This window comes from Microtus oregoni, unplaced genomic scaffold, assembly GCF_018167655.1.
Source record: "Microtus oregoni isolate MIOR12 unplaced genomic scaffold, Mior012 000025F_ref0000491, whole genome shotgun sequence".
Lineage (NCBI taxonomy): Eukaryota > Metazoa > Chordata > Mammalia > Rodentia > Cricetidae > Microtus > Microtus oregoni.
This window is the reverse complement of record NW_024543084.1, coordinates 6,755,941-6,900,119: the sequence shown is the minus strand read 5'-3', so window position 1 is coordinate 6,900,119 and position 144,179 is coordinate 6,755,941. Positions and strand designations below refer to the sequence as shown.

At 36.7% G+C, this 144,179-nt stretch overlaps 1 non-coding gene across 1 annotated transcript; it reads left to right on the top strand.

The window, feature by feature from the left end:
- The first annotated feature begins 107,831 nt into the window (after positions 1–107,831).
- Positions 107,832–107,960, top strand: LOC121463195. Its single transcript, XR_005976413.1, has one exon. It is a non-coding gene; the product is annotated as a small nucleolar RNA SNORA25 (small nucleolar RNA).
- Positions 107,961–144,179: the final 36,219 nt, after the last annotated feature.

Here is a 144,179-nt window from a genome sequence, read left to right as displayed (position 1 = left end):
AACCACCCCAACTAAATATTTTCCTTTGTAAGATTTGCCATGAGCACGTTGTGTCTTCACAGCAACAGAAACCCTAATGAAGACAATGACCAAAGAAACTTTGGGAGGAAAAGATTTACTAAGCTTATGATTTCATGTTATAGTTTATTACTAAAAAAAGTCAGTACAGGAAGGCAAGCAGGTCTGGAACCTGGGGGCAGGAGTTGATGCAAAGACCATGGGAACTTCTGCTTACTAGTTTTTTTATTTTCTTCCATGGGTTTCTAAGCTTGATTTTTTAAAAATAGAACCCCGGCATCACCCATTATGGACTAAGTCTTCACCCATCACTATTTAAGAAAATGCCTTACAAGAGTGCCCACAACCTCATTTTATTGAGGAATTTACTTCATTGAGCTTTGCTCCTCTCAGATGATTTTAGATTGTGTCAAATTGACATAATCCATCAAGCCCAATACATAACAATCAAAACATTAAATATGCAAAACAAAAAAATTCCTTATAGTTTGAGGGGAAAATGTAAAGTAACATTTGAAGGTGGGCCCAAGGGAATAACATCTTATTTTTCAATGGAGACTCTTTCAGATACAGGTAATGGATGTACGTTCTACAAACATTGAGGTAACACAGCAGCAACACAGAATACTATATCCAGCAAACCTATCACCCACAATAGACAGAGGTGGAGCAGGGAACATTCCACAATAAAACCAAATTTAAGAAATATCTATTAATCAGGCTCTACAGATTGAACTAGAAGGAAAATTTCATTCTGAAGGGATTTACCACACAGAAGAAAATACAGAAATCAATAATGCTAAGCCAGTAAATCAAAGGAGGGGGAAATCAATACAACAACAAAATAATAGAAATCAATAAACACTTCTTGTTTGTATTTCTCAATATTTATTGTCTCAATTTACCAGTAAAAGGATAGAGACTAACAGTATGCATGTGAATACGGGTTCATCATTCTTCTTACAACCTACCACCAGGACACTTGCTCAAAGATGTTCAAAGTAGCTTTATTTGTAATAGCCAGAAACTGGAAACACACTAGATGTTCCTCAATAGAAGAATGGATAAAGAAAACATGAACATTTGTGCAATGGAGTATTACTGAGCTTTTTCAAAAAAGACATCATGAAATTTACAGGCATTCTGACTGAGGCAACTCTGACCCAGAAAAAAAAAACATGGTATGTACTCACTTATAAGGGGGATATTATCTTATAAGTAAATGATGATCATGCTATAATCCATAGACCCATAAAGGCAAAGTAACAGGGGGATAATGTACTTATCTCCCTGGGAAGGGGACGTAAGATAGATGAGAGTGACCCAAATGAATGCTCTTAGTAATGGGGATACAAAACCCCAACTCGCCATCTTTTATAATCAGACAAGGCCCCCACTCATTGGTCTGGGACATCAACCCAGCTATAAAACCTTAGCCCTGCAATCTCCCCTGCCTCCAAGATTAAGGAGGGTAGTGGCCAAGCAATGACTGGTCAACCTCAAGTCCATTCTATTAGAGGAATCTCATGCCAAACACTGTCTGAATGGTCAAGAACTGGAAGTTGGATAGCGTAGAGACCTAGGATAGAATCAAATACCACTGGTCAAAGGAGGGGGAGTGTCAATGAAACCTTTCCTGATGACATTCTACTATATTCATAGATCAGTGCCTAACCAAAAGTCATCAGAGAGCTCTTTTCTGGCACCTGATGGGAGTGGATGCAGAAATTCACAGCCAAACATTAGGCAGGAAACTCCAAACTGGAGATCTCTTGAGGGTCCCTCCCCTTGAAACTCGGGGAACATCAGAGAAGAAGGAGAGAAGAAGGAGAAGAAAAATTGGAAGAGACACATGGATCAGGAACACCAGGAGAACATGGCCCATAAAATCAATTATGTGGGGCTCATAGTGGTCACAGACACTGAAGCAACAATCACAGAATCTGCGTGTATGTGTGTTAGATCTTTGCATATATCTTATGGTTGTTCAGCCTGAGATTTTTGCAGTATTCCTAACAGTGGGACTGGAGGAGTCTCTGATTCTTTTACCTTATCTTGGGACTGTTCCCCTCATACGGGTGGCCTTGTTCAGCTTTGATATGACAGTTTGTACCTAGTCCTATACTTCATCTTGGTAAGCGGTGTTCAGATTATGTTGGGCAGTCAGCTTATGTTTGAAGGTAAATGGAACAGGAATGAATTTGGGTGAAAGAGCAGTGAGGGGGGACTGGGAGGAGTGGCATTCTGGGAAACTGTGGTCAGGATGTCTTGTACGAGAGGAGAATAAATAAAAATAGGAAAAAGAAACATATTTTACTGAAAAAATATTATTGAAAATGATTTTTATAAAGTATGTTCTAGTATTCCTTTTTAAAAATAATAACCGAGCCTGGCTGACTCAGAAGGAGATTTTAAGTAAAGAGTAGAATATGGCGAATGAAAGAACATAATGCACTGGACATACCCCTTTCCTCGCGGAGGCAAGGAATAAACAGCCCTCCTGCCTTGACTGAAGGGTCTGTAGAAAAGGGCAAGATGAGAACTGATATACATACATATATATATATATATATATATATATATATATATATATATATATGAACTTTCCACCTCTCTCTTTGTTCCAAATTTCATGAAGTGTAGAAAAGGATATAAAGGATAAGGGTGAAACTTAGGGCCAATCTGATAACTTCAGAGCTTGCCCTCCCAGAAAAGGCTGCTGAAGCCAAGAGGGCTACAAAGTAGCAGGCAAAATTAGCAAGAAGAAAGGTCTTAGACCATGTGCTCAGCTCCTTGTGGGATTTCTTGCTTTTCCAACCATCCTTGCACTTTGGAGTGAGAACATACTGAGTACTGAGGGTAGTGGGGTTTTTAAGATGATAATGTAGGTGTATTACTTCTTGTATTCTAATTATCCATAGAGTTAAACATTAACATTTACTTTGAGATTGGATGTTTTCCTAGAGATGTTTTTCAAGTGAAGGGTATCAGGATACTTTTAATTGTCAAATCTATGTATGTGCTGTATTTCACCCTGGGTTCTAGCAGATCTTTTTAATTTTTTTGTTTGTTTGTTTTTCAAGACAGGGTTTCTCTGCAGCTTTGGAACGTGGCCTGGAACTCTCTCTGTAGATCAGGGAGGCCTCAAACTCACAGAGATCCACCTGTCTCTGCCTCCTGAGTACTGGGATCAAAAGCATGAGACACCACTGCCCAGCTCTTTAGCAGATCTTTTAAAATCATGGCAGTAGCTTATGCAAGCCTGTTTCTTTTGTTCTGTCTACTGTTACTGGAGTGACGATGTGTCAACTGTATGGACAGAAGAGAAAGAGCAGAATGTGAAGTCAGGAAAACTACCACCAGCAAGTGTCAATTGGACCCATGAGGTCAAAATGGAACAGAATCCTTCTCTATGTATTCATGCTTTGTCGTATGACTGAGTAACAGACGAAGACACTGCCCCTATCATGGAGGTTCAAACTCAAAAACTGTCTGGCACATATGAACTGCTTTTACCGATTGCTTTCACCAAGGTACAATATAAATCAGAGATCATACATTCACAGCTTCATTTCATGAACTGACCTCACAGGGATAAAGAGACTGCTCTTTCATTTTTCCCTTTGAAATCTCAAAGTTCTTTTTCTCTGAGGAAAAAGTCAAGAGATGAGTATGAAGCATAATTTTTCCTAAAACCAAGCTAAAAGTTTGGAGTTTCTAAATGTAGTAAGATCATTTTAGAATAAAATGATATGAAGTTACTTTAAGAAAAAAGATAGCGAATGAGTTGAAGTGTACACATATCAGTCCTGGTCTATAAACTTTATCAGATCATTTACTTGATTGGGCTACAGCTTGGAAAAATTTGCATTGCTCGTATAAAGCTTTATGGTGGCCGGGAATAAGACACAAGAGGCAAAATGTCATGCATGCTCAATGTGGGAGATATGTACAGTTTAGGCCAGTAGGAACAGGTGATGAAAATAGGTAATCTCCAGAAATGGAAAAGGTCTTTTAGAGGAAACATTAATGTGAAACACCACTTTCCCACCCACCGTAAATAAATAAGAAATTAAACAGATGGGAAACTAGGGAAGACAAGGGTAGCATCTCTTCTTCTACTGCAGAGCTAAAGGTTTCTCCCAGCTCTCTGTTTGATACAGGGAGAAGGCAAGAAGAATCTTCTGAGTGAAGATACTTAGAACTTAGAGAGTTCTAAGGTGGCACTTTGATGATGGGATAACATCTCAAGACACCCAGTGATGATAGGTTCACTGGCTTTACTGTCATCATCTTCATTTACTTTTCTTAATAGAATTAGATATATATTTGGACTAAATATTCTTCTCAAAACAGGAAAACTTTAATAGAATAGAAAAGTTCTCGGTCTGCTTATAGTTCTTATGGAATAGAATTGCACTTGTAGCACTTGGACAGCACTGGTAAATATACTAGTGGAAAAAGCAGGCATGGATTTCTTCTTTTTTCTTTTTTTAAAATTTTTTATTGAGAAAAAGAAAAAAAGTTTCCACCTCCTCCCAACCTCGCATTTCCCTCCCCCTCCTCCCACCCTCCCCCCTCCCCCCACTCCTCTTCCCCTCCCTCTCCAGTCCAAAGAGCAGTCAGGGTTCTCTGCCCTGTGGAAAGTCCATATCTAGGAAGGTGAACATCCAAACTGGCTAAGCTCCGACAAAGCCAGAACATGAAGTAGGATCAAAACCCCGTGCCATTGTGATGGAGGAAGGTCACTGGTTAAGTAATAAAGAAACTGCTTGGCCTCATTGGTTAAAACATAGGTGGGAGGAGTAAACAGAACAGAATGCTGGGAGAAAGAGGAAGTGAGCTCAGACTCGACAGCTCTGCTCTCTGGAGCAGAGGCTTGCTCCCCTCTCCCAGACGCATGCGATGAAGCTCCGACCCAGGATGGACATAGGCTAGAATCTTCCCGGTAAGACCGGTGCTACAATGGTGTTGTAATGGAATAGAATCAAAACCCAGTGCCATTGTCCTTGGCTTCTCATCAGCCCTCATTGTTCGCCATGTTCAGAGAGTCCAGTTTTATCCCATGCTTTTTCAGTCACAGTCCAGCTGGCCTTGGTGAGCTCCCAATAGATCAGCCCCACTGTCTCAGTGGGTGGGTGCACCCCTCGTGGTCCTGACTTGGAATGTATACACATTAGAGTACTACGCTGCGGTAAAAAACAATGACTTCTCAAATTTTGCATGCAAATGGATGGAAATAGAAAACACTATCCTGAGTGAGGTAACACAGACCCAAAAAGATGAACATGGGCAGGCAGGCATGGATTTCTCTTTCAAAAGATAACTGCTTCTGCTGTACCCTGCTGTTTCAGTTGGAAGAATGTATGCTGAAGATGGGCAGTAAATTTGATATTGGATGGCAAGCCCGTTCCTCTCTCCACTTGTCAAGATGGCCCTGTTGCCCTCTTCAGTCGCTTGGCCCTTTGTCTTTTGGCATAGGTACTTGGCAAATGTAAATTTATAGGAAATAACTCACAGAGTCCTCCTACTCATGGCCTCCCTTTAAAAGATTCTGCAGTAACTTGTTTCCTTTATTATTTTCCATTTGTTATGAGAAGCGCAGAGTCTGGTTCATTAACACACACAGCTTTCTTTGTGTGTTCTCCTTCCTCTTCTTTAGTGCTTTCTGTTTGGAAAATTGCTGCTACTTGCTCATGGGGAATTATTTCTGTAAGTCATACCTTTCTAACTCTTGTCTCCAGGCTCGTGAAAAGGTTAATGAGCTCTGGGGCTGTAGTTTTCCCAATAGACCTTTGCCACCAAGTTGACGCAGAATGCATGACAGCTGTCTCATAGCAGAAAGCAGGCAGTGCCATATGATGAAGAAAATGAAATGATGTCTTTTCTTTTTGACACAAATACCTGGAGGAAAAAGTTAGCTGTTATTAGGATGACCCATAAAGAGACTGAATCATGAGCATGTCATGAGTGTCTTAAATTGTGGAGAAATTCATCAATGATCAAAAAGACACACACACACACACACACACACACACAAATCAGAGTGTAAGTATGTGGTACACAGTCAGCTTAATTCCCTTTGTGAGAGTCCTTCTGCACACTCTCCTAACTTCTATGCATTTTTAATTTGTCTCTGAGATGACTGTTTAGCTCATAAGAAACAAGACTGAAGGTATGTTTGAGTTACTCTGTGTTTCTTATTTGGCACTTTCTTCTGCACGAACCTGGCTGGTTATTTTCTCGTTAAGCTCCTCTTCAATCCTTATCTACACTGCTTTCTGACTCTACTAATCTGGTTTACGTGATTGATAGCAGTGGGTGCCTATCCCTTGTTCAGTGGTTAGGTTTGGTTAATGTGGAGACTCCAGGAGAATGGGGGAGAGGAAATCAGCAGCTATATCCTCGGGTTCTTTCTGAAGCTGGCTGTTCTGTTGCCCCTCTAACAGTAGTGGCTTTGGAATTCTTTAATTTTTGATTCCAGCAACTTCCCTTCCCTGGTACTCAATTAGCTAGAAGTGATGATAAGTCCTCAGTGGCACTAAGGCATTAGTTAAAATGGTTTTTCTTGCAGTTTCCCTACTTTATGTATTTGAAGTCTCCTTGTAAGAGATGTATCCTCCGCATTTACCTTTTTTTTTTGAGGATACCATCTGCATCTGTTTAAGATCTAACTAGCACATGTGTTACTCAAAATGATTAATCCTACAAACGGAAGTTTCATTCACAGAAAATCGTGTGTAGTGTAATTTTAGAGGTTGTAAAATATATCCATAATAAACAAAGACATTGAAAATAGGTATTGTGTGATTGGTGACAAAGATCCTGCTTACCTGTGATCCCCTTTAGGTTCTGGCAGATAGAGTCAGTTCATGTCCATATATGCCTGAAATTTATTGAGTAACGTGTAATTGCATAATATTACTACTATTATAAACCACAGTGTTGCAAAATATGCACCTTTCCAGAGAGCAGAAGTTTGACTTTTCAGGGGACTAATGCATATAAAAAAAAATGTGTGAAAAAAAACCCCACGAAATTAACAATACAAAGCACTGGACAAGCCCCTGTGGTAGACACTGCTCTGTGAGGTCTACATCATTAATACATGTATCCTGTTCTCAAGATGTTAGTTAATTTGGAAAAAAGTAGAGACTATCTAACAAAATGGGGAGACATAAAACAAACTTGGATTTTATGAGACTACTTGGACTTAAGTGGGACTACTATCGTCTATCAGTCATCTGTCATCTATTATACCATCTATCTGTCTGTCTGTCTGTGTGTCTTTCTATTATCTATCTATATATCTCTCTACCTTCTGTCTATCCTTTACATCTCTCATTTATATCTAACATCTAATTATCTCCTACCATAGTTTGACTACTTTATCTTCTCAAAACTTGTGTTTTGAAATCCATTGTTTAATGCAGTTGAGATAATGCCTTTGGAAAGGATTTAGCTCATGAGAACCTCATCACCATGAATGGCCTTTTGCCATGAGAAGCTTGAAGAAACCCCTGCACTCCATCAAATGTGTAAAGAAGAAGTAGCTGACATTTATAAGAATAAGTTCTCACTGAACACCACACCTGTGGATGGCTTGATCTTGGGGTTTCCAGCTCCAGAGCTATGAGAAATATACCTACATTGTTTATGAATTATCCCTATTATGAAATTTCGGTAGAAGAGTCTGAGTACTCCGTCTGTCTCTCTATCATGCAGCAATAGACTCATGAGGCTCTCATAGAAATGTAAAACTTGATTAGATACACATTATGAGGCACCTCAACGGTGCAAGAACTCTAGTCTGATTTCAAGTTGTCTGGGAGAAAGGGCAGATATAGGAAATCGTGAAGTTGGCCTGGCCTTACTTCCTTGAGAAGCATGAATCATGTATCTTTCATTTTAGAGGCTATGGTACCTGGGGCACAATGTGTCCTCCAGTCCCTGAGAGACCAACACATTCTTTTAGGCAGTGAAGCATTTAGGTCACTTTCTCTTTCTCTCTGTCACTTTGGAAGTCAAGGAAGTATGGAAGCTTCATTGAACAGGTGGTTTCAGACATTAATTTATATTGTTTGCCCATAAAATTTACAAACATCATTGTATCCTGGCAACTACAATTGATTCTGATGATTGATTGCTCTTATATTTTGTTTCTGATAAAGGCATAAAAAGTGAAATTACTCTCACTAAAAAGAGTTACAAACTGGGGCTGGAGAGATGGCTCAGAGGTTAAGAGCATTGCCTGCTCTTCTAAAGGTCCTGAGTTCAATTCCTAGCAAGCAAATGGTGGCTCACAACCATCTGTAATGGGGTTTGGTGCCCTCTTCTGGCCTGCAGGCATAAACACAGACAGAATATAGTATACATAATAAATAAATAAATATTATTTAAAAAAGGGTTACAAACTTAGTTTTGCTGTGACCCCTTTTGGCCATACTAGGTAACTTTGGTCCTGTAAGTAAGCATGAGTGCTTACAGACAGGTGTGAACTGAGAAGAACAAAGACAAAATAGAACCAGTAAAGATGAAGGGTCTTCAGTATATGTGACTGTGATTTTCAAGCTTTGTATTTTATAATGGGGGTGTTGAGAAGATGAAAATCTGGAAGGAACTGGGATTGCTATGAACAAAGATGCTGTTCTATGCCAACATAATGAGTCAACAATAAACAATAATTATAAACTGAGAAACTGCCCTGTGGTCTGCTCTAAAATTTTCTAAAATAATTTTTTCACTCCAATATTAGGGAAAGATTGATTAAAAACTCAGTGTTCTTCAGATTGAAAAGGATTATCTCCATTGTGATCCCTGAATTATGAGAATAATGGTGTTGATAAATTGATTTCTTCTCCCCAGAAAGGAGGATTGAATCATTATCCTTTTTTCTAGTTATTTATTTATTTATTTTTGTTTCTACATCCCAGTAAAATTTTCCACTCCCTCCCCTCCTCCCAGTTCCTCCCCCTCCTCCACTGTTTTTCTTCAAATACAGGAAGCCTCCCATGGATATTGGTCAGTCATAGTTTCAGTGAGACTAGGCACTTCTTTTTCTATTAAGCCTGGATAAAACAATCTAATAGGAGGAAGGGGTCCTTAAAACAGGCAACAGAGTCAGATACCGAACTTGTTCTCACTGTTTGGAGTTTCACATGAAGACCAAGTTAAATAACTCTGACATACATGCAAACGTCTAGGTTAGTCTGATACAAGTTCCCTGGCTATCATTTCAGTCTCTTTGAGTGCCTATAGACCCAGAATTGTCAGTTCTGTGGGTTTGTTTTCTTGTGATACCCTTGACCCCACTGGGTCTTACAATATTTCCTCCCTCTCGTCTGAGGATTTCTGAGCTCTGCCTTTGGTGGTGGGTCTCTGAATTCATTTTCATTAGTTGCTGGGTGAAGCCTCTCTGATGACATTTGGGCTAGGCTTCAATCTATGAGTATAGAAGAATATCATTAGTAATCATTTTGCCAACTCTTTTATTGTCATTTTTCTAGAGTATCAAGACTCAAAGATGAAGTAAGGGCATAGACCAAATATGCACTGAATATGGTGCAAAACCCAATGCAATAAAGGAGCATGAAGAAGATGTATGTTCCCATGAAAATTCCAAAGTTTCAAATTATAGTAATAAATGAGAGACAAGAATTCCAGTCCAGTGGAATAGATCAACATGTGAATGAGATTGTAGAAGTCTTCCCAAACTAAGGAAAGACATATTTATACTTATTAAAGAAGCACACCAAATACCAAATAAACAATTCCAAAAAAGAAAATATCCACAGCATACCATCATCAAAATATATAGTACATAGAAGAAGGGATAGTGAAAAGTACAAGACAAAAATAAACCAAATCGCATGTAAAGGAAAACCCATCAGAATAAAAGTGGATTTCTCATCGGAAAATTTGAAAACTAAAAGCGCTCAGAGTAATGCATTTCAAGTTTTAAAATGCATTCCAGACAACACAGACTAATAAAGGCAGAAAAACTATTTGTCAACTTTTGTGATATATAAAACCTAAAAAAATTGTGTAAGACAGAAAAACGTAAACACAATCAGAAAGCAATATTTCAGGTTCAAGAGAAAAATAAATATAACCAAGAGACACAAGAAAGAAAGAGGAAATCATAATTACTGAAATACAAAATACCACTGAGAGCACAAACAATACTAAAACAGCAGTCAAAGTAATGACTGCAATCAACACATACCTTTCAAGAATAACTTTAAAGGTTAACAGCCTCAATTATCCAATGAATGAATACACTTACCTGCTTTGGAGAACAAGCATATCATAGCATTAAAAATAGGCACCAACTTAGAGAAAAAGAATGGGGAGTCATAACCGAGCAGCATGCAGGTATGGCTTTCCTAATACCTGCCAAAATAGACTTAGAAATAAACCTATTCAGAAGAGATAATGAAGGACACTTCCTTCTAATCAAGGAAAGAATTAACCAAAACAGCATTGCTATCCAAACACAAACGCACAACACTCAGGTCCATTCAACTCCATGAAATATGTGTTACTGGAAATAAAGAAACAAATAAAATAAAATCTCTATCAGTTTTCTGCAGTGACTCATGAGCATGCCTAACAGTGACATTTGAAGTCTCTATAAAAAGAATGGGGACCCACAATGAAGACTCCTCCAGGACTGTGATAACACCACTATGCTGAAAAAACATCAACTAAAAATTGGCTTTGGACTACATAATTTTGAGAATAATTTTGAGGTGGCTAGCTGAGATGATCTAGCCTAACAGACTACTCTGGTCAGAACTTGAGACCAGTCTTGCACTTACACACATAGACTGGACAAAAAGTAATACAGCTACCCTTTCCAGGACTTGACAACTAACCCAAATTTTTCTTTTCAGGATCTCCTAAAGATACCGTTGACCACAGACAGCAGAAAGTAAATTTAAGGATGCCCACATTTGCAAATGGTAGGGTGGGTGGTTTTTGGTTGTTCAATGGATTATGGGTATTTGTCATTATTTAGGGGTATTGGTTACAAGTTTTTACTGGTAATGGTCATGAAAAAGTTAAACAAAGGTAATTAGATTTAAGATTCTCATTTTGAAAAGAAAAAAGGGAGATGCAGACATGATAGGATAAAAGGGTAGATTAAAGGGAGGATATAGATATGATAAGATAAAAAGGTATACTATTGAATTTACTTTTAAAAAGCAGCCACTAGTTTTAAATATCTTACAATGGATTGGCCTTTTGTATATTGTATACAAATTTTGCATATTGAGATTAATTTTGTTAGAACATATTCTACATACATTTCTAATCTTGTTCAATGTATGGTAGCTATTTAACTCATTTGACAATGTAATGGAAATTTCTAGTCTTTGAAAATTATTATCAACTGTTTAGGATAATAAGGAAATGCAGGTTATTAGTTAATCACCTAGTATAATTGAACTTGTATGCAAATTTCTTGTCCTTGAAAATTATTATTACCAACTGTTTAGGACAATAAAGGAATATTAGTTAATCACCTAATATAATCAAACTTGTAGTCACATTAGGTGTGTTTTTAAGGTCAAACAAAGATATGTTTTAGATAGCCCAGTCATCTTTAAACACTTTAAGAGATCTAAAGAATATGGCTTTTAAGATGTTGTAATAGCATGGTTCTTCTCTTTGTGACAATGAGACATGTCTGCTCCAGGCAGCATCAATCTCCTTCAGAGAAGCTAATGGGCATCAAAGAAACTTTACATGGAGTTTACCTTCTTTGTGGCAAAAGTAAGTCACTGGGCAATAAATGCCCTTGCCTTGACTGCTGACAGTACATTGCCCTAATTGGACAAGCAGGACACAAAAGAAAGTGCCTACCAAACATTGTCAAGACAAGTAAGGACAGCCCTTCAGAATATCCTGCTTCACAGAAAAGTCTGTCAGCTATGCTAAGCCTGTATGCCAAAGATGAATGAATGCTCTATCTTTGCAGAGGAACTTTGGTGACTGTCTAGTCAGCCAGATGTTTCTGCCATTTCTCACATTTTTTGAAAGTTGCTTGCTTGCACTTCCTGCTCGCTCAGTTTTTGTTATTTCCTTTTGAAGTCTCTCAGGTAGTTGAAGACTAGATAGTTATACTTATAGTACTACTTGTTTATGAGACTCAGAAAAGAAATTCACTAAAGAAATATAAAGTGTATAAGGTTGAGAGGTATCAGGAGATAGTTTTGGATGGTAATGCAAATTGTGATAGAAAGTAAATTAGATACAAAAATTTAGACTCACCAAGATAGGATCGATTTGGAGTACTTTTTTCTGAATTTGTCAAATGCAAATGTACTAGACATTGTTAATGTATTTTCCCCTGTATATATTGTATATAGTCATTATATTTATTATATGTAGTTTTTTTATTATTTATATCTTTTTTATTTTAGACTAAAAGAGGAAATGTAGTGGTATATTATTTGTGTTTTGATAAATAAATCTTGCCTGAAGACAAGAGGCAAGCTACAGTCACTAGAGGTCAGGCAATGGTGACACGTACTTTTAATCCAAGGATTTGGGAGAGAGAGTCAGATGAGTTCAAGACCACCCTGGGGTACATAATATCAATGCAGAAACAAATCCAGGTGGTGGCCGCTCACACCTTTAAAGCCAGGCCTAGGGAGTCACACTGTAGAGAGTTCAGTAACTGATAGGAGATGGGAGCAGATGAAGAGACCCACAGTCAAACACAAGACAGAGTCAAGGGAACCTGCAGAAGATAGGTAATAGGATTGTAGGAACCAGACATTTCGAGGACACCCTAGTATAAGGGCCTACAGAATCAACTAAGCAGGGATCCTGGGTTCACAGAGACTGAAGCAAAAATGTGGACACTGTACGGGTCAAGCTAGGTCCTCTGCATATACCTTATGGTTGTGTAGCTTGGTCTTCTTCTGGCACTTCCAAGTGTGTGTGTGTGTGTGTGTGTGTGTGCGCGCGCGCGCGCGCGCACGTGTGCATGCATCAGGAGGGGTCTCTCTGACTCCTTTGCCTGCACTTGGGGTCACTTTCCTTTATATTCAGCCTCTATATGAGGGTTTGTGCCCCATCTTACTGTATCTTGTACGGCTATTTTCAATGGACATCCCTGAGAATCCTGCTAAATTCTTTTTTTTGTTTTGAAGGGAGTGGAGGAGGAGTGTGTCTGGGGGAGAAGTGAGGTGAGAGGAGAAACTGGGAGAAGTGGTGGAGGTTGGGGAAACTGTGGTCATGATGCAATGTATGAAAGAAGAATAAAGGTTTTTTTTTTTTTTTTTTTTTTTTTTTTTTTTTTTTTTTTTTTTTTTAAAAAGTGTAGTAGGCTAGGCTCCCACAAAGCCAGCACATTAAGTAGGATCAAAACCCCGCGCCATTGTCCTTGGCTTTTCATCAGCCCTCAAGCCAGTTTGGATGTTCACCTTCCTAGATATGGATGGAGTGGGGAGGATCTTGGACTTTCAGGCTGGGAACCCTGACTGCTCTTTGGACAGGAGAGGGAGGGGGAGAGGAGTAGGGGGAGGGGGAAAAGGGTGGGAGGAGGGGGAGAAGGGTGGGAGGAGGGGAAGAAGGGTGGGAGGAGGGGAAGAATGGTGGGAGGAGGGGAAGAACGGTGGGAGGAGGGGGAGGGAAATGGGAGGCTGGGAGGAGGTGGAAACTTGTTTTTTTCCTTTTCTCAATAAAAAAACAAAGTGTAGTAGGTAAACCATTATCCAGATTTAACAGAGAAAGCTGCTTTTTTTAAAGCACAGAAGATATCAGAAAATACAAAGAGTAAAAAACTTAAAAATTAAAATAAGCCGAGGTCTAAACTATATAAAAATTTAAAAAGTAAGTAAAAATATAAATACTTAATAAGGATAAGGAAAATCATTGATATCTTCAATTTTGATATAAATGTTTGCTTGGAAAATAAAAGGTTTATATAGAGAGATACAATATGTGTGAATCTTCATAAAACTAAAGTCAAAAGGCATGAAATATTTTCATGTACTTTCTTCTCATCAGTACATATATGACATTATGTATGTATAACATTTAAAGCCTATAAATAAAAGAAACACATGGTGTTCGTTTGATACTGACTTAATTTGCTTAACTTATCTCCAGTTTCACCTATTTTCCTGTTTTAAAAAAACACTTCATTCTTTTTTTTTTTAAATAAAAATTCCCCGCATATACAAGCTATACTTTCTTTCTCCATTCCTCTCTTTCATGCATTATGCACTTCCTAGAACAGCTGCTTTGATTGCGCTGCAGGAAATACTGGTGTGTGATATGCTGAGTTGGAGTCTTCTGGGCAATCACCAGGATGTGGAGTAGCCACAATGCTGTAGGCTTAGTTTTAGTATTTGTGGAGTTCTCATAGTGCTTATAGTGATTTTTATAGTGGCTGGAGTAGTCTGCATTTTCACTGGCATTTAATTAAAATAAAAATTCTCCTTTGTCAACATGCTCATCAGGATTTTTCTCTTTCACCTCTTGTTTTTTTTTTCTTTTATTTTAATGAAACAGATTTTCATGTTTTTTGGCTATGGGAATATCTTTTTCTTTAATGGCTTTTGTCTTCAGAAGTTGAACTGCTAGACCTTGAAGCCAAGTTATATAACATGTCCATGGCCATTTAAAACTGGACGTAGCCTGATATCCTACTCAGTGTACTCAGTCTGATTAACTTATCTTTACCAAAACTAAATGAATAGCCTTAATCTTAAACTATAATTGCTTCTATATCTTTATTCATAATGTTTGTGTGTGTCTCTGTGTGTGTGTGCCGTGATAGACATTTGCTGAAAGCAAACCATTTAAAAACAGCCTTCAACAAAACAAATATAAATCAATACCATGTGAATTTAGGTTAATAACATCTCTGTGCAGTTTTCAATTATTTTAGGAAAGTTGAGGTCAATAAAGTAACTCTTTCCCTTGTAAAACTCTGCAAAATATTTCTGTATGAAAATAATTCCTCAATCTTTTCCTATATGTGCATTCTTTGGAGTTCAAAATAAATACACAGAGCAAAGTCCTTTTATATCTATCTATCTACTGTAGTAATATTTGAATTTTAATAAATAAAGCTTTCTGAAGGTCAGAAAAGCAAAACAGCCAGCCATTGGATTTTACCTCTAATTCAGTCCAACATGACAATCCTCACTCCGTGAAGCCCGAGAGTGAAACTGTGTGTGAGAGCTGTTTCCTCCCGTGTTATATTCCTCTCTAGTGCTAGGATTGAAGGCATGCAACATTACCACCTGGTTTCTATGGAAAATTAGCGTGGACACAAAGATTAAAGGTGTGTGTCACCACTGCCTGGTTTGTAAGGTTTATCAGTACAGCTATTTTACTCTCTTAACTTCAGGCAAGCTTTATTTATTAAAATATAAGTGAAATATCACTACATTTTTTTCTTTTTGTTTAAGGATTGAGGTAGATGTAAGAGCCAGTGACTGGCTATTTTGTTTTTCCGACCTTCAGATTGAACCCCAATTTCTGTCTTTTGGTTTTTATTAGTTGTGCTACTTACTATCAATCAATCAGTCATCTATCTATCTATCTATCTATCTACTATCATCTATCATTTATCCATCTATCATATATCATCTATCTACCTATATGTGGAGAGACAACAGAAAGGGACAGAAATACACACACACATACACACACACACATACACATATACACACACATGACAGAGTAACAACAGAAGACCAAAGACATAAACTAGGAAGAGATGGAAAATATAGAGAGAAAAATTGCAAATAAATTTGGGCTCATCGTTGGTCAAAACTACTTCAGGAAAATGACTGCATATTGTTTAATGTTATATCAATGCATCCACTACCCTCAAATTCACTATGCAGTTGACAATGACTAGAGATTTGTTCATAACATATATATATATATATATATATATATGTTTTATCATTAAGTGAAACTTGAGCTTGACTATTTATCAAAATGAGAAGAGTTTGAAACTGTGTTCATATTCCTAGGCCTCACTCAAAGACATGCAAATTCATTTGGTGTAGTTAGAGGACCTTACAAGTTCAATCATACTGATAATCACTCTGATAGCAACTTGTGGATTTTCAGGTCATGGTGTTGGTATTATTTCTTTTATGCACAATTTTAGTGTCAGTAAATAACTTTGCAATTATCCTTGAAAGCAGTAAGCAAATAAAAAGTCTCTACTCTCTGGACGATGAGATAGTGATAAGGACAATGAAGTATTGCATGTAAAAAAAGCTAAAGGTATTTGCTGTGTATCTTTTAATAGAGTGGTTTATGGAAATGTATTCAAAAGATGAAATTTGAATAAAGAATAAAATAAGTGGGTTTTATAATTTGTGATTGCCCAAATAAATTTCCAGTGGGCAATAATCTACCATACTTGAAAAGTCCAAGAATACCAAGAGTCTAGAATAAGAAAAAAGAAAAGAAAGCAATAGGGACAGAATACAAACAGAATGAAAAGCCCAATAAGGAGAATAAAGACTTTACTTCTGGGCATCCTTAATCTTCGGGTATCCATTTCTCATTGTTCTTTATGATAGGAAATACAAGAAGAACGCAAGTAAGGTACTTGTGAATGAGGTGGTGATGTGTTTTAGTCTATAATATTTTGTGAGTTCAAGTTCACAGACTGCCTTACCTCTTCCTGTGACACTGTATATATTAGAAGTCAGGTCATACCGATAGGCAAATATTTCTCCAACATGAACCCAGATTTCTGTCCCAATAGCAAAAATATGTAAAACTATATAAATTTCTTATAAAATCATGGTTCAATGTGTAGTTTGAAAATGTTCTCAAATGTTTTTGCAAACCTGTTCTTAATAATCATTTGATTCCTAATCTTCTGCTCATCATTCTATTTTCAATATGTCTTAGTAAGGATTTCTATTCCTGTGATGAAACACCATGACCAAAAATAATGTTGGGGAAAACAGGGTTTATTTGATTTCAACTTCAAAATTGCAGTTCATCACTAAAGGAGTCAGGACAAGAACTAAAAGAGGGAAGGATCCTGGAGGCAGGAGGTGATGTAGAGACGGTGGATGGGAGCTGCTTACTGGCTTGCTTCCCACTGCTTGTTCATCCCACCTTCTTGCAGAACCCAGGACCAAGAGCCCAGAGATGGCATCGCCCATCATGGGCTGGACCCTCCCCACTAATGATTAAATGAATAAATACCTTACAGCTGGATCTCATCATGGCATTTCCTCAACTGAGGCTCCTTGTTCTGATGACTGATGTTAGCTGTGTCAACTCGGTAGACAAAAACCACCCAGTACAACATACCTTATTTTTACTTGAGAAACACAAGCAAAAGTAAATATCAACATTTAATTCTGTTTTTTTTTTATTTCCCATTATTTTCTAAACCCTCATGTTCCAAACACACATATCAAAAACTGGATACACAGAAGACCAAAATATATCCTTCTATGATTTGGTTTGTATTTTTGTGTGCTTTTAAAATTACTCCATACATTAAGCCATGACAAAATTTTTCCATGTTAAATTCACAATCCCTATGTTTGTTTAAATATTTCAGTAGCAGCATTAGTTAGCGATCACAACTATCAAAAAGATATCTCTAGGTATAGAGAAAACTGTCATTTTATCAGCTCAGTAGACCAGAGAGCCTTTCACAAAAAAACATTACACCCCATGGCCAGTTTGACCATCGGTTAATGCAAATAAGCCTAGCAAATGCTTCTGTTCTGCCTCAGAGGCTCTAATCCCTTTTGAAATTGCTATCTATTACAAAGTTGCTAGGCAGACTTCTTCAAGCAAGGCAGGATTAGAATGCAGTTGTAGAATGTTCAAATTGCTTTCTCTTTAAATAGAGATTGGCTTGGGTTTGCTGATCAAATTAATTATTTCTTTCTCTCGGGAGCTGGAAATTGCTTTCTCAATACAATGAAAAATAACAAGGATACTAGAGAGATGACAGGATTTCTAAGTGTTTATACATATGTATTTGGGAAACAAACCTATAGTTTATTTATGCAAGAACTATATGTCCATGTTATCAATACCCTTTTGAATAGGGTATCTTAAGCATATGAGGCAAAGTTATGTTATTGCATTCATTTTCTTTTGATTAGTTAGGTTGCTATTTGCCAATTGATATACATTTGTCTTGTTACGTGTTTTGAACTATCATGACGAAAGCTGACAGGAATATTAAAATTGTATGATCACTTCTCATTCCTTCTCTGTACATTCTGAGGAGGAATAATATTAGGTCATGGAAGCAGATGATTTTAAGTGGAACCAGACAGTGAACCCAGAGCCTCATACACGGTGAACAAATGCTCAACTTCTGAGTTATATTCCAAATCCCAGGAAGTAGATGCTTAGTCTTCTAAGAAGATGATGCTATTCCTAATGATTTTTCCATTCTACCAATCAGAAAGTAAAGGGATGTTTTAAGTACTATATTTGGTATTCGTTTTTAAATTTCTGCCTATAAATTACATGTTGAGTTTCTACTTGACATTTTAATTATTACCTATTCCAATAACTAAGGGGTTTAAGTATCTTTATTAGTCACATGACTCTGAAGTTATATGTTCAATCTCTTGTTCATTTCATTGGATTTTTCATTTATATTGTTGAATTTATATAAATTTTGCATGATATCACTTGGTATAGTCTAATGTAATAAAGAAAAGAGCTATTTAGCTCAAAATTTGATTGACTAGAAAGCATTGTGTCAGTTAGGATCTCCTCAGCTGTATCTGCTCATGGTAGACAGTAATAGTAGTGTACAAGTGGGGGCAAGTTTTGCTGGCAAGTTTTAGTTAAAATTGACACAAGTTTGAGTTATGTTAGAAGAGGGAAACTCAATTGAAAAAAAAATGCCTCCATCATATTGGCTTGTGAGGAAGCCTGTGGTGCATTTTCTTCATTGGTGATTGATGTGAGAGGGTCCAGCTCGTTTTGGGTACTTCTATCCCTGGGTTGGTGGTCCTGGGTATTTTAAGAATGCAGGGAAAGTGAGCAATGAAATGCAAGCCAATAAAGGAATTTATTCATGACTTTTGCTTCAGTTCTTGACTCCAAGTTCTTACCTTGGGTTCAGGATTCTCCTGGCTGATAGACTGTAAGTTATAAGTTGAAAAAAAAATCTCCCCCAAGTTTGTTATACTTATAGTATTTTATTGCCATAATAAAAAGTCTAAAACAGATGACTTACATCTTGAACTACAAAGATCTGGATAGAACCGTGATCAGGTTTTTATATTTACTTACATTTCCAAGTACCCAATGATGTGTGAGTGTCATAAATCAATCTGTTGATTTCATCGGTTAATTAATAAAGAAACTGCTTGGCCTGATAGGTTAGAACATAGGTGGGTGGAATAAACAGAACAGAATGCTGGGAAGAAGGGAAGTTAGGCAATCGTTGTTCCTCTCCTTACTGGCTCAGATGCCATGCCTCTCCTCTCCAGGGCAGATGCGATGAAGCAAGCTGCCAGGTCAGACATGCTGAATCTTTCCCGGTAAGACTGGTGCTACACAGATTACTAAATATGGGTTAGGCAAGATATGAGAGTTAGCCAAGAAGAGGCTAGACACTAATGGGCCAGGCAGTGTTTAAAAGAATACAATTTGTGTGTTGTTATTTTGGGGTATAAGCTAGCCAGGCGGCCGGGAGATGGGTGGCAGGAATGCAGCCTGCTGCTCCTTCTACAACTCAACTCATAGGATTTTATTTCTAGGGTAGTACTCTTGTTGCGATGTATCCAACAGAGAAGACTACTCAGATATGGGTTCAAACCAATAAAAAGTTTTTAATAGCTGACTGGTGACTATGCTAGGTATTTGGACCCCAGGGAAATCTGATTTTTTTTCAGAGTAAGCTTTTAAGCACACACACACACAGAGAGAGAGAGAGAGAGAGAGAGAGAGAGAGAGAGAGAGAGAGAGAGAACACATCCTGGGGTGTCACAACTCAGGCAGCAAGAATAGTTAGCTAGCAGCAGAAGTATAAAAGCCATAAAGCAAGGTTACTACATTTAGGGACTTTCTAACAATTCCCACAATTACAACATTTGATGGATTAGTTTTTTTTTTTTCTCATTTGGCAGGTGTTGATGCCTATGTGCTAGTTTCCTAGGTTTGAATGATTCTTCCATCAGGTCATCAGTTATGCAAGATCCGAGGGCCTGTAAAGATCTTGGGGGATTTTAAACAATAAAAACCACATGCTGGACTCTACTTTTAAAATGCTCTATTAGATTCAATTACTGTTACATTAGGTACCTAGGCTCTAATATATTAACCTTCAGGATAGGGACAGAAGCAGTATTGGCACTATAAGAGATCTCAAAGAGATCTGTAATATCTTCCATACAGAATATTTTAGTTGTAAGTCTTTATTAAGAATGATTTACTTCCAGGGGATCAGAAAGTCTGTTGTGAGGTTATATTTCCTAGAAATAACAAGGAAGGTACACCATGGTACCTCAACAATATGGCCACTGTGATAGTTATTCTAGCTATTCTTGGTTGTCAACTTGACTATATCTGGAACTAAGTAAAACCTGACTGGCTGGGTACACTTCTGTGAGATTTTTTTTAAATTAAATCAGTAGAAATGAAAAGACCAACTTTTAGTTAAGGTATTTTTAGGTGTAAAGATACACCTTTAACACAGATGTTTTGAGGTGGAAAAATTCACCTGAAATTTTGGCAAAACATTTTGGTGGGGCCAAAATAGAGTAACTTGGAAGAAAACTTCTATTTTTAGTCAGTTTACTCTAGTTGAAACTGACAAGGGCATTTCTTCACTGGCATCAGAGCCTACTTCTTTGGAATTCTGGCATACACTGAAGACCAGCCAAGACACCTAGTCTCATGGACTGAACAAATAATGGCTTCTTGCACCTTCTGTTGGTAGAAAACCATTATTGGACAAGCAGGACCACAGCCTATAAGCCATTATTATAAATCTCCTATTCATCCTATAATTCTGTACCTCTAAAGAATTTTAACTAGGACCATCTTTTGATTTACAGCTAGTATCCACTTATGAGTCAATACATACCATGTTCATCTTTCTGAGTCTGAATTACTCATTTGGGATTTTTTTTTCTAGTTCCATCCATTTGTGTGCAAATTTCAAGATGCCATTCTTTTTTTTTTTTTAACCACTGAATAGTACTCCATTGTGTAAATGTACCGCATTTTCTTTATCCATTCTTCAGTTGAGGGATATCTAGGTTGTTCCAGGTTCTGCCTATGCTGCTGCTATGAATATATTTGAACAAATGTCCTTGTAGTATGATCGAGCATCCTTTGATTATATACCCAAAATTGATACTGCTGGGTCCTGAGGTAGGTTGATTACCAATTTTCTGAGAAACCAACACACTGATTTTCAGAGTTGTATAAGTTTGCTTTCACACTAGCAATGGAGGAGTGTTCCCCTTTACTCCACATCCTCTCCAGCATAAGCTCTCATTGTTGTTTTTGATCTTAGCTATTCTGACTGGTAATAAGATGATATCTCAGAGTCATTTTAATTTGCATTTCCCTGAAGGCTAAGGATGTTGAACATTTTATTAAGTGTCTCTTGGCCATTTGAGGGATAGGAAGAAGTGATGTAATTATATTTTAATTAAAAATTTTAAAAAGAAATTAAAATTTTTAAAGAATAAAGAATTTTTAACACCAATAAGTGTTTGTCTCAAACCACAAAAATCTGAATTTTGATTAAATTTTTTTATTAACATGTTTAACATTTTCAGTTGAAGAACTTTTTTTCAGTATTTTTATGCCAATATAGCTTTCTATCCATTAATGTGTAGATAATTTTATTTTTCCCACATTTGAGTTTTGCTCCCTTTGTCATTAATTTAACTGCTTAATGTAAAGTGGGGCATAGAGATATTTTTCTGCTCATACTGAGATCATTTATTGAAAAGAGTTCCTCTCTCTCTCACTCTCCCTACCCCCTTTCGTGTGTGTGTGTGTGTGTGTGTGTGTGTGTGTGTGTGTGATATGCATGAAGGTGGGAGGACATCTTTCATAGATAAGTTCTCTTTTCTTACCTTGTGGGTCCCAGAGATGAACTCAGTTCTCTCCTTCTACTGTGTGAGTCCTGGGAATTGAACTTGGGTTGCCAGGTTTGGTAATAGGTTTATTATCTACTGAAACAATTCACCTGAATCTTTTTTGCAATAGGGTCTTTCATTGAGCCTAGAGCTCCCAAATTGGCTAAACTGGCTATGCTGCAACCCTGGGCATCTGTTCATCTGTCTCCCAACACTGGGATTATAGGTGAAAACTTCTGGGCCTCCTTTTTTGTTTTTTTTTTTTTTTTTTTTGCTTGTTTGTTTTTAAGGTGTGCTCAGGTTTTGAACTTCTTTGCATGGCAGGCATTTTGCTGGCTGAGCATCTCAATACTTTTGTATTACCTGTGCATACCACACATCCTAACCACTGTAGTTTATAGAGTAAGTCTACAAATCGGTTACTTTATTCCAACTTTTCTATGGGCTAGCTTATACTCTCTGACTTCTATCATTTTTTTTAAAACAAAATCATTTGATCAATCCACAGAAATCATTTCTAGTAAGGATTTCTTTCTTTTTGTCTCTGCCTATTTCTTCTATGCCTTTTTTTAATTTACAGAATAATATCGCTTGTCTTTTCTGAAATTATCTACATATTAAAGGTCCCTTATTTTCCTTTTTTCTCTGAGTCTGCAGCATCCTTGACTTTATTGGATATGTAGTTATACTACCCCCCCATGTCAGATTTAAAAGTGTGCTTACAGTAAGCTTATCTAACACATTTGTTCTAGATGTTTGGCATATTTTCCACAATATCTCAATGTTTTCTGACATTGTAGAAATATTACCATGGGTCACCTTTATTTTTTCTGATGGAAATTTATTTTTCTGTCTTTTTTTTTGTTTTGGTACATACAGGTAGATGTATGTACAACTTAAAATTCTCTCAAAATCTATTGTTAGTCTTTCTTCATGTTTTCTCCTCTATGATTCTCTATTCTTGTATTTGTTACTTATTTGTCTGCTGATTTGTGAGTTTACTTTATAGCAAACATCATAAATTAAACCTTATTATACTAATATATGTACACAATATGGTCTAGAATCTGGGTATGCTTGTATATGTATTAAATCCTAGCTCTTGGTAAGTACAATGAGGTGGATTTAAAAAATTCAACTTCAGGTGGTATACATGAGGTCCTATTTTAATAGTTGGCTAGACAAATAATAACATAAGAGCATGTTGTTCTTTTCTTCCTGTGCATGACTTATTTCATTTAATATAGTATCTCCCACTTGCATCCATGCTGCTGTACATGACATGATTTGTATTTTACAAACATGTGCTAATAATTTGAAATGTGAAGTGTTTTTCCCAAGCTCATGTTTTCAGTGTTTATCCCAAGTTAGTGGCTACTTTTGAAGGATGTAAATCCCTTAGGAGATGAGTCCTAGCTAGTGAATATCTAGGAACAGGCCTTTGAAGGCTCTCCCATTCTTTGGTGATAGCCTGTAATGTGGGTTTCTAAGTCTGTATCTTATGAACAAATCATCGCCCTGTATTCTCACAGCCATGGGACAAGTTTGCATTCCCTTCCTTGCTACTAAGACTGATATTAGAAAATTATCCTCATTTGATATCTCATTACCTTCTCATTACTCCCCAGAGGTAAATATATGAAAATTATTAATAGAAACAAATTCAAGTATATTTCAGTTCTCTAGTGATGCATCAAAATTGAAAATAGTTTTAAGCATGGAAAACTATGTGCCATGTGTCTGAGTAGCAAATACTGTTTTCATTGTGTAAGAAGATGTAGCCTGTCACTCTGATTTATATGTCCTATAGTCACATGTGGACTAAAGATATGAGGTACTTAAAACTTTGTTTTTGCTTTTTTTTTGTTCCAGCCATCTTTCTTTAGTCTACAATGTCTAGAATATAGGTAACTAGGTTACATATCTATATCTCCCTTTACTAACTTGATGCCAATGGCATTATTTTATTCATTCTTTTCTAATTTTGTTATTTTTTTTGTTTTGACACATGGTTTAGTTGTGTGGTGATGGCTGTCCTACAGCTCTCTGTGTAGACCAGGCTTTCCTTGAGCTCACAGAGATTTGCTTGCCTTTGCCTCCCAAATGCTGGCATGAAAGGCATGTGCCACCACCGCTAGGCTATTATTATTCATTCTTAATACCTGTAAACTCCCCCTGAAAAGTGGGATGAATCTCAGATGAAAGATTTGTTTTTCTACAAATGTCATTTCTTTCTGTACCTGTGATATTCTTAAGTCCTGATTTATCCTTGTCATATTTCCACCCTGTTCTTTGCCTACTATACTCCTTTGCATTGAATTGTATTTGCTTAGTTATTTAGGTCCTTATTGCCATGGATACTAACACTATTGTCGGCCTGTTGTTTATTGACATTGAAAGAAAGCTTGTGCTTTTGCTTTTATTCTTCCAAGCCAAGTAGCCATGGGTTGTTTTATTGTATGGAATAGAACAAAGCTTTCAGAACAATGTTTGCTGTTATGAAAACTCAATTAATGAATAATACTTAATCATTTCATTGTCCTCCGTTGCTTTTGATCAATCTTTTCAGGATTATCCTTATAAATATGTATGATTGTTTTATTGAAAATAATATTGAATACTTAAAAAGTCTTATTCCGTATAACTGGGAGAGTGAAAATTTAACTTCTTTTGACCTAGAAAATTCAGAATTTACTTAGATCTCATTCTGATATTATACTAAGGATGAGATTAGTATAATAGGAAGAGTCAAAGTTGATGAATCATGTCACACATATCAGAGACAAGTCAGCTCCATAACCAGAGTTGAGGCTAGAAATAGAGTTAGTGTGAAAAATGAGAGGTAGGGCTGAAAAGATATGCATTGTGCTATTGCTCATTATAATACAATGTAAAGAGTACAAAGAAACATTCAATATAATCACCTACCTAAAGAGGAGACTGTGTTATAATTATTCTCCAAAAGAGCTCTATTTTCTTTGAACTCACATCAGAAAAATTGCTACTTTGGTTATAAAATTCCCAAGACTATGGATGCTTTCATTGCCTAGTACAGAAAAAAAACCGTTTTGTGAAAGTTGAACACAGTATATTCAACAGATTACATCAGGAAAAGAAAGCCTGGGTTTTTCATTCATGATCTAGATGCCCCAGCTTTTAAACTTTTCTGATTCACTTTTAGCTTGTACAAATAGTATTGTTTAACACTCTTAAAAGCTTGTCACAAAAGAAAAATTATATATGTATGTATGTATGTATGTGCATGTGTGTAAATCACATGTATGTGACAATTATTGACTCATATTCATGTACTGAGAGCTTTTTCAGTGTGTACTCTTGTTGTACATTTTGCAATACAAATTGAACAATTTTATCGACTATAAAATATATATATATATTTTGAAAAACAAAAGGTCAAGAGAAGGGAAGCGAGCAGGATCTTTGAGGAGATTGGGGACAGAAAAAATATGATCAAAATAATTGTATGTTAAAAAATATTTTAAAAATAATTTTCTTAAGTAATATTTTTTAAAAGAGACATGAGAGAAAGGTATTGAAAACAGTTAAAGAGGGGCAACAGAAAAGTTAATATTATAAACTTGAATGTGACTAACTCATATAAGATACAAATTTTAAAAAGGAAAGTCTAGAGAGATTGGCATTGGGTTACAAGCACTGGCTACTCTTTCAGAGGACGGCGATTGATTCCCAGCACACACATGGCAGCTCACAACGTTCTGTGACTGCAGCCTGAATGGAAGCGATGCCCTCTTCTGGCCTCTGAGGGTCCTGGATATCTGTGCAGATATATAAGCAGGTAAAACTTCCGTATGCAAATAAATGAATAAAATAAAACAGAAAGCAATAAACACAGCATTAGAACAAATAAAAACAGAAAGAAAATAAAAAGAAGAGAAAAGGAAAGCATTTCAGGTAAGCAGAGCAGCACACATATATGTATCTATATACTTATATATAAGTAAGCATATATATATATATATATATACTTGCATATGTGTATAAATGTTAGACTTTATATCCATATGTGTGTATATATTCTTGGTTTTATATCCATGTATATTTAATGATTAAATTACTAGTTTATAGTTAATTTTTATTTGAGAATAGTTTTCCTTATGAAACATTGTCTGGTATGCAGAGAATGTCCATGAACAGAAAACAATTCCTATTTTGGCTTAAAAAAATCTTCCCAAAGTCTTATTTTCTGATATAGGAATAAAGGATATTAGTATTGTGCTCCTGTGTTCCAAAGCCATCTGAGACAGTGCTTTATAATTCCCTCTGTTCTCTTTTCTCGGTCCCTTGTGTCCCAGGAAGGTGCAGTCTCAAATACATCCTCTTGATTACACATCCCATTGCCCTGCAACAAACATTTCATCCAGGAGGCAGAAACTTAATTCATATGTTCTTTCCCTTCTGTTTGAAAAAAAATCAAAAGCATCATTTATTATCTTGTATGACACAGGAGATATTCGGGTACTTATCACTTCTTGAAAAGGCCATTTTTCTTCTCGGTTACTTTACACTGAATAAGGATGAGAGCTATTCATCAGCTGAAACTAACATCAGTTCTGTTATGTCCTATTGAGGATTAAAGAAACAGAAAACTAGACATAACTTGTCAGTGAGTTAGTACCTCTGTAAGAAAGCATAATAATTCATGATAGGGAACATGTAGATTATTAAAAATGTTGCTTTATTCTTTAACTTTAATGATAACTAAACCCTATAATTTTAGTTTCAAAACAATCAATAATCCATGGTCTATGTTGTCCAAAGCAGAAATCTCAGTTATTTTTCCTTATTGCCAGTTACTTCTGATGTAAGGCCTATATTGTTTTCTGGTGCATAACAGAAACACCCTGGAAAATAATACATTTTTGTTTTTTGTACTTTCATAATTGTACATCTCACCAAATACATGTATGTGCAATTTTACTCATTCCTTACAAGTAGACTGAAGAGACATTCTTATTTTTAATAATGCATGGGTGTTTGCAAATTGTGTGGAAAAAATGCATATTTCTAAGTTGGTGGTGCGTGACTTGTAGTTTGTTAGGAGGAAGACTGGCATAGGGAGTGTCCTGAAACTGTGTGTAATTTAATGAAAATAAGTTGGCATAGTGTAGCAGAAAAACTAAAAAAAAAAAATTTTTTTTTTGAAAAACAGCTGTGCAAGCTGAGGCACAAACAGAAACTTCCTGGCAAGTTAATCAAGCAAGGACATTGTTACTTCACTGTAGTGCCAAGTGACCAGAGTTGAGCTAGGTAAGTTGGGGTAAGATTGTTGAACGGCATGGAGGATTCAGGGCCTGATGTGTTCTGAACTGAAAGCAAGAATCAGACAAAACAAACCCAGAAGGGTATTCTTTAAGTTGTCAAAGTACGTCCCTGTGACACACATCCTTTAGCAAGGACACACCTCCTAAACTTCCTCAAATGGTCCACCAACTGGAGACGAATATTCAAATGCCTAGACTAGAGAACACATCATAGTCAAATCACATATCCATTAAAATATGCTTTCTTTCTTAATTCTTTTTCCATCACTCTATTCTTTGGGGATGGGAATGGTGTTTTCACTTAATTGATATTAACAAACATTTATTAGAAAGACTGTGAGTAAATGAAGTGCATAAAATGTGATGAACTAATTAGAATTTATGCACATTTTACAACCAAGGATTTTTAAACTCTTTATTTTGGGAAACTACAATAAAATTTCATCATTTATTTCTTTCATTTTATCTCTCTAATTTCTTCCCTGTACCCTTCCTTGATATTTTTCAAATCCAATTCTTCTTCTTCCATAACTGTTGGTATATTTCAACATTTGATATGCTGATATAAAATGTTAATATTGATATATATCAGCATGATCTATATATACACAATTATTAAAAAGGGTATGACTACACATACCTAAGACATTATATATAATACACACATATCTACTACATATATGTAACAGACACATATATAATGTTAATTGTTTATGCTATTGTTGCTCACCCAGAACCTTTAGTCTTCTGAACACCAGAGTTTCATAACGTTTTCACATTAAGTGAGATTTTCTGCATGTAATAGCATTGCTTAGTCATGAAATATTTCATTGCAGATGTTCAAGACAGTTCTATTATCTTTTATTAAAACCATCTATAGTGAGCTTGTTATGTTTTCCATAGTTGGATATCTTCTTTGATATTCTAATGTTCCTCTGTATGTCTAGCTGTGGAGGAGCTTCATTAGCTCTGCGGAGTCTATATCTAAGGTCACACAGTCCTTGATTGCCCTATTATGAATCTCCCTATTTCTCTGTTAAAAGCGATTACTTTCCATATGGAATTCACAGATGAATCTAAGAAAAGATTATTGTTTTCACTGAAAGTAGACATAGATCCAGTCTCTTGTTGGTTTGCATGGAAAAGTGTGACTTCCAGAATGTGTGGCTAACAATAGCAAAACTCTAAAATACACTGTGTCCCATGTTCTCACATTTGATTTCAAGCCATGAGATTTCAAGCAATGTGGCACAAAGCCATTTATTGAATCTTCAGTATCTCTGTTTTATTGGACGTTACATTGATCACCATCCTCCCAACAACTTTTTATGAATGATTGGAAATTTTTAACTTGTAAATTCAGCTCACAGAAAAATCTAACCAAGAAGAAGTTCTAAATGAGTTTTATAGGATGGGATTGTGGGGCTTGTTGGTACCATCACTATCTCTGAATCATTTCACCTGTGAAAATCAAGGGCTACTAACATTTCTGTTGAGATGCCTCTCTTTAAATACTCTGGGAGTTGTGCAGCTACATTCTCATACACAATTGCTCTGTTTTCCCTAGAAAGTAATTTTTCCCGAGATCACCTTTTGTGGACCCAAGGTAAGAATTGTGAGAACAGTGCTGTGTATACCCTCATGAGAACATGAATACAAGCACAGAGAATTATCAGTTGTTCTTACAGTCCATCCAGGAAATATAGGACTAACCCTCCCCCACCTTCACCTCCTCAGTTCAGCATGGTCTTAGATGTCATATCAGAAATTCAGTGAACGGAATTATTTTCTGATGGGTAGCATAAATAAAAGAACTTAAGCACTCTGGAGCACAGTTTTCTGTCCAGTGGTTCTGCCTGCCTCATACTAACCTGATTCCCAGGACATGCTGGGGAAATTTTCTGTGCTTCAGTCCCTGTGGCTTGTGCCTTATTTTCCATGCAGACAGGAGCTGAGTCTCGTCTTGTTACTTTCTCTTGTGGAGGACCTGCCTCCAGGCAGATGTGTCAAGTTATCTCACTGCCTTTGAAGCCACACTGCGCAATTCCTACCTGCCAGCAAAAGATTTTGCCTGAGAAGTCATAAATAGGGGCCCTGAAGAGTTATCTACCTGGGATGATATTCTCACTGTAGGTACTGAACAGTCTATTCCAAATCATGCTTTTCATCACTTACAGTGATTTTTCTGGTTCAGATGTCTAATATTAAAATAGAAAACAATATTTTGCTGGTTGAAAAAGCATGCCTTTCACAGTTTGACTATAAAAATGTTCTTGAATATGTACTTAAGAAAAATTGTAATGCATGATATTAAATAGCATGAAAAAAAGAGTCGCTAGCGTACCTTAAATTGGCTACAATATTCGGCAGTCAAGGAATATTTGTGGAGAAAAGGTAGGGAAAGTTTGGGCAACTCTTAAAACACATCAATTGAAATTAATTTAGAGAGACTTAATATTTTAAGCCATTTATAAACATTTTAACTGAATGTATGGATTTTGCCTCCTTTTTTGTATTCCTGAGTAGACTCAGTTTCTTATGGCAAGGTCAGTAACTCTAATTGCTGGATAGTTCCTGTAACTTTTAGTAACAACTGCCTTTTCCCAGGTTGGCAGGAGTGTGGCTGTCTGTTTTATAAGACAGTTTTTTTTTTTTTTTGCCATCCTTTGACTGAGAGTAACTATACCTTTATTTGTAGAAACAGGTGTTAGATAGTCTTGCCTATAGGCTATGATTTGCTAGCTCCTTCCTGATCAATGCTGGTACATTTGCTATTTATTTCACTAGAGGAAAAAAATAAAACAACATGTTAAAACAAGAAAGGATTCCCTGGGCCTCTGGAACACAGAATCCTTAGACCTGAGACTAGCTGATTGTGTCATATTAGAGTAAATAAGACTTTTCTGAGCCTATATTTCACATTTAATGTTGTAGTTTGAGGCAAAGTCTTTCAAGAAAAAATTTCTGCACTGTGCCTTAGATGACACAACTTTTTACACACCTACCTCTGGTCAAGGTCAAATCACTAGTAACTAATTATAAGTCCCTAATACTTAGGAAGTTTATTGTAATCTAATTGTACCCAGATAACTGTGTATAATGCAGGCTACTTAAGGGTCCTAACTCTGGGACCAAGGTCAGAAGGTTCTAAGGGAATAGAAAATTAAAAAGATATGTGGAACTTTATGCAGATGTAGCATACTTTAATCTGGGTTAAGGTTTCCATCTTGGTCTCAAAATCATATTTATATAAAACCAAGTTTAAAGTGGCATTTTGTTCAAATAGTTAAGTAGCAATTTACATCACTGTTTACTTTTGAGCATTCTTAATAATCAATGTCATCTATTTTGTTTTGATTCTTAGCCCTGTGATTGTTAGTATTTGCCATTTTGGCTGATGTTAGATATCTATATCAGTACCATGTTGTCTAGATATAGACTGGAACTCTCTTTCCTATAGATGTCCAACAGGTTTTAGATAAAGCAGCAAGTAGAATTCAAAAAAAAACAATTATTCAGCTGTGGTCTTTTTTCTTTGATTTTTATTGAGCTCTACATTTTTGTCTGCTCCCCTCCTGCCTCTCCTCTCCCCTTCAACCCTCCCCCAAGGTCCCCATGCTCCCAATTTACTCAGGATATCTTGTCTTTCTCTATTTCCAATGTAGAGAAGATCTATGTCTGTCTCTATTAGGGTCCTCATTGTTGTCTAGGTTCTCTGGGACTGTGATTTGTGGTCTGGTTTTCTTTGCTTTATGATTAAAAACCACTTATGAGTACATGGGATAATTGTCTTTCTGTGTTGGGTTACTTTACTCAAAACGATGTTTTCGAGTTCCATCCATTTTCCTGAAAAATTCAAGATGTCATTATTTTTTTCCACTATGTAGTATTCCATTGTGTAAATGTACCACATTTTCCTTATCCATTCTTCGGTTGAGGGGCATTTAGGTTGTTTCCAGGTTCTGGGTTTGACAAACAATGCTGCTATGAACATAGGTGAGCACATATCCTTGTGTCATGATTGAGCATCCTTTGGATATATACCCAAAAGTGGTATTACTGGGTCTTGAGGAAGGTTGTTTCCCAATTTTCTGAGAAATCACCACACTGACATCCCAAGAGGTTGTACCAGCTTGTATTCCCACCAGCAATGCAGGAGTGTTTTCTTAACAAAACCAGGCTGTTTTCAGTACTGTAGCTCTGGAGTAGAATTTGAAGTCACAGATTGTGATGCCTCCAGAAGTTCCTTTATTGTACAAGATTGTTTTATGTATCATGGAATTTTTGCTTTTCTATATGAAGTTGAGTACCGTTCTTTTATGGTCTGTGCAGAATTTTGCTGGGATTTTGATGGGTATTGCATTGATTCTGTAGATTGCTTTTGGTAAGATTGCCTTTTTTACTATGTCAATTCTACCTACCTAATAGCATGGGAGATCTTTCCACTTTCTGGTGTCTTTTTCAATTTCTTTCTTCAAAGATTTAAAAATCTGGTCATACAAATCTTCCACTTGTTTGGTTAGAGTTACTCCGAGGTATTTTATGCTATTTGTGGCTATTGTGAAGGGTCTTGTTTCTCTGACTTTTCCCAGCCATTTTTATCACCTGTGTACAGGAGGACTACTGACTTTTTGAGTTAATCTTGTATTCTGCTACATTACTGAAAGTGTTTATGAGTTATAGAAGTTCCTTGGTAGAATTTTTGGGGTTGCTTATGTAAACTATCATATCATCAGCAAACAGTGAGAGTTTGACTTCTTCTTTTCCATTTGTATCCCCTTGATCTCCTTTTGGTGTCTTATTGCTCTAGATAGGACCTCAAGAACTATATTGAATAGATATGGAGAGAGCGGACAATCTTGTCTTGTTCCTGATTTCAATGGGATCGCTGGGACTTTCTCTCCATGTAGTTTGATGTTGGCTGACAGAATTTGGTCATAAGGTTAACTGTAGTAGAAATCTTAAATCTCAGAGCTGAGAGCAAGCTTGAAGATGGGGAAATACTTAGTAACTCCATAGAGTCAATTAAAAGGTAAGACAGAACTTTGCAGAAGGACAAGAGCTTATACAGAAGATGACCTAACCATCAGTGCACCAACTAGCAGATCTTGGTGTTTAGACATCTGATGCCATGAAATAAATATAGAAGCATCCATATTTTGTAAGAAGAACATGAACCCATGAGGGCTGTGGCATTTTAGTGAATTTGTAATGTTTACTTCATTCATGTCCAGTGTTCTCAAGAGGATCAAGTGGATGCTTAGTTTTAAAATCCATTTAAAAGTACAGGATTGTATATTGTCACTAAACGCCCTAACATGGTATATTAGTCTGGGTTCTTCAGTGGAACAGAATATATACATATATTCCATCTCTATCCATCCATCTAACATCTGTCTGACTGTCTGTCTTTTAATACTGCTATTGGCCAAATAGATGAATGGCTTTAAAATAAAGAGACACAAAAGAAATTATGAGAGTCAAGGGGAGATAAATGAGATTTGGACCATAAGATTCACTGTAAGAGATTTATTACTGTATGTACCGATGAAATATGTGATTTATTAGAATGACCCACAAACTGTGGTCTACTTAATTCAATAATGATTGTCTACCAATGAAAGTCCAATAATACAATAGTTCAGTCCATGAGACTGGATGTCTCATTTGCTTTTCAGTAAATACTAGAATCCTGAAGAAGTAGGTTCTAATGTCAGTGAAGGAATAAGCTTATCAAGGAGAGTGAGAGCCAGCATGAAGAGAGCAGAAGATTCCTTCTTCCACTCCTTTATTTAGGCTGCCACCAGAAGATGGGGCCTAAATTAAAGGTGGATCTACCTACTTCAAAAAATCTGACCTAAAGGTGGGTCTTCCCATTTCAAACAATTTAACTAAGAAAAATGGATCACAGGTACCCAGCCTGGGATTTAATTGTAGATGTTGTCAAGTTGGTGCCAAGAATAGCCATCACAGATTATCATACTGAGAGCTTTTGTGAAGAATTGTGTGTTTCCTGTGAATGCTTTATATACATGAATATTGGTAAAAACTTTCCATACTGACTGGTAAATTTTGGAAAATTGTCTTATATACATATTGAAAAATTTATTTGCAGCCTTAGACATTAAAATTCAATGTACTAGACACAATATAATTTAAAAATATAAATTTTGTTAATTTTGAGAATTCATCATTATCTATGATGTACTTTTATCACTTTTCTCCCCTGACTCTTACCGTTGATTCCTTGATTTTGCTTTGGGTTTTGGGTGCTCTGTGTATGTATGCGTGTGTGCATGTTTTCTGTTTTCTGTTATGGCCTCTTGTAGCTCAGGCTGTCCTCAAAATCACCATGTAGCTAAATATGTTCCTGAACTGAACTCTTGATCTTTCTGCCTCTACCTCCCAAGTGTTGCGATTCCAGGCATGAACCACCATGCCCAGATGCTGGTTCGATGTTTGAAACACAATTATTGGCTGGCCATCAAATTTCTGAGATGAACAATCAATCAATTTTGTTGTGCTTAAATAGGTAGGGCATGGATATTTTTGCAAATGAACAATTCATGAATAAATAATAAATCAAGGATGTTTGATAAGGGGATATTGGAATCATCTTTTGAATACCTCCTTTTCATTACAGGTGGAATATCTTAGGCATGTAAAATTTACATTTCTAGAGCTTGGACTCAAATACAAAAGGTTGAATAATCTGTTTTTTAATGACAGTGTGTTGTTGTTTAGCTTTTTCCATACTCTGGATCTCTCTCTTCTCACCCAATTTTTCCTCACTCTATATTCATGAATCATCTCTTTTAATAAAAATATAAATGAAATGAACAATGAAGGCCTATGCCAGTGTGGCTGTGATTTCACTATACATGCAAATTAATTGGAGATATCACAAAATGAAAATTATGGTACTTATCTAAAATGGGAAAAGTTTCCATAGTTTTATAAGCCAGTTAATTCTAATCCTAAGATCCAGGTTTGTTCTTCTGGGCCTTCTTTCCAACAATTGTTCTGAGTGTTGGAACTGCCAAGCCTCTCAGAATACTGTATCTTTTTGGCTTGTTATTTTCCTAGTTAACACTCTCATATCACTACCTCTTTTCTCTGTGTGATCCTTGCCAAGCAAAATATGCTAAATTACACATGATTTTTCAGGGAAAATAGACAACAAATAGCTACAGTGAAAGGGTTAAGGGTAAATATGTTAATCTTTGAGCCATCATAAAGCAAAACACATGAGCCTTTTCATGCTTTGTTCATAGATAGAAATTAGTTCAGATAAGTTTCTGGGGAACTCGTAAGTCATTTTGCAACTAATACTAATAATACTAAATGACATTCCAGGAATAGACATTTTAGAATATAATTGCAAGCGTTCCACAAGGTGGCAGTAAGGCCTTATGTTTAGCATTTTTCAGAACCTTGCCCTTACCAAATACACATCTCAGTAGTTTTAGAACTTTGAATTATACAATAATTTGCAAAGTAAAAGTGAATCAAATAGAGTAAAGTTATATTTTTCTAAGAGTACTTATGTTTCTTTATGTTGTCATCAGTTTTCACATAAGTGTGACATCCTAAAGCCAAAATTTAAAAGCATATGTTTTTAGGTTTCTCAGTCAGAGTAAATAAAACATCTTTTCATTGAAATATTTTAAAATAAAAAAAACAGATGACTGTAGATAAAAATCTTAAAAACATTGTGTAAGTAGATCTTGATTTTACTTTCATTTAAGAAACATTTTAAAAATCTCATTCTTTTACTCAGAGAAAATATATGTGAATCCATCATTGGATATTTTATCAACTTAGGACAAATGGTGATCACATGAATTCATATTGTGTTACAAAACTGCAAACACTAAAGAAAATGCATTTCTACAACATGTTTGCATGCATTTGCATTCTAAGTTAGCATTTAATATTAGCAAAAATTAAGAAAGTTAAAATACATTCACTGAATGACATTGAATAATTTTATGAAAATATAACAATAATAGATAGTTCTCTGGCCTTCATGTGTGCATTGTAGGTGCACATAGACATCTTGCTTTATATCACACTAGCAGTGGCAAAACTGAGACTTGTTTTTGTAACATTGCCTTGGATTATTCACTTAATGGCTTTGAGACTTAGTTTCTTCTGAGGAATATATATAATATATATATATATATATATATATACTATTACACAAATATCTTTTATTGTATGTTATATCAATACAATATAAGAAAGATATGTCTTCACATGGTGGCTTGCAACCATCTGTAACTGCAGTTCTGCAAGCTCGAAAACATCCTTATGGTCTTTGTGGGCAACAGGAAAGTCTGTGATGCAGGTAAACACCCATATAATGTAAAAAATAAAAAAATCTTGAATGCACACCCACACCCCAACACACACACACACACACACACACACACACAAACACACACACACACACAGAGGCACACACCGTGATTTAATTTCTAACTGCTTCACATTCATGAGAAAATACAATTAAGTGAATGTGAAATATGAAGGAGGTTCATGATAAACAGAGGTTACAATTATCTTTAGTAGGTGACAATATATTCATACCTTTTAAGATTTCTTTTGCCCTAAGTCAATCATAGAAAGAATTCATGAGCTGTATTTGCTTTAAAATGACTTAATGAGTGAGTGGCTTGCCACGCCAGCAGTTAGAGTGCGTGGCTGCTTTTTGTAGTCTAGAAAAAAATGTCATGAAAGTCCTTGCCCTGTAATTACTGTTTCATTGGGCCCTCAAAATAACAAAAGGAAGAGATGACAAATAGGAAATGATTCTGTGTATCTTAGAGGAGCATGGAGTGTGGATGGAGGGAGTTAATCACTGGTTGCTCCAGTCCACGGCAGTGCCAATGCCCACCCCATCCCACCACTTAACTTCATTTGTCTTTTAAACCTCCTTTTCTGTCTACTTCCTTTGTGTCATACCTTTTTCTTCATCGTCCAGGCCTTCAGCCTATGATGTCTGGACCCTCCACTTCCACACATGCCCCATCAGACCCCCATCCTCCTGTTTACCTGGGCATACGGAATACTTAGATGCGCATTACTCTATTCTCATCATTGTGACTATGGGACTAAGGAGGCATTTTACTGTATACATTCCATTCTATCTTCTAGATTCCTGTGGAAGAGAAGATTTTGATATTTTGTACTTCTCCTGCTTTCAGGTAAATACTTTGACTGGATAAAACAACCTGGCTTTAGATGACGTCACATAAAATGACTATATTTGCAAATATTGTTATGTGGCATAAACTTTGACTACTTGGGCTTTGCTCCAACAATGAGACTTTGTTCATACACCCTTCACAGACAGTTTCATTTGTGGCTCTAGGTTGTTATATTATATTGAGTATCAGAGACAGATATTGTGTATTTTATTTTATTTGTTGTTATAGTTTATATAGCTGTGTAAAGATGTATCCATATATTCGACATAAAATCAGAACTGTGGACTTGGGCTAATAAAGAAGACTAGAAGGAGGGAGGAGAAATGGGAAGACTTATGGGATGAGCAAAGGAAATGTGCAGGGTGTTCTTAGAGCGGCCATCTCTATGAAGCCCAGTCCTAGGGACAATGAATATGTGCCAGTTAAAAATCACATTGGGCATATTTTGTAGGAAAACTAATTTGAGAATTTGGATTTTTATATTGTCAATCACTTGCAGGTGTGGGCCTAGTCTCAAAACTCCTTGGTTTGTGTTTCAAGTCTGATACTCATTTAAAAGGTACCTCGTATTTACAAATGAGAATTATCAGGGTCCCATCATGGTAGATCACAAACAACTATTTTTCTGCAACTTAAATCTCTATCAACTGAAGACATTCATTAGAGACATGTGCAATAATAAAAATTACATTTAAGCTTGTGAGTTGACCTAGACCTTAGACAAAATGATATAAGAAAATATTTTCCCAAGAATTATGCTGTCTTGTCCTGATAGTTGCTGTGGTCACTTGGCTACCATGTGTATTACTTCCACAGCATCCTAGCAACTACTTCAACTATTTTCTTAGCCCAATAAAGATTTTCCTCTTCTCTAATCTTTTAAACAATTGAGCCTAAGAAAAAGCTGAAAAGTGGACGAAAATGTAGAGATATTCTAATCCAACAGAACATTCTCTCATTACATATTGGGGGTAGATCTAGTTCAGTTCTCTTAGACTATTCTCACAATAATGGCTTAGAGCCAATTTTGGTGATGTCTAAGTGTTTGAACCTGAAGTCTTATGCCCAATTTGTTCGGTAAATTTAAGAACTGGATCAAGTAAAATATTCAAACGGCTATACTAAGCATCAGTTTCCCAAGTATCTTTCAAGGTTGTCTATATAGAAGCATTGTCTGTCTTTGGAAGCTGAGAGCATCTGGGGGTCCTTGGCTTTTACTCTTGTAGCAGCCGGGTTACAGCTCTGGGAGAAAATTGTGTTCAGAGCTGATGGCAAGGGTGAGGTAAGACAGGAAATAGAGGGAGGCTTGGGAAGCCTCAGGGATAGCACATGAAATAAACCAGCAGTGGAGGAAGAGAGTGGAAAACAATCCACATGCTGCAACATACAGAAATCTCCAGAAGTAGGATGTGCCCAGCAAAAGCAAAGGTAAATAGTAGATTTTGGAAAGAGTAGACATATTGGCTATATTAAGACAAATTTGTAAAATTTATTCATAAATGTCAGTGGTGAGCATAAGCAATTTAATTCCTGTTGACTTGTACCATCAGTTGTAAAGATATATCCTAATTAATTTAAGAATTTTCACTTAATAATTTGGTAAAGAATAAGTTTTCACTAACTTAATGCTTATTGAGAGTTTAACAGTTTCAATGCATAATTTCCTTCTTGGCAAATCAAAATATTTAATGTATTTTACTAATGAATAAAAAGTAAAGTAACACATTTTCATATTAGCATCAATGTCCAATATTTTATGTGATATCAATCCAATTTCCTTATAAGTTCTTAATCTGTAGGTTAAATTATTTGCCCAAAAAAGCCTTGTTGTTTTGATTTAACCAAACATTTAAAACATGCATATCCCTGCTCTGTTTCTGGCACAATTTTTCTTATTTCATATTGGTGCTAAACCCACGCTGATCCTTGAGACAACTTTACAGGAAGATTTTAAACCCCAGGCTCCAACTGAGACTCCTTATATGAGGCCACCTTGAATTCTTTTTTTTTTTATTAAAAAATTCCACCTCCTCCCCGCCTCCCTTTTTCCTCCCCCTCCCCCCACTCCCCAACCCCCACTCTCCTCCCCCTCCCTCTCCAGTCCAAAGAGCAGTCAGCCTTCCCTGCCCTGTGAGAATTCCAAGGTCCTCTCCCCTCCATCCAGGTCTAGGAAGGTGAGCATCCAAACAGAAGAGGTTCGCACAAAGCCAGTACATGCAGTAGAATCAAAACCCAGTACCATTGTCCTTGGCTTCTCAGCAGCCCTCATTGTCTGCCTTGTTCAGAGAGTCTGGTTTTATCCCATGCTTTTTCAGTCCCAGTCCAGCTGGCCTTGGTGAGCTCCCATTAAATCAGTTCTACCATCTCAGTGGATGGGTGCACCCCTCATCGTTCTGACTTCCTTGCTCATGTTCTCCCTCCTTCTGCTCCTCATTTGGACCTTGGGAGCTTAGTCCAGTGCTCCAATGTGGGTCTCTGTCTCTATCTCCATCCACTGCCAGATGAAGGTTCTATGGTGATATCCAAGATATTCATTAGTATGGCTATAGGATCGGACCATTTCAGGCTCTCTCTCCTCAGCTGCCCAAGGACCTAGCTGGGGACATCTCTCTGGACCCCTGGGAGCCCCTCTAGAGTCAAGACTCTTGCCAACCCTAAAATGGCTCCCTTAATTAAGTTATGTACTTCCCTGCTCCCATATCCACCCTTCCTTTATACCAACCATCCCATTCCCCCAAGCCCTCCCCATCCTCCCCTTCTCACTTTTCTCTCTCCATCTCCCCTTCCCCCATCCCACCCAACCCCCTAGTTCCCAATTTTTGCCCAGCAATCTTGTCTACTTCCAATATCCTGGAGGATAACTATATGTTTTTCTTTGGGTTCACCTTCTTATTTAGCTTCAATTCATAAACACTCATTCACACATACATAAAAATAAAAAAATATGAAAAAGAAATTGAACACTTGACTTATTTGACCATTTATTCAGTTTTTAATTATTTCTATTCCAATGGGGATTTTTGTGCTTTGTTCAAATCAGTATGTTTACTATTTATTCTATTCTAAATGATTTTCACTGAAATCCAAAGATCTTCTAGTATAACACTAAATGTTACATACTATTGATTGTAGCAGAAGGTATTTAACATTCTACAACAGTCTTAACATTACTACATCAGTATTTCTCTACAAATTTGTCTTATATTGTAGTTTCAAAACCATATAAAGATTCTGAAAATTAACTCAAATCCCATTCCTTAAAATAATTGAGACACATTAACTGCAATATTTCACAGAAAATCTTTCTTCTTTTGAAATAAACTTACAAGATGATTAATTCTTAAATTATGATTTCTTTTGCGGGTATTTTTAGAACAAGCTTCAAAATACAATATACTATTCTGCAATAGAGTTAACAGCTAATGGAATATTTTTTTTTTGTTCAAAATTACTTAATCAATGTAGGATGTGACTACTGTCTGGAAATGAATGAATTCCAGAGTAATTCTTCTGTTTCTTCTTTCAAAAATTTGCATATAATTCTAAAAACATATTGGAGATCAAAAAAGCTTTTTTTTTGTCTTAGTCAACAAGCAGCCTGCAGCTTAACAATGATGCATAATGAAACCACTAGATGTTGAAGCAGAAATTGATTAAGCACCAAAACCAAAGCTCTTAGAAATTCAGTTAAGTAATTATCCATAGTATATACTAATGGACGAGCAGAAAAAATCTGATTTTGGGGTCCACATCATAGTCAGCCGCCAGCCTGTTCCTCATTAAATAGATAAGCATGCCTCTAAGCTTAAATGTCAAAGTTTCATCAACATCCAATACTCTCAACTCAGTACCAGAATTCATTTATGTTTCTCAGGGCTCATTATTTTTATAGTGATATATCTACTCATTTTCTAAGCTCAGTACATGAAAATGTAAGCTTTCTTATATGAAATGCCTCAAAGAAGGGGGAGGGACCCTGTGTCATTCTGATGAGAAACAGTGGGTGTCTTCTTGCATTCTTACATGACAGAGAATGTGGACACATTCATCTTCTGTCACTTCACGGCTTTAGAGAATTTTTCCTTTGTTTCCCGAGGCATCATTACTTATGTAAAAAGGGATGCAATTTAAGGAATTTAACATAAATACTGGCCAGGCTTTTGCTGCCGGCATTTAGTGTCCTTTTTTGTTCAGACATTCTTTTTGATGCTGTCAATATTTACAATGGAACATCACAAGCATAATTTCAGTTCTGGAAGTCATTTTCATGTAAATGTCATTCCCCTGTGTGCTTGCTGGTGCTTGCAGGCCTGAAAAGCCCCCTCCTTGCCTATTATTCTGAATTCCTCTGAAGTTTAATATCTGTGCCTTCAACCACACACACATTCACTCGGAAGAGTGAGGAGAAGAATGATCTAGTTTTCCAATTGGTCTCAGAAAATCTCTTCTTTGAGACTGCTTATAAATGCCAGACATTACCATATTTGTGAGATTACTAATGGAGATTGAGTTTTCCACTGCTGACCCTGTAATGTCATACAAAGTTCAAGACTGTTTAAGCTTATGAGATTTTATTCTTTTACTTAATCATTTCATGCCATTCTATATATGTGGCCCAGTCCTAGCTCCTTCTACTTATTCTTAGACATGTGACTTAGGTCACTTTCGCCTCCCTTCTTTGCTTTTTCTGTTCCTCTCTGATTTAAGTTTTCTTTCCTGAAAATCAGCTTTAATAATATCCATTCTTAAATAGCAGTGCTTGCTTTATTTTCTTTTTTGTGAAATTTTCTTATAAGACTAAATAATATTGACTTCTGATACAATACAGGTACATAGCTACTTTCAATAAATATGAAATCCCAGATCCTACTATCTGCAAAGTAAAGGTTGCTTTAAAACATAACATTTGGATAGGGTACCAAGTTTGGAGGAATGCCATCAAAGAATAGATAAAACAAGAAAAACGAGTAACAAAAGGTTTTATTTAAGAGAGAAAAGAAAGAAAAAAGTAAGGAAGGAAGAAAGAGAGAAAGGCAGAAAGGAAGGAAGGAAGGAAGGAAGGAAGGAAGGAAAAAAGGAAGAAAGAAAGAAAGAACGAAAAGAAGGAAGAAAGGGCTTATATCTTGCAAGTGAACAGGGGTCTCAAGAAACATGACTCTTGATATCTTAGCTCCTTTTTAGTGGTTTTCATCAGTTAATGTAGGAGTAGAAGAGTGTAGGAACTGGGCAGATCTTATCCTCATTCCCGATTGCCCTTGACTCTTGTTATGTAGGTTAGGATGTTTTACAAGCAGAATTTACAGGTAGGGGTGCTCATTTAGGAGGAAATACAGGACCACATTGCCTTCCTGGCATTTCTGGCTCAAGAACCAAGACATGCTGGAAGTGCAGCTTTGGGAGTTTCTCACATGAAGTGCTTGTTATGTTTTACCTCCTGTTGTCCTCATGGGTGAGTACTATGGGCCACTTATTAACCACAGATATAGTCTTGTGGCATGGGACCTCCTTGTACCTTTGTGTACTCAACACTGTCAGATATATACTGCTAAATAGAGAATTTCATCCATGTTATCAGTTTGGGAATAAAATAGAGACAGGAATTGAAGAATAGAGACCAGCAATCTCTCTCTCTCTCTGCTCTATCTCTGTCTCTCTCCCAAGCCTTGCCTGCTTAGAGAGTCTCTGAACAAAAGAAAGTTGCCAAAAACCCAGTTCTGCATTCTTGGTGGCTATTGCAGTCCCCCCTCCTCAAAGTTGCCAACCATCCAAATTTCGGCCTAAATACTCATATTTTGATCATAACTGGGCACAACTCAGCTTGTAGAGTACAAGTAATCAACTCTCACCTAAGACCTCTAAAATCTCCCTGCTTTTGTTTGGGGGTGCAACTTCATTCCCCTTCATATCTGGCTGGCACTGGAGAAACCTTATTTAGGTTTCCTCTATGTCCTATGTCAGGCAGTCCACCTGACTCTGCCAGGGAAAGGAGAGCAGAGTAAAACAGCCAAAAAGATTATAGGTTTCATTTAACTGCATCAGACTTTCACTAAGATATAAGCCTTATCTTAAGATTTCGTAAAGCAATTGTATGAACTTTCTGTTCCTCAAAATTTGTAAGCTTATTGGGTATTGTTAAAAATCTGTAGTATCTGTAACAAACAAAGCTAAGTTAAACTCATAACATGAGGTTGGTATGGTATTGAAATTCTGTACATAAGTAATCTTAAAGGAACCACGTGAAGTGACACCAGTTTGTGATATAAACAACCTGTAGCTTGTCACCACCTTAGTTTTTGTCCTGCCGCAGGCCATAGGAGTATACAGCAGGTGACAACTAGTGTTCAACAGGCAGATCTACCAGACGAGAGATTCTGTGATGAGGCGCCTCACTTGGAATGCCTTGGGGGGATCACTGGCTGTAAATATCTTCTTGTCTCTGTCTGTAATTTCTATCATGAGTCACTTCATTTTTTCCCTAATAATAGTTTTGGGTGTTTTCCCACTGCTTGAGTGTTTATCTTGTGAATATATGGGTACACATATATCTGTGGATGATTAGGGAGATGGCTTTTCATTCATCTATACAATTTTATATAAAGAAAATATACTAGGAGATGCTTAAAAACTATTGTTCCCTGAGGACTCTAGACATTTAAAGCCTGCCTTATTCCCTTATTCAGACTAACACAAAAAAATAACAATTTCTTCTCAGTCTAAGATTAACTGCACACAATTAGCTCATTGTTACTTCAGGGCAAGTTCAAACCAGACTAAAGGCTTTTAGTAAATGGATCATAAGTTTAAAACCTTACAGCTCTGCACAAGGTCAGAGTAGCAGGTGTCTAACCGAGGTTGCTATACAAAGCACCCCAAGAAAAACATGCCAGTTCTTCAGTTGCCATATCTAGCTGACAAAAGACCAATGTCTCAAAGTTTGTCACTGGGCTCTGTGCCACTGGGCCCTGATCATGATCTTACTCCTGAAAACTTGAAACCTTGTGGAGCCATGGTAAATGGCTTAGCTCCTTATCATTTACCCTAGGAATGTGCTTTTGATCAATGAAAGGTAAGTCTTACACTTTTTTTTTATTGCTTCAAAGCTCCTGTAAAAGGAGAGCTTTTAGGCCAGGGGAGAAGCTAGGAGGAATTAGAATTAGGACAGAAGAATTAGAATAGAGACAGAACAACAAAGAGGCATGCCTGGAACAACATACATGTGAGCCTTTTCCCTCAGATTAAGAGATATTCCAGGTTCCCTTTGCTGCTCTGTGACTTCTGTCTTGAACCTGGAGGACAATCTTTCACAGCAGACCTCCCAAGCTATTGGTATTGTCTGACATCAGGATGGAGGCTGCCAAATGGCTAGTAGCCATCTTTGCTAAGCCTGGAGAGGATGAATTCCATGTGACTTCATTGTAAACCAAAGAGCCAACAACAGGTTTCCAAAAATATTTTTTAATTAGCATGGATTCTTATATGGTAATTTCTGTCCTGAAGACAAAATCATAAAATGAAAACACAAAGCTTATGAATGACAGTATTTAAAAACAATTCTTATTTAACAAGGCATTTTTAAAGCTGCAACTCCATGCATTCATGTGTGAGATTTCATGCTGGCATTGAAACTCTGTGGGGTAAAAGTTCTCAGGTGGCATTGATTCTCAAGGCATGAATGGATCATAGAGAACAGCTGAGACTTAGCGCTGTATGGAAGAGTTAGAGTTCCTACATCGAGCCCAGTTTCAATGGGTGATAACCACCAGAAACCCCAGATGTAATGAAATGGATCTGGCTGTGCCCGAAAACACAGCTGTATATCCTTCTGAGGACAGGGACATAGAGGTGATCTGAGCCACCTGGGGAAGCCCAGAGGATTATGAATGAATTCCAGATATTGAGCCTTGAGTTGTTCGCACTGTTGGAATTTGATTTTGCCTTGTTAATGGTTGTTTTCTGTTTCTTTCCTCTTGAAAAAGGGGAGGTTACTTTACAGAGGACATTTTATTATTGATATTGCACAAGTCCACAGTTGAGAGACTTTAAACTTCTTTTAAATGGAATGTTAGAAACGAGGTCTGCCAAGAATGGTTTGTCACAGATGCTTACATTAATACAGTTGTATTGTCTTATGATGGGTTGATAATTCTCCTCTCTTCTCTATGGTATTTTCATTTCTTTCAGTTATATCTTTATGGAGAGTGTGCTTGTGAATGCAATCGCACCATCATACCAAGGTGTACATGAGGAGGTGAAAGTCCAGCCCTGTGGAATTGATTTACTCTGTCTACTTTGGGATGGGTTCTGCAGATTAAGCTCGTGTCAGTGGACTTTTGCAGCAAGTGACTTTTACCCATCAAGCCATCTTTCTGGCCCCTTAATGATTATATTGAAATTAACAGTAGGTCCATGATTTTCATATTCCTCATACTGGATTTTAGGAACTCTTTTTACTCTAAAACAATATGAAGGACTTGTACATATATCTCTTTTTCCTTTCCACCTTTCTTCCTCTCCTGGTTTGGATTCTGAATATCCTATCCACTGAATCCATGTGCTTAGGGTTGGGCCCAAGGTATTGAGAAATATAGCGCTGTTAAAAGATGTTTCTGTATGCTTGAAGAAATATTAGTACTTTGACACACTTCTCCTTGTCTTGAATTCCTTGACAACAGGAAGTGAGTAGATCTCTCCTCCTGCATTTCTGTGATTATACACTGTAAAGATAGACACAGAACAACACCACATGAACATGCACCGAAGTCTCTAAAACCATGAGTTATGTAAACTTTCTCTTAAGTTGATTGTATCAAGTACTTGTTACAGAATCATAAATTTGAGCAATACATTTTCTATGAATGTGTGTTATATCTCTAGACTGTCACTGTATGAGAAACTAATAATAATAATAAACTAAAGCATTACATCACAAAATAACAGGATATTTATTATTAAGATGCCAAGATCTGAATAACTGTACATGATCATCTGTCAGTTTTCCTTTGAAGTTGAAATGATTCTAAATAACAGTTCACAAATCAATCACATGAGTACTTTTACTAAAGGCAAACATTGTACTTTGACAGAAGAATAAAGACTGGATATGTATTCATCATATCATCACACAAAATCTTAAAATATTTCTCTCGGTGTAGTGGGGAGCTGCAGGTTGCATTCCGCCACCCAGCTCCCACTACCGGCTAGCTTTACCAGAAATAACAACATACAAATTGTATTCATTTAAACACTGCTTGGCCCATTAGCTCTAGCCCTTACTGGCTAATTCTGATATCCCGATCAACCCTTTTCTAATAAACTGTGTAGCACCGGGCTTACCGGGAAAGATTCAGCATGTCTGACCTGGCGGCTTGCTTCATCGCGTGCGTCTGCCCTGGAGAGGGGAGCATGGCCTCTGTCTGAGGCGCCTACCTCACTTCCTCTTCCTCCCAGCATTCTGTTCTGTTTATTCCTCCCACCTATGTTTTAACCTATGAGGCCAAGCAGTTTCTTTGTTACTTAACCAATGACCTTCCTCCATCATTTCCCTTTTCTCTGTTTAAACAAAAAGGAAAGGCTTTAAGTTTAACATAGCAAAATTACATATAACAAAACAGTTATCAAGTAAGTTACAATATTTACATCTATTTTATCTTTTTTCATAACTAAGGAAAACTATAACTATCTATATATTCTTTAACTCCATCAAAGACTCCAGAAGGATATAATATTACCTAAGCAAACAAGAAATCCAATACTCTAGAAATGACAGAGACATCTCGCTGCCTGGACAGTCACCCAAAGTTTCTCTGTACCATTGGGGCATCCTTCTTCGGCCTACAGGCCCATAGTTTCCAGCAGACATTTCCATGAAGCAGGGAAGTTCAAAGGCAGTTCAGTCACTATCTGTTGTGTCCTGCAGAATGTCTTGCAGACTCTTTCATGAATCAGGAACCCCGAAAGACCATCTTACCTTTAGGCAAGTTCAGCAGTCCTCTCTGCAGGTTCTTTGTGTCCAGTTTATGCATCAGTCCAGGCAAGAGCAGTTTCTTGCCCAAATGGCTATCAAATTCCATAACGAGCCTCTTCGATGCCCACCTTCCTCTTGAAGTAGATTGGTGCTGCCAGGAGCAGAGTGTCTCATTGTCATGAAAAGCCCTAAGTTATTAAAACATTTAAAATGCCATACTCTATAATCTTTGAAAGATATAAAGAATGCCTATCTAAAATATATCTATGTACATCTAGAAAATTTTAACTAACATGATTACAAACTTGACTATTATGATTATCTATTAACAACCTATATACATTATATTTTTACATAAACTACACAATCACAATATCTTAAGCAAGAGAAGAAATACTTATACATATAACAAAATTGACCTTAAATTTATATCACTAAAGCAAAATCCATATCAATGCAAATTATTCATTCCTATATCATATTCCCCTTTAAATGTAAAAGAACATTTATAAACCATATTTGGGAACATGGGCACAGTTTTTTCTCTCCAAACTGCTTCCTGCTGAATGGGGGCATTGTTAATTAGGTCTTTCATGGTGTAACCTGTGTGCTAGATTCATCTAAGTTGGCAGTTGAATGAAGTAATTTTCTGAAGGTGATCACAGCAACCTTTCAGGAGGGCATGGTCTATCATACCATATCGGGATAGAAGCAATACACAAGGAATCATCCTCTATAAAAACAAATCTATCACCATGCACAAAACTCAAGTCCAAATGGATTAAAGACCTCAATATCAGTCAGAACACATTGAACCTGATAGAAGAGAAAGTGGGAAGTACCCTACAGGAGATGGGCACAGGAGATCGCTTCCTATGTGTACCCCAGCAGCACAGACATTAATGGCAACATTGAATAAATGGGACCTACTAAAACTGAGAAGCTTCTGTAAAGCAAAGGACACTGTCACTAAGACAATAAGGCAACCTACCGACTGGGAGAAGATCTTCACCAACCTCGCAACAGACAAAGGTCTGATCTCCAAAACATATAGAGAACTCAGGAAACTAGACTTTAAAATGCTAATTAACCCAATTAAAAAATGGGGCACTGAACTGAGCAGAGAATTCTCAACAGAAGAAGTTCAAATGGCCAAAAGACACTTAAGGTCATGCTCAACCTCCTTAGCAATCAGGGAAATGCAAATCAAAACAACTTTGAGATATCATCTTACACCTGTCAGATTGGCTAAAACAAAAAAACTCCAATTATAGCCTTTGCTGGAGAGGCTGTGGAGGAAGGGGTACCCTCATCCATAGCTGGTGGGAATGCAATCTTGTGCAACCACTGTGGAAATCAGTGTTTCGGTTTCTCAGGAAATTCGGGATCAACCTACCCCTGGACCCAGCAATACCACTCCTGGGAATGTACCCAAGAGATGCCCTATCATATGACAAGAGCATTTGTTCAACTATGTTCATAGCAGCATTATTTGTAATAGCCAGGACCTGGCAACAACCTAGATGCCCTTCAATGGAAGAATGGATGAAGAAAGTGTGGAATATATACACATTAGAGTACTACACTGTGGTAAAAAACAATGACTTCTCGAATTTTGCATGCAAATTGATGGAAATAGAAAACACTATCCTGAGTGTGGTAACCCAGACTCAATAAGATGAACATGGGATGTACTCACTCATAATTGGTTTCTAGCCATAAATAAGGGTCATGGAGTCTACAATTGGTGAACCTAAAGAAGCTAAATAAGAAGGTGAACCCAAGGAAAAACATATAGTTATCCTTTTGGCTATGGGAAGTAGACAAAATTGCCGGGGAGAAAATTGGGATCTTGGGGGTGGGGTGGGATGGGGGTAAGGGGAGATGAGGAGAGAAAAGTGAGAAGGGGAGGAGGGGGGAACTTGGGGAAAAAGGATGATTGGGATAAAGGAAGATTGGATAGGGGAGCACGGAAGCACAATTCTTAGTTAAGGGAGCTACCTTAAGGTTGGCAAGAGACTTGAACCTATAGTGGCTCCCAGGAGCCCAAGGCGATGTCCCCAGTTAGTTCCTTGGGCAGCTGAGGATAGGGAACCTGAAATGACCCTATCCTATAGCAATACTGATGAATATCTTGCATATCACCATAGAACCTTCATCTGGTGATGGATGGCGATAGAGACAAAGACCCACACTGGAGCACTGGACTGAGCTCCCAAGATCCCAATGAGGAGCAGAAGGAGGGAGAACATGAGCAAAGAATTCGGGACCACGAGGGGTGCACCCACCCATGGAGACAGTGATCTATTGGGAGCTCATCAAGGCCAGCTGGACTGTGACTGAAAAAGCATGGGATAAAACTGGACTCTCTGAGCATGGCGAATAATGAGGGCTGCTGAGAAGCCAAGGACAATGGCATGGGGTTTTGATCGTACTTAATGTGCTGGCTTTGTGGGAGCCTAGCCAGTTTGGATGTTCACCTTCCTAGATATGGATGGACGGGGGAGGACCTAGGACTTACCACAGGGCCCGGAACACTGACTGCTCTTTGGACTGGAGAGGCAGGGGGAAAGGAGTGGGGGAAGGGGGAGAAGAGTGGGAGGAGGGAGGGAAGGGTGGGAAGAGGGGGAGGGAAATGGGAGGCTGGGAGGAGGCGGAAACTTGTTTTTTTTTCCTTTTCTCAATTAAAAAAAAACAAAACAAAAAAAAAGAAGAATCTCTTTTCCAAAGTATCATATTCTTAGATCCAAATTCTGAAGTCAAGGTATTTTCAAAATCTCTATCTTGGATTAGTTTAGCAGCATTTATAAACAAATATCTTTTAGCAGAAGTTTCTTTTTCCTCAGCATTCAAACAATTCAAACACAGCATAATAGCATACAGTATCAAGAATCTCTGTGTATTTTCCATCTTTGTGCACTTTATTTTAACCTCTATTTTGTTTATTTTTACTTTTATTCTTTTGCTTTTTGAGACAGGTTCTCTGTATCTTTAACCTGGAATAACTCTGTAGACCAGACTGTCTTTGAACTCTCAGAGATCCACTGGTCTCTGCCCCCCAGGCATTGGGATTAAAGGTGTGTGCTACCACACCTAGAAGTCACAGAGGTCAATTTCCCTCTTCCTTCCAAGGGTTGGGATTAAAGGTGTGTACTACCACACCCAACAACTCTCTTCCTTTTTTTGTTTTTTACTTTAAGAAGTTCAACTTTTAGCCTGCACATATTTTTAACACACTGTAAATCATTTATTTATTTATTTTTGAATCTCTCTTTACTGTATCTCTCTCTTTTTCTGACCACATGAGCCTTTAAATTTCTGAACAATATGGGTAGGATTAAAGCAGTGGCTTTGCCAGCTAGATTAAACCCATTCCTTAGCTTTCCAGCCTCATGGCAGAGCTACCGCTGGAGCCTTTTTATTGCCACAACTCTGTGGAGTTTCAAGGTCCCTCCAGCAAGCAAGCTTCAGCAGCATGTGCTTGCAAACCACACGAACCGCCTGCATGAAAGAGTCTGAGTTTGCCCTGGCAGGACAGCCCAGAAAGCCGGCATTTTAAAACAGCACACCTTTTTTTCCTGCTACAGCTGAAAACAAACAAGCATTCAGTTGACTTTTATCAACACCATTTTAGTGTTTCGTGGCAGGACCTCTTAATAGCTGCATGGTTTTGCAGCTAAAGCTGAGTCAGGACAAATGCCATAGCTCAGTTCTCGGGGGCACACGTGATGAAGCTCCGACCCAGGATGGATGTAGGCTAGAATCTTCCCAGTAAGCGCACCTTGGTGTGCTACACACATTATTAGAAATGGGCTAGTCCAGGTGCGAGAGTTAGCCGAGAAGAGTCTAGATATAATGGGCCAAGCAGTATTTAAAAGAATATAATTGTGTGTTGTTATTTTGGGGCATAAGCTAGCCAGGCGACCAGGAGCTGGGGAGGCAGGAATACAGCCCGCAGCTCCTACTACATCTCGGGACAAGAAACTAATAAAATTAGTTGTTATTGGAAATTCTTTATGTATCTAGCATTTTTCTTATTCTTGTCTGTAGCTGTCTGTCAGTGAACTACTGACAATTCTTTCTCAGACTGAAACAGGCTCACGCAATTTCACTTTTGTACCATCAGTACATTGTCAAGAGGACGGAGAAAGACAAATAACTTCTTAGTGTTATTGAAAAAATAATTTTGAGCATCCTTGAAAGGCAATCTAGAACTCTTAGGATTCCATGGACCAGATTTAGGTCTCAAGCTTTAGAGCCCACTTGATATCCCAAATTCTTTTGTTTAAAAGTAGTGGCCTATCATGGAACTGGAGAGATGGCTCAATGGTTAAGAGCAAAGGCTGCTTCTCCAGATGAACACAGGTTCCAGCAGAGTTGTGAGGGTATCTCACAACTGGCTGTAACTCCAGTTCCAGGGGATCTGCTGCCCTCTTCTAGTCTCCACAGGCACCACATGTACATAATACACAGATGTATGATGTAGGTAAAACACACACACACACACACACACACACACATAAAAATATTAGTAAATCTTTTTTAAAATTCAGTGACTACTTTCAGATGGATATTCGTGTTCTAACGTAAATTATTTATGAATTAATAAATTTCTAAAATAATTTAATTTATAAAATAATTTCAAGATTCAGGTGGTGCCAATATAAGTGGGTATACTTCTAAGTTTGCCTTCATACACCATGTTCTTTTCAGTTCTTATAGTAGATTCATGTAGAATCCTTGTGCATTACCTTTAGTGATAGGGATTTATGCTGCAGGATGCAGTGCATGTCATGGCAACCAGCATTTAAAGTGGGATGGAGAGGAACTGTTACTCTCCTGCTTAACTTGCAGGTTGGCTTCCTCACAGCACAATATCGATCCATCTGTCTTTATAGCTTTCTCTAAGGATCAACTGCAGGACAGGTCTTCTTGTTCACTATTGTTTGCACTAGAGACTATTTTCCGGGAAAATACCTATGTTTGTATTTTACATATTTATAGACATTATTACAAGTATTCCTATTTCTCAGAACTGTTGCCTCAGTTCCTACAGATAGGAATACAAGATGACAGGAGCTTGTCTTGTTATGAATCAGCTCTTACAGCTCTTACAGTAGTAGAAGAATATGTTGTGCTATCCTTCAAGCTTTCATTTCTCTGAGATTTTAAATCAGGCTTTGCCTTACTGATTTACAGGCACAAAAAGGCAGGTGGTAGCTACAGGCTGGGCTGCCTTAACTACTATACTCTTTCAGAAAGCATAATCTGATGCTTGTCTATACACATACCAATTTTAAGGAATCTTCAAATCAACAATATTACTGAGAACCATTATCTTCTCTTTCAGAAAAGAAGGAACATGTATTTTTTTCTCTCTGAGGTCAATGATTAGTGCTTTGGTACAACATCAGCCTTGATTTCTGTTTCATTATTTGTTTATGTAAGACAGACATTCTCTATTATTTCTAGAGTCCAAATGGACTTTCTGCTCATTGTTCCTATTATATACCAATCAACAACAATCTAATCAACCAATGAAACAAACAAATAATATCCTCCCAAAACAATAAATTGTCTGAAACATGTGATGCATAATTTAGCTGATTTGTAAGATATATATATATATATATATACTTTATTGCTTTCCTGCTCTAGGAATTATAATTTTATGAATTATTCTTAATTTAAGAACTGGACATTTTTATCTAATATGATGCCATCTAAAAATACAGTGGATATTATTTCATTAACAGAGAGCAGAGAATTATAATATATATATAGTCTATTACACAATATGCAATAATACAATATTTAACCCTTAATACACAGGCAACTTATACATGTAGATTAAGGTTTTGCTTGTGCAATAACCTATTCAAGTCAGAACAAGTAGACCTTGATATTGTGGTGAAATTTCTGCTCTAGACTCTGAAGCAGTGTGTGTGTGTGTGTGTGTGTGTGTGTGTGTGTGTGATGGGGAGGGATGGACTTTTTTAGAGTGAACAAAGCAGAAGATAAATCTGCCTCCTATAAACTCCACAGAGCCATATATCTTTGTTTAAAATTTAGATATTTTGAAACAGAGTTTTTCTTTCTGGATATAAACAAATTTAATTCCTGACTACTAAAGAGAGGACCTCTCCTCTTCAGAGATCTCCATTGTCTATTGACACAACTTTTCAACTGTATTCTAAAAGCAAGACTGTAAACATATTTAACAAGGTGATGTAATTTAGAGACCAGATGACTAGCCATTATATCTTAAAGACTCCAGCTTTATACTCACCTTTTCAGGAGACTTGCTTTGTATATATTCACGAGCATATCAGGGTGTGTTAAATTTATATGAAGATCTGTTCTTTCTTAGAATTTTCTAGTGCCACCCTAGAAATTACTCTATATATCATGATTACATTCCAGTTTGCTGTTCCTGAGGTGTAATGCTACTCCCATTTCAATTACATGGTTTTATTTAACCAATACAGTATTTATATAAATTCTGATTTTTAACGCTTACCATAGATATTTTGAGTTAGTAGCTTAAAGGTATAATGCAAGAGCCTTTATTTTTATGTAAAACTAATTCTAATAAATCCGATGGAAGTGGTTCATGCACTACAATTAAAGAGATGCTCCCATTGCTTGCAATTATACGACGAGATGGCTAATGAAGAGAAGTCATTTCTGCATACAAAACTGGGAGATTTAGTCATGAGGTGAGTTCGAGGCAAGGAATTCTTGATCTTGGACTGAAGAAAACCAAATCATTGTTAAGAATGGCTACCAGGACTAGATCATTGCCATATCTGTTACAGATACTTTCTTGCCTTTTGGTTCAGATTTTATGCTCTCCTGCCCTAGTGGATGATGTTCTGCATTTCAGAGGAGACTTACACCTTTGATGGCAACATTTAAACTATTCATTTGTTTTTCAGAATCCCATTGGTGGCATTAGAGTGCACCTTACCCTGGCATTTATTAATCAAGCACACTTAGCAAGAGAGTGAGAGTGGTTCCCAGGTAGTAAATTGTATCTTGGATTGAAAACATTGACAAGTTTCTTGACAATGTGAGAAGCCTCAAGACTTGAATTTGTCACCTTCCTTACATGTGCCTCAAATTGCATATCAATTTTTATCTTGCCTTAATCTCCCCCTTTATCTATTTATTCTCTGATCTCAAACTGTAAAAGTACCTTGAGAAAGAAGAGGACCTTTCAAAGTGCTTTTAAATTTCTTTCAGTTTTTAAAATGAATTTAAAGAGCTCCTCAGATGTATTTTACAAAGTAAAGAATAACTCCAAAAGTATTAAAGAAGTTGTGTTTTTTTCCTGTGGTACAAAGCCCAGTTTGTAACTAGTAAGATAGATCACAGAATTTAACAGGGAAAGAAGAAACATGTGAAAATGTGCCTTTCTTCCCTGTCACATAATACCTTTAGAGACAGAGTTCTGTTATTTCTTGGAAGGGTTTTGAGCTTCCATTTACTTTCCATTTATTGATTACTCTATAACTGGCCTAATTACTCCTGATGGTCATGATCACTCTTTATTTTTTATTTTTTTTAATTGAAAAAAAATTCCCCCCTCCTCCCAGCCTCCCATTTCCCTCCCCCTCCTCCCACTCCTCTTCCCCTCCCCCCACTCTTCTCCCACTCCCTCTCCAGTCTGAAGAGCAGTCAGGGTTCCCTGCCCTGTAGAAAGTCCAAAGTCTTCCCCGCTCCATCCTGGTCTAGGAAGGTGAACATCCAAACTGGCTAGGCTCCCACAAAGCCAGAACATGAAGTAGGATCAAAACCCAGTGCCATTGTCCTTGGCTTCTCAGCAGCCCTCATTTTCCGCCATATTCAGAGAGTCTGGTTTTATCCCATGCTTTTCAGTCACAGTCCAGCTGGTCTTGGTGAGCTCCCAATAGATCAGCCCCACTGTCTCCGTGGGTGGGTGCACCCCTTGTGGTCCTGACTTCTTTGCTCATGTTCTCCCTCCTTCTGCTCCTCATTGGGACCTTGGGAGCTCAGTCCAGTGCTCCAGTGTGGGTCTCTGTCTCTATCTCTATCCATCGCCAGATGAAGGTTCTTTATTTATGGCTAGAGACCAATTATGAGTGAGTACATCCCATGTTCATCTTTTTGGGTCTGGGTTATCTCACTCAGGATAGTGTTTTCTGTTTCCATCCATTTGCATACAAAATTCGAGACTTTAAAATGCTAATTAACCCAATTAAAAAATGGGGCACTGAACTGAACAGAGAATTCTCAACAGAAGAAGTTCAAATGTCCAAAAGACACTTAAGGTCATGCTCAACTTCCTTAGCGATCAGGGAAATGCAAACAAAACAACTTTGAGATATCATCTTACACCTTTCAGAATGGCTAAAATCAAAAACACCAATGATAGCCTTTGCTGAAGAGGTTGTGGAGGAACGGGTACCCTCATCCATTGCTGGTGGGAATGCAAACTTGTGCAACCACTTTGGAAAGCAGTGTGGCAGTTTCTCAGGAAATTCGGGATCAACCTACCCCTGGACCCAGCAATGCCACTCTTGGGAATATACCCAAGAGATGCCCGATCATATGACAAGGGCATTTGTTCAACTATGCTCATAGCAGCATTATTTGTAATAGCCAGAACCTGGAAACAACCTAGATGTCCTTCAATGGAAGAATGGATGAAGAAAGTGTGGAATATATATACATTAGAGTACTACTCAGCGGTCATGATCATTCTTAAGGTACAGTAAAAAGTTTTTAGGTAGAAATCATTTTCTATATTGAGATTTAGCTTCTTTCCGTAAGTTGTTGAAATGTCTTTATTGTCAGTGTTATATCAGTGATAGTGATATTTTATTACAGAAATTAGCACATGTATTTGTTCACTGAATATCACAGCAACCTATAACATTAGGAAACAACAATTCACAGTATAATCAATAATATTAGCAAAGAATGTCTCCCAGAATTCCTTCCCTGAATCTTAGATGTGTTACGTCCAAATCTTTGGGTTCCCACAAAAGTCAGCAAAGGAGACCCATATGTAAAAGCAAAGAGTGTTTATTTTAATCAAGTTTGCAAACTCGGTCTCTCTGAATGTCAAACGTATTGGAATATCCAGAGAGCCCCAAGCTCAATTAGAATTGGGATTTTATAGTAGTAAGGGTGGGGGATTAGGGGTCTCTGAGGTTCAGGACCCGTGATTGGCTGACATTTGTCTAGGGGTGTCCTGGTAAAGTGCTGGCAGGTGTTTTTATTTACAGTGTTTGGAATGTCAAGAATTTCCTTTGAATGGTCTGCTCTTGGGTGGGGGTTAGGTAATCTCAGCCTGCCAGGCATTGTCTCAGGGTAAACTTTTGAGACTCCATTTAATGGCCAGAGTCCCAGGTGATAATGGTTGGAGGAAGTAAAGAACTTCCTTTTTGTCCAGACTTAGATTATCATGGCAGGCTCTCACAGATGAATGATTTCAATACAGGCAAAATTTAGTCCCTGGGATTCAAGGAACGAGTTCCATTAGCTCCCCAAATTTTAAGAAATAATATCTGAAGATGATTTGAAGGAGGTGGAAGAAAAGAGATACTTTTATATTTTTCCTTTGTTAATATGAGACGTTAGTATTAATCAGAATCAAATAAAATTTCAGTAAAAATCATGTCCTCAATGAGCCTTTCATAACTGCAAGACCTTGAAGCTATGTCCTGTCTATCAATTTGCCTTGCATGTAATATTGTCCATTTAGATCTTTCCTCATTTCTATTAATAATAAGAAATGACACATTTTTTTGGTTGCAAATTAAAATGTCTTTTTAAGGTGATAAAGTGAGACCACCATTCTGATGACGTAGTTTGATCAAATTCACAGTTTTGGCTATATCTCCAACTGTGTTTCAGTTCTAGAACATATATCCAGCATGAAAACTCTAGGGAATTTGACATCAGTAATTGTTCCTCGAGTTGCTTCTGATAAAATAGTAGGATTATGTATTAGCAGTGAAATGAGGTATCATTTACCTGTCAGGCTCACCTAACATTCGACCTAGAGTCTCATCTGAATGTAAATGAATACACAGGTTTTTTGATGAGCTTTTTTTTTTTTTCCTTGAGGTTGTTTCCAGAGAATAAAAATATTGTTAGAATTATTCTGGGCATTGATTCAAAGTATGAAAGGCTAAAATTACTTCTATTCAAGTATTGAAGCTTCTACATATCCTTCTCATTTTGTCTACAAGGAAACTGAATTCTAGGACCTGGGATTTCTGTCTAGGTCATTTCATTTACCTGAGACAAAGTTAAAATAGAATTGGCACCTCTCAAATCTGTGTTCTGGGATTGCTAAGGACTGTGAGGTTGGAATAGATTTTTCAGAGACAGAAATTTAAGATAAAGGTGATTGAAAGTGTGGAGGATTCGGATGTCTGCTGATCTTTTCATTGAAATTACTGTTCTTTGTAACTTTTTCCTTCCTGACAATACGTAAGTTTCCCTTCTATTGTGTAATGACTAGTTTTAATTCAACTTGACACAAACTCGAGCAGTCTGAGAGAAGGGAACATCAATTGGGGAAATGCCTCCATAAGCTGTAGGCAAGTCTGCAGGGAATTTTCTTAATGAGTGATTCAGTCCATTTGGGTGGTGTCATTCTTTGATGATTGTCTTGGATGCCATAAGAAAGCAGACTGAGCAATTCATTGAGAACAACTCTGTAAGCAACACCCCACCATGGCCTCTGCATTAGGTCCTGCCTCCAAGCCCCTTCCTTGTTTGAGTTCCTGTCTTAACTTCCCTCAATGGTAGATGTAAAAGATGTATGGTGAAATAAACCCTCTCCTCTTTAAGTTTTTTCTGTCATGGTATTTCATCACAGCAATAGAAACCTTCACTAGACAGAAATTGGTACCAGGTTTGGGAGTATTGCTGTGATGAATTGGATAATGTTTTGTTGATGGACTTAATTATGATAAAAATATTCACAGTAGCTACCACTTGTTGAATTTTGTGGACACTGATATTTTTATATCTTAATAGACTCAGATCAAATATTTGGCATGGATTGTCTTAATTTATCACAATGATCCTAAGACACAGACATTTCTCTGGTTTGAATACAGTTTGTCTCCTTTGAAACTCAAGTTGAAATTTTATCCCTGTTGTGAGGGATGAAGATGTGAAGTCTGATGGAAGAGGCTAGGGCTGTTCGCTTATCTCCTTAAGGGTAGGTACTCTGTAAAAGCCAGCTTGATCAGAATCTACATGCAGTTCATGACTGTACTTCATGTGATTCTCTCATCACGACCGTTTCAAAATGTGGCACCGTGACATTGGACTACAATCACTAGCTAAAATAAACTTCTCTTATTAATAACATATTAGACAGTTGGTAAAACTTTATTTTAAGGGACAGAAATGGACTAAGGCACAATTATTTCCACCAAGAGACAATGCTCAGGGATGTGAAGGATCTTGGTAACCCAGCTTCGTGTGAACATATGCCTATTTGAATCCTAGAGCAGCACTTGGTCCTCTCTGCTGTACAGGGTTCCACATGGCAGCCTTTTCAGTGTTCTTCCCAGCACCGCAGGAGCTTGCAGTCTATTGGCTTTCCTTGTTTCTCAATATTCCTTGAGTTGCAAAGTGCTACTTAATATTAGGGCACCTATCGCCCTTCTTTCTCTTGCAGTGGCATGGAGGATGGTAGATGGGCTACCCACTATGGTGGTTAGTCAATCAGAGTGGATGAACAAGACCATGGTCCTTGAACCAACTGTTTTCTTCACAGGCCATTGTGCCTTCGAAGGAAGTCATCACATATCATGCATTTGTCTCACTTTTAAATGCTTTATATATATAGGAAAAAATTTATGGAACTTCTTGAACAATCCCTCAATATTATTGAAACAAAAATTTAAGATATTGTGAGGTAAAATATAAATCCTGCTGAACCCACTATTCAAGATGTCTTTAGAGAAGTAATGTGGAAAAATTTGAGAAGATTTAGATATATAAAATATTTTTCTGCTGCAGATCTATCATCATGAGGATCATAATTTTCTCTCTCTCCCCATTCACTCCCACTTTGATTTAATTATTAGAGATTTTCTAATAATTATGTGCTCTAAAACTTATGTGCTTAGAATTGTTTGTAGTGAGAGTTGTGCTGAATTAGATGAGTACATCAAAATTAGAAAGATGAATGAATATATTTATTCATGTTTATACAATGGTGAGTGGCAGAGTCAGAATTTAAATTCAGATCTGTTTGACCATGGAGTCTTCATTTTAGAAGCTGAACTTTAGTTCGGGAGTCTCCAGAGAACTGAAGCAAACAAAGGAACATCCATATGCAGGATGGATGTGTTTGGGTACTATACTTCTTTTACAGAGTTCATGTGAGCAAGTTCTAAGTAGTGCTCAGTTCTCCGTGAGACAGATACTGGTGATTTTCATTTTCAACTTGCTCATCTCCAACCTCCTGTAGATTCTGTGTATAGAACCGAGTGCTAAGCTGGGAACAACCCTGAAGGGTTTTAGAGAGAATCAACCACATTGGATAAGCTGGATCAGTAAATGCTGAGTTTACGGCACAGCCAGTCTTAAAAGTCTGTCTGTCTGTTGAGTTGTGATGACATAAATGGAAGGTTCTCCCTAGTGTCCCCAAGAAATAAAGACCACATAGCTCTGTGTGCAGGTGGTTGCTCTGCTCAGAGTTAGAGGTTAGACAATATGTAAGAAGTGATTCATCATGGAAACAGTGTCTTGATGCCTGGAATCTATGGGAGCTTAGTTCCTCTATCTTGGAGTTAGCTTGGATCTTACTGTCTCTTACATATACTGCATATACACACTGGTTACGGACTCTTACTGTGTCCGTAACTTTAAAGGAAACTTTAAAATTATTTGAACTCCTCAGATTGTCAGCCTTGACAGCACCTTCACTCTTAGAGATATTTGGCTAGACTTTGCATTTTAAATCTTTGTCAATCACTTACCGTTTTCACTTCTAATTAGTTATTGTTTCTTTCTAGATGCAAGGGATGCTTTCTATTGAGCAAAGACAAGAAAGGCTCGGATACAAGAACATAACTTGGAAAAACAAATAAACAAACAAAAAGGTAATTATAGAAGTGTTCTGGAAAAAATAGTCATGAGATAAGGTTATTTGAGATGGAGTAGACCTCATTATTACGAGAGAGAATTATATTGGAGCTGTCAGGGTTTGCACATTAATCAGATGAAAAAGCAACATGCCAAACCAGAGATGAAATTTCCAGTAACAAAATATCCTTTGGTATCCCAGGAAACATACTGACTAGCTATCTAAAGGTCATATTAAATTTGCCATTTTGTATTCTTTCTGACAATCTTATCCAGGGATTATCAAGTGAGAAATAATTTTCAATCCCTGGTTTGTTTCACCTGTCACTAGTTTTCTTCAGCAATGGCCTTTATAGCCATGTATTGGTTCTACTTTGCTGCTTTGAGGTAGACTAGGAAGTGGAAGGGTATGAGCTCCTTCCTAAGAGGATGAAGTGTTGCTGCAGAGACAATTTTCAACTGCCTTTGGTTTCAGAACCTTGGCTGTTTATTAACCACATTCAGTAAAGCTGTATTGAAGCATAAATACCTATTCACAAAAGAGAACAAGATAAAACAAGAGAAGAAGTTCTCTTTTTTTTTTGTTTGTGGCTGCTGTAGACCAAGACTTTTCCTTTCCATGATATACGGTTCAGTATATTCCATGATGGCCTTGGGTCTTGAATGTCTTTTCTTCTGTTATATACAACTACTGATTAGAACTCAGTTATGAAATCATTACACCTGATATTTGAGCTCCATATTTATTCACATTCTAAGTTTAGGATGACTTGACTGAAGGCACCTGTATCTCCCTGGCCCCTGAGCTGTCAACACTCAAGGAAGTAGAGTCATAGATGGAGTGTGTGGAAATTTTAAACATATACAGACAATAATGCTGAAAACCAAGCACCTACAAAAATTTCAGTGGTATGTACAAAAACTCACTTCATGTATGTTACCCACCATTTTTTTATTACGTTGGCTGTGATCTGTTGTGATTATCTAAGACAGGGTTATTGAGGTTGCCTTAGCCTCTCACAGGTTAAGCAAGAGAGATGGGTGTCATTACTGAGGATTTGCCCACAAAATCTGTCTGGTCTTTATTTATTATCCTTTATCATCCCGTGACTATCTGGGCATGGTATCCTAGTGCCACCAGGTGCTGAGGTTGAACAGAAATGCATGGTGCTTTTTTCAAGCTTTCCTATGTCACAACTGCTGATATTCCATTGATGGGAAGAAGTTATGATATGATTCTAAATCCAAACAAGAGGACAATAAACTATGCCATTTCATTATGAGGATATGGCAGAAAGATTGCTCCATAGTGGTGATACTGTGGTTGAGGAGTGGGCACTTGGGGAGAGAGGAGGCTGAAGATTTAAGAAGGAACCAAACAGTCTTGCCAGCCACAACAGGAGAAAAGGAATCAGTCGCCAAAGTTCTATAGTTTTCTCACTCATATTGTTGGGTTACGATGTAGGAATCTTCTAGGAGCAATGATCTAGTGATAGATTTTCTGGTACTTCCGGTTTTATAAGCTTTCCACTCGTTCCAAAACGTTCCCTGAGCTCAGGACTTTCGTTATGCCAATTGGGGCTAAGAACCCATGAGTTGAACTATTCTTTAATGTGTTCAGTTCATTTTATTGACTCATTTTAACATGGTCAAACTAATTATGAGCTTAATGACTGTGTGACTACAAAGAATAGGCAGGTAGTAAATTTTTGAATTGAAACATAAAACACGAATTTTACAAATTACAGAGAAGCTAAATGAAAAATAGTAGAAGACCACCCACTTTTACTTTTGTTTTAAGTTAAGTCATACAATATGCAATGCTTTACTTTTCCCACAAATCCGTTTTCAACTATTAAAAGCAAATTTTAATCCACTGAATAAATAGATATTATTTTCTAAACAGGAATTTATAGATTGCCTGTAAAATCACCGTCATTGAACTATTTATTTTCTATTCATTATAATTTTTTTGACTTAAGAACTTAATTTATTCTAATTATGCAAAGCATATGTGCTAATTGAAAGCACTCAGATATGCATAATGAAATGTAACTTCTTAATTGATAGGTAATGAGAATTGAAAATCAAGGTAGTATTAAAGCTCCTTTTTAGGGGCAAAGATTTTATTACATATGCCTATTGATTATTGGACACAATCTGATGGGTTTTAATTCTACTTGCTTTTTATTAGTTTTTTGATAATTTCAGATGAGCTTTGCCCATATTCACTTCTTCCTCCACCTCCCCCCAGATATTTCCCTTCCTTCCCCACCTACCTACCTAAATTTGTGCCCTCATTCTTTTTTTAAAAAAAATAGTTATTTTTACTCATCTTTTCTTTAACTGAATATATCCATTCAGGAATTATATGTTTCCAATTATCCTACCCATAAAATGGTGACGTTCTCATAGCATACTGCCAAGAATTTAACTTATGATAACATTAGCTCTTAGAAAAGTAAGGAATATTAACCTCTTTCTTTCAGTTGTCATGGTAACACATTCTGTTTTCTATGTAGTTGCTTATGTGTTAAGCATGGGATAAAACCGGACTCGCTGAACAAAGCGGACAATGAGGACTACTGGAGAACTCAGGAACAATGGCAATGGGTTTTTGATCCTACTTCACGTACTGGCTTTGTGGGAGCCTAGGCAGTGTGGATGCTCACCTTACTAGACTTGGATGGAGGTGGGTGGTCCTTGGACTTCCCACAGGGCAGGGAACCCTGATTGCTCTTTGGGCTGATGAGGGAAGGGGACTTGACTGGGGTAGGGGGAGGGAAATGGGAGGCGGTGGCGGGGAGGAAGCAGAAATCTTAAATAAATAAATAAATAAATAAATAAATAAATAAATAATTTACTAGTCCTTATTCTTTTTTATGTTTTACTCAGGTTTAATATGTGCTACCCATATTTTCCTGCATGTGCGGCCATCCTCTGAGCATGCATGATCTACCAAATGGAGCAGCATTCTTAAGGGAAACTAACTCTCCCTTTACCAGCAGCTATAAATTGCTAATGGTTTCTCTAATAATGGTCGAACATGATGCCCACCTCCACTCGCCATGCTGAAGTTTGGACTATCATAGGCTTGCACAGGACTTCTTTATGCTGTCAGAATTCCTGTTAGTTCATTTGTGCAGTTACTCTTTTGGATGTGGAAGACAATGTTTCCTTGTCATTATCCACTGCCTCTGTCTCTTAATGTCTTCCTGTCCCTACTTCTTCAATGATCCCTGAGCTTTGGAAGGAGGAGGTGCAGTATACTTGTTCCATTTAGGTCTGAAGATTCCAAAGTCTCTTATTGTCAGCATATGGAATAGTCTTGAGTCTCTCTGTTAATCACAATCTAATGCAAATAGAAGCTTTTCTGATGAGGCTTGAGACATGCATAATTTGCATGTACAATAATAAGTCACTAGGAATCAGTTTATTACTATGTCCATTTAACAGAAACCTTTCTATGTACAAATAAGAAACACAGAGAAATAAATCAGGAAGCCAGAACTATTAACAATGATGCCCCCAAACAAGGAAAGAAAGACTCAAAGGCACACACACATACTGCTGCTCTCTTGAAATAAATCTAATCAAGTGAAAGACTTCTACAATGGCAGCTTTAAGATATAGAAGAAATTTCTACCTTTGGTAGAAAGCCTGACTATGTGAATGACTTGGAATGTAGGAGCAATATTAGAAAAATGGTTACCCTACAAAAAGTAATCTACTCTTTCAAGTTAATCCTCATCAAAGTTACAATATAATTATTCACAGAAATTATTATTAATCAGCTTACATTTTGTATACAAACACTTTCAGGGAAACCCAAGGATCCTGAACACCATCACCACCAATAAAAAATGCTGCTGGAATTGACAGCTTCTCAGAGGAAAAAAAAATCAGTTTTCTTTAAACATATATGGGGATATAGTATGCTACAAATATTTACAAATATTTTGGATATCAATTTCAAAGATTTTTTTCCTTAAAAATATACTTGTCTTTCAAGATTGCAGTTATGTAAATTTGGCAGAGTAATGTAAGTATCTTTAATAACAGATCTTCAAGGCAGTTTTTAAATTAATAAAATCTAATTAACAGATTTTAATAAAAATACATTTTATTTAACTCTATATAATTACATCATTTTCCTCCTACCCTTTCTGTGATCCAACTTACTGCTCTTTCTCTCTCTCTCAATTTTTTTAATTTAATGATTATTATCTCATTATACATATATTTGCAAATAAATCTACAAGTACACACTGCTGAGTCTCTTTGGTGCTGCTTGTATGCATATAATCAACATGTGTTTCATATGACTGAAAACAGTATAGGATAACCATTTAGGTAGTTATCTTTATAGAAACGTTATCTATGTTTCATTAGACTTTAATTGTCAGTTTTTTGTCTAGGGTTGGAGCCTTATGAGCTTCCCACAGTTCATGTGACATTTCAATTAATGTTACTATTGTTCAGGTCTTTAGGCAGTTATACTATTGAGATTCCATGAATATAGTTTTATGTCTTATATAGAGGATTTCATCTTGATTCAGACTTCGTGGCTCTTTCACTCTCACAGTTTTCTTTCCTGTCTTCCACAGTTTTCCCTGAGCCTTATGTGCAGTGGTTGTATTGGAGATTTATTTAGTCATACTGGACACAGCACAGGCAGTTGTCTGTATTGGGACCGGTTATGGCATCAAATAATTTCTTTATACAGCACATGGAGATGAAGGAGTGAGAGTTACACATATCTGTGGGTAGAAGAATAAACATTTAAAGTAAAACTGGGAGTTATACTGTCTTAGAAAATTGGCGGTAGTAGATCTCCTCTATGACCCATGAACTCAACTAGGTGGGGTAGTTGACTAAATTTCCAGCATCAGACATGTTTGCCCTCTCGTTGGGAAAGCCTTAAGTCCAATTAGTTCCTGCCTAAATATAAATACCACTATTGAATCATTAAGAATATCTTTCCATGCTTATTTTTGTTGTAGTTCACAGGCATCATTGCTGTGTTGGATTGTTGATTACTTTTCATCCTTGGCAGATTTTACAGCATTTTTTGGTGCTATATACAAGTCACTCCTTAATAAGGATACTTCTCTGCCAGATCCAGCTTGAAACCTCTGAGTTTGTTGCCCAAAATGTGTGCTGATTTTGAAAATAGGGACTTAATTTCAACTTCTGGGAGCTAAATGGAGACAGTTGCAATAGCCTATATTGTTTGAGACCTCTTTTGGAATCCTTGACTCTAAACAACTTGAAAGGAACTTTCTCATTTTGGCTCTGAGATTTTTATTAAATAGTTCATAGCTCTTGTAGAGAGTTATCACCCCAGACAACCTCTTCCTCACCTTCTCCCAGCCCATCATGCTCTCTCCATCTACTTTTCTCTCTGTATAAATTAGCCTGATTCCCTATGGCTTGTTAATATTTCTTCAATCTTATTTATCTCTCCCCACTCCCTCTTCAGTGCTGTCCTCTCAAACCACTCCCCAATGAAAGCTACCATATTTTCCCCAGGTTAATCTTGATCTTAATATTATTCATTTCCTGTGATTCCTCTGTAAAAAGTCTCTTTTTAATTTTCTGGGTGTGAAGTGGAAATTAAAACAACTTTGAGATTCAATTTAATCCTAATGAGAATGGCTAAGATAAAGAAAACAACCATGTTGATGAGGATGGGAGAAAGGGAAACCTTCATTCATTATTACTGGGATTGCAAACTGGTGAAATCAATGTCAAGAATTCTTAGCTGTAAAAAAATAACAACATCATGAAATTTGCAGGTGAATGCATGGAATTAGAAAAAAAATCATCCTGAGTGAGGTAACCCAGACCCCCCAAAACAAACATGGTGTATACTCACTAATAAGTGGAAACTAGATGTAAGACAAAAAATAGACCTCTAGCCACAGCTCCAGAGAAGCTAGATAACAAAGAACCCCCTAAGAGGGACACATAGATTGCCTTGGGAAGGGGAAATAGAAAAAATTTCCTGAGTAAACTGAGGGCAGGGGACAGTAGATGGAGGGGTTGGGGGATGAGAATATGAAGGAATGGGATGGTTGAGTTGGGGGAGAGATGGACTGGGAGAGCAGTGGAAGAGATATCTTGATAGAGGGAGCCATTACAGGTTAGGGAGAAACCTGGTGCTAGGGAAATTCTCAAGAATACATTAGGATGATGCCAGGTAAGATTCCTAGCAATTGTGGAGGAGAGGGCGCCTAAACTGGCTTTCTTATGTAATCAGATTGGTAAATACCCTAATTGTCATCATAGAACCTTCATCCAGTAACTGATGGAAGAAGATGCAGACATCCACAGCCAAGCACCAGGCCCAGCTTTTGGAGTCTACTCAAAGAGAGGAAGGAAAGATTTTATGAGCAAAGTGGTCAATATCATGATAGGGAAATCCACAGAGACAGCAGATCTGAGCTTGTGGGACCTCACAGACTCTATACTGACAGATGGGTGACAGTTGTGTGGCTTGATCTGTTTGTGGGACCAGAGTCATTCCCTGGTACATGAGCTGGCTTTTTGGAGCCCATTCCCTATGGTGGGATGCCTTGCTCAGCCTTGATGCAGGAGGGAGGGGCTTGGTCCTGCCTCAACTTGATATGTCAGGCTCTGTCCACTCTCCATGGAAGGACTTACCCTCTCTGAAGAGTGATTGGTATGTAAAATGAATAAAAATTATTTAAAATTAACATAATAAAAATTTCATTGAAATTCTTAGAGTGCTAAAAGTAGATTTGCCATATGAACAAGCTACAGCACTCCTTGACATATATCTGAAAGAATCCATATAGAATTTTACAGACACTTGCTCAGCGATGTTCATTGCTGCCCTGTTCACAATTACTAGAAAATGAAAACAACCTGTGTGTTTCACCTGATGAATGGATAGTGAAAAATGTGATGCACTATATATAGTAGGATACTATTCAGCTGCTGAGAAAATGAAATCTTGAAATTTGAAGTTAAACGGATAGAACTAGAAAACTTTATATTGTCTGAGGTAACCCAGAGCCACACAAACACATCTGTGGTCCCTAGCACCAACTCACTCTTCAGATGTTAAAAAAGTTTTTTATGCTATTCTTTTAACTTTTCCTAATTATATTTGTTAATTGAAAACTATTTTGAAGATTTTGCTTCTCTAATTCTAGCTTCAATGAATTTTTGTAAGTTGTTTTACCATTGAATTTTTTAATCTAAATTTATAGTTGTATATCTCTTTTGACTCATTAATGAACAGTTCATGGTGTTTATCTCATTGAACCTTGTTTTTATCCGTTGTGATAGAGGATAAAGCCTACTGTTTAAGGTAACAGGTAAGTTTGCCTATACTCCCTTTCATTCCATGTATATGTAATGAAATATCATGCTTACAAATGCCCTTGCCGTATCTCACAAGTTAAGTCATTCTAGTGTACTCTTGTTGTTTTGAGGTGTTATTTATGCTTGTAATTATTAACTTTCATCATGTCTTGTTTTTCCTTCTCTGCCTCCACTTAAAATACAGAGTTTTACTGTCTTTATTATATTCCTGTCTTCTTTGTGTGACCAGCTTGCTTTTCCTTCCTGGTAGACTTTATGAACTTTCAAATCTTCTAACATGGCTACTAATGCATCTGTTAGATTTGGGAGGAAGAGTAGGCCATCTGGGTCTCATATTGCTTTAATTAAGGCCTGTAGAAATGATTGTCATATAATTCCTCTTGTGAGCCTAACCATGAGTCACTGAATTGGGGGACATATAATTATGGAAGGAAACAAAGACCTTTACTTTATGGAAACTGCTCAACTTCTAAATAGAAACCATAGGTTCGTGTAGTACTGTATCCCAAGCCTGACATAAGAGCATTGCTGTGACTCTTACAGTTCTATGAGTCTTTTGTGGAGCTATAGCAGCCATGAATAGGGAAGCAAATTTCTATCATCTTAAATATTCTTTGAGGTATTCTATGGGCATATTGAAGAGACTATAAATAGGATCTATTGGCCAGATGATACTTTTGAATACCAAAATGTTCCAGAGAGCTCTTTAAATGAACATTTAAGACTCCAACAGTCAACAGTGTCCATATGGTTGGAGCATTTAGGAAAATTCCCATGTCACAAAGTAACAGAAGCATGTTCAATATTGCTTTTTACACTCAGTGCCAACAATAGTCAAATTAAAATCAACTTTATCACTGACAGAAACATAGATTAGATAATATGATTAATGTATAACTAAAATCAGGATATTGAAATAAATACTAGCTTCTAAGCATATGATATATAAATAAGAGACAACATATTTCACAATAAAAACTTTGATTTGTTGCTGCATACTCTCCATCTTCACCACCAGGAGAAATTTCATATCTCTCTCTCGAGACCTTCACCTGGTGTATCTGCTGTCCCTCTCCTCCACTTACCCTTACCAAAACACAGTCCAGTTGATATATACAGTGTCCTTGTCCAGTCTGGCCACATTTATCTGCCTCCAGTCAAAGTTTTGACTTCTTCTAGGATCTGTCCAAACCACTCCACAATGTTCAGGTCTCTCCCATGGAACACCCACCCTCTGTATCCAAAGAGATCCTACTCAACACTCCAAACTTGGGCTAGAACAGGAATCTTGTGCACCAGCTGAATTTCTTCTTTCCACCCAACTTTATTCTATTTATACTATTTTTAATCTCTGGCCTAGCTTGGCCACATATCTTCTCTTCTCCCTCAGCCTTCTCTCTCAAAACAAACAAAAGAGGGGCCAGTGAGGCAGCTCAGAGGTTGAGAGCACTGGTTGCTCTTCCAGAGGTCCTAATTTTAGTTCCCAGCAACCACATGTTGGCTCATGGCCATCTTTGGTGAAATATGGTCCCTCTTCTGGCCTTCAGGAATACATACAGGGAGAACACTGTGTACATAATAATAAATAAATAGACAAATAAGTAAATAGATCTTTAAAAAGAAGAAAAACAAACAAACAAATGAAGTCCACATGCCTAGATTTTATCTCAAATACACAAACAACATGAAAGATCAAGCCAGTATTTTTCTCTCCAAAACCTACCTGTCTGGTAGAAATGTTTGCTAATGATAATTACCTTGATTGATCCCAGTACACAGAATTTAAGAGAATAATCATAAACTTCATTAAAGAATTCAAGGAGTTTACAGAAGACACAAAAAAAGAACTAAATGAAATTAAGGAGAAAGAATTTAAGCAAGTAAATGCTCCAGTGATGCTCAAGAAAAGAACAAACATAAAACAAACATATGCCTGGTGGAAATGATAAAGATAATCTAGGGAGTGAGAACATAATTTAGTGAAGATACGCAGAAACATTGAAGAAGACTTAAGCTGAAATAAAGGTAGAGTTTAAAAATACAATTACCCAAGGAGAAAACTCAAAGGAGAACCTTACAAGTAGAATGAATTAAACAGTAGATAAAATATCAAGACTCAAAGACAAAGGAGAAAAACTAGAATAAGCAAAGAATATAGAAAAAAATATATAACATAGGAAAGAAACATACAAGAAATATGGGACACCATGAAAAGACAAAAACTTCAAAATTATAGAAACAGATGAGAGAGAAGAATCACAAGTTAAAAGCAAAGACAAGATTGTCTCAAGATCATTGTAGAAAAATTCTCCAAACTAAAGACAGACACACTCATATAGATAAAAGAAACAGCAAGAACACTAAATTACTAGAAAGAAAATCCCCATAACATATCATAATAAAAACACTAAGTATACATAAGAAAGAAATATATTTAAAGTTGTAAGAGAAAAGAAATGCAAGTCACAAAAAGGAGACTGATCAAAGTAAGAAGTGATTTCTCAGTGGAAACATTGAAAGCCAGAAGAACCTGACACAGTGCCTTCCAGCCAGCCTACTCTAATATCTATCACAGTAGGAGGAAGGACTTTCCATGCTATAAACAGCTTTAAGAATGATATCCACCAAACCAAACCTAAAAAAAATGTATAAGAAGCAATATTTAAGGTAATTACTTGCCTAATATGGGCACTGTGAACTCAGGAACTCATCTCCTCTGGAAACACTTTTAATCACTGGGCCATCTCCCTAATCCCCAACTAAATATTTTTCATTAGTCTTTAGAATTATTCCAACATTATGATGTTTCAAATGAATGCTTTCAGAAATTATATACATATATACACACACACACACATATATATATATATATATATATATATATATATATATATAGAGAGAGAGAGAGAGAGAGAGATTTTATTGAAAATTTGAAAGATACTTTTCTGAAGTGATTATCGTGTCATTTCTTATTCTGCAAACACCTCTCAAAATGGGAGAAAGGCAATAAATTTTTAAAAATACAGAAATACTAAAAATAAAAAATCCTGCAGGACTTGTGATAAATGTAATGTATTGTGTATATTCATCTAAGTGAAATCAATAAATTATATGTTAATTAAACATGTAACACTAAAAGTAATAATAAAGTAACACAAACAGAAAAGACATTTTTGACACTATTCTCATAGAGAAGTAAGTATCCATAATTTTTACTTTGTGATTTGTGACAATTATAGTGGAGAAGCTGTAGTATCTAAGATTAGGTAATAAAAGATACCACACATACCATTTGATACTTTTCAGTTGCTTACTCTAGAAATTCAATCACGATACTATCTGAGCACACTAACACATGTAAATGTACAAATTTATTCTAAGCAAAAGCCTTTTTTATACCAGGTGATAGGCCAATTCTATTACTTCACATTTTATGAGTGAATCTTTGACCAACAACTCGAAAGGAGATCCCTCGTGCCTCTTATTGGGAGTTTTGTGAGATAGGCTATGCCTCTTTTGGATAGTATTGTCAAACCAGGTGGGAAATTCTTATTTAAACTATATATGCATATGCATTTACACAAATGTATATATAATATGTATAACTTTATATAAATAAGTAATACTATTCTTTATTATTTTTTCATAATCCTTACTGTTATTTTTGCTTTCCCTCTCCGTTTGTGTCAACCTTCCTGTTCTTTAAAAGGTATATAAGACTTTTAAAATGGTGATGATTAGTTTCACTTGTCAACATGATTCAATCTAGAATCACCTCAGCAACGGCATCCCAATGGGAACTTTTCTAAGTGAGGTTCACTAACTGGAATGCATGTGAGGGACTTTCTTAGTTGAATTAAGTAAGGTAGGAAGGCCATCCCTAAATGCATGTTGTATTATTTTCATGCCTGAACCCTGGACTGGATGAGAATGAGCGATCAGAGCAGTGGTTTGTGTGCATCAATTAATCATTGCCTGTCGATCACTGTAGATCTGTTGTGTCCAGGTCTTTCAAGATTTTGCTCCTTTGACTTCCTTGTCATGATTGACTCCATGTTGAGATTGCGAACCAAATGAACTCCTTTTCCTTAAATTACATTTTTATTTTATTAAAGCACCACAAACAAAAATAAGGCCCTGGTGGATTATATTACTAAATTTAGGGAGTGTGGTTGTAATACAGCAATATATAAATGGAATATGACATGTTGTATAATGAGCACTATAATCATATTGTGTCTTTATGTGGTGTTGGTTAGTTTTTCACTCTTTTGGCTCTTTGCTCTTTGGGGGCTTAACCCCCAGTTCCCAAACAAATCACACATGGAATCTTATTCTTATGCAATCCCTGCTTAGCTTAGCTTATTTCTAGCCAGCTTTTCTTAAATTGTCCCATCTGCTTTTGGCCCCTGGGCCTTTTTTCTTTTCTTACTTTTGCAGTCTTGCTCTCACTCTCGCTGTGTGGCTGGCCACTTTTTTCTCTCTCTTTGATCCCTTTCCTCTCTTTTTTTTCTCCTTCTATTTATTATCTCTGCCTGCCAGCCCTCCCTATGCTTTCTCCTGACTTCTTACTGGGTGTTGACTTTATTAGACCAAACAGGTGTTTCAGACAGGCAAAGTAGCCCAGCTTAAAGAGTTAAACAACTGCAACATTAAAGAATGCAACCCACCTTTGCATCATTAAACAAATGTTCCACAGCATAAACATCTTAAAATAATATTCCACAACATTTGTGGACATATATCATTTGTATGTCAAGCTTAGAAAATATATTTGAAAGTAACACAACTAATTCAATATGAAATAATAAAACTCAGGGCTTACATTGATAAAATAGAAATTTAAAAAAAAATAAAATCAAAGAAACAAAGTTCATTCTTTCAAAACTTAACAAGATTAACACAACTTTAGCCAAATAAAAAGAGAAAGAGAGACAGAATTCCAATTCATAAAATTAGGGATTAAAATGGAGACAATAAAATAGATATTAAGCAAATTCGACTATTATACTTTAACTCTATTTTCCATCAAACTGTAAAAATTAAAAGAATGAATGAATTTCTTGATAGATATGACCAACCAAAGTTGAATCATGGTGAACTATGTAGTTTAAATAGACCCATAAAATTCAATGAAATAAAACAAATAATTCAAAATCTCTTATCTAAAATAATGCCTATGGCAAGATTAATTCTGAGAAAAATTCTATGAGACCCCAAGGAACTAACACCAATAATTTTCAGATTAGTCTGTAAAATAGGAACTGAAGGAATATTTTCTTTTTGTTGTTTTTATTTTCAAGCTTTATTTATTATATATACAGTGCTCTGCCTGCACACCAGAAGAGGGCGCCAGATCTCATTATAGATGGTTGTGAGTTACCATGTGGTTGCTGGGAATTGAACTCACGATCTCTGGAAGAGTGGTCAGTGCTTTTAACCTCTGAGTTATCTCTCCAGCCCCTGAAAGAGCATTTTCAAATAATTTCAATAAAACCAGTATTACTAGCACCAGAGACCTAAGAAAAAATAAAACACAGCAAAATCTCTTATGAATATACATGAAAACATTTCTGTAGGAAATACATGCAAACAGAATTCAAAAGCACATAAAAGAGACTATCCACCAACATTAAATTGGCTTCACTGCAAAGGTGGTATAACAATTAAACCTTGCAATGTATCCTTTGATGCAGAAAAGGCCTTTGGCAAAATATAACATACCTTCATGATAAAAGTCCTAGTGTAAGTAAAGATGAAGGGGCTCTATCTCTACATAATAAAAGGAATATATAGTAACTCATAGCTGACATTATGCTAAAATAAAGAGAAACTCAAAGTATTTCCAATAAAATAACCATGTCTACTCTCTCTGTTTCTTTGCAATGTAGTTTTAAAAGTCTTAGGTAAATAAGACAGCTGGAGAAGATTAAGGTTGAACAGAGAAATCAAAACCAGTTTGTTTACAGATGATAAAAACTGATTCATAAAAGACGTGACTAGGGAGTTCTACAGTTGATAAATAGATGCAGCAAGGTAATAAGATACAAACTTAACCCACACAAATCATTCTGTATAAGTGATAAGCACATCAAGAAATTAGCCAGGAAAACAGTACAGTTGACTGACAATAACCCCAATAGATCTGTTGTGTACCAGCTTCCTCCGAGACTGAAACATTCTATTCTTCCCAGAAGTTTTAAGACAGAAGGGAAAACTCAATACAGCTTCAGGAAGTGTCTAAAACTAAGAAGAGTTGTTAGGCCCTTCCCTCCCAAGAGTAAACAATAAAAACTGCTCAAAGTCAATCCTAGATAAGCCAAGCTACAAAGAAGACTCTCAGATCAGTAAGCTGTACATACCATTTGTCTGGAAGAAGCAGAAACGAACCAAGCTTCCTCGAAGAGGTTTAAAACAACTGAGATACATGAAAAAAAACACGTTCCAACCTGTTGATTTGCTCGTATGTTCAATGCATCTGTGCGGTGTCACGTGTTCTTGATCTCCATGGTTTGTGAACTGTCACCCATGCTGGGGTGAGCTTTGGTGATGCAACTGTCTTTGAGTCATTTTTGCTTATTATCAGTAATCCTGATGAAACTTATTGGTTCTCCTAGTTGAACTGTGCTATCTGAACTTTGGTCTGTTATGGGCTTCCTATCTAGAGTGAGTATATGTGTATGCTGCATCTCCCCAGAAAAAGTATTGTCATATTAATACTATCATAAAATAAGTTTAAAGAACTGAAAGACTTGTATAACAAAAACTTTAATATGTGAAAGCAAACTGTTTAGCCTTTATAACAACAATTAATAAAAAGGAGGGTATAAATGTTTAAAAGGAGCAAGATGGGGTACACAAGGGTGTGAAGGGGAAAAAAGAGAATGTTAATTATAATTAAATATATAAAATATATATGTATAAAATCAGATGTATGTATAAAAAGATGCAGCTATAATCTGAAAAGATAACAAATAATTTTTGAAAAATCCCTTTAAGATATCAAAGAAGAAACTGAAGATGTTATTAAAAAATGGAAAGAAATCTCCATGCTCATGCATTGTTAGAATTAATATTGTGAATATTTCCATCCTACCAAAAGCCACTGGCTGATTCAGTGCTCTTTGTTTTGTGTTTTTTTTCCCTTTTCTTTTCCTTCCTTCCTTCTGCTCTCTTTAACTCCTTCCTTTCCTCCCTCCTTCTCCCCTCCCTTCATTTCTTTCTTTTTTTTTGTGACCTTGACACAAGCTGGAGTCTTGTGGGAAGAGGAAGCCTTAACTGGGGAATTATCTGTCAGACTGGCCTTGGTTTAACTTTTTGAAGCATTTTTCTTTGCTGATGATTGATATGGAAGGACCCGGCCTGTAGGGATAAGTCCCGCCCCTTAAGGGGCGTGTTCGCCTCGGGCTAATGTCTGCCTATAAATTTGGCGAGCAAGCTCCAAGCTCTTGCTTCTGCTTTCCTGGTCTCCGCAGGAATGGTGGTTCTGTAAGTCTATTTCTACATTAAAGCTATATATATATTTTTACACTCTGTCTGCATTCGTTTACGCCGCTACATTTTGGCGTCCAACATTGGGCTATTTTGCCCCCGACTCAAGCAGGTAGCCCGCTAGCTAACACAGCACACTCCCGGGTGCTGTTTTTCAGTTCGTGACTCCGGCCCCAGTGCCGAGTCCGAGACACACTCTGCAACACAGGCCCATTCTGCCTGCCTTGGCTAAGTTTTGCAGCGGAACCCCACTGCCTGAATTAGCAGAAGCTCAAGTACTTGCGGTTTTGCAACAAAAGCTGCCACAGTGTCAGATTTGGTCTGTTACAAAGTGACTTGGCCGGTTGTGGTGGCCCACGCCAGTAGGATTTGCTGAAGGAGGCAGAGGCAGGAGGATCACAAGTTTGAGGCCGGCCAGGCAGTGGTAGAGCACGCCTTTAATCCCAGCACTTGGGAAGCAGAGGCAGGCAGATCTCTGTGAGTTTGAGGCCTGCCAGGCCTTGGTAGTGCACGCCTTCAATCCCAGCACTTGGGAGGCAGAGACAGGCGGATCTCTGTGAGTTCAAGGCCAGCCTGGTCTACAAGAGCTAGTTCTAAGACAGGCTCCAAAAACACAGAGACCACCACTGGCAGGGACCGATCATTGCAGGTAAAAAAATTTTCTTTTATAAATAAAATGTCTGAACACATTACTGTTCAAGAATTTAATGATTTTTTTAATTGTACCATGTGGGAGATTTTACAAGAGGTGTCTATCACCCCACATATATGGATCCTTCTGGGATTCGTAGTTTTCATTGGCACCAAATGGTTTGATAATAGAAATATGATAAAGTCTTTACGAGACGAATCCAGGATTCTTAAGGTAGAGATTGAACGCTTAAAAACAATTGAGAATGACAACAATCTTCTCAAGAATCAGTTTGAAGTTCTCCAGGCTGATAACAATCTTCTCAAGAATCAGTTTGAAGTTCTCCACGCTGATAACAATCTTCTCAAGAATCAGGTTGAAGTTCTCCACACTGATAACAATCTTTTCGAGAATCAGTTTGAAGTTCTCCAGGCTGATAACAATCTTCTCAAGAATCAGGTTGAAGTTCTTCAGGCTGATGTTAAGGAGAAATTCATTACTATGGAAGAGGGAACAGCTGATATGGACCATAAGATTCAGTCCCTTTCTGTAGGAAATGAAACATTAACTGAGAGAATCAAAACTGCTGAATGTGACAATCGGATTTTGTCTAAAGCTTATGACAGATTGACGGAAAGATTGTCAATACAAGAAGGCACGGTTTATGCCATAAAAATTATGTCCAAAGATGAGATGTTATCTCTAACGGACAAACTTCATACTTTAGAATCCTCAATGAAGGCTTTGGAACATAATTCTGGACAGGAGATTCAGACATTGCAGAAGGCAATGGTGAATAGAATTGAAAAGATTGAGGAATTTCTAAATTCTGATGAGGAAGAGCAAAGGGTAGAAAGGCAAATTTTAACTACATCTGTGGGTAAGTCTCTCCGGGACAATTTCCACAAAGCTCTACCTACAGCTCTACCTGCCTTTCCAGTAATAACAACAGAGAAGGTGATTGGTTCCAAAAACCCTAGGGTCATCAAGGAGGATACATGGGAGCCTGTGCGTATGAATGATCTCAAGGAAATAAAACAGGCTGTCATGACTTTTGGGATGCAAGCCTCTTTTGTTAAAGAGATGCTAAGATCTTGGGCCACGACAAGCAGAGCAACCCCCTCAGACTGGCTCCAGCTGAGCTCTGCAGTACTCGAGAGTGGACCGCAATTGAAATGGAAATGCTTATTCAGGCAAGAGGCTAGACTCTTAGAACAGCAGGAAAAAGCGAAGGGAATTGACATTTCCCTAGATCAAATTCTAGGTGAAGGGCTCTTTTCTGATCCTCAGGAACAAGCTAATTTGGATGAAAACACACTCTCCATGTGTACTACAGCAGCGTTAAGGGCTTGGGACAGGGTACAAGACCCAGGACAGAGAATGGAATCATTTGTCAGAGTTAAACAGGGTCAGAGAGAACCCTTTAGTGACTTTTTACAAAGATTAACTAAGGCTGTACAAATAGGAATATCTGACCCAGAAGCAAGACGTATAATGATTGAGTCTTTGGCTTATGAAAATGCAAATGTGGAATGCAAAAGGATTTTGGGTCCTTTAAAGCTCAGATCAGCGCCGTTGGAAGAATGGGTCTTGCATACACTCAATGTTGATACATTTGATTATGGCACTGAAGCATGGGTAGAAGAAGCAATTTCCAATGGTAAAAGGAGACACCAGAATACCAAATGTTTTAATTGTGGAAAAATGGGTCATATGAAAAGGAATTGTAGACAACGGATTTTCAGAAATAATAATAATAATGCATCTTTCAGAAATAATCATAATAATGCATCTTCTAGAAATAACAGAAATAGGAGGACTCAGCCTTCAGGTTTATGTAGAAGATGTGGAAAGGGCAGACATTGGACGAATGAATGCAGGTCTACAAGAGATAGACAAGGCAACCTGATACAGCCGGGAAACGTGAGAGGGGGGGCCTCACAGGCCCCCATGGCAAACATGGTTCAGTCATATCCAGTTTCTGCAGAGAACGTGCCTCATCAGGACAATTAGGAAGCCCCATGCCTACTGTTACAAGCAATAATGATCAGAAAGATAAGTTACGTGTGTTTTGGCAAACTTCTATAAATGATCAAAGACCTAAACTGAGAGTGTGTGTAAATGGCATTTTTATTACTGGCCTGCTGGACACAGGTGCTGATGTAAGTATCATTACCCCAGAATCTTGGCATCTGTATTGGCCTCTTCAGAATGTAAATGTTCAACTCCTGGGAATTGGAACCCTATCTCGAGTAAGGCAGAGCACGAGATGGGTTGAATGTATAGGGCCAGAGGGACAAATAGGAAAATTAAAGCCATATGTAGCCAATATCGCAATGAATTTATGGGGTCGTGACCTATTACAACAATGGAATACTGAAATTAACATTCCTGCTAAATCTAGAGCCTATATTTCTGAGAATAATATTAAAAGATATTACTAACGGAGAAAACCGGCCATTAGGGCTGTACAAGAACAAGCAATTGATGTCCCTTCAGAGATACCAACAGCCTTGCCTCTAAAATGGTTGACTGAGAAACCAATATGGACAAAGCAATGGCCTTTAGCTGAGGAAAAGTTACAGGCTTTAGAACAGCTGGTACAAGAACAATTAGATGCTGGACATATAGAAGAATCTACCAGCCCTTGGAATTCTCCTGTATTTGTGGTTAAGAAAAAATCAGGTAAATGGAGAATGGTGACAGATCTCAGGGCCATCAACAAGGTTATTCAACCTATGGGCCCTCTGCAATCTGGAATTCCTTTGCCCTCTTTATTACCAAAAGGATGGCCTCTCATAGTTATTGATTTAAAGGATTGTTTTTTCACTATACCTTTGCAAAAAGAAGATAGAGAAAAATTTGCCTTCACAGTGCCTACTTATAACAATTCTCAACCTTCAAGGAGGTACCACTGGACCGTTCTCCCCCAGGGTATGTTAAATAGCCCCTCCCTGTGCCAATATTTTGTGAACCAACCATTGCAAATAATACGCAAGAAATTTCCCAAATCTATAGTATACCATTACATGGATGACATCTTGTTATCCGATTCAAACATGGATACCTTGAATAGACTGTTTGAAGAAATAAAGATACTTTTACCTAAATGGGGATTGCAATTAGCTCCTGAAAAGATTCAGAAGGGAGATTCTCTTAATTATTTAGGTTATAAAATAGGTTTGCAAAAAATTAAGACACAAAAAGCACAAATTAGGAGAGATCGCCTACGGACTCTTAATGACTTTCAAAGGCTGTTAGGAGATATTTCCAGTCTACGACCAGCTATTGGAATAACACCTGATTTAATAATTCATTTGAACAAAACCTTGGATGGTGATAAAGATTTAAACAGTCCCAGAGAATTAACAGCTGAAGCAGAAAAGGAACTGACAATGATTGAGGAAAAATTACAACAGGCACATGTGGACAGGGTGAATCCAGAGCTCGATTGTATTCTCGTCATACTACCATCAAAAATTTCTCCTACAGGAATTTTACTGCAGAGAGATGATATTATCTTGGAATGGATCTTTTTACCACATAAACCAAGTAAGAAACTGAAAACTTACGTGGAAAAAGTCTCTGAGTTAATTATAAAAGGCAAGCTGAGACTTCGTCAACTAGCAGGCATAGACCCAGCAGAAATTATAGTGCCTTTCACTGCTGATGAACTAAAGAAATTATGGGAAGATAATGAACCATGGCAAAGAGCTTGTGCTAATTTTTTGGGAGACATTAATAACAACTATCCAAAAAGCAAGAGGCTTAACTTCATAAAGAGAACCTCTTGGATTCTTCCTCGAATCGTCCGTGATGCTCCAATAACTGGAGCCCGTACATTCTATACTGATGCCAATAAATCAGGGAAGGCAGGTTACAAATCAGAAGACTTGGATAAGGTGGAACAAAGTCCGTATAATTCTGTCCAGAAGGCAGAATTATATGCCATTCTTATGGTGCTAAGGGATTTTAAAGAACCTATTAATATAGTTACAGATTCACAATACGCAGAAAGAGTTATTTTACATATTGAAACTGCTGAATTTATACCTGATGATACTGAACTAACGTCATTGTTCCTCCAGGTTCAAGATTTGATCAGGAACAGGCTTTGCCCTATGTACATAACACACATCCGATCCCATACGGGTCTGCCATGTCCTCTAGCACAAGGTAATGCAGAAATTGATCAATTATTGATTGGTAGTGTGCTACAAGCCTCTGAATTTCATAAAAAACATCATGTTAATAGCAAAGGGTTGAAGAAAGAGTTTTCAATTACGTGGCAACAAGCTAAGGAGATTGTAAAGAAATGCCCTACTTGCTCTTTCTATAACCAAACGCCACTGCCTGCAGGGGCTAATCCAAAGGGCACCCAAAGGAATGAAATCTGGCAGATGGATGTGTTCCACTTTGCAGAATTTGGCAAATTAAAATATGTACACCACACCATAGACACATAATCAGGTTTTCAATGGGCTACTGCCCTGAGCTCAGAAAAGGCTGATTCAGTAATCACACATTTATTGGAAGTTATGGCCATCATGGGTATACCTGCGCAAATAAAGACAGATAATGGTCCAGCATATGTATCTAAGAAAATGAAACGCTTTTTTGATTATTATAATATAAAACACATTACAGGTATACCAAATAATCCTACAGGTCAGGCAGTTATAGAAAGATCAAATCGTACTATAAAGGATATGCTGAACAAACAGAAAGGGACTGAAAATACCCCCAGAAATAGATTACATAATGCTTTATTAACCTTGAATTTTCTTAACGCTAATGAGAAAGGAACGACAGCAGCAGAAAGACATTGGATAATGGAAAAGTCTGCTGAACTAAATCAACCGATTTATTTCAAAGATGTGCTGACCTCTCAGTGGAAGCCAGGAGATGTGCTACGTTGGGGAAGGGGTTTTGCTCTTGTTTCCACAGGAGAAGAAAAATTGTGGATACCATCAAAATTAATAAAGTTTCGATTTGAAGAGGAGAAACCTCTTGGAAAGGAGAAATGACAACTCATCCACAACGATGATATTCATACAGGTGGTAAGAAAAACATATAGAATGGGGGCAGGGTTCTGTTCTTATCTCCACAGGAAAACACTCATCTTTGAGAAATTCAAGGGACCCTGGATGTTTGGATACTGACAGATGGAAAAATACCTGCCCAATAGGAAATATCAAGAAAACTGAATGGGTTGTGTAAGTAATATTAAACCATATTTCTAAATTTATAAAGCTGGTTTTGAAGTTGGACTCTGGCTCAGTCCCTCTCCAATTCCAAGCCTGTTAGTAAGAGAAAAACCCAGAGTTTCTGTCTCATGTCAAGAGCCATGATATGGGACAGAAAGAAATATGAGTTTAGAAAACATCTTTGCTTTTCTTCATATCTATCATACTTTTCATTGAATATATCTATCATGTCTTTCATTGAATATATATATATGTCTATATATGTCTATATGATTAATGTTTAAGTTTTTCATAATGAACAATGAGTTTTTCCTGAAGTGACATTTGAAGTTTCCAGGAAGAAGATGGGGCCCCATAACAACAACTCCACCTGGTTGATATGACGTCATGATACTGATAGCGCTACTACAAGACCTGCTTTTGGTACCAGCTGCACAAGACAGTTCCAACTTGGTTAGCTGAAATGGTGCACATCTTATACAACATTTTGGCCAGACCTGCACGAAAATACTCAGAGACTATTTGCAATTTTAAAAGACATTATCTTGAAATTTAACCATCATTTTACTTTCACAGGATCCCCCAGAAAGAACGTCGCCCCTATGACAGCTGGAAGTAATTCTAGAGAACGACGTCCCCTCTCCCAGTAAAGTTTGCCCTTGGGTTTAGGGACATCATTTAGGGGTTGATTATAATTAGTATATGATTGAGGGTTGGGGGAGGAATTTTATAAGCTCAGGGATCATTTTGAAAAAAAAAAGAGGGATGATGGGATAATAGACAAATATATTGTTATAGATTCTTGTATATTGATACAAAGTTAAATTATATTGACTGTTGTACGCATGCATGTTTCTACCTCTGTTTAAAACATTTTTATGTATTGACATATATTATATTGATATATATATATTGTATATATTTACCATATTGCAGTGTACATTTCTACCTCTGATTAAGATACTTATATAATATTTGTGTATTGATATATATTTACCTACTTCAATGTATATTTGTACATTGTTTATATTTGGAGGTCATTGTCCTCATTTGTTTCACAGTCGTTTATTGTCTTAGTCTTTAAGTTAGATAGATATTGAGAATTATATAGACTAATTGTCATCTAAGTTTGTCATTTATAATTAGACTAATCAGGTTCTTTAGATATATAGAGATTATACTCAGTATAGACAGATAATCTTCAACCTCTTCAAAGAGCTGTAGAAAATGGCCTTTAATCTAACTCAGAGTTTCGTGATAGTGAGACACAATTGCTCCTGGCAACACCGCTCTATTCCCGAGAGAATGTTGAGCACCAAAAACACTCCATCTGGAGCCTTTCTATTTGGCAGAACTGGCGTTTGGGCAAAGAAATGCCCATACCTCAACCACTGACACAGATACAGAGAGTGCATCAATGGATAAAACAGGACTGTCATATCCTGCCAAGACAGGGTAAGATAGTTTTGAAAAGTTCCTTGCCTTTAATAATGGTATGTCAGTTATGTTAGGCCTTAGCCAAAATTGGTTGACTCAACGTTGCAAACGAGACTTTGGGTGATTGCCCAGGTAGTCAGTTGTCTCTGTCAATTGTTGCACATTTTGGATATATCTCGTTTGTTGAATAGTGTTTACTCCCTTCTCAGATCTTTGACTGAGTTGAAGATTATATAATTGCAGTTACTCTTTACATTATTTGGACTTCTTGAGATAGAATGTTTAGCAAAGCTTTTGTTCTCAATATTGTTTGTTGTATTTATTATTTGTTGTTATTGTATGTAGTTGTATTTGGTTTAGTTCTGTCTTATTTAGACAAAAAGGGGAGATGTAGGGATAAGTCCCGCCCCTTAAGGGGCGTGTTCGCCTCGGGCTAATGTCTGCCTATAAATTTGGCAAGCAAGCTCCGAGCTCTCACTTCTGCTTTCCTGGTCTCCGCGGGAACGGTGGTTCTGTAAGTCTATTTCTACATTAAAGCTATATATATATTTTTACACTCTGTCTGCATTTGTTAACGCCGCTACACCGGCCTGCTGATGCTTGTGGCATCTAAGCCAGAAAGTCTCCAGGTGTATAAGACAGCAACCCAAGCAATCCAGTCTTTAACAGCATGGTTCTATTCAACTCTGCTTCGTAGTTCTAATTCACTTCCTGCCTTAAAGTCCCTTCTTGATGGACTGTGAGGTGTGAAATGAAATAAACCCTTTCTTCCCCAAGATGCTTTGGGTCATTATCTTCATCAGAGCAACAGAAAGCAATGTTTTTTCTCTATCTATGAAATGAAGAGGTGCTCTTCTAAATCTTCCATTCTTTTAAAGTGGCATACCATATTTATTGAGCAATTCACACTTCATCCTAGGGTAAAACCTTTGTACTACACAGATGATTCTGCTTTGTAGAATTTTGTTGAGGGAGCATAATCCGATGTTATGTGTGTAATCAACTGTTCTCACGGTGTCTTGATCTTAGTTTGGTATCAGTGATCCCATCCAGCCTTAGACATTTGATGTGGCAGTGCCTCATGTTATTTTATTGTCACACTACCCTTCAAACCTACTAGTAGTTTCTTTTCACATTTATTTGTTCTGATACCTTTTTATTTAAATCTCCTAATTCAATTGACCAATGATTATATATGTCCTATATTGCTTCTTGCATTCTGCACTTGCCTTAATATTTACCTTTTTCTGACATGATATGTTTTGTCTCTTTGGCTGTCATTTGTGTGCACTATCTCTCTGTTGTCCCACTTCCATTTCACATGTATTCTCTAAAACTAAGGTACTTTGCGAAAGAAAGATTTTGTTTTTCTTTGATAGATTCCTATGTGTTTTAGTGGGATAATTTAGTCTATTCCTACTATAATACCCACTTTCTAGTGGTTAGTGTTTGCTAGACACTTTCTGCTTTGGAGTCTGTTGATTCTGCTCTTTTCTTGATGGCATTATTATTGTCTTCAGGTTGATAGAATGTGATTCTTTTTACTTTTTTTCAAAATAATTTCTCTGTAGCTACTATGAAATTTAGACGTTTAAACAAAACACTTAGCAGTTGTAGAAGTTTGTTTTAAACTCAAAAAGGGCTTCGATTGTTTATGAAAACAACATTTTGGGACTGGAGAGATAACTGAGCAACTAAGACCACTGGGTGCTGTTCCAGGGCAGAGGGCAGGTCCTAGTCCTGGCATCCACAGTGTGGCTCAGGCTCACCACTATTTATAACACCAGTCTTTCGGAACACTAATGCCCTCATTTCCTTCTTGGGTACTGAATGCACATGAGGTACATATAGGTAATAAATGTAAAAAATGTAAAAGTTAAATGTAAAAATATGTAAAAATTAAACATTGTTTCTGAGGCTTCAATTTATATCCTTGTTCTATGCATGCATTAGCCAACTTCAGTATTTATAGTTGCTTTTGATTTTTAAAAGAATTTTGTTTGATGACTATAAATATTTGTGTACTGCCTTTATGGTATTGTTTCTCTGTGTTCAATTATGTGTTTATCTTTACCAATGAGTGTCTTCCTACTTCTTGCTAACTTGATGCTCTTCAGCTTCTTGTTGTGGAGTTTAAACAACTCCCTTTAAAAATATTTGTGAGATAGGTGGACTGGTTCGAGCACTGAGTTATAATTTTGAAAATTATATACTTTGCCATTAACAGTAGTTCTATTAAAAATGAGATTGTTGTGAAAGTTCTTAAAGTCACCATGAACTGTTTTCCTACTTTGATTTACTTTTCTGTCTTTTTTTTTTTTTCTGAAGGAGAAGGTTTAGACTAGGAAACTTCTATTAAACCTAAGTTGTACAAGTCTTGGTGAAAGTAAAATGGTCAAGCTGAAACCTTTTTTCTACTCCTTTCTATATTGCTGCTCTTATATTTTATGTTCTCCAGAGTTGTGGACATTATAGTTGGGCTGTGGCTATCTTTAAAAAGTTAAAAGTTGGCTGCCAGTTTTGCTTTTCATTGTTTACGTGGTTAGAGGCTGGTAATGGTACAGTCTATTGTGCTACTGTCACAGTCTGGATTTCTGATATTTCCCCAAAATGAAGGGAGACCAAGACAACATTCCAACTAACAATGGAAATTTTATGGAAAAAATGTCCTCACTTGCAATTTGATAACTGCTAAAATGATTACTTTGGCTTTTATGGGTAAATGCCAGGATCTTATGAAACACCTGTTATAAGCACTTTCGTAACTGACATTCAATTTCAAACTTGCCGTGTCAGAATTTGCCTAGTTAAGGGAACCTTCCACCCAGAAGTGTGAGAGAAGAAAAAAAATAAAAACTACAATTGTGGTCAGTTACAAGTCTCCCTGAAAAATGGGGTTCAGAAAAGATACAAAAAAGCACACTTTCTATTTTATTTGTAATACAGACATACAATAAGTATAAATAATATTAAAGTATTGGTAATACTGTAAAATAAGGAAGTTTGAATATTGTTTACTGAGAATTATATATGTTTATGTATAATTTTTATAAATATATTTTAAAATAGGATTATAAGATTCCATGAATTTGAAAATTGTTCCCCAGGAGTTGGCGTGAGTTTTTCCATGGACTCTACTCCTCATGTATGTAAAATGTAACTTGAGGGTTATTGACAGGTATCTCTTGGTAGAACTAGTATTTTATGTTCTTGGTGTTACAGCTTCAGATGGCCAGTAATAACATACAAATACATTATATTGGTTTACATAGACAGTAATTATTGCATATGTTTCTGTGTAAATGGAATACCCAGACTGTTGATGAGAAAAATAATTTGAGGTACTTTCTTGTGCTATGAAAGATCAGACTGTTTGAAATTCAGGAGATAGGCAATCTGCATGCTACATACCAAGTTAATACATACTCAGAATTTTGATTTTCTAAGTATTTTACTGTAAGCATTCTGAGCCATTTGTGTGCTTGGATTTGATTTGAACAAAACAGATTTTGAATTAAAATTTTAGTAGACAACAACAACAAAAATAGACCAAATGTCTTTTCACACACTGTTAATGCATTATTCGTTCTGTATAATCCTTTTTTTTTTGTTCATGTATCAAGTGGTGGAACCTTATAATGACTGTAAAATTTGATAAAGAAAAATACATTATCCTGGTAAAGATCAAAGGTTTTTATTTTTAACTTTTAATTGCTTTTATATTTTTAATTATAATAGTTACACCATATTCTTCTTCTCTTTCTTCCCTACAAACCCTCCCACATACCTCCCATTTCTCTTTTTCGAATTCATGAACTTTTCCTTCAATAGTTGTTCTTACAAACTAACAAGTGTATGGGTCTAAACACATTGTCTTAAACACTTAATTATGACATGCTCAGTCCAGATAATGTTACTTGTATGTATTTTTTGAGGACTGACCAGTTAGTATTGAATAGCAAAAGGTTTTTGAGAAAGTAATTTCTTATGGATTCTTAGAAGGTATTAGAGCCTAATTTTGTTAGCTACTCTACTTGTGATCTCTGCGATTAGAAGACAAAACCACATGTAGAGTGAAATAATTGCACATCACAAAGTCTCTGAACGTATACAATCATATCAAAAAGATCACCTGTAGGATCTAATCTGTTGTTGTTGTTTCTAGATAGGATCTTATGATGTATTCCAGTCTGACCTAGAATATGGGATACTCTTGTATCAGCCCTCTGATTGCTAGGATTGCTAAGATAGGACAGGAAATAAAGCATTTCATAGATCCTAATTCCTAGGAGACATCAAACTGAGCTGTTCGCAGTAGATCTGTCTAATGTCTGCTACAGTTTTACTGTATGGCAGGAGCCATTTTAGGCTTCTCCTTTCTTACGTCTCACAGGGCCTTGAAGTAAAAATCATGAGACAGAAAACTTAAAGTTAGCCAAACTATTACGTGCTGATCGTGGAGACTCGAGCTCTGGGAAGCACCACAGAGTGTCTTCATTGCTTGCTGCTTATCACTGGCAGCAGGTGTTCTGGCCACTGACCTTGCAACTGCCCTGCTTCGCTGCAAAACTGCCCCACTTAGTTGCCCAGCTACCTAACCCCTTTTTACCTTCCCCCTTTCCTCAGTTCCCCCTGCCCGAGCTCCTTTCTGAGGAGTATTTAAGACATGAAACTTGCTTCAATAAACGGATGCCTTGACAAAAGAATACTGCTTGGCGTCTGTTTCTCTCTCTTCCCATGTCTTTCAGATAGTGCCTCTTCAAGACCCTGGAGTAACTTAGGACCTGCTGGGTGGGTCGACTGTACAGTGTATAGAAGATATTCTATAACATGTTCGATCAATGCATGTTCATGTAGGATACCTTTGAAATCATTGAATTACATGAGTTGGTTTCTTAATTTTGCACCTTTGTGACTATTGGCAGGCTAATTAACAAATGCTTGTTTGAGCTAATTTACCTATAAAATATAGAAAATGACTTTATGTACTTGATTCATTTATGTTGAAAACTAAGAAAATTTACATGAAGTCTTCACCACAGTATTTGATTCACGGCCACACTGTGATTAATAATTGTGGCCTTGTTTTTTCATGAATAGACATTGATCATCTGTCTTGAGTCCCATGTATGCTATCACTATAACATCTACATAATATTTATTATGCTAATGCTCATCTTTGTTACACAAGAAGTCTGTTGATACTGACATGAACACACTCTTATGAAAAAAAAATGATCATTTCAAAAAATTTTCACCCATGAGCTTCAAGGATCAGTGAGAATATTAAATCAGAAATTATTTTTTCATGTCTTCTAATAGTATAGTAGCTTTAGTGTTTGACAAAAGCGAGATAAAAAAATTGTATTAAGTTCCAAAGGGAAATAAGTTTATAAGTGAATGTCTAAGCTAATTTGGCTTATTAACTCAAATGTTTTTAAACAGGGGAAGAGATTGGATTCTCTCATGACAATTTTCCCAGTTATTGCTGAAATCAGTTTTATAAATTCAGTCTGTCACCATTTTAGTATTTGGCATAATACATTTGCTTGACTTTTATCGATGGAAATAATTATGGCTGAAAATGTCACTTCTATTACTCAAAAAATTGTGTGTTCTTATGTTATGCCCTCAGGCATCCAGTCTGCTAAGTAGAAGAGAAATCCTTAGACTTTGTCATCTTCTATCAGCTTAGTATTTGTAGGTTTTTAATTGTTAAAGCAATTACAGAACCTTCTGTTTAAGCAGATTTTGTTATGTGAACAAATCTAAAGCTATCAGTCAGTGACTTCATTAAAAATTGTGTGTGTGTGTGTATGTTATAAATTTTGTGTGTGTGTGTGTGTGTGTGTGTGTATGTTATTTATAGGTGTCTTCTACTTTTACATCTTTACATGGCTGAAACTTTTGTGATTTTTGTTGTTTTCTCAGTACACTGTGCTTTCCTCTCTTCAATTATTCAGTAGTCTGATATGTCTTTGCTCGCATTCTCTGCAGGCTAATCATCAAGTTGTCTTCCAGGACTGGTTTCAAGAAAAGGCTTCAAGAAAATTATATCATTTGACTTCAAGAAGATTATATCATCTATCCTAAGCAGAGTCTCATATTATGAAAACTAAGGTTTTATTTGATGGAACCGTTGGTACAATGTTCACTATTATCTGAAAGTTAGAAGTATAGGTACACTATTGAATTAGTCAAAAATTTCTTTCAATAGCACAACAGCTAGTCCATTCAACAAAAGGTGTACAAGAAAAACATTCATCAATACTGTCATCTCATCCACACTTCAGATCACAGGAGAGCCTAGTCTTCCTTTTTAGTGGTGGACTGCTTCCTTCTTCCATATCGATTTTAGTAAAGGGTAGGTAATATCTTGTTTGTCGATCTCACATGAAAAGTTTGGTTAACTGAACTTTTAGAGTATATCCCAATTCTTACTTGCTTGGATACTTCTTTTTAAGCTTTATAGTCTTTTTAATTTATTTATTTTAATATTGAGTATATATTTTTTAGTAATTGTATATTTCTGAGATAACAAATGAGCACATATGACTGAATGATACATGGCAGAAGTATAATTGCTCCCCATTCACAGTCCCTATAAAGTCTAAAACTTCCAACTGCGGTAGTTTTGTTTTCTACATATTGATGTCATTGACTATAAATGACTCATCTATCCTAGATTTGATTATGTGACTCAGTTCCTTTTTCTACTCTTAGCTACAAGAAACCCATTTTGTTTTACCTTTCCTGGATACAGCTGATATTTAAAAATCTCTGTCTAATTTTTTTTAAAAACCTGTCTTTGCTGACATAGGTTTTTTTTTTTTATAAATTTTTCTTAATCATACTTCCACAAATCAAAATGCAACCTTCAAAAAACTACATTAGTTCATTTTAGCCTGATCTATGGAAACTCATTAGTAACCAGGAAGTCTAGAGCATAGAATTATTATTTTTCCTTCATTGAAAACAGATTTTCCTCACTTATCCTGATTACCATTTCCCTCTTCTCCACTCCTCCCCATATCCTCTCCCATAATGATCCACTTTCTTTCTTTTTCTCACTATAGAAAGAAAAGGAGGTTTCTGTGGGATAATAATAAAATATAGCATAATACAATAAAGCAACAACTATCACATTGTAGTTGGATGAGACAAACAGAAGGAAAAGAGCGCAAGAAGTCACAAGTGTCAGCTATTAGCCGGGCGGTGGTGGCGCACGCCTTTAATCCCAGCACTTGGGAGGCAGAGGCAGGCGGATCTCTGTGAGTTCGAGACCAGCCTGGTCTACAAGAGCTAGTGCCAGGACAGGCTCCAAAGCCACAGAGAAACCCTGTCTCGAAAAACCAAAAAAAAAAAAAAAAAAAAAAAAAAAAAAAAAAGAGTCAGCGATTCACTCATTCACGTACTTCGGAATTCTAGAAAAACACTAACCTGCAAGCCATAATGTACACACAGAAAAACTGGGGCCGAACGATGAAGGCCCTGTGCATGCTGCTTCAGTCTCGGTGAGTTCATACGAGCTTTGCTCACGTTGATGTAGAGAGCTTCATTTGCTTGGTGTCCTCCATCCCTTCTGAGTCTAATACCTTTTTGCCTCCACTTCCTGAGGATTCTCTGAGCTCCAAGGGGAGGGATTTCCTGGAGATATCTATTAAAGGATGAGTGCTCCAAGGTTTCACACTCTGCACAAGTCTGACTGCGGATCTCTGTGTTTGTTTCCATCTGCTAGAGGAGAAAGCTTTTCTGATGATAAAGGAGAAAGGCATTGATCTATGATTATAGCAGAGTGGGGCATTGAAGTTTCCCAGTATTATTGTGTGGGGGTCAATATGCAAGATAAACTGTAGTATTGCTTCTTTTACAAACTTGGGTGCCCTTGTGTTTGGTGCATAAATGTTAAGAATTGCAATGTCCTCTTGGTGGATTTTCCTTTGATGAGTATGCAGTGTCCTTCCCTATCTCTTCTTCTTAGTTGTGGTTTAAAGTCTACTTTGTCAGATATTAAAATTGCTACACTAGCTTGTTTCTTATGTCCCTTTGATTGGAACATATTTTTCCATCCTTTTACCTTGAGGTGATATCCATCTTTGATGTTAAGATGTTTCGAGGATGCAGCAGATGATTGTGTTTTTGCATCCATTCTGTTAGCTTGTGTCTTTTTCTTATGCTTCATCCATATTTGGATACTCTGAGCCTGCTGTGGCTCTAGGGAAGAGTCTGTTCCTTTGTCCTGTGATTTTAATTGTGTTTTACTCTGGTGTCCAGGGTTCCAGGATTAGTAAGACAGTTATTCTACATGCTGATATCTGATCTTGTCTTTGTTGGGTGGGTGTTTTGCTCCTTGGTTTCCATTTCTTTTCTTATTCTTAAGCAAGAGTGGTGGCTGTGTGTTGCCAGGTAGGAAATACTTCTGTACTACTGATTGGTGTGGACCCTGGAGGTTCCAGGTAAAATGTGTTTTGGGTGTTCGAAGCTGACATTAAGAATGGGGATGACTTGGGGATTCTGAGTGTGTCCACAGGAGTGAGGGAAGCAGGGAGTTCTATATGATTTAGTCCTCCTGGGAAATGGGTGAGAAAATTAAGAGGGGACACAGCAGATATGCTGCAGAACTGGGGATGATACTGGCGGATTGAATTACAAGAGGCATTGAAAGAGGTGAAGACCTGAACTCAGTTTATCTTCTATCCTGGCAGGAATCTAGAGTTTTTTCATTATCCAATAAATATATGAAAGATAAATAAATAATGTGAATTGAATCCAGAGTTATAGTATATTTTTAACTCTTTAAAATTGGGTAGTGATTATTCATGCTTATTTGACTTGACCTCTCTTTTTTAAGAGTATATGTAAAGAATGATGAGTATTTATTTCAAAAGCTAAGTAGGTTCTTTGATTAAGAGGGTTCTGCTTTTGTAAAATGATTTATTATTAATTTATGTGTCATTGTCTTTCCTACATGTACATTTATGTACCACATGTGTGCAGTCCTTGTGGAGGTCAGAAGAGGATGTTGGATTTCCTAAAACAAGAGCTACAGAGAGTTGTGAGCTGCCATAGGAGTTCTGGGAATTAACCACAGGTCTTTTACTACAGAAGGTTTTGCTCCTAATCACTGAAGCATCTCTCTAACCCCTTGAAAGAATAATTATTTATATTGTAGCAGGATTGGATGTCATCCTAAAAATGATGTATTGGCAGATTTGGATGTAGCAAGCCATATTACCCAGTGTAAACAATGGCACTATGAAGAGAAGTGGAAAGAAACAAAGATCAAATGGAATAGCCATCAATATAAAAGTGAGAGACAGGAGACAGAGACTCATGAAAAACACCTGCATTTGCATCTCAGCAGAGTGTTGTGATAGGCCCTCCACCACCCTTAAAGCTTTCAAAGGAAGAAAGGAAGTTGAGGCTTGAATGGCAGCATTTTTGAAAGATGTTGCTCCAGCAGAAGATACTTGAGTTTGCAATGGAGTTAAATCCCCGGACGGACTTTGTAGAGTCAGGGATCTTGGGATTATGTGTGACTCAAAAAAGCATGTAAAAGGAGATTAAGATGGAACCTCAAGAAATAGCTGCACAGAAGGGACAATCTGATGATAGAAATGTAAAAGAAAATAGAAAAAAAATGTCACATCAAGATAATCAGTGTCTGGGAGAGAAGATGGCTCAGTAAAGTGTTTGTTGTCAAACCCAACAGCTGGAGGACTCACATGTGGGAAGGAGAGAAATTACTCCAGCAAGCTGACCTCTGTCCTCCGCATTCATTCCTTGGCACACGTGTGTCCTTTCCCCCAAATAACTAGTAGAAATTTTTTAAAAAGAAAGAAAAGAAAGAACAATGTCAAATACAACTAGGACCTTAAAAGATGTGTAATCTTGGTTGGACAAGGTTGTAGCCCAGTGGGGCTGTGCAGAGGGAACAGAGTTCTGGCCTGATGGGAGCAGATGCCAGCCAGGTAGGCTAAGGAGAGGCGAGGCTGAAGAAGAAGTGCTCACTCCTTTCTCACAAACATTGTTTATGAAGGAAGAGACAGTGGCAGAACAGAAAGTGACAGGATTTTAAAAGAAAATTATTTGACAGTAATTATATATTCTGCTGTTAAAGCTCTGCATGCTGAAAAGAAAGATAACAGTTGAAGAGAATTTTGAGAGACACGAGAAGACCTGGGATGCAGAGGCAGGATGACACAATTGACTCCCTCCCTATTTCATGCAAGCATCATATATGATATATCACACCTTCATATACCCTTAGTGCGGACATTCTGGGATACAGCATTCACCATCTGACAGTGTCAGTACTGAATGGGACAGAGTGGAATGCTTGACAGCTCATTTGAGGATCTGGAGAAAGTTCCTGATGAGGGTGTTGCATAAGAAGAATTTTCATTCTTAATGTTTACAATCTTTTACAAACTGGCTGGCCTGACAATTCCCAGATGTTGTTTCTTGTTTTTATAATTAAAGCCAGATGCATGATTCTGCTAAAAAAAATAGGTATGCTAATTATTTATGTATAAATTGTGAAGAAAATTATTTACTTTTGTGTCGAAATTTACTTTTAAAAAGGTATTTTTTTCTTTCTTGGGTTGCTTCTTTGTTTCAGACACTGCATGTTTATGAGATTAAAATAAATTAATTTTTAATGATCTTATCAAGCTAGAAATGTGGGTTTTAAAGGATGTTTTATTTGTAAAATGATTTCTTGTAAAGCTGGTGTAATTGGGATTCCTCATCCTTCCATGAGTCCCTCCACTTGATAGTATTTACCCATGACAGTGGATGTCTAATTTTCTCATTGGAATGGAAAAGCATGTAGAAAAAATAAATAGACCCGTGAGAATTTTCCTCAGTGTTTAAAGTTGAATAACTTAATTTCTCTATGATTGCTTTCCATTACCAGTGATTTTTCAGTTACTTTGCCTATACTAAAATACCACTTGGTCATTTCTGCTTTGTAAATTTTATTTTTCCTTCTGTGTGCACAAATACTTGCATCTGTGTTCATGTCTTTGAGTGTGTACAAACATATGTGAGGTCAGTGAGTGCAGAAGTGGATGTCATGTGGGTTCTTATTTGTCTTCATTTAGTCTGTTTAGCACTGAGAATACAGACCTACTCTGTCACTCATGACTTTTTATACAGGTACTGGGAATTGGAACCCAGGTTCTCATGTCTGAGCAACAGGAACTTTATCAACTGAGGCATCTCCCTCTCCTATACTTCTGCTTTAAAATTTCTCTGCATCTCTTTCTCTGTTGTCATCACTTATATTTTCAGATTCTTATACTGATTCTTTTTAGGCCACAGCTCCTAGCTACCTGTCATCAGGCTTTGCAGTTATTTAGTGTTCCCTGAGAACTTTCTCTCTTGAAAGTTTTATCTAAGCTTTCCTTTGGGACACTCCAGCAGTCACACCACAGTCTTCTTGGACTTTCTCTACCAACATTGATGAAGAGATTGGTGGTGAAACATTTAGTTTTAGAGCCAGAATATTATTGCTCAAATGTGAAAGAAGTGGGATCTGTAATCAGCAGGCAGAGATGGAATTATGAGAGGTCTCTAAGGTGGATGCTCTCTATGCTGTGTCTTTTTCTTTCTGTGGCCAGTAAAACCACGAGTACCACAAGGATATAGAAAAGAAAATAATGGTAGAAAGAGAAACACAACTCTGGAATCACTTCAAGAATGAATCATTAGTCATTTATTTTTCACTGCTGATTTTGTAACTTGTTACTAGAGAGAGCGCTGTAAGCAAGTCTTGAACAAACAATATTTTTTTGTCTTCTTTATCTGAGCTATTTAAGCACCTTCCTGCTCATGTGACCTTTATGTGACCTTTCCTTCCATTAAAACATTTCTTCTAAGCTTTATACATAAGACCCGGAGTTTTTCATAGTCATGGGGCCTCATCTGGGTCAGGGGCTGTGCATGAGAAAGGGACTTTAGATCATTTTTACCCCAAATCTCTCCTGTTCGGATTTTGCAACATCATGGTGATATAAGCAGTCTTATCTTGGAGAATCAATCTTCTCTGCTTTGGATGCAGACACAGCCTATTAGAGAGAATGAAAGCATAATAGCAATTAATATTAAATTTATTAAGATTTTAGTAGCTTGCTCTTGTAAAATTGTAAAAGGATTGAAACATTGGAATGTAATTTTACATTAAAAACCTGTTGGCCAGAGACAATAGACAAATAAAAATATTCTAATGATATGTGTCTTAATGCAGTTTTCCATAATCAATAATATTGCTGTGATGAAAACAAATTCTGCCTAGATATTTCTTAATCAACGTCCATATTTGAATTTATATTAAGGTCAAAGATACAAATATAAGTATGATTATAATGACAATTAACTTTCAATTGATATTAAATTAATGTTTGTTTTTTAATCCAATCAATGCTATCCTTAAGGGCATATAGGGTATTTAGTATTTCTGAAAATTCTGTGTATGTTTTTTTCTTGAGCTATTTATATCCTTGAAACATTTTTAACTAGCTCATTGAAAAACTGAATTGTTTGTACTCCCTGTTTGAGAGTCAATGTGAAGAGTCCAAGATTAAGTATATAGAAATGTAGATTCTATAAAAATATATAAAAAATAAAAATATAAAAATTAAGTATATAGAAATGTAGATTCTAGAAATAGAAATATAAAAAAAATTGTAAGCCTAAGAGAATGAGAATAGAACCTTGGAATTTATTGGAAATTCCATGAGAGACATAAATTTCCTGACTTTGCAAAGAGAGATATAAATTTTAGATGAATAACTATTGCTTATTTTAATTTCCTTTGAGATACTCATGATTGGGAAAGCAGCTAGAGGACATTATGTATTTGAGCAGAAACTGAAAAAGAACCTTAAATGTTACCAATAGAAACAATAACAAATTTTAAATGGCCAAAGGAGGTTTAATTGTTTGAGCCTGAATTTATTATAATTTTAATTGTTTTTGTAAAACTTTAGTAGTTCAACTGTTACTGATTTCTATTGAATTTTAACATCAATGTGTTGAACTTTAACTTTTGCAGATTTAATAATGCATGCATCACTTTAAGTATCGTTTGTCACCTGCTTTAAATCACTTACTAAGACCCTAAGAACTTGTATAAATCTTTTATTTTTTCTTTCCATTTTGCAAACATACTGTAGTTGCAGGCTCCTTGTTCATTCCAGCTACCCAGAACCAAAATAATCACACAGAAACTATATCTATATTAATTAAATCACCACTTGGCCCATTAGTTTTAGCTTCCTATTGGCTAACTCTTACATATTAATTTAACCCATCTCCATTAATCTGTGTATGGCCACATAGTTATGGCTTACCCAGTAAAGTTCCCAGCATCTATATGCAGCAGGCTACCTGGCTTCTCTCTGACTCTGCCTCCTTTTTCCCAGCATTCATTTTCATCTCCCCTATCTACCTAAGTTCTGCCTTGCTATAGGTCCAAAGCAGTTTCTTTATTCATTAATGGTAATCACAACATACAGAGGGAAACCCCACCTCACCTCCCCTTTTCTGTTTAAATAAAAAGGAAGGTTTTTAACTTTAACATAGTAAAATTACATATAACAAAACAGGTATCAAGCAAGAATTACAGTTACAGTATTTATGTCTATTTTATCTTTTATCGTAACTAAGGAAAACTATAATTAGTAATTCTTCAACTCCATCAAAGACTTCAGAAGGATATAATATTACCTAAATAAACAGGAAGTGTATTGTAAGCAACTTCCAAGTCTCTAGAAATGACAGAGACATCTTGCTAACTGGACAGTCACCCAAAGCTTTTTGTACTGTTGGGGCATCCATCTTTAGCTTATTGGCCCATAGTATCCAGCAGACTTTTCCATGAAGCAAGAAATTTCAAAGACATGTCTACCTATATTGGCAGTTTGTCAGTCACTTTCTTCTGTATCCTGCAGAATGTCTAGCAGACTCTTTCATGAAGCAGAAACCCCAAAGGATCGTCTCACCTTTAGGCAAGTTTAGCAGTCATTTCTCTGTGGGTCCTGCATGTCCAATTCATTGAACATTCCTGGAAAGAGCAGTTTCTTGCCCAAGTGGCTAACCAACTCAATAAGGAGCATCTTTGGTGCCCATCATCTTCTTGAAGCAGCTTGGTGCTGTCAGGAACAGATGTGTCTCACTGTCATGAAAAAGTCCCAAATTTCAAAACATTTTAAATGCCATATTCTGTAGTCTTTGAAAGATTTGAAGAATGCCTATCCACCTGAAATATATCTCTGTATATCTAGAAAATCTAAGTAACATGACGACAAGTTTGACTATTGTAGATGATTATCTATTAACCTATATTTTTAATTATACATTACATTTTTAAATGAGTTGCATAATCACAATTCCTTAATCAAGATTGGAATACATATACACAGTATAACAAAGTTGACATTAAATTTGTATAATTAAACCAATATTTATACCAATGCAAATCTCAATAGCATATCCCCTTTAAATGTAAAAGAACATTTATAAACACTATTTGAGAATATGGGCATAGTTATTATCCAGACTGCTTTCTGCTGTTTATTGGGTGAGATAATTTTTTGAGGGGTGTTCAAAGCAACCTTTCAGGGGTCTTTTTCCATCAAACAGTGTTAGTCTGGAATGAATCCACAGGTTTTCATCCTCTGTGGAAACAAAAGAAGAACCTCTTTTCTAAAGCAACATATCCTTAGATCCATATTTTGAAGACAAGTTATCTTTAAAATTACTTAGTTCCTTTACAGTCAAAAATTCAAAGAGAACACAATAGTATACATAATTCATACTCTCTGTGTATTTTTCATCTTTATGTGGCTTATTCTTTTTTTACTTCTTTTAATCTATGATTGTCTGTACTTTGTCTCTTTAAAGACTTTACCTTTTGGTAAAAAAAAAAATTACTTCTTTTTATAAATCTCTATACTCTTTTCCTTTGCTCTCTCAAGTCTATTTACATTATTAAACACACGGTGTCTCATTTAGAAGTCTTTTATGTCTGAATCTATCCTATTGTAAATCTGTAATTCTTTACTCTCCAAGAGCACTTCTTAAAATGCTAAGCCCTTCTTATGAACTTAAGCAGCAACATTGCTAGGGGAAATATGGTACTTCCTGCTTGTCCCACCCAGCCTAGCAAGGTAGAGATGCTAACTATCTCCAAGAGCCATGCATAGTGCCCCATCTCTAGGCCCACAACTGATTTGTATTGCCACCAAGGAAGCCACAGCATGGTACTCACAAACCCCATTCAAATGCTTGGTCTTCTGAAAGAGCCAGAGTAGCAATGGCAGCATGGCCCAGAAAGCTGGCATTTTAAAACCATGTGGCTTTTTCCCCCTCTGCTAATGCGGAATCAGAAAAACCTCTCTTAAGGGAGCCACAGCATGCTGCCAGCAAGCAAAACCCATTCGGGAAAATTAATGTGGCTAAACTTTGTTTTTTAGTCTTTAGAATTCCTTTGCAAGCCCTCTGAGGCTAAAGTGGATCTTAGTTGGCTATGTGGCATGTACTAGCTCAATTAGTAGAACATGGGACTCTTAATCTCTGTTGATTGCCTTGGTGGGCTACTCAGTCTAGGGTTAGTAACCCACCTGGCAGTCAGTTATTCCAGGGTCACGGAGAGGCACCACCTGGAAGATAATGGGTTAGGAAAGCAGAATGAGGCTAAGCGAGAATTCTTGTCAAAGCCTCTCTTTATTAGAGACGGGGTACAACTTTTATAGGGTAAAGAGTTGGGGGGTGGGCGCAGGGGCCTGGGCTCTTGCCACGTGGTTCATGTTGGTCACATGGTCCGAGTTGATCACGTAGGCAGGAGGTTGTCTTCGGTCAGGTCACTGTAGGCCAAGAAGTCACTGAGTTGACACACCTAGATCCCTAGATAGTTTGGAATGTGGGGTGGGTTCCGCTAACAGATAGCTCTCATTAACAGCCAATTTGGGTGTGGGGTAGGCTCTGCCAATAGAACTATTCCTAACACAATTAAGGGTGTGGGGTTCTCTGCAGACTCCCCAGGGTGATGGTTCCTGCAATGATTTTAGGAGGAAATTGGCTCCTTACAAATCTCAGGGTTGTGGATTTGAGCTACACGTTGGGTACCAATTTGTAGTAGCAGGCTGCTTGTTTGTCCTGGCCTCCAGAACTGAAATAATCACACAGAAACTGTATTGATTAAATCACTGCTTTGCCCATTAGTTTTAGTTTCTTATTGGCTAACTCTTACATATCGATTTATCCCATCTCCATTAATCTGTGTATCACCACGTGGCTGTGGCTTACTGAGTAAAATTCTCAGCTACTGTCTCTGGTGGGCTACATGGCTTCTCTCTGACTCTGCCTCCTTTCTCCCAGCATTCAGTTCTGTCTTTCCTATCAACCTAAGTTCTGCCCTGCTATAGGTCCAAAGCAGTTTTTATTCATTAATGATAAGCACAACATAGAGAGGGAAATCCCACATCAACATTCAAATATCTAAATCCTTATCACAGCTTATGTAAATTTCTTACCTTTCCTTTCCATCTGGAAAGACTCAACCATTTTAACGTTCATAACAATCTATATAAACCTTTTGTCTTTTTTTCCCATCTGGACATATTTTAAATGTAGTATACAAATGCCATTTTATCAAAAATATTTCCATTTGTATATTCATTCAACCTTTTTATTTACTGTTTTATTTTTTAGTACCATAAAAAATAGGTGTTGGATTATTTGTAGTAGCCACAAAAAAAGCAACTGTTTCTTTAATCATCATTGGAATATAAACAAAGAGTAAAAAGCAATTTTCAAATCATTGACAAAAGCATGATAACTTTTGAGTTTGCTTCTTTATTGAATGCTGTTTGTGAGTTTACCTATATTAGTAGAAGGTTTATTATATCTCTGCAACATCTAAAATTTCCATTTGAAACATCTAGATGCTCAGTAAGAATTTGTATTTTCATATCTCAATGAAAGAAGTGAGTTGTGGCAATCTCTTGATTATCTGTGTTTTATGGCATGTTGGAGAAGACTAAAAAAGTCCATAAAGATTTTTTTTTCTGTAGTAGGAAAAAAACTTAGAGTATGTTTTAAGATCAGGGACCTTTATTATTTGTTTACTTTTTAAGCCCTGATGAAAGTGTCTGTGAGCCTCTGTCCTTTTGTTTAACTGGGGGCTGGGAAATTCAGCCTTAGTTTTGACGTTTTCTTATTTAAGAGACTCGGGCTCTTAAATTTAAGGAAATTTCAACTTTCCTTAAAGCTCTCAAATTTGTATCAGTGGCAAGTCTCATACCCCAAATTAACCTGTAAGCCCCACCTGCCCAAGGACCAGGCAACTTCCTGTGATGCTGGGAGTTGGAGTTCTTAAAAAAATAACAATAAAACCTCATGGGAAAGTATTGTGGCCTATGAATTTTGTTCAAACTGGGGCCACTTAGTTGGGATATTATCAGGTAGTGATCCTGACCAATGTCCACCTTGGTTAGTATTTAATATTTTAATAAAGCTTGCTTCAAATTTGACTCAAACTGTTAGAACTGTTTTTTTCTCTGGTAAATCTCAAGATTAACACAAGCAGCATGCTCATTCTTTTCATCTATACTTATTGCAAAGCCAGACTGTTTTTAAGGCGAGAGCAAACATTTTTATTTATGGATAGACTGGCCAGGCTGCCTGAGGGAGGAGTTGGTGGAGGCCTGTCTAGTGCTATAGCAGCAGGTGATAAGGCCTGGAGCAAGGAAGTGTACATACTTGGTGTGCTGAGAGATGAGAAAGCTTACAAGCCTCTTATAAGGAAGACAGTTTGAAATCTCTAGGCACTCCTGTGAAGTCTCTTTTAACTCTCCTTAGAACAATCTCATTTTAGTCTCTTTTTCTTTGTACTTTGAAAATAATAAAACACTTCCCCTCTTCCTCCTCCTCCTTCTCATCTTGGTTGCTTTCATCTGGACTAAGGGCTTTATAAAGGATTTCTGAGGGAGGACAAAAAATTTTCGTGCCAGTTTGCAGGTCCCTGGGGTGACTTCAATTTGTCTTCCTGGGACTCCAAAGCAGCAGGGACAGCAGTCCAGATACTAAAGACCACTACAGGAATTGGTTCACCTTACTGGTATTTTAATTTTATACCTTTTTTTCCCCTATATTCTACTAATTCTTACATTGTAATGTTCTCTTCTCTAGAAAACACAGATTGTGGTCAACTATAGTGTCTGTATATTGACCCAAATCATCTTTATAAATTTCGCTTCCCTTTATCTCTACATATGATTAGGTAAAGGATATGTTTCCAAACACTTTCAGAATTTACTAGACAGTATATGTCCCCAAACTTACATACTCTGCCTAAACCTAAACTGCTTTTCCCCAGTGTTGTTTATATATTGTTCAGGAAGCCACTAGAGATAGCACTGGAAGCAGAGCTTCAGCAAACAATAATTTTGTCTCCCTTATCTGACTTCTTCCTTCTGCATGTCCTTTACCTTGTGGCTTCATTTTGCCATGAAAGACATTATTTTAGAATTTATGTGTATCTGTGTATCTGCAGTTTTTCCTTTTTTTTTTTTTTTTTTTTTTTTTTTTTTTGCATTGGACCACATCTAGGTCAGGGTTTGTGTTTGGAGAAAGAACTGAAACCCATCTGAACCCTTAAAACTCCTCACTTTGCCTAGACGTCCATTGTATTACAGAGCCCATGTAAAATGCATCACTTTCTAAGGGGTCATGAAACTCCCCTAGCACACTGCTTTTAGAGGATAGATTGTGTTCCTTTCTCCCTAAGTCTTTCTAACCACAGTTACCAAAGTAAAGGTCTCAAAGTTCCAATATGTGACCAGTAATGTAGAACTGGCCTCCAGGCGTACTTTAGCACACATAATTGTTTTTTCTTTTTCAAAGTACTAAATTAGATACAAAATAATTAAGTAGAAGATTTCATATAAAGGATTCATTCCTGTTCTTTCTTTACATTGGAATGTCCGAAAACATGAACACAAGACGTCCAACATGATCAGTCAGGTTGGTAGAGAATCTGCTTCTTTTAGACAGGAAATGGAATCCAGTTGGCCTTGCTCCTTGTATTTTTGTGTTGCATACTTGGATCCTTCATCCTGCATGTGATTTCCTTTTCAAACCATGGGGTACAATTAGGTAATATGCAGAGTGCCAATGTCTGTCAGGAGAAGCATCTAGGACTTAAGCTTTGTAAGCTGTCTTTTGTACAGATCCTCAAAAATATTCAAATTTTGACATCAACGAGATGCTCCAAATGAACCCCTCACATATCCATGGAATGTTTTCTAACTACATTTGCATCATTGAAGCTTTCTAGGAAGGATTTCAAATCACCAGGTCTTGGTCATTCTGTCTTCCGTTTCTTTTTTCTCTTGTGAGGCAACTAATGGTGGCAAAACCTTGGAAGTTACATTTGCAAGCCCAGTTCAGAAGAATGATACTGAATCTGCTTAATGCTTGACTGTGTGTGTTCACATCTAGGATTCCAGATCATTCTGCGACTGCTCCCCTGACGAGGATGGAATAAGGCCTTTTGAGCTTCTTCAATATGAATATATAATTGTCAACTATTTGTGGTTGGTAAATCCTAGAAGAAAACCCACTACCTTTCAGTAAGTCAGCATATTTTTTTTTTTACTACATCTCAAATATTTATCTTTATTTTCACAGATAATGTAGATTTCATTCCTCCCCAGAGAAAGTTCTTTTTGCAGCTGAAGAAGACCATTATACAAAGCCCCAATTTAAGAAAATGTAGATAACAATTGACTCTGTGATGTCTATTCCTCATTGACACATCTACAACATAATTCCTACATATAAGGTTTAGGGAAAATTATGAAGGAAGGAACAGAAAGATTATTATTAGAGCCAGATAGTCAGGACAAGAGGTACACTGGCAGATATTGCTTTCTATATATGGCAGGGAAGCTGCATCCAGGAGATTTCAGCAATATAGTTGCCTGAACAAGATTTAAACAATGGCAACATCAGTTGACATGCCAAAGTGAATAGGAAATTTATCACAAGGCCTCATCTCTAAAAGAAGAGCTAACGGCAATTTATGATTTAAGAGAGAAAGTGACTCAGTGTTCTTCATGGATGAAGGTCATGATTGGTTAGCTCATCCCCAGAAGTCAACTATAAACATACTTAAGCAACACTAAATGAACTCAGCAGGTTACATTTTTTTAAATGGATATACATATGTCTATATCTATGTAATAATTATAATTAAGAATAAGAGCCATGGATTTAAGAGAGAGTGGGAGTGACATGGTAGGACTTGGAGGAGAGGGAACGAGAGAATACTGCAAATATAGTACTCTTAAATGAAAATCTAAAAAATAAATAAAAGTTTAAAAAGATTGCTGAGAACAGGCTTTAGCTCATCCCACGTCACAGATTGATGAATGACCAACCTGAAATCCAGGATATCTTGGATTCTTCTGTTCCACTTATTTTTATTCTAACGGGAAGGCCTAAGCAATAAAGGAGTAGGTCACATTTAATATTCATCTGAAAATGACCCCAAGAGGCTTGTGCTGGTTGGTTTTCGTCAACTTAACACAAACATACACATGGCTGGGAAGAGGAAACCTTACTTGAGGATCCCTCCATATGACCGGTCTACAAGCAAATCTGTTGAACATTTTCTTGATAAATGATTGCTCATTGTGAGTGGTTCTATCCCGCAGCAGGTAGTTCTAGGATGTTTAAGGAAGCAAGCTGAGCAAGTCAATAGGAGCAAGGTAGTAAGCTAAATTCCTCCATGGTCTTTGCTTCAGCTTTGGCCTCTAGGCTTTTTTAGTTCTTGCCCTGACTTCTCTCAGTGGTGAGTGTTAGCTGGGAGTGCATGGTGAAATAAACCCTTTCCTCCCCAAATTGCTTTTGGGCATAGTGTTTTACTGCAACAATAGAAATGTAAGTAAGACAGTGTTTGATAACTAAGGGGGAAACGATACTGTCTGGCAGTCTCTCCATGGAAGACACTATATAGAGCTATTTTATGTGCCCAATAACCACTGTGCAGTTAAGTGTCTGCTGAATCACTTATCATAGTTTTCAAGAGCCACATTTGAAAAAAATCATTTCCATTCAGGAACTGCAAAAAATCAATTCTGTAGGAAAAGAAAAAAAAACCAATTGAAAAGAACAATGCAGGGGTGAGACATTTCACTTTAGAACCAGAAATATGATTGCCAAACTTATTTTTATTTTATGCCCTCGAATATTCATATACAAATTGTCAGTTCTGCTCTGTAGTTTTCCATATAAACTTATTTATCCTTTATTTGCTATTAGATTTTAAAGGATAGAGTTGTGTTTTCAAATGTTACAAATTTAGCTGCCATCAGAGATACTATTTTTCATACGTTTAGTAAAGAGAATCAGAACCTCAGGGTGATCACAATAATGTATAGAGAGCCCTGCTTTCTGGAAATAAAGGCATCCTTTGTGGCTTTTCCATTGAAACAGTCTATGTACAACTCTTATTATTATATTTGACTTGCTATCCTGCTTGCTCAACCTTGTTCTATTTCTCACACAGGAATAATAATTGAACAGATATGATTTTTCAAACTACAGTGCCTCAAAACTAAGATCATCACAATCATGCTGAGGGATTCCAGGGGCTCACGGGAGCCCCGACTTCAGAGCCAGACCACTTTGGTTTGTTTTAAGCCTGTCATTTAGCAGATTGGACTGTGATGTAGGGTTATTTTTTTTTCAACAAGAAAATGGTGATAACAACAGTACTGACTCCACTGAGCTGTATGATTTAAATAAGGTTTTATGTAAAGAACTTGACAGATAATCAACTATTGTCATTATTATACAAAGCAAGTGATTTGGGGCTTGTGCTTTCCCAACTCGCTTCTGCAGACTTTAGCTCTTTCTCATTCCTTATTTCTTATTCTGAATTCCTTTGGTGTAAGTGTGCATATGTTGTGCAAGCATGTGTGTGCCTATCACATCTGGGTTTTTTTTCTTTTTTGCTCTTCCTTTTAATTTTTAAGAAATTATTTGCTCACAGAAGAAGCAAGTAGTTTGGTGTATACCTCAGTGATAGAGCACTTGTCTAGCATGAACAAAAGCCCTGGATTTAATCACCAACAATGCAAAAGCAATGACAGCTATTGTTCATAATATTCTATGATTATGTGAGACTCTATAGAGTTCAACATTTCGTATTCATAGTTTCAAAAGCAAACAGAACATTGTACCTGTGCAGGACTAATGGTACTTATGGAGTCCTATCAGCTGACAGAGCTACATGTGCCTACTCCAAACAATGACAGATGATCTCTTAACATTTAGATAGTGCATGTCCTTTTATGTTACACTAACACCCTTTCTATGTTACTAACATACTTAACAAAGCAGGTCCCTTTAAGAGAAAATAGTTAGATATCACCTAGAGTCAATCAGATGAGTTTGAAGAGAAAGCAAGCAAACAATTTGCTTTCTAATTTTCACCATTGTAATATAGAAGCCTTTGTCAAATGACTCATTATGAGCACTATGTGCTATATGCACTGAAAGCACATTTTATATTTTATAGCTACCATTGAAGATCGTGTTACTATATGAGATACAGTCCATAGACTCATCTGAATATACACTGTTAAATATAATTGCTACATGTATTGTTCTTTCATTATCTTCTTGCTGAATTTAGCCTGTAACTGGGCATTCAAAACCCAGCAATGAAACACAGATGCAACAGTAAACTAAATACTGTACCTCTACTGCAATAGATGTCTCAGAAATCAAGATGACTAAGAGTAGAGAATAAATGAACGAGTATATGTTTCAGTAAGCAGAAACCTAGACCTGGGGATTTCCTGAGACTGAAAAAAGCTGAAGCATATGAATAGAAAATAGAGACAAATTCTATATTCTCTATTGTATTGCAAAAGAAAATAGAATTTCTGTATATGCCAAAGCAAGGCTCATCAATGACCGAAGGATAATAATAAGTCTTGAATTTACTGAAATTAAGATATTATAATGCAAAATTTCAGTTCAATTTGTCTGTCTACTCACCCAAAATGCAAAAAGCAGCCCGCAGGAACACAGAGTTTCTCTACTCTGCAGACCCTTTGTTTCTATTCATTTTCCTAGTTTCCTTTTTCTTTTTGAGCAAAAGGTTTCCTGTACATCAATGGCCTTTGAACACAATATCCAATGACATGAACACAGGCTGTCCCTGATAAAGGAAGGCACACTTATTGGAGAACTGTGAGTTCTGAGTTAAGAAATGGGAGCTTTCCATTCTGAGAATAAGTTTCCTAAAAGGGCAATGGCTGCTTTTGAACCCAATGACAAACCTGCCTTTTAAATACCCCAAAAGTCATATAATAATCGAGAGTGAATTTTTTTCTGTTTTCTTTCAAGCAGTAACTTCTGCAGAGTGAATCAGACACTTAAATTAACTGAGCAGAACACAGATGTAAACACTCCTAAGGCAGAAAGTGACTTTTGCTTTGACTTTCCGAATTCCATGTCCCTGGTGATATATACACCCCAAAGTCATTACAGCTTGTAGGAACATTACCAAGTATACAAGACCTTAAAATTCCAGCCCATCCTACCTTCTTGAATTTAATTCCCTGTTCTTCAAGTAATTTCCTGCAATAGAAGTGTATTTTTTTTTGCTTATAGGTTTTTACTTTATGTGGAAGGAAATTTCTACTTCTGTACACACTGCTGATTCTGCTGCTTGCCCAGAAGCATCCAGAGCACCCAATAATCCAAATTGCCTTATGTGTTCATAGAAATGTGTTTCCTGTCTTCTTTCTCTTGCAGAGTTCACCTATATAATATTTGCATGCTCATATTTCTGTCTCTTACATGTTTGCACCTAGATTCATAATGTACATCTTATATATTTTTGTTAGTTCTTTAGAGTTTTGATAAAAATATTTGATATAGAGTGGTTATTGAATCACTAGACCTGTGATGGGGTACAGATCACTATTGTAATATTTGCCTATAGGTTTCTGGGTTTGATTCTTACCACCACAAAAATAAATAAGTCAATAAGTAAACTCCACTGAGTTAGATGAATTCTACTTCCATCTTGGAAAAATGGATTTAACAAGTACTTATTACTTGATTTGATGGATAAATTCCTGTATGTCCACAGACAGTCAATATACATACAGATAGCCATACTGAATAGTCACTTTGTTGAACCTAAAATTAGTCCTCCATATGATTTTAACTATTTGGTGCCTAGCTAGTGGTGTTACTTTAAAGGAAGTTGAGATTTCAGAACGACAGCCTAACTGGCTGTTGCTTGAGACATTCCACCGTAGGTTGTACACTTCACTTGGTTACGTCTGTGGTCTGAGCTTCCAGGTAAGCTTGCCATAATGACAGAGCTGCCCTGATCAACCATGGTGGGCTAAAATCTTTGAAATCATGAGCCAAAACAATGGTTCTCCTCTGTCCACTGTTTTGTCGTAATACTAAGAAAAGTAACACTGAAACCATGAAGCATAAGTAAGAACCAATATGTATATATCTGTGCTTTCACAGGCCCACTGTGGAGTTTAAAGTTTTCTCTTTCTTTTTTATTTTGCTGTTTTATCCTAAAAAAAACCCCAACATTTTAGAATCCAAATGAGACATGCTGGCAATGAGGAGTATGAATGGAATTTCATCTTGGTAGTTAACCATAGTTTCTTTAAGAGGTCTCACTTACAAAGCTGGTCAAAACTCCCACATAATTAGTTGAAGAAATTTATTTCCATGTGATACAATCATTCTTGCATGTATTCTTTTATCCTTAGCGGACCTATTCCTGGCCTTAACAAGACATTCTTGGGTTACAGTAATGAACTTAGAGCATCAAGGTTCTTTCATTTGCTGTTAATACAAATTCAGGTCAATGAGCAAAAGTCAAGAAAAAAAGAGGTCAGCTGGATTCATGGCCTCAACCGATTCTTTCTCTCAACTTTTTGCTCTAGTTTCTTCAAGGCTGGTTTTATTCAAAGAACTGTTTCTATATAAGATGGTAATTGTTGCAATAGTAATATTAGATTACAGGAACAATTTCTGAAAAGGACAAGACAGTGCTATGGAACACAATAAAAAGCTTACCTGCATGTTTCTTTTCATGATTTGTGTCTCCACTAAGGAGCAAGTTAGTATGGCCATTGGCACACCTTTTTATGTTCCCAGTTTTATGTTGGACTCCAACTGTCACTTGAACCTTTTAAGCTCCAGCTCCATGGAATCTGTTGCCACATTCTGGACAACTTGGGCACTGAGCTCACAAGTAGTACACAAGCATACTTATAAGCAAAACAGTCATTCACATGAAATTAATTAATTAAAAATTATTAAAAAAACTTTTTTCTGGCAAAATAGTTATTTTGTTTGTCTGAATAATAATGCATACTATGAATAGATAAGATTTTAAACTTTACTCAGCGCTTGATGAATGTTTGGGATCTTTTTACATTTTTGTGTTTATGTACAATAATATTATGAAAACTGGCTCCCAAACTTTTGCCTTTTCATCCATTTTAAGTTCTTTGATCATGATTATGTATCCCTGTATGTACATTTGATGAGAAAAAATGTTTAGTACACTTAAGATGACCTAGTATCTTCCTCAAGTTGGAAGGTGAAATGGCTGGCTTGGGATCCTTTCTGTTCATTGTAAACATTTCCACCATAAACTTTTTTCTCTTTTATATGTTACATGTTATTTTCTTCAGTCTCTAAGTTCCTTATAAAAATATGCTTTGTATATTTTCTTTGACACATTGTCCAAGGTGTGTAGCACAATTTCTTCATTTTAAAATATTTTCAAGTTTGGTTCTGCTAATGACTTCAGCCTTAAGCTGTATTTGTGCATTATAGAAAAAGGTGAATTAAGACTAAATACTATTGAAAACCCATTTATTCTTTCTCCAGTGTTATTTCTTTATTCATATATTTTGGAACTCTTTAATCAATATCTCTATCAATATCCTTTAGCTTGTAAGAGTTTTTGCCTTATGGTCATTTCAAAAAGGGCGTGTTGGACTGTGAAACCAAAAGCTCTTTATGCTGTGACCAAAGATTGATGTTCTTCACAGAAGAAAGCAGGTACTTGATAGTGTTGTGTTTTTCTGAGAAGATAACATGCATTCCCCAAGTCAGAAGCTGTGAGAGCTTAACTTAATTCTTTTTTAACTCCCTTCAGAAATCTGGAAACCATGTGATTCAGGATGGAGAGCAATGAAATCAAATCCCTTAAATAAAAATTTATTTCCAATAAAAAAGGACTTTTTGCTTTAGCATCTATTTTTATCTATATTGTTATAGCTATCCCAAGAATATTTTATTATTTCTTCCACAGATTATCTTTTATACTCTTTTGATTTTAACCTCATTTCGTTCATGTGTCTGGAGTCAGTATCATAAAATTAATAACAGTTACATAACATTTATTTAATCCATTAGGGTAATATCTGAAATAATTAATTATTGAAAAGAAAGGACATGACATTTGTATTTGTTACTTGTCATCTCTGATGATAAAATGCCAAGGCAAGATGCAGCTTAAGAGAAAACTTATTTTGACTCATATTTCCAGAGGATGAGTCCATAATATTAGGAGACAAGGAAGGAGGTGGCAGGAACAGGAAGCTGAGACATCATATCTTCAACTACACACAGAAGATGAAGAGAATGAACTGGAAACGTGGTTAGGCTACATGTCCATATGTCCTCAAATTCTTCCCCCAGTGATATACTTCTTCCAATAATACTCTACATCCTAAAATCTCCACAGTCTCCCCAAACAGTGCTTCTTCCATCTGCGGATTTAGTGTTCAGATACATGAAGCTGTGGGAACATTTCTCATGCAGACCACTTAGGAAACAATTATATTCTCTATTTTTATTAACTTTATATGAGCTCTTTACCAATATCATGAATATCTGATATAATTATAAAGATAAAAATTATTACAGTTTGTAGTTTAAAAGATTGTAGTTCAAAATTTGTACCTCCATCTCTGTGTGTTTCTGGTAGGGGCTGATAGCAGTGATGGGAAATGTGTATTAGGGCCATGGAGCAAAATAAAAAAGATATTACATTTTTCTTGTTATTCTAATTTCCATTCTGAAGAACTACTCAAACTGTATAAACTTCAGAGAGATGTGTATTCTTTAGGACTAGTTAATTTTAGTGTGTGATTTTGTTTTTGATACTCTTTTTAGATAATAAATCTTTAAATAAAAAGTCTGTGTGGCCAATATTACTGAAAACTAGGGAAATGAATGCTAAAACTGCCTCCCTATTGCAAAATCTTATGGCATGTTGAAGATATTGACAAATATTATGAAAGGTACAATGTTTAGAGTTAGAATTTACCATAAACTCTGAGTTATAAAGGTCATGTCTTCCATCAATTTTTCATTATCTTGACAAAATCAAATTGTCAAGGTAAATCTTGCTTTGACATAGCATTTCCCCTAAACTTTCTTATAACTAAAATGCACCCACACACTGAGACAATGGGGATGTTCTATCGGGAACTCACCAAGGCCAGCTGGCCCAGGTCTGAAAAAGCATGGGATAAATCCGAACTAGCTGAACATAGCGGACAATGAGGAATACTGAGAACTCAAGAACAATCGCAGTGGGTTTTTGATCCTACTACACGTACTGGCTTTGTGGGAGCCTAGGCAGTTTGGATGCTCACCTTATGAGACCTGGATAGAGGTGGGCAGCCCTTGGGCTTCCCACAGGTCAGGGAACCCTGATTGCTCTTTGAGCAGATGAGAGAGGGGGACTTGACTGGGGGAGGGGGAGGGAAATGGGAAGCGGTTGCGGGGAGGAGGCAGAAATCCTTAATAAATAAATAAATAAATAAATAAATAAATAAATAAATAAATAAAATACACATGTGCCTTGTGTGTTCTGCTTCCTATACTTGTCAGGTACCAAAATTTTTTCCAAACTTTTTGTCCATATTTAGTTAGAGCCTTTTTAAGTAAACAAAATTTAGTTGGCCTTTGATTATTTCACCATGTGTAAGTTCTAGTTCTTCAAGGTTTTTCTAAATAGCTGTTAGCTCATTTCACATATTCAACAAATAATTGTAGTAATAGGAAAAGGAACTTAAATATAAAATATCCATACCAAATAATATTTAGTAATAATAGGATTGTTGGTCGGAGGCTGTTTGTTGTTCCCAGCAGCTCAGACCCAAAATAATCACACAGAAATCTGTATTAATTACAATATTGTGTATGAGGAAGGCCGCTTGTTTGTCCCTGGCCACTAAACCCTAAATAATCACACATGGCTTTTCTCTGACTCCGCCCCCTTTGGTCAATTACATATGGAAGTGTGTTGAATGCCTAAGATTTCTAGGAGAAACATCATGTCAATAGCAAAGGTTTAAAGAAAGAGTTTTCTATTACATGGCAGCAAGCTAAGGAGATTATATACAGAAGAACTTCCCACACCATAGGATTACTAGACAAAAATGACTATATCTAAATTTCATGGCCTTCTTTCTCATTATAGAACCCTAATTCCCAGAGCTGCTGGAGATGCACCTGAAACATTTTGTAAGAGATCTATATTAATGCTTGATGATCTTGATTAAAGTTTGAGTCAGTTTTTCACATCCTCTTACTTTGGATGGGGTGGGGGTTGGAGAATTGAAAGTTTAAAAACCTTTCTTTTTTGAAGTCTACATCCAAAAATAACCATTGCAGAAAAGCACATTTTCTTAGAAGGGCAGCATTTAGGAATTTTTGTTGTTGCAGTTGTACATTGAAGCTACATTTAGTTTTTTTTCCCCCTTAAGTCGAGCAAAAAAGCAGATGCAGATAAGATTTTCTTTTCATGCCAGTGTTTTCTTTTCCTGGTAGAATCTCTCAGTCATATTTATAGCTGAGCACCTTTCTGTATTGGCTTATTTTTTAATGACTCATTTCCTCTGTTCTCAGACAGAGGTATAATAATTTTCTTCCTGGTGGTCTTCACTTCACTAAGAGCATACATAAAAAATAGATTTGCTTTTCTTTAGATAGGAAACATATTTTCTCCTTTCTTTTGTGCTTCAGTGTCTCTGTTTTCCATAGAAGTGCTTTTGCTTTTTCTCAGAGACAATAAGGAAGAAAATAAACATTCCTGTTTCTCATTCTGTTAATCTAAAATCAAGTCCACCTTGCTTTCTTATTAGGTAACAAGGTAAAGGCAATGCAAACAAACTGACGGAGGGGAACACTACTCCCTAAAACATTAAGCAGGAACATTAGAAGTACTAAAATATGTATTTCACTTTATCCATACTTTGAGGCAAAATAATTTCCCAGAGGTCTAGGGACACGTATTGACCTCCACATCCATGTGTGCTTTTAATTATAAACATGTATATAAATATTTGAATGAGTGTACTTACTAATATCAAGATTTGAACATATTTATGAATTGTTGTAAAATTATAACTGAGTCCAAGTATCATTAAATATACATAAAAGATGTTAAATATATGCCAGAGAATCCTTGTCATTCTGAATTGATTTTGACTTTAAAAATCATGAGATTATTTTTTAATAAATCATGGATTAATTTTAAAAAATCTGCTTTAAAATTGAATGGAGAAGATTTTATTTGATAGGAGAAATAAAGACACTTAATTGTATTTTATTGCTGTTCTCAGTTATGGTTTCAAGTATAATCATTATAACATCAGCAAAATATCTGTAAAAAATGTAGAATAACGCGAAATTTTATTAGCATACTTTGGAGCTTACAGAAATAAAATGACAGATTCAAAACATTTAGCTTTAAGCTAAGTTCTGAAAACAAAATACAAAATTTAATGGTGGGATTGTTTGTTGACTAATTGCATTAATAATGAACCTATAGCCTTTTGAAGTTCTCCACGAAGAAATTGGGGCACTACTCAGAAAATTATTAGATTTTGAATGAAGACTAGTCATAACATGACATACTTTAAAACCTGATAAAGAAGTGGTTTTTCTCACCGCGTCACTTTAATGCATTCTTTCATAGAGGTACTTTACATTCTGGCACCAGAAAAGAATAATTTTTCAAAACCCAACCTTTTGATAGACAACTTTATTCTCTGAAAATAGGTTGAATAAAGGAGCTCATTGTCCTCAGGGCCCACATTTTACCCTATACTGCTAGTCCCATAACTAAGTAATCTAGGGCAACAGATAACATCATGACAATGACAGCAAAATCACAAGACATTACAGAGACAATCGTGGAGAACTCTGTAAACATGAAAATGTATGTTCTACAGCATTTGACAAACTTCACAGGGAATTATATACCTGAGTAAGGAGGCCAAATTAGGTGGCATATCTAAACCACTAGAGGTTGCAGAATTTTGTTGCGTTTGATTCTCCAGTTAGTGTTGGCCAAAAATCTCTGTAGCAGGTCTAAGTTATGAAAAAGACCACATTATATGACTTTCTAACATAGCAGGCTCAAAGATAACAAGCTATTTGAGTATTTAAGGGTCCTATATAGAGTCTTTGGAAAATACCCACAGAAGATTCACAGCTTAGAGTCCTCGAGGTTGAAGGACCTGCTGCTATGTCTTAGTACCACCACTGGCATCCTACCAGGATTCAGCAGAGAATATTTTTTAAGCCAAGAAATAGAAGACAAATTTGTGGTCTAATTTTTTTCCATTCTGGGCTGATACCACTTGCTGTAAGTTTTGGTGTGTTCACAAACCTATATTATTAAACTTAAAAGGTGTATAAGAAACTAAAATTAGGTAAGTTCTCAAGATATGAATAATTTTATTGCTGGTACCACTGAAAAGTAGATAGCTGTGGAATGGCAGACGTCCTTTAGAGTGACACTGATGACAGCCTATTCCTGAGAAGAGTGGATGCAGGCTAAGGGGAAAACTCCTATGTTGTTGGTGGATGTTGTAGGGAGGCTGCTTGTTTGTTTCCCGGCTGCCTGGCAGCTTAAACCTGAAATAATCACACAAAATCTATGTTATTTAAAACACTACTTGATCCATTAGTTCTAAGTTCTTATTGGCTAACACTTATATCTTAAACTAACCCATTTCTACTAATCTGTGTATCTCCACGTGGCTGTGGCTTACTGGGTAAAGTTCTCAGCGGTTGTCTCCGGTGAGGCTACATGGCTTTTCTCTGACTCTGCCTCCTTTCTTCCAGCATTCAGTTTAGTTTTCCCCACCTAACTCTCTTCCCTGCACAGACCCAAAACCATTTCTTTGTTAACCAATGGTATTCACAGCATACCGAGGGGAACCCCACATCACCTCCCTTTTCTGTTTTAATAAAAAGGAAGGTTTTAACTTTTGCATAGTAAAATTACATATAACAAAACAGATATCATGTAAGAATTATATCTACTTTATCTCTTATCATAACTAAAAAAACTATAACTATAAATTCTTCAACTCAAAGACTCCAGAAGGATATAATATTCCCTAAGTAAACAAGAAGTGCCTTTTAAGCAACTTCTAAAACACTAGAAATAACAGACATTTTGCTGCCTGGACAGTCACCCAAAGTTCTTCTGTACTGTTGGGACATCCATATTCAGCCTATACATTCATATTATCCAGCAGACTTTTCCATGAATCAGGCAATTTCCAAAGACAATTCTGCCTGTATTAGAAGTTTGTCAGTCACTTTATTCTGTGTTCTTCAGAATGTCTAGAAGACTCTATCATGAAGCAAGAACCTTGAGGGACCACCTCATCTTCTTTAAGCAACTTAGTAGTCATTTTTATGTGGTTCTAGAATGCCTAGTCCATCAAACAGTCCAGGCAAGAACAATTTCTTGCCCAAATGGCTAACCAACTCCATAAAGAGCCTCTTTGATGCCCATCTTTCTCTTGAAATAATTGGTGCTGCCAGGAGTAGCTGTGTCTCATTGTCATGAAAAGTCCTAAGTTATTGAAACATTTTAATTGCCATACTCTGTAGTCTTTGAACGATCTGAAGAATGCGTATCTACCTGAAATAAATCTCTGTACATCTAGAAGATCTAACATAACTACAAACTTGACTATTATAGATGATTATTTATTAACCTATATTTCTTAATTATACATTACATTTTTAAATGAGCTGGATAAACACAATACCTTAATCAATATCAGAAATATATATACACACAACATAACAAAATTGACTTTAAATTTGTAACAATAAATCAAAATCCATGTCAATGCCAAGTATTCATCTCTATGTCATATCCCCCTTCAAATATAAATAAACATTTATAAACAGTTTTGGGGAACATGTGTGTGGTTCTCGCCATACTGCTTCCTGATTTTTGTTGGGCAAAGTAATATTTGAGGGTGTTAACAGCAACCTTTCAGTGGGGCTAGATGCATCAAACCACATTAGTCTATAAAAATTCTACATGTTTTCATCCTCTGTGAAAACAAAAGAAGAACCTCTTTTCCAAAGTGACATATTCTTAGACCCAAATTCTGAAATCAAAATATCTTTATAATATAAATGCTTATTTAGCTTAGCCACCCATACATTGAAATTTCTCTCTGTACTTAGTTTCTTCATGTTCAAAAAATTCAAAGAAAACAATAATATACATAATCCAGACTCTCTGTGTATTGTCTATCTTTACGTGGCTTATTTTCTTTATTTCTTTAATCTGTGACTGTCTATACTCTGTCTCTTTAAAGACTATTTTTTTAATAAACCATTTACTAACTTTTATAGCTTTCTATACTCTTTTTCTTCTCTCTCCCAAGCCTACATACATTTTTAAAACATGCTGTGTCTTGTTTAGAGGTCTTTTATGTCTGAATCTGTACTATTGTGTATCTTAAATTCTTTTCTGACCAGGACTGCTTCCTAAAATGCTAAGTGCTTCTAAAAACTTAAGCTGCAGCATTTGTAGAGTAAATACAGCACCGTCTGCTTGCTCTGCCCAGTTTATCACGGCAGAAGTCTGTTCAGTGCTTAAGACTGCTGTGTGGGAGCCATGCTCACCACCTCAACTCTGATAACCAGTTGGCTCATGCGGCTACCAAGTAACTTGCAGCATGCTACCCATGAACCCCATTTAAATGCTCTATAGCTGGAAAAAGAGTTAGAGCTATTTGGGCTGACGAACCAGGAAGCCACCTCTTTTTAAACAGCATGTTTTTTATTTCTCTGCTACTGCTGAATCTGGAAAACCTCTCTTAAAGGAGCCATGCCTCTACTTACTTCTAGCAAACAGAGCCAAACCAAGAAAATGCTGCTACCAAACCTTGCTTAACTCTGTTCTTTCATGTCTAGAATTTTTTCCCCAAGGCTTCTCAGGTTTTATGTGGATTTAGTCCATTATGTTTTTATGCCAATTTGTTGTAGGGAGTCCATTTGATTGTTTCCTGGCCGCCTGGCAGCTCAGACCCAAAATAATCATACAAAAACTATACTACTGAAAACACTGCCTGTCCCATCAGCTCTAGCATCTTATTGGCTGACTCTTATATCTTAAATTAACAAATTTCTAGTAATCTGTATGTCGCCACATACCTGTGGCTTACCACATAAAGTTCCCAGTGTCTGTCTTTGGCAGGGCTATATGACTCTGACTCTCCCTCCTTTCTCCTAGCATTCAGTTTAGTTTTCTTACCTATCTCTATTCTCTGCAGAGGCCAAAGACAGTTTCTTTTTTAACTAAGGATAGTCACAGCATACAGAGGGGAATCCCACATCATGTGGAAATGCAAACTTGTACAGCTGTTTTGGAAATCGTAGGTGATTTCTCAGAAAATTAGGAAACAATCTACCTCAAGATCCATTAATACCACTTTTTGGTAATAAACCTAAAGGAAATTCAGTCATATCACAAGGACATGTGCTCATCAATGTTCACAGTTTTATTTGTAATTATTTGTAATAGCCAGAACCTGGAAAGAATCTAGGTACTCCTCAATCAAAGAATGAATAAAAAAAAAACATGGTGAATTTACATAATGGAGTACTACTGAGAGGTAAAAAGTAGCAACATCTTGAAATTTGCATGCGAATAAAAAAACATATTGAGTGAGGTAACCCAGACCCAAAAAAAGCAAATATAATATATATTCACTCATAAGTAACTTTTACACACAAAGCAAAGAGAAAAAAAAATCAGCCTACAAATCACAATGCCAGAGAAATTAGTGAACAAAGAGGACCCTAAGAAAGAAATACATGGATCTCAATAGGAAGGAGAAAAAGAAAAGATCTCCTGAATAAATTTGGAATGTGGGGGTCATGGGAGAGGGTAGAAGGGGAAAAGAGAGGAATGGAGGGTGGTGAAGAAAAATGTATAGATCAATAAAACAATAAAAACAATAAAAGAAAGAAAGAAAGGAAAGGAAGAAAGAAAGAATAAAGAAAGAAAAGTGAGTTGCTGAAAGTTTGGAAAGAACGCATTTCAGTGAATTTCTCTGTCTGCATCTCAAGTCCCATGGTGTTGGAGAGTATGAAATTTGATGGACACCCTTTCAAAGGATGTTCTTTTACATTTGCTATTGGTGACATTTTAAAACAATTTTAAATTAAAATATTGTTTTACTAGTTACAAGAAGAAACCTTTAATTCTAAAATATTGTTTTTAGCATAATTAATTTTGGTATTCTACTTTCCTGTTTGATGTGTATCTCCTGTCCAGATGTAGGCAAGCATAGTTCACTAAATGCTTTCCTGCCTGTTTAAACACACAAGAGAAAGTATTTACAATTGTCATTCTTTTCTAACATTTTCTATCTGAACACTTATTTAATTTCAAATATCCTTGTAAATGTCATGTTTCTGTCCTTTATTGTATTCTAGGATAGAACACAATAAAGATAATAAGAATAATTGAGTAATATTTTTCTCATTACAGGGTGATAGGGAAATTCACAAGTGAAATTTTAAAATGTTCCTACATAATTAATTGATTTAGTTAATGAAGAAGAAACATGCTTGGCTGATATGAGTTATTTTTCCTAATTAAGCTATTAGTGAAGCTAGAATGCTTGAGTTTTGTTTGTTTTAGGTTTATCTCAACCAAAGAGAACATATAAATAGGGACATTAACATTCAGAAAGTTTCCAATTCCTAATTCCAAAATGTAATTATAAATACACTGATGGAAAATGTAAAAATTTATAAATACTGTAAATGTTTTAATGTTTGTTTAATTTGTTCTATATGCCAAGAACTTTACTAGTTCATTTTGCATAATTTACTACACAATTGGTCTGAGCAGTTCTACAAAAAAAATGCTTAAACAGATGAAGGAATTGGTATTCATACATATTAAGTAACTTTCCTCAGAACCAAAAAATACTTTCCAAAGCCCTCACCTGTCTCTGTGAAGCAAGCAGTGTTTTTGCCAGATGGAGTTCTGACTCAATGATACACATTACTATTCACTGATCTCCTTTCTAATATTTTATAATTCATATACAAAATGTATTTGTATTCATAACAGATATTTGAGCTACATTGTATTCAATATCACAGTCTTCTACCGTTTTTTTAAATCATTGTATCACAAATACTTCTCCACAGAATGGATTTTAGTATTATTGCAGAACTCCAGTCATGATTAAAGCTTAAACACTTTAAGACAGTTTGAGATTTTTAGTGAGTATAAGGCAATTTTATAAAATTGTTCCTGAAGTTAAATTATGCACACATACTGTGTTCATAGCATTGTAGTGTACCTTGCTAATTTATTTTTCAGAATTATTGTGAAAAAGTACCAGTGATATGAATGAGGAAATAAATTTCAAAAGTATAGTGATTAACTTCCTTGGGCAATAATAGTATGTAAATTACTTCAAAATATTATATTTTACATTTTCCATAACCTACCAGAGAAAATATGTGTTTTGCCCATTATTCATCAAAGTCAACTTTCTATTCTATAGGTGATGTATAAGAAGGTAGACATTTTTGAAATTATAATATTACGTAATTTCTCCATTCCCTTTTCTCCCTCTAACCTTTATCATACATCCCTCCTCTATTTGTGACCTAATTTTGTTACTTGTTTTACACACACACACACACACACACACACACATAACAATAGTAAAGAAATAAGATCATGATTTTGTAAACTTTGATAATCTGTGCAGCTGATGTCCAAAGCATACAAAATCAAAATGACAAAGGTAAAATGAAGCAATGTGTATGATCTTTACCTTTGTGAGCATTTACAGAGACAAAGAACATGATACATTATATACTTCTTGTTATATGTGTTTTTTTACTGATATATAGAAATTTTTATCCTTCTTAGGTCTGTTTTATTTTGAAGTTAGTATCTCTTGGCAGGATACTAAAAAATAAATGACTGGTTCTTGTGCTGTCGCTAGATACATCGGAATGGGATCTGATAGTGCAGGTGACTTCTCTAGATAAAAGATGTACTGAATATTGTGAACATCATATCCATCAGTAAGCAGCTTCCCCAGCACACGTGTGGACATATTTTTAGGAGGCTCCCCATGAATAACTTCTTTGTTCTAGGCAGAAAATGATTTTCCATTATTTATGAATATAACCTCCTTAATAGAAATAATGTTACTTTGTGGATATGTTTTTAGGGTGAAGTGTTAGGTATTATATAATCAATTGGTGTGGTCTACTCTGAGGAAGACTTATTCTGGAGTTAGACTGTAGATATGTCAGTTGGAAATGGGCTCCCAACTCCACGTTTTAACTGGCTTTATCTACTGTAATTGTTTTCATCTTTTACATAAAAAAGTTTCATAAATCAGGGGTGTGAACTACATTTATCTATCCATATGAGGATACATATTCCAAATGTTTCTAGGAATAATGTTTGCATAGTAAGGAAATGATTTTAGACTCTCCTTCAATATCCATGATATCACTGACTCTGAGTTGTTATTTCTCATATTAATTGGATGGAAGTTAATTATACAACTGTTAGATTGCAAAAAGCTATGAGCCACTATTACACATTTGTAGTTATCTGGTCTGCTGGTCATTGTAGTTTATAGGCTACTGAGTTGGGCAGTACTATTGGTAACATTCTTTCTTTGGAAGCTTGTATGCACCTTCTGAAATCATGTAAGCTATCCAGGGAAATGAGAGGATACATTAAAAACCAATAGCTTTTCCATGTATCCCCAACTAGCAGTGAATATGATCACAGAGACATACCAATCACAATAGCTTCAAAGAAAATAAATATCTAGGAATAAACCTAACCAAGAAGTCAAAATATGTATACAAAGCAAACTTGAAAACTCTAAGGGGAGCAACAGAGAAAGATGCTAGAAAATAGAAGGACATACGACCATGGATTTGTAGGACTTATATTGTAAAGATGAGATTTTTACTAAAGTCATTTACAGACTCAGTGTAGTTCCAGTCAAAATCACCTCTCATTTTTTTTACAGAAATAGGAAAAATTTACCTTAAAATTCAGATGAAATCACAAAAGATCCACATATCCAAAACAATCCTAAACTAAAAGAACAATAATTTATTACCATTCTAGATCTCAAGCTATGTTACAGAGCCATAGTAATCAAAACAATCATATACAGGCACAAAAACAGGTATTAAGGTCTATGGACAAAACTGAAAATCCAAACATGAGGACATATAACTATAAACACTTTCTGATTTACAATCATGAAAAAACATCCACTGGGGAGAAAAAGTGCCTTCAATAAATGGTGCTGGGAAAACAGTAAAACTGTTAAAAGCATAGATAGTACCTTATAGGCTATAGATGTTGGAAACAACTTTATGAATAAGATTTCATTTGACCAACAATTAAGGCCAATAATTGACCAGGAGTTCATATTTTAGAAAATGAATATCTACCCTAGTCCCAGCTTCCCAAATATTTTGAATACATACAATTTGTGTGGCTTCACAAATTCACCTCTTAAGTGTAACTTTCTTCCAAGTGAATCATAATTGAAGTCTTGTCAATATCTGTACTTTTGATAGTTGCATGAGATTATGAATATTATAGTTAATACGGAATGAGTTAGCACTTTGGGTCAGTAAATGACATAAATGTGTTTTGCATGTGAAATGGACAAGAACGTTTGAGGATCCGTGGCAAACTGATAGGAACTGGAATCACAAGCATTGAGACAGAGAAGAGGCTATTAGAAGATACTTCGAATTAGATGTAAGCATGAAGCATGGTCTTCAGGATTGGTCCAGCACATTTCGGAAATGGCATATCCAGGACCTGCTCTTTTACATTTTCAATTTCCAAAATGCCATGCCATCAAGAAGCACAAAGAAAACAAACTTTAGAATGGCATATACTCCTCCTCACCTCTTGATCTTGAGGTTCTAACACTCCAGAGTTATGAGAAATACATTTCTGATGTTTGAGCCATACAGGTTTTTGTGTGTGTGAGAGTGTGTGCATGTGTGTGTGCACACACATAAATGTGCAGTTGGGTACACATAACATGGTAGGAGATAAAAATTATGAATGATTTGGGAAATAAGATCATATTTAGTTGTTACTGTGACATACTGACATAAAGATTAACAAAAAACTCACATTATGATCAAACTTTTTCTGAGAGTCAATGTCACTATTCTTGACATTATATTTAGCTATAGAAACATAAAGGTTTAAATATTTTGAAATGAAATATATTCTATCATAAAACAATACAAATTATCAATGTCTTCAGGAAAATGAGACAAAAAGTTCTTTTAAATTTAATAACTCAATAATCCTTCAAGTCATGGTTGACTGCCCATGTTATATTTAAAAAAAGAACACTCTTTTTCCTAAATAGTGTCTTTAGCATTCCACAACTTCAATTTCTTAAAAAACAGAACTTTACAAATATTTTCATTCATAAGTTCATCTATGCACTCATGCATACTCTTTACATTATAAGCTTTTAGACAGACAATTTAAAGGTATTGATTCACAACTGCAATACTAAGTGATTGTGCCTGATAGTTCCATTCAAAGGAGTATATTATGAATTGACTCATAGGAAGTTAACAATGATTCTAAATGTTTTTTATCGACATGGGCAAAAAGAATAGTGGGGAGTACATATCAATCACAATGAGGTTCTGTTAAATCCATAATAAACTTTGCTCTAAAACTCAAAATAAGGAAAAAATTAAAGGGAGAAAGGAAGGAAGGAAGGAAGAAAGGAAGGAAAGAAAAACAAATCAGTATTAGATACCTCAAACTTTATTATCAAGATAATCCCTTAGTTACACGTAGAAGTAATGACTCAGAAGAAAAAATAAGAACACAGGGGATAATCTCATCACAAGAATAATTCTCAAGGAAGCGAGCAAGAAAAAAAAAAACAAATGAACAAACAAACAAAATCTATCTGGTAACACATCTAAGTAGTTACTGAACACCGATGCTCTCTGCTGTCAATACTTCAGGATAGAATAGTTTTCCTATGCTCCTTCACCACTTTGTATTGGCAAATGAGGAAGGAACTAAATGACGGCTACTTAGTTGATGGAATCTGAGGAGAGCTCAAGAGAGGCTCATTCCTATCTGAATATTATTTAATTAACAAAATATTGCACTTCAGATGTTGAATTTTAAGGAGCAAGGTAGGAAAAGAGAGGATATATGTCCTCTTAGGAAGAAAGTGATCTTTTTTGTGGGCAGTATAGTATTTGCCTTCCAAAGACTACCCAGAAAGATCTCCCATGATATATTCTCCATTTGCTTTGTGATGTTGTTACTTCAAAGAAAAAGTAGATGCTATATATTCTTTTTTATAAAAAAATATTCTTCCTCATGCATAACATTCCAACTACAGTTTCCCTCCCTCTGCTCCTTGCAGTCTCTCCTCTCAACAGACTTCCTCTTTTTCTCGATCTACTCCTCCTTGTTTCCCTTAAAACACACACACAACACCACCATCACCACCACCACCAACAGCAACATCAGCAGCAACAACAAAACAAAGAAACAAAATAGAACAAAATAAAATAAAAAACGTAAAACAGGCCTTCCAGGAATATCCACTGAATGATCTCTAAAAGATACAAGAAGACAGGTACAGACCCTTATCTCAAGACGTGACTAGGCAACCCAGTAGGAGGGAAGGTAAAGCAATCAAAGACATATTCTATTCTCATTGTTGCGAATTCCACAGGAATATCAAACCACACAACCATAAGTTATATTCACAAACTTACCTCAGACTCATACAGGGTTGGTTTTGTTGCTTTAGTTTCTTTGAGCCTCTATGAGGCCTGCTTAGTTAATTCTGTGGTCCTTGTTCTCATGGTATCTTCAATGCCTCTGTATCCTACAATCCTTTCTGCCCCTCTACTGCAGGATTCTGCTGACTCTGCCTATTGTCTGGCTGTGGGTCTTTGCATCTGCTCCATCAATTCTTGAATGAAGTCCTTCTGATGACAATTTGGCTGGGAATCATCTATTAGGATAGCAGACTATCATTAGGAATCATTTCATTGACCATTGACCTTTTTTGTCAGTCATGTTTGGATTTTCCCTAAATCTGTGGGATATGTAGCCTCAGGTTCCTAGGCATCTGAGGGTGTTGGGCATGGGCTCCCTTTCCTAAAATGGACCTTATGTTGGACCAGTCATTTGTTGGCCATTCCTGCAAGTTCTGTGCCACACTTACCCCAATTACCCCCATAAATTTGCAGTCAGGACAGATTGTTACTCAGAGGTTTTGTGGCCAGGTTTATGTCTCAGTCCCATTGTTAAAAGCCTTGCCTGGTTATAGAAGATGGCCAGTTCAGGCTCTGGATCCCCCAGATTACTGGGATACTTGGCTAGGGTGACTCTCATAGATTCCAGGTAGTTTCCACTTCACTGGGTTTCTAAATATGCTCCCAAATGGCCCTAATTCAAGTCATCTTTTCCAGTATTCCACTCTGTCTCTCCCACTTAAGGCTGATCTTTCTTGTGCTCATCCCCAATCTTACCCAGTCAACCTATTCTATTTTCTTTTCCCTGGAAGATCCATGTGTCTACCATTGAGCCTTCTTATTTAGCCTCTCTGTGTCTGTGGATTATAGCATGATTGTCATTTAATTAGCAGCTGTTGTCCACTTCTACGTGGATACACAACATGTTTGTCTCCGAATCTGGAATACCTCCCTTAGGATGATCTTTTCTAGCTATTTAAATTTTTCTGAAAATTTTATGATGTTATTTTTAACAGCTGAATAACAATTGTACAATGTACCAGATTTTTCTTAATCCATTCTTGAGTTGACAGTATTAAAGCTGTTTTCAGTTATTGGCTATTATGAGTGAAACTGTTAAGAGCATAGTTGACAAACTATCTTTGTGGTAGAATGGAGCATTCTGTGGGTACATGCCCAAGAGTTGTATAGCTGAGTCGTGAGGTAGATTAATTCCCTATCTTCTGAGAAACCACCATATTGATTTCTATAGTGGCTGTACTATCTTGCATACCAACTGGCAAGAGTGTTCCCCTTGGTGTATTACCTTGTCAGCATGAGCTATTACTTGTGTTATTCATCTTAGCCATTCTGACAGGTGCAAGATAAAATCTCAAAGTAGATTTTGTTTGCACTTCCTTGATGATTAAGGATTTTGAAAGAAAAATTTTAAGTGATTCTCAGCCATTTGAGATTCTTCTGCTGAGAGTTTTCTGTTTAAATCTGTACCTCATTTTTAATTGATTATTTGCTTTGTTGATGTCTATTTGTTGATGTTTATTGAACTTTTATAGATATTTGGGAAGTTAGCTCTCTGTCAGATGTAGAGTTGTTGAATATATTTTTACATTTTGTAGCAGCTGTTTTGTCCTATTGATGGTGTCCTTTGCTTCACAGATGCTTCTCAGTTTCATGAGGTCCCATTTATTGATTGTTGTTTCTAGTGTGTATGTTATTAGTGTTCTGCTCAGGAACTTGTCTCCTATGTCAATGAATTCAAGGCTACTTGCCACATTCTCTTCTATAAGGTTCAATTTATCCTGTTTTATGTTGAGGTCCTTGATTTTTGTGGACTTGAGTTTTGTGTAGGGTGATATATGTAGATCTATTTGCATTCTGCTCCATGGCAACACCCTGTTAGTCCAGCACCATTGGATGAAGATGTTTTCTTTTTCTGTTGTGTTTCTGACTTTTTTTATCAAAAAATTAAGTGTCTATAGATGTTTTGATTTAAATCTGGTTCTTTTATCTAATCATTGACCAACCTCTCTGTTTTTATGCCACTACCATATGTTTTTTATTACTCTCCTGTATAGTAGAGCTTGAAATAAGGAAGGGATGGTGCTATCTCTAAATGCTTGATTTAGCTATCTTGGTTGTTATTATTTTGTTATTATTTTAGGTGAAATTGTGTTGTGGAATATAAATTAATGATGTATTACATTCGTTTATGTTGCAGAATACTTGTTTAGAGATGTAAAGATGTATTGCATGTTTTTATGCTGTATTTGTTTAACTCTGTAAACCTGTGTTACTTTCCCTGTCTAAAACACCTGATTGGTCCAATAAAGAGCTGAACAGCCAATACCTAGGCAGGAGAGGGATGGCAGGTAAAGAGAGTAAAGAGAAGGAAAAAGAGAGAAGAAAGGGAGCAAGACAAGGAGGAAAAGAGAAAACAAGAAGCCAGTCACCCAGCAACACAACAATATACAGAATTAGAAGGAAAGAAAAGATATATTGGAATAGAAAAGGGTAAAAGCACAGAGAAAAGGTAAAAAAAAACTGGCTAATTTTGGAAAACAGTATGGAGGTTTTCAGAACATTAGGAATCAGTCTATCTCAAGATACAGTGATACCGCACTTCTGAATATTTTTTCTTTCTTCTATAGCTGTTCTATTATTCAGAACAGTATGGTTTCTTACAACCTTACAACAGAAATTAGGCTCTTTAATTGCTCTTAGAAGGAGATTCTTGTATTCTGGCAGAAAATGACTGAACCAGAATAGATAAAGGGGTCAGTGAGAGACTCCTCATAGACATTCCCAATGGCAAAGGATGGCCGTTAATATCCCTTGTTGACCTATAGTCTTTAGTCTAATGTCTGTCTTTGCCATACCTTCTATATAATCCAGAAGGGAGGGATGTTCTGAACAAGTTATACTTAGAAAAATAGATTGTTTCCAAGAATGTCCTGTCAATAATCCCTTTGCAGGTAACCTGGTATTCCACAATTATAATATTTTACATTTTAATTTTTCTTCAAACCTCTGGAAATCACCTTTCCTATCCATGCATCATCATGGACATGACAATCAATGTTAATATTATCTCAAGTCCATTTTTCCAAAGGTCTGACCTTTTCTTTAATGGCCTTATTATTCTTTGGCATAGAAAACTGGCATTTTCAAAAGCTAGAGATTCAATCATTATTTGCCTGGCTTCTGAATTTGGTATCATTCTAATTACTTCTGAAGTCAATCTTTGAAAGAAATTGGTAAAGGGTTCCTTTGGGTTGGAATCCTTGAAGGTTTCTTTTGGGTCCTGTATGACTTTAGTAAATAATTCAATCTTCTTTCATACTTCTTCCATTCTTTCAAAAGCATTTAAAGCTGCTGCATGGCATAAAGTCAGAATATGACCTTTTAATTGTGATTGCTTCTTTTATAATGACATAATCTCCTTTTTAAAGAAATTGATCTTGGGAAATATCCATACCTCTAGCTTTACTCTATTGTTCAATAGACTTGGCCACTTCTCTGAACCACATACTCCATTGTAATTTGGCTAAGCTCTAAAAGAGCTTTAACCAATTTTGTCCAATCTTCAGGGATAATTCTATTAAATGCTGACTGTGAGTTTAACATTTGTTTCACAGAAGGTGAATCCATGCCATATGAGAACACTGGCACAGGAGTCCATTCAGTTTTTATGATGTCATTTGGCAAATTCTGTATGGTTATTGGATATATTAAGGTTGGTTGTTTGGAAACCTTAAGCTGTTCCTCTCTAATTTTATAAAGCAATGCTGAAATTGATTCTCCATTAAATTTCTCTGTGTGGCTTTGGAGATCGCTGTGATTTGTTTTACTAAATTTTCTAAAGTCTTTATCTTAGCACTCAGATTAAATTAACTTTTTTGTGATAAAACAAAAATGATAACGCTGCTAATGTTTGCAATTGATGTTACATGAATCCCATCTAAATTAGTTATCCTCTCATTCACTCATTCCACTTTTAAATTGTCTAGCTTATTATCATACAGAAACCCAATTCCCTCAATTGAAATGACTTTCCCATTTTTAATGTGTGAAAAACCTCCCTCTTTTAGATAATTCCACCCTTTAAGAATTCCCAAATTGTCTTACCAAATGTGCCTCTAATGTTGATAAAGACTTAAAGCTTATAGCTGTTGCATAGAACAGTAAAAACAGACTGGATCTCAAGGCAGCTACATAGTTTTGCAGCAGCCTGAGAAGGCGATTCAGCGGGAGCATACCAGGATAGAGAAAAGAAAAATCCAACCAGTTGACCTGTGAATCCAGCTGCATACAGCTCTGGCCTATACTGCTGGCTGAAAAGCCACAGGCAAACAGCTTTTTAGTGAATTCATACCTCAAACATTGGACATCCACTTTTGTATGAATAATAAAAACCCAGAGACAGATATTGAGGTTCAAACTGAAGATAAAAAAAGCAAAACAACCAAGTCAATAGAAAAATCTTACCTCTATAAAGACTGGGCAACTACAAACCGAACTCTGAACTTCTGTCTCCTACTGTCTTTTTTCCCTTTTTGTACTGGTATTAAAGGCATATAACTTCCTAGTACTTGGATTAGAGGTATGAACTCCCACGACCTGAATCTGTTTCTATATTGGTCTTGTGCAGCCCAGAATGGACTCGAACTCATAGAGATTGATCTGCCTCTTTCTCCCAAATCCTGGGATCAAAGATATGTGACACCATTGCCTGGTTTCCACAGGCTTAGTTTTACTTTCTGAGCTTGGGCAACCTTTATTTATTAAAACAAATAAAATATAATTATAGAGATTTTCTTTTCCATCTCTTTTATTCTTTTGGTAATTCTTGAATCTGCAGTTCCTGTTTGTTAACCTAGATTTGCCATCTCCAGGAATTTCTGTTTGTGTTTTCTTCTTTTGTATTTTAATTGTTTTTATTGAGATTTATATTTTTGTCTGCTCTCCTCCTTTTTTCTGCCCTCCCCTTCTACTCTCTTTCATGATCTCCACACTCCTAATTTACTCAGGAGATTTTGTCTTTATCTACTTTCCATTTAGATTAGATTCATGTATGTTTCTTTTAGAGTGCACTTTTTTTTTGTCTAGATTCTCTGCAATTGTGAAATGTAGGGTGGTTTTTCTTTATGTCTAAAAGCCGCTTATGAGTGAGTACATACGATATTTGTCTTTCTGGGTCTGGGTTACCTTACTCAATATGATGTTTTCTAGATCTGTTCATTTGCCTGAAAATTTCAAGAGGTCATTATATCCTGTGTAAAGTACTCCATTGTGTAGATGTACCACATTTTTGTTTTCATTCTTCAGTTGAGGGGGATTTAGGTTGTTTCCAGTTTCTGGCTATGACAAATAATGTTGCTATGAACATAGTTGAACACATGTCCTCATGATATTATTGAGCATCCTTTAAACTTATACTCAAAAGTTATATTCCTGGGTCTTGAGGTAGGTGGTTTTCTAATTTTCTGAGAAATAGTCATACTGATTTCCAGAGCAACTGCACAGTTTGTACTCCCACCACGAATAGCAGAGATTTCCCTTTACCCCACATCCTCTCATCTGTGTTTTTGATCTTGGCCATTCTGACAGGTATAAGATGGAATCTCAGAGTTGTTTTGATTTGCATTTCTCTGAGGGCTAAGGATGTTGAGTATTTCCTAAAGTGTCTTTCAGCCATTTTAGGTTTAACATTGCCAAACTTCCTTCAACTGCATTTACTTATTTTAAAGATAAATTAAAAAATTATCTAGCCCAAGCTATGTAGCAATGAGCCCGCTAACATCAAAGATCAGACAGGACGCTAGCATCCTTGATCCAGGGCTCCATAGAGATGGGTTACAGATGATGCTTTCTAAATAGACAAAACTCACATAAAATCTTCTTGGCAAGTAACAGTGCCCTTTAGTTAACTCAAATGTTTGAACACAGGTGTTTTTCTTCCTTTTCCCCTCAGTCCCTCCTTTTTCCTCCCCCCTCTTGTTCTTTCTTATCTCATATAATGCATCCTGATAGAAGCCTCCCTTCTCTCTACTCCTTTCAACTCCCCCATCTTTCCTCTTGCTCAGATCCACCGATTCTCCATTATCCTACAGAAATGATCAGGCCTCGAATTAATATCAACCAAACAAGGTTTAGAAAGATACAATAAGACTAGGCTCAAACTCTTATATTAAAGTTAGATTAGGCAATCCAGCAGGAAGAAAGGGTCCCAAGTGTAGGGAAAAGAGTCAGAAGAACCTCCGCTCCCACTGTTAGGAGTCACACAGAAACCTTAAACTAAAGAACCCAACATATATGCAAAGTACCTAGTGCTGACCCACGCAGGTTCTGTGATTGCCACTCCAGTCTCTGTATAAACCTATGAGCTGTGCTTAGTCAACTCTGTGATCCATGTTCTTATGGTATACTTGGCCCCATTGGCTCTTATATCTTTCTCCCCATCTTTCACAGGGTTCCCCTAACTTCACCTAATATTTGGCTGTAGGTCTCTTCATCTGGTCCTAGTAAGTGAAATGAGTGTTTTCAGCTCAGGACCATTTTATTCATCTAGAGTTATACAATGGTCAATGTACTTAAAAGTTGCATCATAGTAGAGTCATGCATGAGAAAAGTTTTTATTACTCTCAACTGTCTTAGGACAAAATAATGTCTCCTTAGGCAATAATGAACTGAGCATTGTAAAACTAAAATTAGAAATGGATTTTCATATTTTCTGAGAATTGGCCTAACGTGTCCTTAAATAATTTATAGAGCTTATAAGAATAATAAAAAATGTGAGGTACAAAATAGTACTAATTATATTATATTTTATAAAACTGTATTACCTATGTTAAAACAAGATGGTATATTTTATTGCAAAGGTGTTCAGTTCAGTCTTTACCTACTCATGAAATATCTCTTACATATAAACTACTCTGTCTGAACTGTAATAAATAAAAAGATACAATTTCATAATATCTCATAAAGCAGATAGATTCAAAATATTATGACATATCAATCTAAGCGGGATATTCACTCTAATAGGGCTAGAAACAGGAAGTGGAGAAAGTAGAGACCCATTCTTTAACTGAAATTTACAAATAAAAACAAGGCCATCTTGAAGGCAGCCCTATTCATGTTTAAATAGCCCCTCTTTTCTGGAGCTAACAGTTTAAGTTTCCTGAAATCAAACTGCAAATGCCCTTCCATCAAATTCTCCTACCTGCTAACAACTCAGACCTAATGAGGCCATCCTATCCCTTGAGTAACTCTTTCTCAATTCCCATAAAACTCTTTCTATAGGAGAAATTCACTGTTGATCTTTCTGTATTCCTTCCTTGAAATTGTCCAAGGAATTCACCCACAGGTGTCAGTTACTGATAAGAGAAAGATGCCACTAGAATTATTTCAGGTTAGGAGTATCAGGATTAAGCTGTAAATTTGCCTCTTTCTTACCTGTTTGTGGTTCCTCTATCTGTCTGCCTATCATGGATCCTTCACTACCAGTTTGTCTTGATGAGTGTTCTTGAAACATTCCAGGGTTTCTTCCCCATCACGGGCTCCCAAATTTCCAAATACCTTCAGCTTCCTCCATGGGAAGCCTTCTGTTAAACCTCTCAAAATTGGATCTAAGGGGTAGAGTCCATCCAGACAAACTCCATTTTCTTTTGTTTATGGTCTGTCTCCAAAATTTATTGAACAACTCCCCATGCAATGAAAATGGCAGTTTACTTCTAAATTCTGAGGTATCTTGAGAAATTTACAACCAACAATAGAAGTGGCAGGAAGTTTCCTATGTAGAAATCTGCTACTAGCCCATATTGTATCTTTCAATCTTGTTTTCCACCTCTGACACACTGTAAAGCTTCTTGGTATCATTCTAGATATTAACTCTTTCATTCTTCTCCCTATACCCAAAAAGAGACATAAACTTGCCTAACGTGGGATATGTCCTTCTGCATATGTGTTCATTTTATTGGTTGATGAATAAAGCTATTTTGGCCAATAACTTAACAGAGTAAAGCCAGGCGAGAAATCTGAACAGAGATATATAGAGAGAGTATATGGAATCAAGGAGATGCCAGCCAGTCACTGGGAATACAAGACATGTAGAAAATGAAGTAATGCCACAGCTACTTCACAATATGTAGATTAATAGAAATTTCTTAATTTAAGATGTAAGAGTTAGCTAGAAATATGGCTGTGGTCATAGATAATTACAGCACTGTAATTAATATAGTTTCTGTGTGATTATTTGGATCTGAGCATCTAGAAAACAAAAGTACAGCCTCTGTTTAAAAATGACACCTCTGTGTGTTTCTTTGTTACTGAACAGTTGCTGACCTGGGCTGGGCAGTAACTTCCTCCTAAGCTTGCCCACACCCTTCACATGATCTGCAGCTCTCAACCACAAAAGCAAAGCAAAACAAAATTATTGAGGTAATTCCACTCCTTCCAGAAAACTCTCAGCCCTGTGATGAACCTGCCCTCAAACCTTGTACCAATTCTAATCTATCACTTGCTTTTGCTCTGCCTCACTCCCTCTGTGGATGGAAGAACTTCTCAAGCTTATCCTGAAATAAACTATCCCTGTCATAGTTACCTTGTCCTTCGTTCCAATGTGTCTCTCCTAAATGAGAAGTTAAGAAATAAATTTGGAGAAGATAATATGTTGTGATTTTGAAATAATCATACTTAAAAGCACATAAATTTTTATTGCTGCATTGTTGAAGGAAAAAGCCTCTTCATGTGTGGGTATTTTCAAGATAGTTAATGCATGTCTTTACTCACCAATTTCATTGTTAAGTATTAGTTTTGAAAGCCACATTTAAGAAATGAGAGAAAAGAGTTTTATTTGAGATGGTGGAGGAGAAGAGAGGTCATCCTATTTTGACTGGGGAGGAAGAATTACATCAATTGAACATAGCAGTGGCCTAGACCCAGCCCTGAGGCATCAGAGACTGGGAGCAGAGTGGCAGACCCGGTCTTGGCTCGAAACTGTCAAAGAGAGAAGGAGTATGGTGGTGGTCCTGACCCTGAGTCCACCTAGAAAATCAGATTGGGGGTAGCATGGTGGTGGTCCCAGCCCCAGCTCAGAAACATCAGCACGAGAGAGGGAGAGGCTGGTGGCCATGAACCAGGCCCAGAAATGTCACAAAGAGAGGGATAGAGGGAGAGAGAGAGAGAGAGAGAGAGAGAGACAGAGACAGAGACAGAGAGACAGAGAGAGAGACAAAGAGAGAGAGACATAGAGAGAGAGACACAGAGAGAGAATAAATATAGATGGCAGCACAAAAATGGCAGAGGAGGAACACAGCAACAGCCAGGGTGGTCTGGAAGCGTACATAGCAGCAGTTTCCAGAAACTATATTAAGAAGTCCTTCTGGGAAAGAGCACGTGTGTCCCAGCCAGCATTCCGTGACATCCTCTATACAATATACCCCACTGCATCCGCAAGCACTGGCGCCACAGACCTACCTGTACATAGATGAGCGATTACCTTGGCTATGCCTTCACCTGGCAAAGCATCCACCTGAGGCTCTGCCCTGCCTGCTACTGGAGGAGTGATCAACGGAACCGCAGCCACCAACTGCAACATTTGTAGGAAGAGGGACCCCCTGAAGCACTGACTCCACCTACACAAAACTGGAGGCGGAGATGGATAGACAACAGTAGTGTAAGAATATACTCAACAGCATAAAGAGCAACACAGCACCACCAGAAATGAGTGGTTCTATAACAGCAAGACCTGAACATCCCAACCCATATGAAACAGAAGAAAATGATCTTAAAAATAACTTTGTGAGGATGGTTATTATTTCTTACTGTCTACCAGGTTTGGATTTTGGTTGTCCTTGGTTTCTGGCTTTTAACTTATATCATTAAGCCATGTATTTATGCTCTTTCTGATTTTCCTAATGTAGTTACGAGAGCTATACATTTCCCTTTATAGGACTACTCTTAATGTATCCCAGTGTTTTGTATCATGTTTACATTTTTACTTATTTTATTTAGTTCTAGAATTTTTTTTTCATTCTTAATTTCTTTTTTGACCCATTTACCACCCAGTAATGATTTGTTTAAACCCTGTGAGTTTGTATACTTATTAAAGCCTCCTTTGCTAACAAGTTGATAGCACCACGTGCAAGCAGGATAGAAGCAGTTATTCCAGCCAATTTAAATTTTAAAGATTTGTTTTGTGTTCTTGGCTGCTGTCTGTTTTAGAAAAGCTTCTTTGTACTGTTGGGTTGTGTATTCTTTGCTGTTTGGCTCGAATAATCTGTAGATATCTGTTAAGTCCATTTGATTTATGATGTCAATTAATTGTGAGTTTATTTTATCTCAGGTGGCTTGTCTGTTGCAGAAAGTATGGTATTGAAATTACTTATTCTTAATGGACTGATGGTAATCTTTGTCGTTAAATATGGTAGTAATTATTTTTATAAAATTGGGCACCCAGAGTTTGGTACACATAGGCCTAGAATACTAATACTTTTCTGCTTGATTTTCCTCTTGTTTAAAATGAAAGGGCCCTCTTTATCTCCTCTGATTAGTTTTAGTTTAAAATCCATTTTGGCAGATATTAGAATAATAATAGTACCTGTTGTTACCTGGTTTGTTCCATTTGAATGTAGTACTTTTACCATACTTTTACTCTGAGGCGGTGCCTATCATTAAAGCTGAGGTATGTTTCTTGTAGACAAAGGTTAGAAGTATTTTCTTTCTTGACCCAATAGTCAGTCTGTGTCTTTTGCCTGGAGATTTGAGGCTATTGATATTTAAAGTTACTATTATTGAAATGCTATGTATTAATTGAGGTCATCTTGTTAATGTTTAGCGTGTTTTGTGTGTGGATGTGTGTGTGTGTGTGTGTTCTCAGTGGTACATTGTGTTTTAATGTTTATGGCTTTCTATTTCTTTCCAGTTTCTCTGCTATTTTCCTCTTTCTTCATTCTTTCTTCAGCCCAAAATGTCACTTTCTATGTTTTATTTATGCTTGATTTTTTGGGTCTAATTTTTTAAGGCTGTTTATGTGTGGAAATTTTTTCTTTCTATTTCCATTGTGTTGGATAATTTTTTTTCTGTGTATATTAATCTAGGGGAGCTGTCCATTGTCCATTGCACTATGTGTAGGTCTTGGCAGAAGCTACTATATTAGTTATGGTGCAGAGGATGGTGGCAATACTAGTCCTGGGCAGTGGATGTGTAATTGCTTCTAGATTTTGCAGGGTGGGGAGAGTGCTTAAATAAAAAGTATATGGGAGACTCATTGAGGTAGTTATTGTAGAAGGATGAGGGAGATGTGTCTGTTTGTAGAGGTTGGATGCAATGTGGATGGGACCTGTCGGTGGTGGCAGGTAGGATTATTCCTGGCAAAAACCTAGAGGATGGTTGCAGTGAAGACTGGGATTGCCAACAGCACTGGTTGTTGGACCTGGTCTAGACCTTAAAAGCTGGGTAGAAATTATTGGTGTAGTGGGTCTGAGAGACTCACCAGTCTAGACTTTGGAAAAAATACTGATGATCTGGCTGGGTGAAGAAATTAATGCAAAGTAGAGGGCACATATGACTTGGTACGTACACAGGAAAAGTCTTGGTGGAAGACTTCCACAGATTTTTATTCCAAAACATCAACTGATCACCCTTTATAGAGCCTTTAGTTCCTTCTGAAAGTTAGGCCAGTCATGTCAAGTCAAGTCAAGCCTCCCTCGTTTGCATTGCTCAGATCAAATTTCCAAAGACTTTCCCAAATCTTCTCCCCGCCTCCCCCCCCCCACCATGGGAGAAAATAAAACATGATCAAGTCTATTATAGTAATATCTTATGATTCTGGCACTAATTTCTGTCCTAGTTAGGTTATTGATTTGATAAGCACCATTACCAAAAATCTTGGTTGGGGGTTTATTTTAGCTTCCAGTTGTGGTCCCGCATTAAGGGAAGTCAGGGAAGGAACTCAATACAGGAACTCGAGGCAAGAACAAAAACATAGGCATTGGAAGAAAGTTTCTTATTGACTTTGTCAGCCTGCTTTTTTTGTCAACCACCTAAGACCACCAGGTCAGGAGTAGCATCATGCACAATGGATTGGCCCTACCATATCAACCATCAAGTGAGAAAATATCCCACAACTGGGCACACTGGCAAATCTAATGGAGGAGTTTTCTCAATTTAGGCTTGTTTCATGCTGACAAAAACAAAACAAAACAAAACAAAAACATATTTGTGTGTGATGTTTGTGTGTGTGTGTGTGTGTGTATGTGTTCACATGTGTGTACGTGTATATTCTATGACATATGTGTGGAAGTCAGAAGACATCTTCCTATAGGTAGTTCTCTCCTTCCAGTAAGTGCATTTTAGGCATTAAACTCTGCATGTCAAGCCTGGCAACAAGTGCCCTGAAAATCTGAGCTATCTTGCTAGCCTCTCAAACAAATTTTAAGCTTAAAAATCATACAGAGATAAGTCTAAAACTGTATATAACCTCAAAGATATCCCCGCATAGGTACTTGGAGAAAGTAAAAATACCAGGGGAAAAAAAGGGGGTCCAATTGTACTCTAACGGTAAGAATTTGAAGTGAAGACTTCTAAGGGAGAGAATTTCCCATGTCTGATGAAATGTTAGGGGGTCTCAGAAGTAGAGGGGAGATAGTGATCAGAATTAAGCACACCATAGAGCAGAAGCTGGCTTTAACATGACAGTTTGTGTGGAGAATTTGGAGAGCCTGTTTTGATGCCATCAAAGACTCAGCAATCCAACTCATTCTGCATCTAGAAAGTATCTTTGGCTGCAAGAGTGGACAGGTATACCAAGTGAGCAAAACATTTCTAAACATTTGTGCAATGGTAAAGTCATCTGATGATTTTCTTAATGTACATATCCTGACAAGTCATGAATTTGGAAATTTTCTGCAGTGGGTATTTTCATTGTTATATGTAATAGGATTTGTTAATGTGTTAGGATATAATATATATATATATATATACATACATATTCCTTATGTACAATTATATATTACCATTCTATTTTGCATATACATGGTAAAATAATACTTGTATATTTAACTATTTTATTATTTAAATTTTTGCCTTAAGAAAGCATGTTAAGATGAATAAATATTTTCATATGCGTATGTAGAAATAGAATTCACGAAGACTTTGAACACGCTGTGCATATATAGACAGAGTATATGACTTTCTTAGTGAACTTCCTACTCTTAGATATTTGTCTGTATTATGTGATTTATACATGTGTTTTAGAATACTTCAAAAATATGTTTAGTAGTACCAGTGAGATAATTAGAAAAGTGAATTTCCTTGCATTGTAGATATTGAGTTTCAAAGACTTCTACAGGTGCACTGCTGTATCTGGCTGTCCACGTCTCTAGTTGTTCTCCATTCTTCATATGCTCCACTACTGAAAACTGAACGGCTCTTTCTGTCTGCAAATTGACTATCTCCTGAAATAATATTTGTTCAAATAGAATCATGTTATTCTATATAAAAACACTTGAGCCCTTCCTCCCAGGAAATAGTGTTATTGCAAGCTTGAACTATTGAAAAAGTAATATTGCCTCCAAGGAGGTGTGCTGTCTCAATAAGACATATCTTCAAGACTAGGAAAAATGTACTTTTCCAGCTCTACATGTGTTATAAACAAGCACTTAGAAAACCATTGTTCTAAAGCATTGTTGGACTTACCTGAGGCAGGCATTTCAGTGCATTTGAAAGGTCTCTAAGGATGCTAAGGTGTCTTAGGTGGCCTAGCAGATTTAATAAAAACTGAAGACTCTGTTTCCTGAAGTTTCCTTGAGAATTTTCTCTGGGGAACTAAAATGTAACTTCTAGCTTCCTGGTCTAACACTGGCACAAAAGATTGGCCAGGAAGAGAAATTCTGGTAAAGACAATAAACTATTTAAAAACTTGGGCACTCTCTTGGCTCACCTACAGTTCTACTAAAGGAGGCAGTTTTAGAAAGCAGTGTTTATCTAATTATATATCTTTATTTTTTTTATTTTTTTATTTTTTTATTGAGAAAAGGAGAAAAAAAAAGTTTCCACCTCCTCCCAGCCTCCCATTTCCCTCCCCCTCCTCCCCCCCTACGCCCCCTCCTCCCACCCTTCTCCCCCTCCCCCCACTCCTTTCCCCCTCCCTCTCCAGTCCAAAGAGCAGTCAGGGTTTTCTGCCCTGTGGTAAGACCTAGGACCTCCCACCTCCGTCCATATCTAGGAAGGTGAACATCCAAACTGGCTGGGCTCCCACAAAGCCATCACATTACGTAGGATCAAACCCCCGTGCCATTGTCCTTTGCGTCTCATCAGCCCTCATAGTTCGCCATGTTCAGAGAGTCCAGTTTTATCCCATGCTTTTTCAGTCACAGTCCAGCTTGTCTTGGTGAGCTCTCAATAGATCAGCTCCACTGTCTCAGTGGGTGGGTGCATCCCTCGTGGTCCCGACTTCTTTGCTCATGTTCTCCCTCCTTCTGTTCCTCATTGGGACTTTGGGAGCTCAGTCCAGTGCTCCAGTGTGGGTCTCTGTCTCTATCTCCATCCATCACCAGATGAAGGTTCTATGATGATATGCAAGATATTCGTCAGTATTGCTCAAGGATAGGGTCATTTCAGGTTCCCTATTCTCAACTGCCCAAGGAACTAACTGGGGACCTCAGCTTGGGCACCTGGGAGCCCCTCTAGGGTCAGGTCTCTTGCCAACCCTAAAGTGGTTCCCTTAACTAAGAATTGTGGTTCCGTGCTCCCCTGTCCAACCTTCCTTTATCCCAATCCTCCTGCTTTCCCAAGGCCCGACCTCCTTCCCTTCTAACTTTTCTCTCCCCATCTCCCCTTACCCCCAACCCACCCCACCCCAAGATCCCAATTTTCTCCCCGGCAAATTTTGTCTACTTCCCTTAGCCCAGAGGATAACTATATGCTTTTCCTTGGGTTCCCCTTCTTACTTAGCTTCTTTAGATTCACCTATTGTAGACTCCGTGACCCTTATTTATGGCTAGAAACCAATTATGAGTGAGTACATCCCATGTTCATCTTTTTGGGTCTGGGATACCTCACTCAGGATAGTGTTTTCTATTTCCATCCATTTGCATGCAAAATTCGAGAAGTCATTGTTTTTTACCACTGAGTAGTACTCTAATGTGTAGATATTCCATACTTTCTTCATCCATTCTTCCATTGAAGGGCATCTAGGTTGTTTCCAGGTTCTGGCTATTACAAATAATACTGCTATAAACATAGTTGAACAAATGCTTTTGTCATATGATAGGGCATTTCTTGGGTATATTCCCAAGAGTGGTATTGCTGGGTCCAGGGGTAGGTTGATCCCGAATTTCCTAAGAAACCGAAACACTGACTTCCATAGTGGTTGCACAAGATTGCATTCCCACCAGCAATGGATGAGGGTACCCCTTCCTCCACAACCTCTCCAGCAAAGGTTATCATTGGTGTTTTTGACTTTAGCCATTCTGACAGGTGTAAGATGATATCTCAAAGTTGTTTTGATTTGCATTTCCCTGATTGCTAAGGAAGCTGAGCATGACCTTAAGTGTCTTTGGCCATTTGAACTTCTTCTGTTGAGAATTCTCTGTTCAGATCAGTGCCCCATTTTTTAATGGGGTTAATTAGCATTTTAAAGTCTAGTTTCTTGAGTTCTCTATATATTTTGGAGATCAGACCTTTGTCTGTTGCGGGGTTGGTGAAGATCTTCTCCCAGTCAGTAGGTTGCCTTTGTGTCTTAGTGACAGTGTCCTTTGCTTTGCAGAAGCTTCTCAGTTTTAGTAGGTCCCATTTATTCAATGTTGCTCTTAATGTCTGTGCTTCTGGGGTTATACATAGGAAGCGATCTCCTGTGCCCATCTGTTGTAGGGTATTTCCCACTTTCTCTTCTATCCTTTTCAGTGTGTTCGGGCTGATATTGAGGTCTTTAATCCATTTGGACTTGAGTTTTGTGCACGGTGAAAGATGTGGGTCTATTTTCATTCTTCTACATGTTGACATCCAGTTGTGCCAGCACCATTTGTTGAAGATGCTTTCTTTCTTCCATTGTATACTTTTAGCTCCTTTATCAAAAATGAGGTGTTCATAGGTTTGTGGGTTAAAATCCGGGTCTTCTATACGATTCCATTGGTCGACTTCTCTGTTTTTATGCCAGTACCACACTGTTTTCATTACTGTAGCTCTGTAATAGAGTTTGAAGTCAGGGATGGTAATGCCTCCAGAAGATCCTTTATTGTATAGGATTGTTTTGGCTATCCTGGTTTTTTGTTTTTCCATATAAAGTTGATTATTGTCTTCTCCAGATCTGTGAAGAATTTTGATGGGATCTTGATGGGGATTGCATTGAATCTATAAATTGCCTTAGGTAGAATTGCCATTTTTACTACGTTGATCCTCCCAACCAAGAGCAAGGTAGATCCATCCATTTTTTGGTATCCTCTTCAATTTCTTTCTTCAATGCCTTAAAGTTCTTGTCAAATAGATCTTTCACTTCCTTGGTTAGATTTACCCCAAGATATTTAATGCTGTTTGTGGCTATCGTGAATGGTGAAGCTTCTCTGATTTCCCTCTCTGCTTCCCTATCCTTTGTGTATAAGAAGGCGACTGATTCTTTGGAGTTGATCTTGTATCCTGCCACATTACTAAAGCTGTTTATCAGCTGTAAGAGTTCTTTGGTGGAGTTTTGGGGGTCGCTTAAGTACACTATCATATCATCTGTGAATAACGAAAGTTTAACTTCTTCCTTTCCAATTCGAATCCCCTTGATACCATTATGTTGTCTTATTGCTATTGCTAGAACTTCAAGTACTATATTGAAGAGGTATGGAGAGAGTGGACATCCTTGTCGTGTTCCTGAGTTAAGTGGGATGGCTTTGAGTTTCTCTCCGTTTAATTTGATGTTAGCTGTCGGCTTGCTGTATATAGCTTTTATTATATTTAGGTATGACCCTTGTATCCCTAATCTCTCCAAGACTTTTAACATAAATGGATGTTGAATTTTGTCGAATGCTTTTTCAGCATCTAATGAGATGATCATATGGTTATTTTCCTTCAGTTTATTTATATGCTGGATTACATTGATAGATTTTCGTATGTTGAACCAGCCCTGCATCTCAGGAATGAAGCCTACTTGATCATAGTGGATAATTTTCCTAATGTGTTCTTGGATTCGGTTTGCCAGTATTTTGTTGAGGATTTTTGCGTCGATGTTCATGAGTGAGATTGGCCTGTAATTCTCTTTCCTGGTTGAGTCTTTGTGTGGTTTTGGTATCAGAGTAACTGTAGCTTCATAAAAGGAATTAGGTAATCACCCTTCTGTTTCTATATTGTGGAATACATTAAGGAGTATGGGTATTAGCTCTTCTTGGAAGTTCTGGTAGAATTCCGCATTGAAACCATCTGGTCCTGGGCTTTTTTTGGTAGGGAGGTTTTTGATAACAGCTTCTAATTCTTCGCGACCAACAGGTCTGTTTAGATTGTTCACCTGGTCCTGGTGTAACTTTGGTATATGGTATTTATCCAAAAAAGTGTCCATTTCTTTTACATTTTCCAGTTTTGTGTTATACAGGCTTTTGTAGTATGATCTGATGATTCTCTGAATTTCCTCTGTGTCTGTGGTTATGTTCCCTTTTTCATTTCTGATCTTATTAATTTGCGTGTTCTCTCTCTGCCGTTTGATTAGTTTGGATAGGGGTTTATCAATCTTGTTGATTTTCTCCAGGAACCTGCTTTTTGTTTCATTGATTCTTTGGATTGTTTTCTGTATTTCTATTTTGTTGATTTCAGCCCTCAGTTTGATTATTTCCAACCTTCTACTCCTCCTAGGTGAGTCTGCTTCTTTTTTTTTCTAGAGCTTTCAGGTGGGCTGTTAAGTTTTCAATATGTGCTTTCTCTGTTTTCTTTAAGTGGACACTTAGTGCGATGAACTTTCCTCTTAGCACTGCTTTCATAGTGTCCCATAAGTTCGAGTATGTTGTTTCTTTATTTTCATTGAATTCAAGGAAGACTTTAATTTTTTTCTTTATTTCTTCCTTAATCCAGGTATGGTTCAGAAGTTGAGTGTTCAGTTTCCATGAGTTTGTAGGCTTTCTGGGGGTAGCATTGTTGTTGAATTCTAACTTTAATCCATGGTGATCTGATAAGACACAGGAGGTTACTAATATTTTTTTGTAACTGTGTAAGTTAGCTTTGTTACCGAGTATGTGGTCAATTTTCGAGAAGGTTCCATGAGCTGCAGAGAAGAAGGTATATTCTTTCCTCTTCGGGTGGAATAATCTATAGATGTCTGTTAAGTCCATTTGCTTCATTACTTCCATTAATTCTCTAATTTCTCTGTTAGGTTTCTGTTTGATTGACCTGTCCATTGGTGAGAGAGGAGTGTTGAAGTCTCCTACTATTAGTGTGTGTGGTTTGATGGCTGCCTTGAGTTTTAGTAATGTTTCTTTTACATATGTGGGCGCTTTTATATTTGGGGCATAGATATTCAGGATTGAGACTTCATCCTGATGAATTGTTCCTGTTATGAGTACATAATGTCCCTCTCCATCTCTTCTGTTTGATTTAAGTTTGAAGTCAACTTTGTTAGAGATTAGTATGGCCACACCTGCTTGTTTCTTAGGACCATTTGCTTGATAAGCCTTTTCCCAGCCCTTTACTCTGAGTAGGTGCCTGTCTTTGTGGTTGAGGTGTGTTTCTTGTAGACAGCAGAACGTTGGATCCTGTTTTCGTATCCACTCACTTAGCCTGTGCCTTTTTATAGGTGAGTTGAGCCCATTGACATTAAGTGATATTAATGACCAGTGGTTGTTAACTCCGGTCACTATTTTAGTAGTAGGGTTTGTGTGTTTCCCTTCTTTGAGTTGCGCTGGTGAAAGGTCTCTAGATGACTGAGTTATTGTGGGCATTGTTGGACTCCTTGGTTAGTGATTTTCCTTCTATAATTTTCTGTAAGGCTGGATTTGTGGCTACGTATTGTTTGAATTTGTTTTTATCCTGGAAAATTTTGTTTTCTCCATTTATAGTGAACGAAAGCTTGGCTGGATATAGTAGTCTGGGCTTGCATCCATGATCTCTTAGTTTTTGCAGTACATCTATCCAGGACCTTCTGGCTTTCATGGTTTCCATAGAGAAGTCAGGTGTAAGTCTGATAGGTTTACCTTTATAAGTAACTTGGCCTTTTTCCTTTGCGGCTCTTAATATTCTTTCTTTATTCTGTATATTTTGTGTTTTGATTATTATATGGCGAGGGGATGTTTTTTTTTGATCCAGCCTATTTGGTGTTCTGTATGCTTCTTGAACCTTCATAGGTACCTCTTTCTTCAGGTTGGGAAAGTTTTCTTCTATAATTTTATTAAGTATATTTTCTGTACCGTTGAGCTGCACTTCTTCTCCTTCTTCTACTCCAATTATTCTTAGGTTTGGTCTTTTTATTGTGTCCCAAATTTCCTGAATGTTTTGTGATGAGAATTTGTTGGTTTTGCTGTTTTCTTTGATCAGTGTGTTTATTTTTTCTATGGTATCTTCAGTGTCTGATATTCTCTCTTCTATCTCTTGTAATCTGTTGTTAGTACTTGTTTCTGTCATTCCTGTTCGTTTACCCAGATTTTCCATCTCCATTCTTCCCTCGGTTTGTGCTTTCTTCATTGCTTCCATTTCATTCTTCATGTCTTGAACCGCTTCCCTAACCTGCTTGATTGCTTTTTCTTGTTTCTCTTGGTTTTCTTGCATGTCTTTGAGTGATTTATTCATTTCCTCTACCTTTTTGTTTGCAATCTCTAATTGTTTATGGCAGTTTTTCACCTCCTGTTTAAGGTCCTCTATTATTTTCATATAGTTCACTTTTGAGTCGATTTCTTCTATTTCTTCAGGAGTAGGGTGTACAATTATTCTTATTTCGGGATCCCTGGTTTCTGGTATTGTCATGTTGCCTTTCAGATTGTTGGAGGTATTCTTGGATTGGCGCCTTCCCATCTCTTCCTTCAAATGGAGCCAGGAGAGGCCTGGTCTCTTGGTCCAGTCTTTGCTGTGATTGACTCTCAGGGTATATCTCTTCAGTGTAGAAGCAGGAACCGTTCCCGTCCTGATGGGATTCCTCAGCAACTAAACAGGGCCGCCGGTAGCCCAATCCTAATTATATATCTTAATATGTGCCTGTATTTTCTAATTACAAGAAACTGGTGGTGTTTTTTCTTCAAAATCTTTTATTTTTAACTTAATATATTTGCCTTTTATTTCAGAACTGCTTTATTGTTTCAGTAGACTATAGTTTATTTATTTTAAGGAACCTGTTGTTTCTTATCAGATGTACTTTCAAATTTACTTTAAAAGGGGTGGTATGAGAAGATAGAGCTGACTCTAAATAAACAGTTGCTTAAGTGCATAAAAATAATTATTATTAATAATCTAATAATCACTTTAATATCTAGCTCTAATATATTATCAAACATGCATTTACCAATGTTTATTTCTTTCCAACCCTTCATTGGTGTATCATTTCTTGGTCAAAGGTTTTGGTGACTTTTCTAAATCAATTGGTTATACCAGTTCACCCTGGGGTACTTTTGCCTATTATATTATTCTGCACACAATAAATATTGCTCATTTTGTTTTATGTATGTGAAGCCTTATTTAATCAAATGAAAATGTATTTGTGTCTGTTATGTTGCAGCAAATGCTGTTCTCGTTATGGTTTCTTTTACTGTGGCTAGACACAATGACCATGGCAACTCTGATAAAGGAAAACATTTAATTGGACTGGCTTACATTTTCAGATATTTAGTCCATTATCATCCCTGGCAGAACATGGAAGCGTGTAGGCTAACATGTTGATGGGAAAAGGAGCTAAGGAGTTCTACATCTTGATATTCAGGAAACACAAACTAAACTTTGTACCACACTGAGCATAAGCTGAATAAAAAAGACCTCAAAACCCACCTCCACAGTGATGCATGTTCTCCAACAAGGCCACACATGCTCCAACAAAGCCATGTTTCCTAACAGCACCCATCCCTTTTCTGGGCCATTTTCTTTCAAACTGCCACAGTTGTAGACCTTAGGACCATGTAATAAGATACAATCTGAAAGATCTCTTTCAACAAGTTTCTTATATGTCAGTAGATGGGAGATAAACACGTAAGGGATTTCATATTACTTATGCACATAGTTGAACAATATGTGTTCTCACATGCAAATAAAGACAAGCTGGGTTTACTATTTATAAAAATCTTAAAATCTTTGATGTGTGTCAGAATTTTTATAAAATATAGTCAGTTTAATATCATTGATAAAAAGGAAAGGTGGAAGTAAATATGTCATAAATGTAACAAGAAGGACTAATGTTTCCCAGACAAACTGGGACAATTGCAGTAATGAATTCATAACACTGTGACAAATGAACAAGCTCAACCCAGAGTAAATCCCAGCATAGAGGAGGAGGTGGCCATAAAGCCACATCACTTACTGACGAGCTATTAGCAATTGACTGATTCTGGGAGAAGAAAAATCAGTTCTCTTTAAGTGAGCTGGGTAGGGGGCAATCATGATCCAGTGGAAAGACACAGTCTGAAGAACACATGGGAAGCAGAAATTGGAATTGATAGGTTTAAAAAAATGAGAACACAAAACTGGGTTGATAAGGAAGGGGGCCAAATATGAGGGAGTCATGAGATGGAAGGTTAGTATGGTCCAAAATATATCGTATGAAATCTCAAAAGAAAATTCAAAAATATTTCAGATGTTGTAAACAAAGATTTACAAAACCCACAAATGTAATCATTGAGCACCACTATTAAAGAGTATAAAAGCCTTATTTAGGTTGCAGATTATGTGCAAATAGCTAAAGAGTCAGACGCGTGTCCTTGTTGTCCTGTCTCCCTGAGCCCAGTAAGAAAATTAAAGATTGCCCAGCTCTCAGGTCAAAGACTCACTTGGTCTTTTGATCTTCATGCCTGAAGACATAAAACCAGGGCTTCAGTTTCTGCCTCCTTTTATTTACTTTACAATAATGTAGTATAGGCGCCTCCAGCTATGGCTTTTCTTTCCTCAGCTTCAGTTATGAACAGTCAATCACAGTTCCAAAGCAATAACTGAAAACTTCAGTAGAAAAAAAATCTGTATTTTAAGCATTCTCTGAGTTACATTATGATATCTGTCACCCATTTTGCTCCTACATTAGAGGCCAATAATTTTATT